Source organism: Podarcis erhardii (genome assembly GCF_964252035.2).
Source record: "Podarcis erhardii genome assembly, chromosome: 7".
Classification (NCBI taxonomy): Eukaryota; Metazoa; Chordata; class Lepidosauria; order Squamata; family Lacertidae; genus Podarcis; species Podarcis erhardii.
Window position 1 is genome coordinate 55,420,164 of NC_138511.1, and position 140,481 is coordinate 55,560,644.

Genomic DNA, 140,481 nt, shown 5'->3' on the forward strand with positions numbered 1-140,481 from the left:
ATGTGTACCAAGTGAATTCACTCTGGAATATATACATCAAATTCCTTGAGTATCCCTAGTTTTCTCACTTTCAAATAATAAACTTACTCCAAATGTAAGCTCACACCACTCAACAATTCAATACAGTGCTAGGGCCGAGCACTTTATAGAATTAAATGAAATGCAGACATGCCATCAGGCGTATAAAATTAAATAGAAAAAACACACAAAGTAAGTAGCATGTAGGGAGATCAGACTAAAATGGCAAGTTGTAAACTGGCATTTACTAAGGGTGTTCACGAGCCAAAAGATTCAATTTGGATATGTATCTGTTGCTTTGTTCATCAGCCCAATCTGTTCTGAGTCAATCTGTGGTCTATCTGATGCTACTTAATTCAGATTCAAATCATTTTTAACAAAGCTGTTTCCTCCCTTCTGCTTTCATAAACAGCTATAACATTTTCCTTTTGACACAAGTGGATAAAATTTGCCTCTGGGGTGGATTTAGTCTACAAATTGGACTTAACTTTGTCATTAGCGGACATCCAACACCAGAGGGCATTCACCCCCTCCGTACTTGACTCCACAAACCAGGAGAAAAACCTCTGGGTATGTCTCTGGGCTGCTGGGGTAAACAGAGCTGGAGCTACCCGCTTCCTCTCTGCTTTTTCCTAGGTCACTTTGGGGGCCAAGGGTCACTTTCATTTTAAAGAAGAAAAGGGCATAATATATAAAGTAAAGCATTGTAAGACTTTCCTTTTGTGGGAGTTAGAATATGAATCTGTAACCTAAACAAAATTATGAGCTATGGAAGGGGAAAGACACAGAACTACTGTTTTTCAAAATAAAGTTACAAACGTTTTAATGAAATTCATCATAACTTATCAGTTTATGAACAGCAGACTGCAGCGTATTAACAAGAGATGAAGGGGAAAGAGCAGGCCATTCCTCAGTATCGAGCCTTTCCACCATGGAACAAAACAAGAGGGGGCAACAGTGTGGGGCTCAACTTCTCCAGCCCAAGAAACTAAGCTGCACAGGCAGGTGGTCCCGTCCCACCCACTCCTGCCTCAAGTCCCACAACAGTGAGGATGGAAAAGAAGCAGGGCCGGGCTCATCACTAGGGAGTTGGTCCCAAGCACTGTTGGTTGCCAGGGTCTAGAGATGCTGTCCATGGTTGGATTCTAACACAGCATTCCCATTTGCTGCCGCGCGCCCCCGCCCAAGGCAGCTATGTACACAGAAAGGCAGGGGGTCTGTGCCACAGCAGGACAGTCCGGTTTGCAATGTAGCCTGTAAGGCACTGAACATGGAGCACCCAACCCATCAGCCCCCTCCCTTACCTCCTGGAGAACTGTGGAGAGATGGACACCAAACAAAACTACCCGAAGTGGCTGGAGTGAGAGGCCATGGAGGGAAGACGAGCCTCAGGCGGTATGTGTGGATGGATGAAGGGCACCACCCCATCACTCAAGGACAGCCATCAGGAGGTGCAGCTCACGGAAGGCACTGCCATGGCGGCCACTGAGTCCAGATTTGTTCTTGATGATGTTGCTGATGTTTTTCAGCTGCTTGTAGCACAGGCGGCATTTGTGAAGCCTGTCAATGGGAAAGAGAGACTGGGATGAAGGAACGGAGGGGCTACCATGACTGATCAACATCCACCAATACTAAATATTATTTAGATGCCCTGCTCTTCTGCATTTCTCAACAAGAATACCGAACTGTTAAATTCAGAACATGCCCTTGAAGCAGCAGCTAAACAAAAGTAAAGAGCATGGTAGATAAACAAACAAAAAGGTTCTTGGAAAACAGAGAAGGCATGTGATCAGTTTGGCCCAATGGGAATATAAAACCCACACCACAACTAAAAAGGTCCAGCTTTCAGTGGATACCTGCTGATTGCTAGCCAGTGCAGGGACACACAGCAGCAAGGCATACAGGCTTTACTGGCAGAAGCCAAATGAGTTTTTCCCCTTCTGCATGCCCCCACCCCCCAGTAGATAAAGGCAGTTGTGTGGGAGGGAGCCCAGATATTTCCAGCCTAAAAGCAACAAACTGGAACTGTTCAAGATTCTGTGGGGCAAGTGTGACCGAGCTAGCTGTGGGATTCAGGTGTGCAAGGAGGCTTAACTGGTACAGGGGAAAGTTCTGATAGGATTTGCAACATAGGAACGGAAGCAACAGGGATGCCACCCTACCTCTCTTCTCTGCTAATGTCCACCCCCACGGATGGCGGCGCAGCAAGGATGTCTGTGATCAGGGGCAGAAACCTCTGCAGGATCAACTTCAGAGAAGTGCAGCCTGTCTGGACGTAACTGACAAGAGAACAAGGAGAATCAGAATAGGACAAACGTTCTCACAACTAAACCTAAAATGCAAGTGGAGAAGCAGGTGAAGGAGGAAGGGCAGAGCCACAGCAAAATCAGTTGTCCTTCCAGTTTCTTTTCTTGTAAATCTGGATGCAGGAAGGCTTTTCTGCTGGGCACCCTGCATCTGCCCAGCAGGCTGCTGTTAAAAAGCAACTGATATTCACATGACCTCTTTCTCACCCAGTCCCTTCTTCAAAATGCAACCACACTGCTGCAGGGATTTCTGAAGCACTTCAAAAAACAACAACAAAAAAAACCACCAGGGCTGAATTTGTGTGCGTACACGCACCCCTGGAGGGGGTGACACAATTGTATATAAGCGGCAACGCAAAGTGATGTACACATAGATGCTGCAACTACTCAGGTTTTGAAGTGGTTTTAATATTGGGGCAGAGGAATCATTCCCTGAAAACCACAGCTTGGTGGTTAGTAAAGCAAAAGAGGAAAAAACTCAACATCCAACTTTCTTAGGAAACTCCTGCTTGAACTGCAAACTTCTCTTGTTGGATGGTGGGGCAGCCTGCTTTAGGATGGGCCCTTCTCAGTGCTTATTTCTGCTGATGACATCCCCTCATGATTTAAAGCTTCAAACATGACACCAAATTTGGGCAGGGGGGAACCCTGCCCAATATAGAAGTGCACTGGGACCATGGCGACAGCAAAGTGGGCAATGGTCCCCTTCTGTTCAGCACCTGCAAAGTGAAGCTGTGATAAGCCCAAAGCTGGCAGGCCTGCTTCCCTGCTGGCCCACATCCAGGCCTGCTCTCTGCTTGGGCAAGTCACAACCCCACTCCCTCCAAGAATAATAAAAATGCACAAGACATGAACACACACAGGTGTGCAGCAGCTACTGCCACTTCATCAGGACCATCATCAAATGCAAGTTGACAAAACTCTCAAAAGCTGCTGGCTACAGCTAGCCAATAAAGCACTTGATTGATCAGGCACTCAGAAGACTCAGCTTTGTCAGAAGACTCACCTTTCATATTTGCTTTGCAGAAGTTTCTCTATCTGAGGCAAGATGACTGTGCACAGATCCAGCTTCCAAAGAGACCTGGAAAGAGAATACAGGCTCCAGAGAGATACCCCAACCCCTGCCCTGCAACAGCAAACCCCTCTGACCTGCAGAACACTCCAGAGACCTTAGCCAGAGAGCAGCTGCTGGTCTCGGGCTAGATGGACCTCATTCAGGACAAAGAAGCTTCATTTGCTCACCCCAAGGCAGAAAGGAGCCAAAGGATGAGACAGCGGGTGACTCTCAGCCCAGTGAGTCCTCATGAGGGATCTGAGTTATGCCATGGCTCCAAGCTCAGCACAGGGCTAGCAGGTGTAAGCACCAGGTGGCACCACCAAGTCCCACAAGTTTTCATGGGGCAGGGCATGGGGGCTGCCAAGAAATAAGGCCTGGGATCCTGTGGGTAACTGTTGGCCACAACCTCCACTCAAGAGGTGAAGAGGCACTTGTAGGTTACCCAAGAAGGGAAGAGGATCCTGAGCCACATGACAGAAAGCATTCCCTTCAGGCAGGAAAGCAAACTGGAACTCACGCCTTCTGGTTGACGATGTTTAGGAGGTCCACCATAACGGAGAGGTCGTTGATGGCCACTGCAGAGTCCACAGATGTCTGAGAAAAAGCAAGAGAGGCAAATCAGGATGAGGGCAAGTCTCCTAGAGATAGACATCATGAAGGCAAGCCAAGTGGTGGTAAAGAAGAACGTCTTCCAAGGCTTTCAACTACATCTGTACACAGCCTTTGGCAGAGGGAATCAGCCATGCAGGTTTCAGCCCTTCCATCAGACAAAAGAGTCTTTTTATACACAGCAGGCTATATTTTGTCAAGCAAATAGGAACAGGGTCACCTGCCATGATGATGCTCTCTTAAACAGGAAGAATTAAACTCAGGGAAGATCCTGCCTCAGGGGCTGTAAGAGCCATTTCTCATCCCAAAGCTCATCTCCAGGCTAAAAAGCACTGGCTGAGAAGCTGCCAGAACACACCAAGGCCCCCAAGGGGGCAGCCAGCAGACCTCTTGAGAGGGAGCATCCCCTAAAGGCCACTGAGGCACTTGACAGACCACCCAAAATTAGCACAATTCTTTATGGGACTTCAAGGCTCATGCAAGTGACAGGGATAATGTGGCCATGGAAATGCCCCTTCTGAGTGGAGAGTAAGCAGGCAGCCTCCTCTAGTAGGAATGGCATCCACAAGAGAGAATGTGAATGCCTATTCTGAGTCTGTGTCACATCTTGAGTTACGGGGTCTCCTTGCAGGTCACAGTCCTGCCACCCACCCCACAGCTGAGAATGGTTCTGGGCTACCTCCTTGTCAGGTAGAGCAAGACTGTGTGGAAGCCCTCTCCTTCCAGCATGGGAAGGTGAGATGCTGCTGATTACACCATAATAACCAACTTGTGGAATGTATTCCTACTGCAGATTCCTCACCCCCACCCCGAATTTCAAATATTTTGGCCAGAAGAAAGGGATGTGTTGGCTGCCTAAGGTCAGCAGGAAGAACAGGAGCCTTCTTAAAAGGCACAGGGCCTGCTCCCAAAGCAGCCCCTCTCCCCAGCTGGAGCAAAAGATGCTCATTCATCATCTGCATCTCCCTTGGTCAACTGATAACAATGAAATTTCAAGCTTTTTGTATCCAAGCTGACAGTGGTGGGAGGTTTGAGATCTGGACCTACTAAGCCCAAAGCCCCTGGAACTGTGCTGCTTAACAAAGGCAATGAAAAGGCCACTTGCCTTGATGTCTCCAGTGCTCCACACGGCCCTCACGGTGTCCAAGTTCTTGTGGCGGCTGGTAAGCACCACGCACATGGTCTCATGTCCCTTCCGGATTTGGGACATGGCCTCTTCATCCACAATCTCCACCAGGTTTTGGTTGTTCACAGCCTGCAAGGACAGAAAGGAAAGGGAACTTGGCATTGATGGTCTAATTTGTAATGTATTACACACACAAACACATAAATTATACCTTTTTGTATAGTTTATTACAGTTTTACTTAACACAACTAGAGGCAGAAACATTACTGTTAAAAGAATAGAACATATTAGGTCTATCACTACAATTGGAAAGATGGGGATGCTGGGCTGTGAATTCTTTTCTACCGTCTCCTTGATAAGACTACCTTTGATTTGTTCAGAATGGCTGGCTGGCTCTACTTTTTGTCTTGATTCAATCATACTATTGACTACCCAACCAAATCACTAGCCATACAATTAAATTATTTGTACCCTAGCTGAGAAATATCTAAAGTGTTTAGCCAGGGAGGGGATCTACTACCATCCATGCTCTTGCTAAAGGCTAGTTTCTGATGTCCTTTCATCTAAACATTATCCCTTCTTTTGTGGACCAGTTTACCTGCGGGTTTGCCTTACCCCATCTGTGACCTTTTGACCACTTTGATCTGTGGAACTGGCACTGTTACAAGGGTCACAATACAAAATTGCTACTTTAATGCAGCAGCACCCACACTTTGGAACTCCCTGCCTATTGACATAAAGCAGGCACCTTCACTGTCCCCTTTTTGACACCTGCTAAAAACTTCTGAAGCAGCCAAAGAGCAGGGTGCGCAGAACAGGCAAATCACTAGACTTTCCTCCCTGCCCAGGTGACAGCCACTTGTCGTTCCCAATCCCTCTTCTACAGGGAAGAAACTTACCGGCAAAAAGTCAGAGGCCTTCAGCCCGATAGGCTCATTCCTGGCTGCAGGGATCACAGATGGCTCAACCTTGGTCTTGGGGGTCGAGGATGCTATTGGCGACCTCTGAATAGGGTCGGGCTGCTGTGGGGAGATGGAGTCAGGGCAGACAAACCTGGGCTGTAAGCTTTGATACCATATTTGCAACCACCTGGCTATACTGAGCACCACATACTGAGCACCACTGATCCTCCATGGCATGTCAACAAAGGACTTGATGCATTCCTCCTTCGTTTTCTAAGCAGACCCACTAGAGGCTATTGGCAACTTCTGAGTGGTCAGCTCCAAGGCACCCGGAGCACTTCAAATGAAGTTAAGGATCAGGTGCAAGATAGGATCTGCTCAGGAAATCCCTGGGTCTCATCTTGCCCCCCTCCCCACCTCCACCACATTTGGCTGTAAGAAAGAAGCTTGCGGGGAATAACAACCACCAGAATCAAGATCTGCAGGGGAAGGCCTTTCAAAACCACTTAGAAGTTTTGGCAATTAAGTGGTGTGTAATTTTTTTTAATAAAAAAAATGATAGTAATTAAAAAAATCCTCCACTGAGCCCAGCCTTTCCCAATCTGGAGCCCTCCAGATGTTTTGGACTACAACTCCTTTACAAATAATGGGAGTCGTAGTCCAACACACCTGGAGGTTGGCAATGGCTGGTCTGGACTTCCTTGCTTAGAACACAGTGACAGGCCACTGCCTCTTTTTCATGCTGCTAGAGCAGGGTTTCCCAAACTTGGGCCTCCAGCTGTTTTTGGACTACATTTCCCATCATCCCCGACCACTGGTCCTGCAGGCTAGGGACGATGGGAGTTGTAATCCCAAAAGAGCTGGAGACCCAAGGCTGGGAAATCCTGGGATAGAGGCACCATCATTTCTGGAGCCAGGGTGGGGGGTGGGGAGCAGGAATAGGAGAGGGCACACCAATGGATGCAAGGCACTTACATTCTCTTGGCTTGGCAACGGAGTCGGAATATCTGCCACTTGACTGAGCCTTGAGGCTTCTTTGGCAACCATGGGCTCTGGAGGGAAGAAAAACTATGTTTTCTTACTATCAAGACTGCACAAATAGTGGCAGCAGGCGAGAGCTCTGCCCTAGAAGTCAAAGACCCTGGGCTCTATGGCCCTGGGCTCAAAGGTTCCTGCCACTCCCACCCAAGACAGTCCATGGCTCTTTTGCCCCAAGGGCCGACACGCTGCCCTTTGGAGGCAAAACTGAAGAACCCGAACTCGAGAAAAAGATAACTCATAACTTCCCCCAGCAACATAGACATTGTAAATGTCCATGTGAAGCCAGCAATACAGTAGATGTATGGAGATCTTCTCTGGTTCTTTCTCAATACTTGAAAAAGAAATTCCAACTCACCATCCTCTGGAGGTGCAGGAAAAGGTTCACTCTTGTTGGGTGGAGTTCGAGCTGAAAAAGACAAAAAATTAAGCGCCTAACCTTGCACTCCATTTAAGTTACACAAGAAATTAGAGGATCCTGTGGTGTCACCTTCATGAGTCTACAGATTGTTTCCACTATGGCAGTAACACTTCTGCATTACAGGTAAAGGGATTAATAAATATTTCTCCCTCCGAGGAAGAAGTGGGTACAGTTATGCCTCTTCACTCCTTCCCACATTTCTTTTCAAGAGACAGGAAAAACCATTCCATGTGCTAAAAATGCATCCTGGGAATATTGGGTAGAATTCAGACTAAGCTAGTTGTACTTAGGTTCCACTGAAATCAATGGGACAAGTTAATAATGACTTCAATGTGACTTATGTTCAGCTAGTTAAGTATGGCTCCAAATCACAGTGTTTTGGTATGGGGCTTTTTTGCTGGTGGGGGTGGGGGCAGTGTTAGTTATATATTCAGATGTAAATTCTCACTGTGGACTGCCCTCAGATGTATTTGTACAAAGGATGGTGTGCAAATACTTTAACAAACACATGTCGCAAACTTAGATGCTAGTACTCTACCTCTAAATGACTGACCATGCCAGAACACAATATTCAGTAGCAAGTTATGAACCTAAGATTGCCTCTTGAAAGTCTTTGGAGGCAACGATAAATTAAAACAACTGTGGGAGAGTCACATGCTTGTTCACAACTGCCACACAAAGATCAAATATTACAAAATGGGGAAAACAGCGCAAGACACCTTGGTTTGCTTTGTGGCATCACACAGATTACTTCAGCAGCACTCACTTATGGGATTCTTTGGCTGGAAGATCTCATTGTAGTCTTCTGTGTTCTGGATCTCCGCTGTGGATTCCTTATCTTCCCTGTCGTCCTCACTGCTTGGACTGCGCCTCTCGCTCTCTGAGTTGTGTTTCATTCTGTCATTAAACCACAGATATAAGAATACCAGAACAGCCCTGAAGCCAATGGGGGCTAATAATAATAATAATAATAATAATAATACCCCACCCATCTGGCTGGGTTTCCCCAGCCATTCTGGGAGGCTTCTAGTACATATAAAAATGTCAAACATTAAAAACTAGCCAATACAAAGCTGCTTTCATTCAGGTGTCTTCTAAAAGAAGAAGAGTTTGGATTTGATATCCCGCTTTATCACTACCCGAAGGAGTCTCAAAGCGGCTAATATTCTCCTTTCTCTTCCTCCCCTACACAAAGTTATGTAGTTCTTTATCTCCTTGACATCTGATGGGAGGGCATTCCACAGGGTGGATGCCACCACCAAGAAGGCCCTCTGCCTGGTTCCCTGTAACCTCACTTCTCACAGTGAGGGAACTGCCAGAAGACCCTCAGGGGAGAACCTCAGTGCCCAGGCTGAACGATGGAGGTGGAGATGCTCCTTCGGCTATATCTGAAGCCCAGCGTCCTATTTTCCCCTGAATGGCCAACTGGATGTCCACAAGCAGGACCCGAGAGCAAGAACAGTCTTCTCCCCTCTTAGGATTCCCAGCAACAGGTATTCAGAGGCATTCTGCCACCAACAACATTGCCACTGTGGCTAGTAGCCATTGATGGCTTTATTTTTCACGAATTTGGCTAATCCTCTTTTAAAGCCATGCACACAAAAATAGGCAAACAAGTTTTTCTTAGAAAACCCCCCCAGAACCAATGGAGGGGACCACACAGAAACCACTGAGAACATCCCTTTGCTTTCAGTTTCCATCTCTCAATCCTTTGGCATACACGGGCTGCCACCTCCCGCTCTCTAGGAGGAGCCTTCCTTGCCTTTGGGGTTTGCTGCATGTCGTCGTTGGCCTGTCATAGATGCGTCGAAGGGAAGAGCCCGCAGGCAAGGGCTGAGTGAGAGGCTTGTCATCCCGAATCAGTCCACGGGTGCCAGGCCCACATTTTGTGACTCGGCTGAGGTCCACCACAAAGGAAGAGACTGTGCTTTGTGTGAAAGAAACACCAATCTGTGAAGAACAGAAATGAAGTCATGTTCTGTGCAAGTCAACTTTACATCAGGTTTGCAGCCAAAGTGCTCTGGGAAGTCAACAAGAATCCACCTTGGCAACCATGTGAGGGGAACGGGAAGCAAACTCAAAATGAAAACTACCAGGAGACATGAGGAGATGACTCAGGGTCCATTTGCAAGAGTCAGGGGCCAAGTGTGCACTAGGAATGGCCCTGCCATGCTGCTGCCAGTGTTAGAAGCACAACTTGTGGCATGTCCACTTGTTGCACCCACTAGCAGAGAAGGAAACCCAAGTCCCTTCCTGCCCCTTCAGTCACTCACCAGTTGATTGTTACAGATAGACAAATCAGCCACCTTGCCCCAATTCACCAAGACCACATCAAAACAGCGCTCAGGCTCCCAGCCATACACTCTCAGGGTATCATGGCAGCCAGCATACAAGCAGCAGCCATCGGGGTTAAACAGCACACACCTGAAGGGGAGAGGGGAAAAGTGAATGTGCAGGTCATTCAGACACTGGTGCAAAACAAGGTGTGCCACTGATATTCTATGTCAGGAGATGGTCATAATCTCTGCTAGCCTTTAACTGCATGCTTTCCTCGCTTCCGCCACTTGGCCAAACCAGAGCTTGGAACTGAAAGAGCATTAAGAGTCTGGGATCCCCATAGCAAAGTCACACAAAGCAAGAACATGCCCTCATGCCTCTTGACACAAATCACTGCCCAAGTCTGATGTACCTGACAGGAGTGGCCTCCTCTTCAATGCAGCTCACCACCTGGAACTTCTCCAAGTCCCAGAACCGGACTGTTCTGCAAGACAGAAAAAAACAACAACACCTATGTGATCTCCTAGGCCCAAGGCAAGGAGGAGTTAATCCAACACTTCATCACTCATTGGTCTTTGTTTCTAGCAACAGTCTGTGGTCCTAATAAAAATAAGGATGGAGCACAAAAAACAAACAGGTGCAGATGAGTGTCTGGGATTCTAGGCTAGGAACAGAGCACTCAGTTACTCACAAGCTTGCTCTAGCCATGACCAGCCAAAAGATCTGTGATAATGATGGCAACCTCATCAGAAACTCCTGTCGTTCTTAAAATCACATGGCGGGACCTAAGAGCAAAGTGTCCAGAGGCTAGGGCACTTTGGGATTTAAAAGGAAAACACAGCACTCTGAAGTGCCCAGAAACCAACTGGTAACTAGGGCAGCTCTGTAACAACCACTCTCTAAGGTCAGTCCCAGCTGCTGTGTTCTAAACCAAACAGAACCAAGTTTGTGAGCTATGTAAAACACTTTCCTGTAATGATAGAGACCAAATCTTTTATCTTACACAAGATGGTGCAGCAAATATATCTGGTGCAGCTGGGAAAAGGCACAGCTGTGGCAGTAATGCTGGGTCAAATATCACCCCTGAGCAGCAAACCTGTTCCTTCAGAAGGGGCGGCAAGGCCATTCAGACAGATTTTACACCTACTCTCAACTCAACAGGCCCACTGTTCATCTACACCATGGGTAGGCAAACTAAGGCCCGGGGGCAGGATCCTGTCCAATCGCCTTCTAAATCTGGCCCGCGGATGGTCCGGGAATCAGCGTGTTTTTACATGAGTAAAATTATTTAAAATTATTTAAAATGCATCTCTGGGTTATTTGTGGGGCATAGGAATGCGTTCATTCCCCCCCCTATAGTCCGGCCCCCCACAAGGCCTGAAGGACAGTGGACCGGCCCCCTGCTGAAAAAGTTTGCTGACCCCTGATCTACACCTCCTCTGAACCTGCTTCAGTTCATCCAGCCCATTTATCCAGCATCATTTCAGAGACTCTATACTCTCACCAAGGTTCAAGGAGGAAGAGAAAGAAGATTTGAGAGCCATCAGCATATACCAAACTCCAAAATCTAGCATGATGACATCTACCAAAACATTCAGGTAGGTATGACCTTGTTCTAGGTTCCAGAAGAGGATAATGAAGAGGCCAGAAGGGCCTCCCTAAACAGGAAATTCAAAAGGTAAGCTGTTTCAATCATCACCAACAATTATTCCAATTCCACAAATGAAAATGTAAGTATCTGCAGCAAATAATTGCAAGTTGCAGATGAGCCACATTACATGCTATTGTCCCCCACTTATTTCCCAACAAGAATTTACCTGTCAGAGCTACCAGAGGCCAACAGGTATTCATTGGGATGGAATTCTACAACGTTGACTGGCCCCGTGTGTCCTGTGAATTCGAACATGATCTTCCCAGCAGCCAGGTCCCACAACTAGATAGAGAAAGAACCTTAAAGCCTGGAGGTTGCTCAACCCCATTCCTGATTGTTTGGCACAAAAGAGCACCTCTTGGTGTGGCAAGCAGTCAAAACTGCCACAAGAAGGAAGGTGAGTGCCAAAGGGGTCTAGCAAAATCAGGCCAGTACCTTCACTGTGTGATCGTCTGCAGACGACGCCAGCCATTTGCCATCAGGGCTGAATCGGAGACAGCGGACTGCTTGAGTATGGCCCTGTAAAGGCAAAACAGACCCAGTTCATTCCCAGCAGAGCTTGGCACTCCCAGGATGAAATAATGGGTCACACACAGGAAACATGAAGGCTGAGCATGTCTCACAACAACTGTCTTGTTGTGAAATTACTATATTGCAAGAGAAAAAATACAATCCCTTAGACTGCCTTTGCCAACATGGCACCCTCCAGATGTGTTGGACTGCAACTCCCATCAGCCCCAGCCAGCATGCAAAACATCTGGAGGGCACCAGGTTGGTGAAAGCTACATTTAGACATAGCCAAGATACAGCTTCAAACATTGTAAATATCACTTTCTAGTAAGGAAGGAAAATGAGATTGGATAGGGAAGAGCTTAATGATTTGCCAAGTACTTGGGCTCCTTTAGGAGGGAGGGGAGCCTTTCTCAATTGCTGTGAGGGCCAGCTGGCATGTTAGAGACCAGCTGAGGGCTCCATCAACAGTGGAAAGAAACCATGAATTTTGGAAGATAGGAGTTGAGCACAGAAAAAGGGTTGCCCTGGAAACGAGTCAGAGGGAGCTAAAAAAACAGGAGGAGAAGAGGTTGTACTTTGGGAAGAGGTGCAGGGGGTGCTATAGTTCAGTGAGCGAGTGCATGCTTTTTAACTGGAGCACCCTATTTTAAAAAATAATGCAAGGTGGCTGTGAAGGTCAGTACCAAAGTACAAAAGGGATGAGAAGATATTAACTTGCAAGATTAATGGCATCAAGCCTCTCTGGGCACCTTCAAGAAGCAGTACCAAATGGACCCCTCTCCCCACTGGCCCTTCCTTTGGTTGGGTGGGGCCTGAGGGCTGGCAATGTAGACCCTGTTTATGTAATAGATGCTGGGAATTTTGTAAACTGCCCAGAACCTGTGGGTGGGATTGCCTCAATGAGCTCTCCAAACTGAAACACTGTAGCAACTGGACATGGAAGAACTCCAGAGGCAGAAGGAGATTTGAGGGGTGCCCTGCAGACAAAATAATATGCTTTCCTTCTTACCTTGTACCTGAAGACGCAGCCCTTCCTTCTCACGTCCCAAAGCTGCATGAAGGAAATGGACAAAAGCTTTACAATGACAACTTGGAAGTGTCTTGAAGATCTTCCAAAGCACCGGTCTCCAATTAAAAAAGTCCTGGGGTTGAGGGACATTTTCTAAGAGTATGCAACTATTTGAATTTCAAAAACAGGATGTCAGCTGAAGTGCAGAACACACACAAATGAGGTCTTGGGTGCACAATCAGTTCATAGTTAAAGGACTGGGAAGAGCTCTGCCCACGCCACTGGAAAGCGGCTTCTGGTCCATGAGAATATTGCTGGGCTGTATGAACAACTCCTCAGACTTAATACAAAACAGCTCCTTACATCCACTGATATGCAGTGCTTTGGGGATCCTGCTGTTCTGAAATACACATGCAGGGAGTGAGGGAGACTCAAAAGTCTTACCTTAATGTTGGTGTCCATGGATCCTGAAGCTACAAAGCCTCCAAAAGGATGAAAGTCTAGGCTGCAGATATTCGCTTTGTGGCCCATTAATGTACGGAGAACTGGACGGGAAAGGGAGGGCAAGGAATTGAGATGCAAGCATGGTCTAAGAAGATGCAGGATTGATACAGTTTTTCAGTTCAAATCAGATTTGCTATTTCAATGGTTCAGTAAAATTCTTTTTTAAAAAAATAATCTGGTTTAGAATGAAATAAGAAAATCATACAAATGTTTTACCATTTCCTGTACAGTCTCTTAAAATAGAAATCAGAAGCATCTACCAAGCACATCAAATTAAAACCTGCTTTTCTATGAAAGTAATGGAGGAAAGATTGTTGACTGCTGATGTTAAGCACTGTAAACATAACACAAATGGATAAATATTATTGGGGAAAATTATAAAGATCTGAGTGCAAACAAAACAGCTCTTCTTATTCACAGGGCTGGCATCTGAACAGTACCAACACCTCCCCCACCTAGGTGGAGGAAGAGGTGCCCTTGCAGTTTTCAAAGTTGAGCATATCGTCCTTCCTTGTGTGCTTGCGCTCTCTCTTTCTCTGCTCTTTGCAAAGTAAGGGGCTGCTGGGCAACCTGAAAAGTGATAGAAGAGTTGGCTCTGAACCTACTTTTGGCAGCTTCCAGATCCCAGATCCGAATGGAGCCTGACTGGGACCCCGCAACAATCAGCTCTTCATTCGTATTAATCTTCACACTCTCCACGGGTGTGGTGTGACCCGTTAGACTCTAGGCAAAATGAAAAAGCAGCAGTGAATCATCTGAAGGTGGCCCACTCCACAGGAAGGCATGCAACAACAAGGACAGCTAGGATGTTTACACTCATCACACCACAAGTAGCGAAATGATTAGGTGAAAGCCACGTTCAAAGCCGTGGACAGACACTGAAGTTCAGTATTCCAGCAAGAGCAGAAATTTGATTCCTTCCTATGTTCACCAGAGGCCCTCCTTCAAGTGTCTCTTTCTCACACACATGTCACCTGGTGCCAAACTGAACCTCCTTTATACACCCAGTGAAGACTTCTTCATGTTACAACTGGTCATTAATTGACTAATAAAATCCAGCAGAATATACACTCAGAAGCACTTCCCCCACAGAGCTTTGCTGCAATAGTGGGAAATCCCATGCCCCATTGCAGGAGGGTTGAAGCAAAGGCCAAGAGCCATATAGAGCTTGGCCACCACATTAAGTGCTTCTTAATGGTGCACTAAGTACATCACCCAGAAATGCAGGTTTATGGCTAGACGTCTACCTGCACAAAAGTAAATTCCACTGAGTTCAGCAACTTACCGTATTTTTTGCACCATAACACTCACTTTTTTCCTCCTAGAAAGTAAGGGGAAATGTCTGTGCGTGTTATGGAGGGAATGCCTGTGGGTGGCGGGGGGATCTGCTGCAGTCGTGAGCAGAGGATCCATGGTTCCCCTTCCTTCCCTCCTCCGTGGTTACAAAGCATGGATCCACGTGGATCCTTAGGATTTTTGCATTGGGCTACTCCAAACTCACTGTCAGATCACATGTCTGTGGCCACAGCATGAACCACAAAAATCATATATCCACTATTTCGTTTAGAATATTTTTTTTCTTGTTTTCCTCCTCTAAAAACTACGTGCGTGTTATGGTCTGGTGTGTGTTATAGAGCGAAAAATACGGGTACTCCTAGATATGTGTATAATGAATTGCAGCTCCATCAGCTAGCATGAAATGAAGCTGCATCACAAACTTCCCACAAACTATGCAGTAGTACAAGGAACATCATGCTCTGTACTGCAACAGTCGAAATGCCCACACTAGATTCAATTCTGCAGCACTAGTAAGTTACCGTACAAAAAAAAGAGAGGCAGGGGTGGAAGAGGAGAGAAATGCCCTTTTGAAAAAGTGCAGGGGTTGGATCGGAAGAAAAATCATTCAAAAGAAAAACTATTTCAAACTGGCCATTGCTGTGGAAAGGGATACCACTGCAGCTTTTTGGCCCTTCCAAGTCAAAGGATTACACACATACTGGGATCTACAGCCACAGCTCCCAAGGCAGCCACTCATACAAGTCTCAATAGCTCAACTTAGCTCCTCATAGGTCAAAAGACAGCAGGCAAGGTGGTGGTGGAGAAAATATCTCCAGATCTGCATGAGAAACAAAGGAACGACACTTGACTGAAACCCTGCTAATGTCAGATCCAACTACTTCCTGGTTTTTGAAGAGACCAGAATGTCATCTTTAGGCCTGGGCGATGTATTGATACATAGGGCCGTATTGATACATCGCCCAGGACCATTTCGAGGGCCAGAGTGCAATAGTGCCTTTATCTGGTGGTACAGTGGCACCTCTAGTTACAAACTTAATTCGTTCCGGAAGTCCATTCTTAACCTGAAACTGTTCTTAACTAGAGGTGTGCTTTCGCTAATGGGGCCTCTCGCTGCTGCTGCGTGCCGGCACACAATTTCCGTTCTCATCCTGGGGCAAAGTTCTCAACTCGAGGTAACTCTTCAAGGTTAGCAGAGTTTGTAACCTGAAGCATTTGTAACCTGAGGTGTTTGTAACTCGAGGTATCACTGTATATCCTGAGCAGCAGTGCCTGCAATATACTGCTGGGTGAAGGTGCCATCATGCTCTGTCCCTCAAACTGAGGGAGGAACAATCCACGAGGTGCCAGTCAATGCAACTTGTTCTTCCCTCAGCACTTTGGCCTTAACTACACTATACTTTGGCTCACTTAGGTGTATTTAGCCAAATTACCGAAAGCACAGATTAAAATAAACCTCCCATCTCATGTTTGATCCTGTATAGAAAGGAGGGTGGCTAAAGCTAATACCAGAGGTTGCTCCCTGACTCACATTGCCCACAAGCAAAGAGAAATTAGCCAATCCTTACCATAATGCAGTTCGGCTTGTTAATTGACCAGATATTAACTCGACAATCATCTCCACCAGTTGCAAGGAGCCGACCTGAGCTTTTGCCCAACACAAGTGAAGAAACATTGCTGCTGTGAGCAGTGATTTCCTCTATACAAAAAAAGCAAACGCAGACATGAGAACATTTTATCACATCTCTCTCCTATTACAGCCCCACACAAAAATCAATACATTTAAGCTGGCATTTACTGATGAGGTATACGTGAACACATATCTGGTATGTATTGTAGCTTTTTAAGCTAATTATTCTATGTCCACTTGCCTGAATGTAAGCCCTTCTGGCCATAGTAAGATTTTTTAAATATAATTCCACACAAGACACTAAGTTATCAGCTAAGCAGCTGGACCAGGTACCTGATGCTAGTGATCAGGAGAACACTGAAACCCGAGCTGTCGAGCAGAAGTGGAAGACAAAATTGCAGGCACTGAACACATCCCGTTTATAAACGCAGAAGAGTGGACTTCACTTACGCAGCTTCCAAGCTGTCTTGGTGGCAACTGCAGCTGCCATTGCAGTGATTCTCACACAGCTACAGAAAGCAGTCTTCTTTTTTCTCCCAAAGCTCTGTTTTCATCAGCATGTGTGGGGCTCAACCCCCCAGATACAAGGTTCAAGTTTCTGAACTGTCCTGCAGCAGTCAAGGCGATGGCGCTTTTATTTTAAAAATACAAATATGTCTCCTAGGCTTATTCAGTGGCCTATTTCTTCCAGAATGCAAGCAAAATCTCAGGAAGCAGTCATTAAAGTTACCTAGGAGGAAAGTGTTCGTTTTAACCAGTTCAGCTAACAAAGCAGAAAAACAAACTACATTAAAATAGAGCTTAGCAGGTTTCTTCATTTATCTTTTTTTATATAACAATAACTTAGAACAGGTACAGTTGTACCTTGGAAGTTGAACGGAATCCGTTTGACTTCCAAAACGTCTGGAAACCAAGAAGCTCCTGCAGCCAATCAGAACCCACGGAACCCACGTTGGATGCAAACCGAAATACTCACGTCCGGGTTTGCGACGTTTGGGAGCCAAAACGTTCAACTGGTAAGAAGTTCGACTTCCAAGGTATGACTGTATTTCCAGAATTGGGCTGCATACAGTATTAGTCCTCCTCAAAGTATACCCACTGAAATTGATGAACATGACTAAGTTAGGTACGTTAATTGTACTGGATATATTCCAAGTAGTACTTGGCTGGATACAACCCAATTATGTTTTTTAACATGGAATGTAAGTGATCAGGAACTCCTACGGTACTTTTCTGTGTATCTTCCAATAACAATAAAAGGTACTTTTGTCATTATATCAAGGATCAATAAATTAGAGCAGACTTTGACAACTTGGTGTTATTCAGTTGCTTTGGGATACAACTAGCACAACTATTGGGAGTAGTGCAGAGACAGACAGTGGGGCACAGAATTGATCCTGAAAGCAGGATCCCTAAAACTGACAGGTGGCCTTCAAAAATAGACTTTGTTCACAGCCTGCCTCCAGGAGGGAGGTAACTCTTGTCTGAATGCTCCACTCCTCAATTTACTGTCAAATTTCCACTCACACATGTAATTTCCAGATTGAGGATTACTACCCCATTGTACAGAACTGCTGAACTGCCTCTGTTACAGGTGGCATATAATACTTATTCCACATTGGTAAGAAATCAGTATTTTAGTGTGGTAGGGCCCACACTTTCACAGTACTGTTTTTGGCACCTGCTAATAACATGTCTGCTTAAGCAAGCCTACTCATGTATGCAAGATGCTGACACATATTTTAATCATTATTTTTTGTTTTTGCTTATTGCCAACCTTAATTACTTTTCAATGTTTTAAAATATTGCCTCTGTTTACTAATAACTGCAATGCTTTATTATTTTTGTAGAACACTTCGAGCTTTTGCTTTTATAATCAAGCAGCATTTAATGAAACAAATAAATACATGTGTGCTGCATCCCTGCAGGTGTTAGGCAGGATGGCGTTTTTTATGGGTGACATAGGCAAGGTGATCTCAGCAGCTTCTCAGAAGAGCCCTGTTAACTGGATCAGGCTAAAGGCCTATTTAAGATCCAGAAAGATCTCCCCCCCCCCCAAGAACCCCACAAAGCAGGGCACGAGGGCAGCGTCCTTCTCCCAGTCAGCACCTCCCAGCAAGTGACTCGAATCTGAGGGAGCCACCCGAGCTTGTGAACTTTCCCACCCCCACCCCGCAAAGTGCTGTGGGCAGCAGATCCCATTCAGCCCCGAGGAAATCCTTTCTCTTAGGCCAGCCAACTCTTCCCGGGGAGAGAAAGATCCCACCCATCCACCTCATGCGGTGCCCGGAGGAGAAGCAGCCCTCTCTCCTCCGGCGAGGCCTGGCCGGGACCTCCGAGGCACACACCGCCGGACAGGCGAGCACCTGCTCGGAGGAGGGAATGTAAACAGGCCGGCCCGGCCCCGGGTGGCAGCCCGAAGGCCTTCCAGGGCCAGCGGCCCCTCCAGGGAGGTTTCGGGTGGGGGCTGCTGCGGCTACCCACGGCCTACCCCGACGTGAGGCCCGTCTCGGCCGGCCTTGCTTGTCTCCTACCCGCGCGCTCCTCCGTCTGAACGGCTCTCAGCGCTCTCCGCCTCCCCCACCCGCTCCCATCCCCCACCCTGATTGGCTGCCGCTTGACAACCGGAGCCCTGGCAACTCACCTCGACCTGGCCCCGCCCACCTTTCGTGCCCCTGGCCAATCACGTCCGCCCCTCGAGCCTTCCGGCTCGCCAATCAGCCCAAAGCCCGCCTTCCCAACACAACCGAGGCCCCGCCGTCGTTATTTGTTTTCAGAGCCCGCCTTCACCGGCCCGACTGGCCAATTGCTACGAAGGCTTCGGGCGGGGGGAGGGGGGAGGGAGTTCCTCTGATACGTATACTATAGACTGAAGGAAGGGTGTAGAGTCGCGCGCACTGCAGCTCCCGGTTAACTTGAGAATTTTGGTTGCAAGCTTTGCTAGTCGGAGAAGCCGCGTCTGTGCTGCGAGTGAGCGCCGATTTGGAAAGAGAGTGGCGAGCGGGCCCCTTAATTATGCTGCAGCCTGACGTGATGGAAATCCACAAAATTATGCATAGCGCGGAGAAAGTAAAGTTTTCCTCCCTCTTCCGTCACGCTAGAAATTGATTGGCACACTCTTCCCTCTCATGTTGTTGTTGTTTAGTCGTTTAGTCGTGTCCGACTCTTCGTGACCCCCATGGACCAGAGCACGCCCGGCACTCCTGTCTTCCACCTTCCCTCTCATAGACACACATAAATTCTTTCACTGTAGTCTAACCCGTTTAACTGGTCGGCATTTTAAAGACTCGGAAGCTTCTTAGTCACACCGGGATATGGACTACTCTACATTTAATGATCTGCATTCATGTACGGGAGCTTCCGAGGCCGCACAAGGGCAGCCAATCGGTGGAAAGTATTGTCCTTTTGCTCCCATCAACCTTTGCGTCGAGGCCCACTTTTCGCGTGAGGCTTAGAAGCCGCTGCCGCTCCTTCCGCTGGCATGTCGGTGGTTTTCGTGCCGGAGAAACTCCGAGGCAAGGCGGAGGTGAACCAAGAGACGTTGCAACGGGTGAGCGAAAGGGACGGGCGCCATAGAGAAAGCGGAGGGGAGCGTCGCTCACGCAGCCCTCTTTTTAACTCCCGTACGCCGCCATAGGAAAGGCAAGAACGTCGGGAGGCGTCAGAGCGCCGCTCTACCTTCTTCTCTCTCTGGTTTCCTGGCCAGGTTCTTTGTACTGTATTGGGTTAGTTAGTCGGTTAGAACCGGAAGTGTCTCTGCCATTTCATTCCCCGCCTCTTGCAGGCTGCGTGAAGATGGTCCGGGCTGCTTAAAAGCTGAGAGCGTGACGTCATCGAGCCTGGTCAAGGAACGCCCACTCTGATCCGCCTGCGCATTAGGAAGGGCAGTGCACTCTGTACATTCTCAGGGTTGGGCGGAATCACTGTCGCTGCGCAGTTCGGCTCCTTCACTCTCCTCGATCATGATCGCTTAGCGAAAGGACATAACCAAGTGCAATAAAAAGCGGTACACCGCCAGAAAGATGACTAAAACAAATGAATAGCATAGTCTGCTAGAATATCCTATATCTTTTGCAGTAATAGTAAACCCTTAACGCTACCAAAAGGGAAACTCACCCTTTAATATTTAAGTCTGTAAGTTGACGACTGAAGTTGACACCGGATATTCTTCACTCACCACTTTAATAATCTGAAATCGGGGTCATCAGGACACCTGCGGGCACCATGGTGCTCTTAAAATTGGTCTCTGGTGCCTTTGAAGCCTCTGACCACCACCCCCCCACACACACACACTGCCTCCTTGATCGTGAGATGGTAGTTCACAGTCTATAAAGCATCCTCACAATTATCCAGTGTAATTGTTAAGTAGTTGTTCTTGAACAAGTTTCAGTAATATGCAGTTGATCCAGTGCTGTTGTGACTTTCAGCTGCTTGAAGAAAATGATCAGCTGATTCGATGTATTGTGGAATATCAGAATAAAGGAAGAGCTGAAGAATGTGTGCAGTAAGTAAATTCAATCTAAGAGTCGCCTATTATGCATTTTTCAGGACTTCATTTTTGTATTTGCTTGATTAAAGCAAACAATCAAGTAATTGTTTAGAGAGCTTGCGTGTCTCATTGCGAGACGTGGTTTTGAATAAATCTCATTGGTCCTGAGCAAATTTACAGGGGAGGTGAAGAATTGAAATCAGGCACATTGTTGCTGAAATAAATACAATTACCATAGTCTGTCAAACACAACCAGACTGTGCAGGGCATTAATGAAAATCTTGTTTATTTCGCTGAATTTAATGTGGGAGGCAATAGCTTACAGATGTACCAACCCCTTCTTCTTGGTAGCCATAGACGTCTGAAAGGCCATTGTAATAGTGGCTGTTTTATTTTTAATTTCTTTTCTAATAATCCCTAACATTTTCCCCTTTTGCTGCCACTGCACAAGCTTGATGTTTTTATAGAGCTGTGTACCACAACCCCAAGATCTTCCCTGGTTAGACACTGCTAGTTCAGACTTCATCAGTGTGAATGTAAAGTTAGAATGATGTGCTCCAGTGTGTATCATTGCCTACTCATCTATGCCTTTGCAGGAATTAAGTGATCATTAAACATCATTAAACATGGGCAGCGTTCTCGAAGCTACCAACATGAGTTTGACCAAACTGTGGGAGGCAGTGGAAGACAGGAGTGCCTGACATGCTCTGGTCCATGAGGTCACAAAGAGTCGGACACGACTAAATGACTAAAAAACAACAAAACAATTGACTTAATTAGTATTTTTTTTTTAAAAAAAATTCCTTCAATTTAAAAAGCTAAGAGGATTCAAAAATATTATTGGCTTCATATTAATTAACAACTCTTCCCTTCTCCCTGCTTTCTCAAGTATGAAGTGAGCAAAATAGAGACCTAAATCCTACTGTCACTTGTATGCTGGCTGCCAGAGCAATTCTGTTATTTCAGTTGCCCTAAGGAATCTCATTCTTCTGTTTCTCTGTTACAGACACCAGCACACACTGCACAGAAACCTGATTTATTTAGCTACTATTGCAGATGCGTCTCCCTCTCCAAATGCAGGGAAGACTGTTGCAGACTGATACTGTGCTCCTTGGCACACTTGTGAATCCTTGAAGGAAATGGGGAGTGAATCTGGAAGATCCATTAGTCCCCTCCTCTTTAAAGGAGAGGAATAAATCCAGCACCTGATGGAAAGCCAGCTGAATTGTGCTTCCTTAACAGAACACATTCCTGCCTTCATTTCATCCTCTTTGCCATCAACTAGTAAATGCCATTTGCTTTACCCCCACCTTGGGTGTAAAAGGAAAAATGACATAGTGCACTGCATATTCCTTCAACTACAATGTCACTGCTTAAAAGGTCAAGGTTGATGGGTATTATTATCAACATTTGCCATTGCCTCAGAGCATCAGTTCTCCAGGTGACATTACATTCTAGCCCAGTGACCCATGAAGAAGGTTGGTAAAGAAGGGGTACTTAGCATTTTTACATTAAAATCTTATTCTGGATATGGTGAAAAGAGCAAGAGATTATAACAATGTGGTGGTGTATGCAGTTACCTGTTAGTGCTTGGAAGACAGAATTGTCACATGCCTACTGACAAAACACCTCCTTTTGCCTCTTATTTGTATGGAATTAAACATTATCACTCGTAAAGGGCACTGCTAAGCTTTGATTACTTTAATGTGTATTCCTTTTCTGTAGTAAAAACCATATTGATCCTGATACATACATGCAGTAGAGGAAAAAATAAAGATATTTCAACTGGCTGTTTTGAACCACTTAATATTTTCAGATCAATCCATATCTCCATAGTTCTCAGTGTGCTTTTATGAAATATTATTTTCTTTCCCTCCTGGACTGCTAACTTTCTAGCAATGTTTTAAATGTTTCTTGCTAGTACTTACTGAAAGATTCTAGGCAGTGAACTGAGTTTTTCCCCCATGGATTCTTAGCAAAAGGATAGCTGGTTTCGTAGCTTAGCATGAGTTGTTTTCCCCAGCCAATGCCCTCCAGATGTTTTGGACTAAAACTCATTGGCTCCAGTCAATATAGCTGTGCTATCCAGGGTTCATGGGAGTTGAAGTTCAAACTGTCTGAAAGGCTGCAGGTTGGGTAAGATTGCCTCAGTAATAACACTTTATTAATGAGTGACGAAAGAGCACCACAGCTGCTTTTGGAATGCAGAGGAGCTGGTGCATTGCTGCTTTTCACTTAGAATCATAGAATTGTAGTGTTGGAAGGGACCTCAAGGGTCATCAAGTCCAACCCCCTGCACTGCAGGAATCTCAACTAAAGCATCCCTGACAGATGGTCATCCAAACTCTGCTTAAAAACATCCAAGGAGAGCCCACAACCTCCCGATGGAGTATATTCCACTGTCAAAACAGCTCTAACAATCAGAAACACCCAGAGTTTGCTTGCTCGGTTTATTATTGCTTAAAACTACTTGCCTTGTTTGCTGTAGCCCCAGCTATCCTCCCCTGACTAGGCAAAGTAGCTGCCGCCAGAGCACACTTAATTGTAAAGGAGGACTGTTGGCGTGGGGGGATTTCTCTCCTTTTAAAAAAGAAAAAAACCTAAAGCTATACAATGTAAAAGGAACATAGTGAGTTGATGTGAAGTAGTAACAGCAGCTCGTTCTATCACTGAAGCTGGTGGTGCAAAGCCTCTCCTACTACATTTGCACTGCTGGCGGAATGGACCCCTGCCCCCCTGGACCATTTAGTATAAAATGGGAGCTGTCCCCCAACCATGCTTATTAACTAAAAGTTTCTAAGTTATGTTTCCAGTCTAAGTTATGTTTCCAGTAACAAATGACAGCATATTGATACAAAGGGGTTTCATGTTAGAAATTGTTTTTACTCCCAACTTACAATGAAGGCCACTACACAACACACTCGAGCCAGAGGCAAAGCACCTGTTAATCCTCTCTGAGATGAAGGGAGGCATTCTCTAGCCTCTGCCACTGGCCTCGGGGCCCTGGGAGGCTGTCCATGGCAGCTGTGCAGTTCTTTGCAGCACAGCTGTAGGATACAGCCATACAACAGCTGCATCTAGAATGAATGCACTCTTCAGCAATTCCGTATCATTTGGTATCCCGCAAGTGGAGCAGATCCAGGTATTGTAACTTAAAACATACATTTTCAATGTTCTTTCTAACTTTAAACATTACTTTCTGGAACTGCTGCTAAATTCACATCAATTACACCTGATAATGCAGTGAGGTTCCCCAGGCAGAATGCTGTATTGTAGCTGGGCAATCAGACCTGTTCTAAAGCAGAGTGAGGCAAGAAGACAATAGTACCTGTCTAGTTAAGGCAGTGGGATCAAAGAACATTCTGCCATTTTGAATCATGAATTTTCTAATAATAAAACCAAAACTATTTGTCACAAGTCTGTTAAATTTGGATGAGGACAAGGGCAGAAAGATGGTGGAAAGCGAAGACTTAAATGTACAGAATAGTTGGTGAGGTACTGCTTACATGCTTACATGGTATGGAACTTAAATGGTATAGATGCCCACATACTTATGTGAAACATTAGTACAAGATGCTACACAGGACAGGTTGGATAGGTTTTGAGGATATAGAGTGCCCATATCAAGCCTTGAATGAAGCAGTGAAGTGTCAAACAGGAGTTCTAGATACTCATCAATGCTGGTCAAAAATTTCCTTCCTGAAGCAGACACTTATTCTTCCTGCTCCAGGCCTGACATCTGAAAAAGCTTTGCCACACTATTTATAGACAGCTGTTCTTGCAATCAACTATATTCCTGTCCCTCACCACTTGTGCTGTTGCATTATGGGACCAACTATAGTTCTGGTACCAAGCACACTAGTTACCAATGCCTAGGGGGCAGCCTTTCAACTGAATGCCATCCTATCAGTCCCAGCCAGCCCATGTGAGCTGGCTGGAGTTGAGAGTTCTAGTCCAAAACATCTGATGAGACAGGCTGGGCAAGACCTATAGACAATATACACAATGTCTGCTAGGTAGTAAAGCTTGGGTTAGGAATCCAGATACATTTCCGTTCAGAAAATGTGTCCACATAGCATGTGTTTAATACCCTACACTCGATAGTATTAAGACTGTAAGCCAGGCATGGCCAAACTTTGGCCCTCCAGATTTTTTGGGACTTCAGTTCCCATCATCCCTTACCACTGGTCCTGTTAGCTAGGGATGATGGGAGTTGTAGTCCCAAAACATCTGGAGGGCCAAGTTTGGCCATGCCTGCTGCAAGCATAGAGGATGCTAGGGACTGAGGCTGGCTTGGCCTGGGTACCAAGTCTAAAGGCTAGCTCAACAAAGAAAATTGATTTTGGAATGGTGTAGGTGAGGTTTCCAATGACCTCTGCAAATGATCCCACATCAGTTCTACACCCACATCAGAGCAGGAGCTACGGGACTTTTGGTTTCATGTGGCATTGTGAATACATGCTCCTTGCCTATGACTTTATACTTGGTAAGTTAACACTGAAAGAGGCATCTGAATGAAAATCACTGTTATCAAAGTGACACTATGATAGCAAGCTGGAACGCACATGCTTTTGAGAAATTCAAGCAAGTACTTAATCCTTAATGGCACAGGGAGGGGAGAAATCAGTTGCGTGTCAAGCAGAGGGAACTTCACAAATGCAGCAATGTTTTAAGGCACAAGAGCCTCATTTTTGTAAATAAGTAAAAGAATGAGGGATCAAAAGTGAGATAATATAACAGTCTTTATGAGGGGATTCCGCCCCCCGCCCCCTAATCTAGACTGTGTTTTCTATCATGCTGTCTTGGCAGTAGTGGGAAAAGAGCTGGAGAGCACTCTTGTTCCTGCTCTGGAGGCATCTAGGAGCAAGGTATTTGTTTCCATGCTGCAAGGCTCTTCTAAGCTCCAGAGCAACCTTCTGTAGCCTGGTGTGTTCCAGCTGTTTGGGTCTCCAAGTCCCATAGGCCCAAGCCAACACAGCCAAGAGGAAGGGATGTTGGAAGCTGTAGTCACTAGGTTGAGGAAGACTACACAGAGATGATCAAGTGTTGGGTATTAGTACTGAAACAAAGGGATGGAGCCTGCTTTTGCAAGGCTCAGATTTAACAGTTCCTTGCAAGGGGCCTGCCTCTGTCCAATAAGACTTTGGATTTTCTTTCCCTACCACCACACACACAAGACCCTCATATACCAACTGTGATCCAGCTGCATCACGAGCGAATGTGTCAACTTTTCAGTAATTCCACAATCATGCCTTATCCTCAAAGTGGGACAGACCTAGGGGTATTTCAGCTCAGAGCATGTATCTATTTGTGTGAATGTTGTAATTTGGGGGCTAGCAAGGAAAGCTCCACTGAAATTAACTTGCAGCTTGATGGTGATCATTATCTTCAGCAGAAACCTTATTTTAACAAGATATAACCTACTATTAAAGGTATATCTTTAATAAAGCAAATAAGGTTATTTTTACTTACAGGAGCTTTAAAATTAAAATACAAAATGTACAATTCCAGTTCCAAAGCATTAGCTATTCACAGAAGTACTGCAATAAGGGTAAGTTAACGAAGCACCAAACCCCATGCACTTGGCAGTGTGAAACATCACATGGCAACATTTGGTTGCCAAGTGCAAACAACTTGGGAAAATTACCAGTGTTCAGCATAATTGGAAGCAGAGGATGATGTAGCACCTACTAGACAGAAACTGACACACCTGTATTTCCACAATTCACTCCAATTTTAGAAACTGCCAGTGCTTGTATTTACCACTCAAATTTGCAACTGCAGTTTAGATGCTCTGTAGGGAACGTCAACGCAACAAACATCTGTACTTTGACCTGAAATCATTGTGGCATACAACTGCAATAGATTGTAGGGTCCAATATAAGTTTTCAATGGTGTACTCCAGGAAACTAAAAAAACAAAACAAAACAAAAAACCCCACTTGTTAAATTCACCAACATTTTTAGCAGAAGGTACAAAACATTAACAATTTACAGACAGAAGCCACACTGATTGTGCAAAGCACATGACTAAAGTTATGCACAGCAAACAACTCTGTAAACATGGTAAGGGTGGGTTTTGAGGAAACATGGTGACAATATCATAAATACAGGCAACATTGGCATCTTCAACCAGCACAAATAGTAACATTCTGGGCCTGCCAAGATGGCCCATCACCACACAAGCAGAAGGCGGGGGAGGGGTTCCTCGACTCTGCCCACCCCAACGTTTAGTGTTGTGTATTTTATTTATATATATTTATATATAATTTGGTATCTTTAATATACACATGTACTTCGTTTGTAGAAAATGGGAACTTAAATGTGCTTTTATCTTCATCAAAAAACTATATGCATTTATAACTAATAACCCATTTTACTTGTCAATGTATTAGAATGATATGACTTAAGAAAATATAAAAATAATATTAATACTGTCAAAAACCTTTATACCAGAAAATATTGTGGTTTATAATTACTCTTTCAAAGATGAAATATGAAAATTTAAATAGGTTTTTATAAAGACTTCTCTCACCTCAATTAATATACAATGGGATAACTATACATATTTACCTTTTTTTTCAATTTAAGCACCAGTCATTCCCCCAGATCCACTTTGGTTGGAAGGTTATTTCCTAATTCCACAGGTTCATTTATTTAATGGCACATATTGACTGAAAGCAGTGGCGTAGCGTGGGTTATCAGCACCCGGGGCAAGGCAAGTAATTTGCGCCCCCTAACCCATGGATTTGCGCCCCCTAACCCGTGGATTTGCGCCCCCTAACCCGTGGATTTCCCTAACCCCCAGATGTTGCGCCCGGTGCGGCCGGCCCCCCCTGCACCCCCCACGCTACGCCACTGACTGAAAGTAGTTACTTTAATCATTAGCACTACAAAAAAATAGTGTTTTTAAGTTCTCTCTCTTCTGAGCCAGCTCATGTTTTTACACAATAAGTCTAGCATTGAAATAAGACTTTAAATATTTGCAAGTAGTCTTAACTATTTTTCATACATTTAAGGAGCACTGTATGGATAATGCCTTTGGCCAAATGTAAAAGTATCAAATTGTGTATTCTAATGTAGTGTCAGCCACAGATGAACACAATCCACCCCAAACTACTTTATGGATCTTGAGCTCAGGTTACAGGTGGATTGTGCCCATTAAGTTATGTCACAAGTTGCCTGGGCTGGAGTGGTTTCAGCTATTTTTGCATGAAGCAAATAACTGGAAAAAGCTTTTTGCAGTTGTCTGTGCACCACTGTTGTGACCAGGAGCTTGTGTGGCACGTTAACAACTGATGCATTAAAAAAGCTACAGCAGCCGATGTCACCGGAGTGAAGACTTTTTACCTTGTCAATTAGAAATCTAAAGAAAAGGAGTGTTGAGCAAAACTGCTGGATTTGCTTAAAAATGTACTCAAATTTGTTTTAGCAAGAAATGGTAACTATAAATCTATATGAAAAAATAGCTATAAAATACAGTGTTTTCTGTGGTAATAATGTAGCAGTTTGTTAGTAGGGTAGTCCATATACGCTTTGAAAGCATCACAGTTTAGGGCTGTTGTGTGTACATGTAACACCTTGGCACCATTTGCTCAGCCCTCTACAGAGAGAGAGAGAGAGAGAATCACCACTAGAAGCTGTCACTCCACAGAACCACCAGAAGAGACAGCCACCACTGCACAACTGTAAAACAAAGCAAACGTTTGTCACATCAAAGACTTTGGTCCTCTGCGGCATCTCTTGCTAGAAAAAGCCGTCAGTACTGATGCATGTAAGATGGCCTGCGTTCGTGCTTGACTGGAAAAGGTTTAAAGCCCTTATTCATCGGTTTGTGCTGAGATGGCGGCGGCGGCGATTGCTGCTGCTGCGCATAGGCAAAAGTGGAGGAAATCCCTGTTGATGGTGTGCAATCGTTGGCTGTGGACCAAACGGGTGACTGCAGGATCTGCATGGTGTCATTCCACTGGCTGGCAGGGCTACTCATCTGGTACAAAGACATGTTTTGACTGGGCAGTGTGTGCTGCCAAGGAGCTTTCGGAGGCCAGGTTTTGGTTTTGTTGTCCTGCAAGAGACCAATGACAACATCTGAGCTTCCTTCCTGCATATCCACTGCCAGGAACCATTTCTGGCCCTGCTGCAAATGTTCCTTAGTATACCACTTTCTTCCACACGAGTGAATGACAGTCACACAGGAACATTATCAGAGTGCAAGGTAACCTGTCCCACTTATGACTTAAACTCCTGGGGCATCTCCAGAAATCTTGCCCACTGGAGCAGTTTAACTCTGTCCCATGTAAACCACTACATCCTGGACCAACAGCACACATAAGGGGCCCACTCATAGCCCCACCTCCAGTGCCTTCCCTAGAGAGCACTAAAGCCACAGAATCCAGGAGCAGGAAGAGCCGATATTCTTGTCTTTTACAAATGGGAGGGGAGCAATGAAGAAGAAACTCTCCCATAGTTCTTTCTCCTACCCTGGTTGGAACTTGGACTATTATTGCAGTTAGTACCACCTCTTTGCCATTTCTGCAACACTCCAAAAGCACTCCCTTGGGAAGGAGGAAGAGCCACTCAGCCATGTTGCTTGGCAGCCTGTTGGGGTCAAAGCCCTCCTACATAAATCACCACACAGAGCAATACCATTCACCTGGGAAGTTCTCCCAGCAGCCCAATATATTATCTGGCTTTCAGAGAAGGGGGAGGGGGAAATGCATCTCCAATGGATCTACACCCCCTAAGATCAAAGTAAAAGTGAAACATTTTGAAGTCTCCAATAAATTCCATGGAGCATATTCAGTTGTTTATAATAAAAAATGAAGCAGTGCAGTTTTGCTGGCCATAAAATCTGGAAGTATAGTGAAATTAACTATTTAAAACTGGGCTGAATTCAGGGAACATTGTTACTGAGGGTTGTTTTTTTTTTAAAGAAAAGCCACCTGGAATCCACCATTAGCCACCCAAAAAGAGGCACTATTCAGCCTGATACTTGCCTGACTATGATCATCCACTGTAGAAAGGAGTGGTGGGGAAGGAAGTGTGCTCGGGTCTTGCTCCCCACTGCTGTGTTTCCTGTGGAAATATTTATCCAATGAGAGAAAATGGTCTGTTAGTGTCATGGCAGGGTCTTAAATGAGAAAATATTCTTCAATTCTGACAACACTTTATGCTGTATTTCCGTGGTCAAAATAGAGGGCAATAGGAGTCTTACAACTGAAGTGCACTTGTATTAAGGGCCTTTGCATCTAACCCGCTACTTTCATGGCAATTAAAGGTTTATGGATTAAAGTAAACTTTCAGACACCTAGCCAACAAGGCAGATAGAAGTCTATGGCACAGCAGCAGCTAGGCCGTACTGCAGCCAATAAAATCTGTGGACCAGTGCTTCTGATATTGCACCAAAGCAGGGTTTTGTATTTTTGCAATACTTAATATTTAATTGTCCAGTCCTGCTCAAATAGCTGTAGGATGGTCACAATCACTATTCATTAGGGACCACAGGGTTCCTGTCACTAAGAATAGCTTGGCTTATGCCTTGGGGAAGCCTTCAAGCAGGACAGCAAGGCTACAGACCTCCCTTGGCAGTAGCAGCTCTGCCTCAGCAGCATCTGGTTTTCAGAGGAATAGTATTTATGAACATGGACTCAACGCCAGGCATGCTGTTGTCAAAACTGTGTGACATTGGACTGATTAACTGGACTTTCAATTGTGGATCCTCTTTTCTGTCACTAGGCACTTTTATTGGTGCTTGCTGCTGGGTGTGCTCAAGAGGGAGCCACAGCCAATCCACATTTGCATTTTCAAATACCTGTTTGCCACATGTCTATTATTATTCATAATAATAATAATAATAATAATAATAATAATAATAATAGAGCACGCCTGTCACTATAGCAGAGACGTAACACATGCAGCACGTCCATGTGGCTTTCCTAGCTTCCACCAATGCAGGCACGTACTAATGAGCAGGAATAAATCCCACAAGACAAATTAAGGGAAAAGTAGTCAGAACCACAACCAGAAATGGAAGATTATAGCATATTCCCCAAACCCTCTGGCCCTGGTTTCTTTTCTTGCTTCTTTCAAAGGGCTGAGACAACTGCAAGCTCAGGCAACATTAAAGGAGAAACAAAACACAGGTGGCAAGACAGCCAAGAGTAGTTCAGATTTCTTTCTTATTTCCAAACCTAGCTTGACCTTGACTCACACTTGGCACAGGAAAGTTTTGAAACAGCCTGACCATTGCAAGTTAAAGTGGCAAAATCTTTATCCACCAGCAAAACCAAAGATTTTGCCTATTGCTTTGTCAATAATTCAACGCACCTTCTTTGCTTGACTGCAGCAACAATATCTGGCCCTGAGAACATGGAAAACAGACTGTCTCCATTGGCAGAGGAAGTCTCATCACTGGAGCTGGCAGAGTCGCCCTGAGTACCTGACCAGCTGCTTGCCATCTCCCTGAGATGAGAGCAGGGAAGCAATCAAGAGAAAGAGACAAACAGTAGAGATGTGAGCGGTGGCAGGGAGGCTCACCACCCTAGTTGCTCTTAAACGTTACTGAACCTTCACAGGGCAAGAAGAAAAATCTCCATGAACGCTAACACTAAAATAAAACTAAACTGACAAATTCAGCATCATCTTACAGCATTTATCCCATGGCTTATTCAGGCATTGCATATGGAATCCATATCCCCTCTAAGGACCCAGTACATATTCACTTAACAACCCTTTAAAACTGGCATTACTGCAGCGGCAGCCAAGGTGGTGTCCTGCAGATGTTGTGGACTCCAGCTCCCATCAGCTCCAGCCTGCACAGTTAATGGCTAGGAATGATGGGACCTGGAGTCCAACCACATCAGAAAAGTGATACCTTGGCTGCCCTTGCATTATGGTCTCAGAACCAAAGCAGAAAATATCCACATGCTGCAATCCTGAACTTGGAAGAGCTGCAGTATAAATATTATAAACAGGCAACTCCCTATTTGCACAGGGGTTCCGTTCTGGGTCATTGTGCGCATCAGAAGTCACACGTAAGCTCATTCTGCCCCCACACCAACCTCTTCTGGGAACGAAAGCAGCACACGTGTTGAGAGCTGCATGTCAATTGGGCGCACGCAAAGTGGTCACGCACACACACACTAAAATTTATATACTACTTGATTGTAAAAAAAACCAAAACCCTCAAAGTGGTTTACAAAAAGTTAAAACAATAAAATTGAGAAAAATTCACAACTATACTTTAAAACATATAAAAGTTTGAATACTAAAACAAATTAAAATTACCTCAACTTTCTAAGCATATGGGTAGGTATGTCTAAACAAGATATGTAAATGATGCAGCAAAAATCCCTAATTTACTATATTTTACAGCTGCTTGCAAAGCTGGATGTACACAAGGGTGCCACAGATAGTTCCTTACCCTTCTGTGAAATACTCTGGGAAAGGCCAGGTTCTGTGCGGGTCATCAGGATGCGGCCAGTTGCTACGTGTGTTGCTGGGGCGACGGAAGTGCTGTGCTTGCCTTTTTTGTTGCATGGCCTGACTGACCCCAGCCACGTAACGAGCAAACTCTGGATCAGAGCCAACTGGGAGTAAAAAAAGAAACCTGACAGTCAACTACTGACACACTTGGCTATTTCCATTGCAATGATCCGCCATCTACCCCTCAGACAGACAAACAGAGAGAATATGAGAATGTGTACACATGCATACAAACACAATGGAAGCTAGTCAGTGGTTGGGAATGCCTGTTGAAGCGCTGAAAATTAAGAACTTCACCAGGGAGTGATTTATGTGGGGGCAGGCAAAATATGCTACATAAATCCCTAACATTGTAGCCACCAGCAGAGTAGAGAGGTGGTGGTGACCTCATGCACAGTGGAAGCCCAAGAAATGCTTTGTCTGTGTGCCTGTCTATCTATCTATCTATCTATCTATCTATCTATCTATCTATCTATCTATCTAGAAGCTTAGATCCTATTTTAGAATGCACATCAAATAGGAAGACAGATCAATACTACTGAAATCCATTCAGTACACTTAAATCAAGAGGAGGATCAAACAAATGAAGAATACAAGAAAGGGAGACAACCCAAAGGAAGAGTCAGGCCATACCTCTGCTCCCCTGTCGGGTCAGTCATTGCCTCCAACAACATTGTCTCCAACAACATGGAGCCAAAAATCTGCCCATGTATATTCACATGTAAGTCCATCATCTCCACATATCATACTACTATGGAACTTGGCAGCCCATCAGACCTTTGGGGAAACTAATTTCAGAAAGCCTTTGCTATTGCAATGCTTAGCATTGCTATTGCTAAGAGAGACTGCTCTGCATCATAAAGATGGAACAGACTAAAGAATGTCTGAAGGAAGCAGATCCAAGAAATTAAGAGGCACAAAAATCCTGCTGTTAAGATGACTTTGTCCAAAGGAATGTTCCCCCTCTACCCAACATACTCTGAAAAACCTCAGCAAGGCAAATCTGTTCAATCCTACTAAGTTGAACAAAACTTGACTAGCAGGATGGCTAAATTGTGCTACCTTGGGAACGGGAACAGGAATTGGTTGCCACAGACGTAAGTGAGCTAGAAGGCAGGAAGTGGCAGTGAGAGGAGGTGTAGGGAGCACACTTTCCCTTTTTAGCCACCCCACAGAACACATCTGGGAGGTCAGGGTGCAGTAGGGAAATTCCTTGTGACTCGTCAACTGTTTGAAGATCTGGACATGGGTCCCACCCACTAAATTAAGATATTTGTGTATTTCATAAAAATTTATACACCACTTGATTGTAGAAAACTTACAAAAATAATAAAACAGTAAGATTATCAGTAAGATGACATTTTCAAAAATTACTGCCCTCAAAAACTATCTTTCCTCACCCAATATTTGGCAGACTTTTTAAAAAGGTAACTCCTGCTGTTGTTTTTGTTCTTGTAATCCTATAATTTTTCCCATCACCTGCAGAAGACACAAATGGTTTGTGTCTACAGGTGGGCAGCATTCAACACATTCAAACACATTACCCAATGAGCATGTGGTAGTAGAAGGTTGCATTTAATTAACATGCACACACCTGCAGGATCAAAAGGTAGAAATTCTCCCAACATCCCAAAGATTCCATCACTTTGGTCGCGGTTTGGCCACGTGTTGTTTCTAGGTCCTTGCTGCTTCTGCCCCAGCATCTCCGACATCACATTGTCCATGTAACTGTTCACAAGACCCAAACTATACAGGTCAGAGCTCAGGTCAGGAAAGGCATGACTGCTCCACTGAGGCATATGAGACAACCCCGGACCAACAGTCTGGGCTGACGGCTGGCTGGAATTGGTTGGCCACTTGCCAGGTGGACGCTGCTGCTGCTGGGACCCAATGGGCTGCAGCAGGTGCTGATAGTAATGCATTTGCTGCTGCTGCTGCTGCTGCTGCTGCTGCGGCGGCGGCTTTTGTGGCTGCTGCTGCTGCTGCTGCTGTTGCTGTGGCAACCCTTGCTGGAGATGGTGCAAAGGCGTGTGAGACGAAGACTGGGACTGCTGTGGCACGGTGGCTGGCTTCTGCTCTGCTGCTGCCGAAGATGATGCAACCGAGTTTCTTCTTTTCACCAGTGGAGAGGTCTGCTGGGACTTGCCCATGTTGAAACCAGAGAGGAAATCTATGACCTCCTGCATTTCTTGGTCGGTTGGTAAATTCATGCCTTTGGCATCCTTGCTGTCATCTGCTTTGCTGCCATTACGCCTGTCAAGGAGGAACCCATTAACAACCTGATGGCTTCCACTCTGTGCTGTTGCCTGGGCCGACTCAACAGCCCTGGGGAAGTTACCAATGTTCAGAATACTCTGCAATCGGGCATCCATATTGTTGGGCATTTTTGCTTTATCCTCTGAGTTGTTAGCTATGAAAAGGTTTTTGGAAGGTGTACTAGGAATGGAGTAACTTCCACTGCTGCTTGAACTGGAACAGGATGTTTTCTTTGTAAATCGTGAGGTCAGCTTCGAAAAAGTCCTTTGCAATCCACCCGTTGATTTGCTTCCATTTCCAGATGGTAAGTCAATGTGACCCCCAAAGTCACAGATCTCACGCTGAAGCTGGATCTGAATACACGGCAAAGCCTGCTCTCTGTTTAACAAAAAGAACCCTCTATTTCAGGCAAAAAAAGAAACATTCACCAACTTCAAAACAACTTTACAGTAATTAGGACTAAGGCGTGCAATCTGGAGGTATTGAAAAGTATGATAATGTATAAAACAAGGGTGCCTAACCATTTTTGAGTTGGGAGTTGCACTGACCAGTGGCGTAGCGTGGGTTGTCAGCACCCGGGGCAAGGCAAGTAATTTGCGCCCCCTAACCCGTGGATTTGCGCCCCCTAACCTGTGGATTTGCGCCCCCTAACCTGTGGATTTGCCCTAACCCCAGATGTTGCGCCCGGTGCGGCCGGCCCCCCCTGCACCCCCCACGCTACGCCACTGGCACTGACCCATGGTCAACATTCCGAGGTCTGTTTATCAAAGTGGGAGTGAACAAAGGAATCATTCTGTTTTTTGAAAAAGGTCACAAAACCTTTGATATTACAAAATCACAGCAGGGCCTGCAAGAGTGGCCAGTAAGATGATTTTTAAAATGACAAATTTTAGCAGGGGGACCCAACAAAAAACCTTTTGACATCACAGTGGGGTACCTATGGAAGCAGTCATTAAACATTATTATTATTATTATTATTATTATTATTATTATTATTATTATTATTATTAAAAAGCAGCAACAACATCATCATCAATTACTTTTTTAAAAAAACATTGACATAGAGGTAGTGGGGGTCTTTGAGGGCATCATTGGGTGGCGTTCAAGTAAGTTGTACTCAGCTTAGACGTACTGAAAATAATGGACCTCATTAATTTCCATGGGTCTACTGTGAGTAAAACTTGGTTGAATACTATCCATCGTATCAAACCAGGGGACCTATGGAAGTGGTAATGTAGGAAAAAATGTTTATTTTTTGAAATGGAAAATTTGGGATCTTAGAAGATGCCACAACAAAGTTTTGGTGTCATGGCATTACAGCAGGGGGACCCATAGCAGCAGTCATTAAAAAAAAAAAAGACAAATCTGAGGGAAGGCTCAAAAAACTTTGTGAGCCATATGTGGCAACTTCCAGTATAAAAGGTTAACCAAGCTAAGGAAAAATCAAAGCTTTCACAAAACTGTGGATTAGACAGTCCAATATTTATTTCTTATTGATATGTGTGAGCTGCCCCATAACTTAGTTTTTTCACCATAATATGTAAGAGTGTTAAGTATTTATTGATCTTAATTATGTTTTTACTAACCTTACTGTACTCTTGTATGTTGTATCCTGCCTTGTTATACAAGTGTGGATTATAAATACTTGAAGAAATAAATAAATGTTGCCTCAAGAAATGAACCACTATAAATCTGTCCGGATATTAAGCTTCTGAATAGGGCTGGGCGATGTTGGGTTCTCAAAATCGCAGTATATCTCCAGCCAAACAGGGTTTGGCGATAAACAGTGATGTTGTAAAAAGCTGCATTGGCCCCAGCCTGCAAGGTGTTGGATGAAACTGCTGCACCTCTCACCATGGAAGCTGAGGAGCTTTCCCCGTAGCACCTTGCAGGCTGTGGCCAATACAGCTAGCTATGGTCTGCTGCTGAGCTGGGGGGGGGGGGGAGTGGAAAGGCTCTTGCACCTAGCTGAGCGAGCCCTGAGTCCCCACCGCTCACACACGACCAGCGGGGGGCCCGGGGTTCCTTGGCCAGGCTCTGCTGGGGGTGGGAGGGCACCTGCCCCCAGCGGAGCAAGCCCCAGTGTCCCTGCCACTCCCGCTATAGCAGCAAGGACCTTGGGGCTCCTTGGCCAGACTGTTGTTTGGTGGCATGGGGGCAGGTGACCTACCTTGAATAGGGCGCAAAGCCACCCTATTCACGCCTTGTGGAAAGGGGCTGCTGGAGTGCTGGGCCTGCTAGCAGCATCAAAGAGCCCCTATGCCGCCTGGCTGCCTTCTACCGGAAGAGTGGGCTTTGTTTTTCTGGGAGGAAAGGCGCAGCACACCCTCCCAGACAAGGCAGTCAGGCGGTAGCAGGAGCAGAGTCAGGGCTCTCTCAGCTGGAAAGGGCAGGCTTCCCAGCTGAGCAGCCCTGATCCCGCTTCTACTCACCAGTGCAGCTTGTTTCTCCCTCTGCCAGGGCAGAGTGCAATGGAAGTTTCACCAGTGGTATATCGCTGGTGAAACTGCCGCCGCTTGAGTCCCTCTGCCTCCAGCTCCCGGCTAGTTTGTTTCTTCCTCAGTGCACTGGGCACTGCAGGCAGAGGGACTCAAAAACAGTGACTTTCACCAGCAATATACCGCTGAGTGAAGATGTCATTGCGATCTCCCCCCCCCCCGCCCCCAATACCCGTCCTGGGCGATATATTGATATATCGCCCAGTGCTACTTCTGAACATGGACCTACCTATGAAAACAGCACAACACAGCCAAGTAAACTGATAAAATGTTTTGTTTAAACAATGCAGCATGCTCAGTGCTCAACTTCCACCCATGCCAGGAGGACACACCAGCCACCCAGCCTGCTGGGTCTATAGTCACGTGAGGTAAAGGAGGTGAGGCAACAGCAGGGAATACAGGCAGCTCCCCTGTGCATAGGGTTGAGATTATTATGTTTTTGATTAGTTCCCAGCAAAGGTGGTTGCTTGGAGAGGGGAGTTCCCTGAGTTTTCTATTGGGAGAGGGTGTTGCTTGCTTGGATTCAACATTATGAGAGGTGATGGGCGATCAAGAATGGGGTTGCAAAGAGAAGCAAATGTTTAGTCAAAGCTGGCTTTGTGGGCAAGATGGTGGTGAAGGAATTTAAGAGAAGCAGAAGGGAGCAAGACAAGCAGTGCTTGCCCCATTATCCTGCTCCACTGTTTTAGACAATTGTGTTTTTTAAAAAATGGAAAAAAGTTTGCTGTTGTTGCTGAAGTTTGTAAAGTCTGGTTGTAAATAAAATGCTGTTTCCTCTTACATGGCCACCAGACTTTCCTGTTTTACTGATAACTGTCTGGATAAGGTATTCTTGGACATTTGGTATCACTGGGTATTGAGCTATGCCTAAGCCTAGGACTGAAGGCTAGAGAGGTGGTAATCTAAAAAGGTGTTTCTGGTGAGAATGTTGCTATATGGTGTTGGAGATCAGTGTATTCTGCTAGAGTACTAGCAATCAGGTTATCCTGAAAATAGCAATATCTCCCAATTTTTCATTTTTTGTGTAACCTTCAGTATTTTATGTAAGTAATTAATGGTGTTTAACATTGCCTCTTTCCAGTTTATGACTGGATGCTGCCTTTCAAGCAAGTTGTGTACCTAGTCTCACCAATTATTTTACAGGCCATATTTCTCAATTACATAAAGAGCTTGCATCAAAGTCCACTGAACTCACTGCATGCTGATGGTCAAGTCTTAAGATCTGAGCTTAAACGCATCTAGGTATGGACTGACTTTATTTTCCTCCAGGTGCTTATAATTTATTTGGCAATCTGATGGAACCTATTTCCAGCCACTGATCTGCCTAAATTTTCCAATTCCCCTGATCTGCCTTCCTTCCTTTGAAAAAGAGAAGGTCGGGGAATTATCCTTTAAAAAGGAAAGAGAACTGCACTATGCTTACTCATCTTTGCCCTACTCAGTCTAATAACAAGGCAAATTTCTCAGGTTTGCTCTGGCCTTCTGCTCACATTATAGCTGCTTTTTGTGAGCACATACTAACAAGAAGCAGCATTTCACCATTACAAAGTTTTGCAGCAGCTTTGCTCTGTACCTACAAGTAAGGTGGGGTGCCATCCAGTTCCTGGTGCTATCTGAATCTCACAAGGCCTCCCGTTTGCAGCCTTATCAGTGGTGGCAATCTGCTTCTCTTTTTTTTTTTCCTCCCACAGTGCCCAACAATATGTCACGCTGGGGAATTGTGTGAATGTCAAAATGGCAGCTTCCTATCTACCCACTGGGGCTGTGAGCTGCCCCAGCTCAGTCCTCTTGAGGCAGTGGGGCTTCAGCAGATGCCCAGCCATGCCCAGGTACTACTACCAGTACATTTCCACTAGTAAAGGTAAAGGGACCCCTGACCATTAGGTCCAGTCGTGGCAGACTCTGGGGTTGCGGCGCTCATCTTGCTTTATTGGCTGAGGGAGCCGGCTTACAGCTTCCGCGTCATGTGGCCAGCATGACTAAGCCACTTCTGGCGAACCAGAGCAGCGCACGGAAACGCCGTTTACCTTCCTGCCAGAGTGGTACCTATTTATCTACTTGCGCTTTGACATGCTTTTGAACTGCTAGGTTGGCAGGAGTAGGGACCAAGCAATGGGAGCTCACCCCGTCACGGGGATTCAAACTGCTGACCTTCTGATCGGCAAGTCCTAGGCTCTGTGGTTTAACCCACAGCGCCACCCGCGTCCCTTTTACATTCCCACTACTTAGCCTTCAACATTAAGACCTGGTAGCCTTGGCTGAAACTTGTTATTGCCATCTTCTCTTGTCACATGTGACCGAGTGTTCCTGAATGAGGCATCATCTGTGCATAACCCTTATGTGGTAAGAGTGCAGAACAAATCATACCTACCTTCCCTCCTTCCAACGATTTAAGTCAAACACTGCAGTATAAAGCACATCCACTAGTCCCAAAGTCTTCTCTGGATCCAGGCTTCTCTGCAGCAGAGACATTGTTGCAGGATCTTCTTTCAGGCACCTAAGGAAACAATTTTTAATAACAAATCTCCTGTCAACAACACTCACTTTCATTCCAAAAATTAATGTCCCTATTTATTTGTTTATTTAAAGCTTGCCCGAGTTTTCCGAAGTAGTAAGTCATAATTACCATGTTGATGGGACTTGAACCACAATTCTGGAACCTTCTAAACTGATTTGTGGTGCATATGCTTCTTTGTTTTCAATCTGTGCTGTATCCACAACGACCTATTCAAGAAGAAAAAAGCAGTAAGCGATAGAGTTAGATGTCACTCCCTAAAACTAGCGAAAGCACCACCCCACTGCTACAGGGGCTGGACATCAGTCTAATGCATTCAACCACTAGGCAAGCAAGAGGGGCACGTGTAGGGAATTTTAATTGGGGTGCGTGGGTGTAGAAGAATCGTTTCACATTTACTCTGATAAATCCTACAGTGTAACATCTGAAAAGGCCACTGTTAACTAAAAAGAGGAAGGCTTATCTAAAGATTTTTCAGCTGCACATGATCTGGGCCTTTCCTTTTGTCCTCCTTTTGGGAGGCTGCAACTACTTGATATCTAGTAAACCATTTTATAGTTCTACCCTCTCAATTTACTACCTATGATTATAAAACAAGTTTTCACAATAAGATTATCCTGCATTCTATCTGGACAGTTAAGGTGCTGCAAAATTTGGAATGTTATAAAAAGGAACAGCTTCCTTGCTATCAGCATAGGACAGGGAGACTGAGGTCTCATAAAGAACAATAGAGAAAAGCCCAGTTCAGAAGTCCTATTCTATGATCTAGTGGAAACACTGCCTGCACAATGCCCATACATTTAATGGCTCTCCTCCATACCCAATGAAGCCTTGAGATCTTAAAGTTCAATTGTGGGAGTGTATGTATCAGTGGTATTTATTTTCCATATTTTCAGGTAGTTATATACCACTCAATATTCAGGATTTCTAAGTGGCGTTGTAGTATATGCCAACAGCATTTCAACGGATGAGGAAGCACGTTACCAACTCCTTGTGTTTCATTTATCTAAACAAGCTAATCTCACAGTACAGCCATTTCTCACGCCCAGCCTGGGAAATGACTCCCGACTTCCATTGTTCTGGCTTTACAGATGTTTCCTCCATAACACCCACCTAGAGGACAATCTAAACAACGGAAGATAATGTCTCATCGGTACACCAAATTAGAAGCAATGCAAGTAGAACATAAACATGCAGATATCACTGCTCCTATCCAGCAAAAAAGAGGAGTCTGTGGCAGTTTCTGTCCATCTAATTGAAGTCCCTGCTCTAGTCACATTATCACATGACTTGGGCCAACATCACATATCAAAAATGTGAATGAGAAGACTGATGGCAAGAGCAGATTTCTTAAGAGTCTGCACAGGCAGTATTTTCAAAATGGGAAATTCCAGTTTAAAAGAAATCATAATTGTTGCACAGTACAAAACCACAAAATAGAAGCAGCAGCACTATTTGGGGGGCCAATTCCTTGACTTCCCATCAACATGGATTTCTTCTCAGAAAAGACAGCAAAAGAACACACTGCAATGATTTCTGCAGGTGAAGCAGCTAACTTTCTTGGCTTGGTACCCTTGGAGGCAAACCACCCCTTACCCCTGCTACTACAACTAAGGCCCTATTGCACTTATTCCTTCTTTTCAACCAAGCACTGGTACTTCTCATGTTCTTCTACACAAAGGCAACAATTTCAAATCTCAAACACTTGTTTTATTGCTTATGTTATACCTTCCTCCAAGGTGCTCTGAGTGGCATTTCCCCCCTGAATCTAAACCTAACACTCCAGTTGCTACAACAACTCAGCTCTTGGTTACAGTGACCAGAGTTACTTTGAGACTGAGCAGACAAAGAAAAACTACCCAAACCTTGCAATGCCTCTTATTCATTGGAGTCAAGGATCTTGTGCAATAAGGTAGATGGAGATAGCGATTCGTGTGATTCCACACAGGCAAATATGCAAACAATGAACTTCAGGTTGGGAATATTTTACTCTGTGGAATATAAGTTCCCCAAAACAAAAGGGATAACGGAGAAGCTGGTCAATTAATAGCATCATCTTATATACAAATATTGAGTGTGGATCTGTATGGAGCCAAATCTGCACCATCCATGCACAAGAGGAAGGAATCAGCAGGCTGGGGCAAATCCCAAGGTTTGTAGAGGTACAAAAGCCTATTGGGGATGGGGATGAAAAACGCCCAACATGAGTTGGTTGTGCTCAGTGGCCATGGGATACTGACTGTTAGGAGGAAGAAAACAGATGGGGAAGGAGGAGATATGGAATGGGGTATCCTGGAAAAGGACACAGGTGACTGACTGGCATACAAAACAAAGCACTCTACACCGCAACCATCAGCTACAGGTTCCAACATATAGATGATGACCCATACATTTTTCAGAACTAAATTATATTTGCCGCATGTCAGCTGTCCCCTTTTTACTCTCCTCACATAGCTGTTCAGCCTGACTCCCTTGCCTCAGAAGACCTTCTGCCTGGAAACTGCTAGCAAAGGAAGATCGTTTCCATCCATGAGCTGAGTATGCTCCAACTGCTCAGTACCATTACCTGGCTCTAGAGGTCCTCAATTGGAGCTGCCACCTTGCAACTACCTGCTGCCAGCAAAGGAGACATGCCCCCTCACCATAATGGGCTGAGTGAGCTCCAGGTGCTTGACCCGACTGCCTTGCCTCAGAGCACCAAAGCAGACTCACTACCTGGCAGCACCAGAGAAGACCAAGAATGAGGGCAGGAAAGGCTACCTGAACAATCTTGGCACCAAATCGATAAACACACTATTTTATTTCTTAAATTATGCTTGAAGGAGATTATATTGGGCAAATATTTTGGAAGCTGCCCTGAGATATCCTTGGAGCTGTAAAGAACGTTTTAAGTATTCTAAAATCAACACTTGTGCACTCATGGCTACTTACCAGCCCAGCTTGGCCAAACAACAACTGTACAGCCGTCTTACATGCGCCCCGCCATGTAGAAGGGCAAACTTGGTTCAGCACTTCAGTCACAGGAGAGTCATCCCTTGGGGTCACTCCATTATGGCAGCCAGCTTCTTTAATTAGTTGTATCATCGTGTGCTGCAAAAACAAGAACACAAAACAAGATTGCTATGCAGGAAGTAAGCAAGTCATGATACCCTTTCCCCACTCCCCCCACCATGCATGCAGGCACTTTGGTAATTAAGCCATATATAAACACCTTACATAAATACTGATGACTGCAGTTATTACTTAAATCAGTGTTCAAATTATGATGGTTCTAGCCCAACACTTCCCCCTGCGCCTGCTGTTTCCAGTGGTTACCAGCACCCTCATTCCAATGGTGATATCTCTGTTTCATACTATATCTGTGTAGATTCCCTGAATTCAGGAGGAAACACACAGCAAACCAGGGCTGGGGTTCCAAAGGCTTATTAGAAGTAGCATGAGAATATGTGGAATGATAATAAAGGGGAGGCTGCTGAAGAAGAGAGGCGGGGGCTATCAGATCTATTATTACAAAGAGTGCTGTGGCTCTCTAAAAATTTTTTTTAAAAAAATTATAGAATAGGTCTTCATAGATTATTGTCCACTTCATCGGATGCATGGATTTTCTAATATGCATGGTACGTGCCACATATTGGAGAATGGAGGCTTAGATGTTCACAGTGTTAAAATATGTATGTGTATTTTTAAAACTTCATATGAGAACCAAATAAAGTCTTAACCCAACTACCAGCTTGCTTAAGAATTTCAGAGTTGAAGGCAACATACTCTGGCCACTGCCATTGGCCTAGGCCCTTGGGAGGTTGCTTCTCCACAACTCCCAGAAAGGACATCATTATAAGGGGGAGAGTAGCCTGGTCTCATCCGGTGCGGAGAAAAAGTTTGTGTCTTCCTCCCTGCCAGACAGAATATTTGGGTCCCGCTGCCAATTGTCCTGGGACTGCAGAAGCAAATGGAAAGGACACTCTGGTCCCAACCATCGGCCAAAGAAACAAGAGTCACCAACTGCTATTCAAGAGAAGAAGAACAAGGGAAGGTCATCCTGGCCCCAGCTGGATTATAAATAGCTCACCCACTTCCTTCTGGCCTTAAAGAACTGGCCTCCCTCCTACACTATCTCTCCACTTCCCTTCCATTGAGTGTGCCTTTGTAAGCCCAATAAGATATCCCAGCTGTTTTTAAAACCAATATGTCATTTTGGAAGACAACTGTCTGAAAAGAGGGATAAAATGATAGTAATTTTTTAAAAAAAATTTAGGACAATCCTGTTTGACGCTAACTTTTTATGGAACAATTCACCATGCTGAAGGTTCAAAACCTATCTTTGCAGGAAACCTCTTGCACCAAATAGTGGCCCAAATCCTCTATCATGAATCACAGTTCCCTTTTTTCAAGCCACTGAGCTGTGGCCGATTTCTTTCCATACTAAACCAGGCCAATCAATTCCATACACTGCAAAAATGTGGCTGACAAAGAACTAGATGCTCTGGAACAGGTAACTCCAGTGCAACAAGACTGTGCCAACATCATCATCATAGTTACAGCAGCTTAGAACTTTGCAAGGAGAGACTTTGCTCTTGGTTGTGGCCATATGTGAGGATCTGTCTTCTGTCTCTCTTCACCTCTTCAGAGAGAAGTGAGGAGGCACTTCATGACAAGCAGAATCAACATGTATACAGTCATACCTCATGTTATGTCTGCTTCAGGTTACGTTCTTTCAGGTTACATCCAGCAGCGACCCAGAAGTACCGGAAAGGGCTACTTCTGGGTTTCGCTGCTCACGCGTGCACAGAAACGCAAAATGAAATCACGCACATGCACAGAAGCAATGCTGGTTGCGCTCTTTTCATGTTGCGAATGGGCCTCCAGAATGGATCCCGTTCGCAACCAGAGGTACCACTGTACACAAAACAAGCCAGCATATGGAGGGGAAGGAGGAGCATTTAAGAAAACTGCCTCTAACTTTTGGAGAATGCTGCCAGTAAGCTTTAAGGAAACAAGACACAAAGCAGAAAAGATGCATCACCGGGGCTGTTAGTCCCTTCAGCCAGAAGGGCTACAATTGGCTGAATGTGACCATTAGCCTTTGGAACACAGTTTCGCTTGCAATCCAGTATCTTTTAAATACCAAAACACTAAATATTTACTGAATAAACTTGCTAAAGTGGGACAAGGTTTAAAATGCTTGCGTTGCATATCTATCAACACGGAGCTTGCTACCAACAAAGAAAATATTACTGGGTTTGATACAGATTTGGGGTACTTACCGTTTTGAGCTTCAGGTTATCTGCCGCCGACTCATTAAAGGATATTCCTTTTAGGAAGTGGGCACCTATCTGAACAGGAACTGTGGGGAGCTCACACTGAATGGGTTGAGAAGGGGTCTGTCTCCGGCCAGTCTGCTGGGCTTCAGCATCACTGCAACAGCCCTTTAGAGACAGAACACCAAAGCAATGTATCAGGGAGAAATCCATATGCAAGCAATTCAGCTTTATCTACAGTAAACATCTTTGCTGGAAGAAGATTGGGGGGGGGGTTTACCTGCAAACTGGCTTCAATAGATTTTGGGTTCAAGTGGAAGCCAGCCTTCATCGCATATTCACAGTGACCCAAACTTTCCAATGCAGCTTTATATGCCTGATATTAAATAGATAAATGTTTAATGCATCACATACCTGAATTTAAAACAACCACCACCCAATATCATCACAAAACCTTGCTAACCTAAAAGAGAAAATAACATCTTCCCCATGATCAATCACACCCTCCCTTAGCTGAGGGGGCAGCTAAAGCTTCCAGAATGTCAGCAGTCTCTGCTGTTGGCACAGAAGCTCTCATTAAAAAGGACTTGCTCAGCAGCAACCCTACTTAAGTCCTCAGACTGCCCTACATATTTTATTCCATACTCACCCAAATGGTGATATAAAGATATAACTAACCTGCAAAGCACTGTCTATTTTCAAGTTCAATTCTTTTAGCTGGTGCTCAGGAATTGCCACACTCTGGGAGCAGAAGAGTTGCTGGACCTCGATTCCAGCCAAACAGCCATCACAACCCCTTTCTCGTAGCCGTGATGTGGCCTTCAAAGAGGACACAAAAAACGGATAAGACAAAATAGCAGTGGCTCAAAAGTGGCAAAATAAACTTTTGAGCCCCACAGTCACTATGGTGAAAGCAAACAGGAAGGGAAGTGGGTTATTTAATTTAGGTTCAGAATTTAGTTAAAGTTCTCAATTTAATCATCAGATTTGTATGACTGATTTTTCATTGCAGGGGGAGATGCAGCAGGGGGACTGCAATCTTTTAAACAAACTTGTTAACAAACCCTCATTATGGTAGCCAGCACTACTGTCGAGGTGGGAGGGAGAACTTTGTGTATGTGGATTACTTTAATTAAATTAACAAATAATTACAGATACCAACACATTAAAAATACATATAAATGTTAAGATGAGTGTAAGCTGGGAATTATGCATGAAGGTAAGAGAATGTACAAAATTCAACCAATATATGCGCATTCCCTAATGCAGCTAGAGATACCACTTGACTTTACGGAGTACATTATACTCCCAACCTCATGGTGGCTTGCTGGAACCTCTAGCTTATCATTCTGTAGCCAAAGGCCTGATTTTCTGTAGAATTCTTCAGTCTTTTGGTAGTTTTAGAAACCAAAAGATTAGCAACACACAAGCTGCAAGTTACCACCACTATGAAAAGTAAAGCCACTTTGCCAGAACTAAATGTATGTTACCACTTTCAAGCCCTTGAGGGTTTTTTAAAGCTGCTTTGAGTTTTTTTCTTACAATCAAGCAGTATACATTTTTTATGAAATATAAATAAATAGGCTATGCTTGGGAGCTACCTAGCAGCACCTAGGTGGAGACAGAACACTGAATTTTGGACTGTTGACCAGATCCAGCAACACAGCAATTACATCTTTACCTCAGCCGCTCCTCTCCATGACCGCACAGCTTCTTCTAGCTCAATTGTGGGACTTGCACTGGATGTCTCAGCCATATTAGAATTCTTTCTTTCCTGAGCTACAGCTTCCGTAAAACATGAATGAGCCACTGGTTGGACCTTCTGCAATGCTTGGGATAAAAACTGAAAATGAACCTGCATCACTGTCAAGAAACATCGTCCAAGTACCTATGAAATTAAAAAAACAAAAACAAAAGGATATTCTTCCATTCAGTTATTTGCAAGTGTATTCTAGTGTTTGAACTAAATTTTCCCATGTGAAAATATCTAATTGACATTCATACAAATACATTATTACCCTACATCTAATCTAAAAATTAATAAAAGCACAAAATGAAGCAGTGGTTACTTACACTGAAGGCTCCATCCTGTGTGGCATATTGAGGGATCTAACTGAGTTGCCACTCCTCCCACACAATGACCTAAGTTAGTCATGTCCATTAATTTCAATGGGTCTACTCTGAGTAGAACTTAGTTGGCTACAACCCAGTATTTTGAGGATTCTGTGGTTAAATGCACTAGACACAATAACTGCAGTAAAGTACATTTGCTTGCCTCATTTTTGGAGTATGTAGCATGCACAAGCAGCCGTTCAGTCAGGCTATAAGAGAGGGAGACATGGGCCTCCACGGCCCCTTCCATCTAAAAGACCAGTAAATCACAGTTCTCTGTAACTAAGAGCTTGTTTCCCCACCCCTACCAATTCCTTTTCCTTTTGTGCCTTTTAGATTGTATACCCAAGGACAGAGACTGTATTATCATTGATAACTGTAACTTGCTCTACAGCCTGTTTCAGCTGAAGAGGGGGATAAAAATGCTTTAAATAAATTTAAATAAGTATTTCAATAAGGCAAATAGATATGTGACTTCTTTTTAGAATACGTTTCCCCTTTTAATAAATTCATTTACTGGCTGAGTTTGTCAAAATGCTAACAGCTAATTCTACTTAAGCAGAACTGCTGGTGGTAGTGGCTCCCCCTCCCTGCCCATTCCATCTAGTCTCCCTTCAGCATTCCTTTATGATTCGATCATTTCCCCTCTTTGTACAAAGTTTAAACTGAACAGTTTAGGTATGCCGACTGGCCTCTCCAGTGCAGTTTCCTTATTTTAAGAAGTATTCAGCTAGCATACACACACACACAGACACACACACGTAAAAAAAATATTGCAATGGTTAAGCCTGTCAATACGATTCTTATGGAAAGAATGACACTCTGATTCTGGGTTCTTACAGAATTCAGTTTATTTAGGCCAAGGGCTACTTGTCTCAAATTATTAGTAAAGCTTATTTTAAAAGTTGAAACTGATGAGACTCCAGAGCACACTCCAACAGAAAAACTCCTTTCTTCTGGGGGCCACTGGTTAAGGCAAACAGCAAGAACACATTTTTGCAGTACTGCAGACTATTTTGCAAGATTGCAGAAAGTACAACTCTAAAAAGTGATACAAAAACAAATCTACTGTGTTGGTTCCCTTTCTAAAACATTATAACTAAAGGGGGTGGGGGGCAGCAGTGGTGTAGACTGGTATGGTTTAAGAGCCAGCCTCTGTGCTCACCATCCATACCTAACACAGGTGAAGGGAGTTGTTCTCACATTTACACAAAAGCCTGGATAACATAATCAACAAATGGAAGAAACTGCTGCTGCTTCTCACTTCCACCAAACTGCAGCACAAACAAGAACTCAGGGGCAGGGATGTAGGGCTAGGAGTCTCCCCTATCTAAAATGTTGGGAAGCTGCTCTCAGTAGTAGAAGACTGAGCTAAATGCAATGGTCTGACTCAGTACCAGGCAGATTTCTGTGTTCCTGTGCTGCTGAACAAAGCAGATTTGTGGACACCAGCTAAAGTGTCCATTGAGTGTTTTATAATGTAACAATATAGAACTAGGATGAAATTCTCTCTGCTTCTTTTCCATCTCAAGGTCAATTTTATTATCTGTTACACAATCTGAATTGTGACACATGTGTGTTCACATACATTTTTGGCTCCATATGTAAGCAATGGATGTATCCTGGGGCCTGGATTTCTGCAGCATACTGGTATAGTGCTTGCCTCAAACTTTGTGCTGTGCATTCTGGGAACAGGCAGTACTGATACTGTGTACCTGAAAATTTTATAACATGTCATGCAGCCCCAATTTAAAAAGACAACCCTGTAAGGGCTTTTGAATGTCATCATCTTGCTTACAACATGCTACCAAGAGAAAATAATAGGGAAGTAGGTGAACACTCTTGGGGGCAGCTTTAGACATCATGCAGGTCAGAAGCATAAATGACTTGCACTCGTGACTGTCATTCAAAGCTGCAAGATGCACGTATTTTGCATCACTACTTTCCCCCTCCAGGGGGTGGAGACAGACAGACACATCTCCAGGCTTTGGACAAGTCATGGAAATGTTGTGATACAAGCGAGTACAAATGAGATATTTCTGCCTCATGCCACATTGAAATACACCCTAAGAAACAACAGAGGCTTAGCAGGACAAAAGCTGCTTTTAACAGTGTTTATCACTTCTATCTAGTTGAGAAATGAGTGTGCCAGTGTGGTGACTGGAGTGCTGAAGACCCATATTCAAAACCCCACTCAGACATGAAGCTGTTCTCTAACAGCAAAAGCCCACCAACAGGTTGAAAAACTTGTATGTATATTTAGTTGAGCCAAAAGAATGTCCTGCATCTGACTACTTATGCATGTCCTGTACAGATGGCAAAGTAGCACATGTGACACAAGCAACTGCAGCTATGCAACCAAAATAAAGTGACACCTGTCTTTTTTACTTACTGCAGAAATACTTAAAGGCAAGACGATGTGACAGGAACACACACACAAAACCCCTCAAGATGTAGCTAACAATGGCAATCCTACTGGATAATTCAGCTAAGCTCACTTTCTTAAAAACACAAAATCCTTTTTCAAAACACATCAGCCAGAGCACAAGTCAGCTGATATGGGAGAAAGTGCTCTGAGATATCTAGGTTCAAACTGTTTGGGGCTTTAAAACGAAACACTAGCGCCCTAAATTTGGCTCAGAGGTGGACATGTAGCAAGTGATCCCCTTCTAAAACTTTGCAGATATGATTGGAATGATCTTCCCCAATTAAATTCCTAGCAGCTGTATTCTGAGCTGACTGTTGCTTCTAGGCAGTTTTCAAAGGCTGCCTCCAAAGGCATCCTGGCACCCTACTCTTCTAGAGGATTATGACTCTGTCAATAACAGGTTGAATCCACACCCCCCCGCCCTGAACCAAAAACCCCCACATACCCACAACACCTCTATCTTGTTGGGACTGAGCTGCAGCTTATTAACACTCAATTGCAAATTCTAGACTACAGCTCAGCACTTCCACTACCTCACCTGACTAGGAGAAACACAGCATACTGAAAGCACTCTCTTCCAAATTCCCAGATGGCTTTCCCCAATGGCTTCATATAGATATCAAACAGCATAGGAGACAAGATGGAATCCTGCAGGACAAAGCCAGCCATGCTAACTAGAAACTTCCCAAGGGCATTCAGGAATACATTGGATTCCGTAAGCCTCCAAAAGTGTGTCATGTTCCTGAATCTCCATCCTGAATCTCCATGCTTGTATTTTTAAACTCATTGCTCCTTTGAATGCCTAAGCTATCCATTAAGTGAATGGACTCTGCAGTACCATAGTTACATTTAGCTATACTCACCATGGTGCTTCAAAGATTAGATATCGGTTAAATGGGTTTTTACACCACTCTTCAATAAAGGCTTTCCAATCAGACACAATAATCAATAGTGGTTTTTGAACGGTACCTGTGCTTATTTTATATACATTTAAGCTGCAATGTAATTCTCAAATACTTTATTTCCCTCTGAACTTACTGTTTACATTTTTCTTTCCTATGTGTGTGTATACCTTGCCAACAAAAGATCACACTCTAGTCATCTGATGAAGTGGACTCTAGTCCACAGTTGTGTTTAAGATTCCACAAAACACTGTACATTTAAACGGCTGCTTCTCTTGTGTATATGAGGATTTTTTTCTCAGATTATTAGATAAGATATTGCAATATACCATATCAATTCAATTTTTTGTTTTAAAAATATAAGGCTGTCACTGTCATTTTAAGACACCAGGCAGACAATAAGAAAGGTGCAGATGTATAATTAATACTTTTTCTATCTTCACTAAAACAGCACAAAAATGGAATGGGCTCCTCCACATGTTGTTGGACTTCAATAATACAATTGAACCTCTGTTTACCTAACCCTCTGGTTACGTAAACTTTGGGATGCATGCGTGGCAAACCTGGAAGTATTTTACCGGGTTTCGCCACGCGTGCATGTGCAGAAGCAGTCCTCGAGTTGCAGAAACCTTGGGATCCGACCGGACCTCCGGAACGAATCCTATCCACAACCAGAGGTACCACTGTACTTGTCCACTGGCTGTGCTCACTGAAGCTGACGGGGAGTCCAACAGCATCTGGGAGGACCACATGTTCCCTATCCCTGGCTTAAACCTTCTCTGCAGGTCTTGCAGATATCAGGCAATTTAAGGAGATGGATAGAAAATCAGTGATATCAGTGTTAACTCACCTCAATGTCCTGTAGGCTGAATTCCTTTTGATCTTTAAAGTTCGCTGCTCCAGCACTCAGTTCCATGAGCATTTTTGCTATTTCTGGTTTTATTGCTGCTGTGAGTCGACTTGCTGCTTCCATGACATGTTCCTGCACGTCTTTCAGTTGCATAGCTGCCTTAGAATAGTGCGAGTTCCGAAATACACTGCTGAAAAGATCTGTAAGGAACGCGCTTGCACGGCAAAATACATTGAGTGCATCCAGATATTTGGAGATTCCCTGCTGGATGTCTGCAATTGGAGTCGCATGGTTGCAGCCGCCAGCAGCAGCCGGAGAAATCAGAGGGGATGTGGTGGCTGGAGATGCTAAAGGTGCACTCAGAGTCTTGCCTAGTTCTGGCACTTGATACTGCTGGTGTTGCTGCACCTTTTGCTTGGACCCGCCAAGCAAAAAGCGCCGCTTGTAGTCCATTTTACTTTCTTGTGCACTGCAGCAATACATAAGGAAGTACTTGACCAAAGGTTCCTTGAATTAACAATCCCTCCTCTTGAATTGCTCCCTTGGAAATAGATCTATGTGTAGCAGTAGTAGAGTATGCACATAATTTTCATAGGAGGCATTTCAAAAACAAAAAAGATAGGTAATTTGTGTCAGCAGTGAGAAAGGCAGCAGGTTTACTGTCTTTGTATTATTCAGTGTTCAAATGCAGCACTGCTGCTATTACAAACTATAATTGTAAAAGCTAGCTATGATAGTTTTTTAAAAATACTTTATTTTCCACTTAGCATTCTATTGTGTGCACTCAAGATACAATTTCAAAGCAGGGGGCAAAACAAAACAAAAAAACCAAAACAATCTGTTGCAGTTTTCCTGCCAACACATTTTTGACACCTGACGTTAACATTAATTTACACTGAAGGAACTTAATTTTTCTCAAAGTAATATAATAGTTAGAAACTGCTTCAAATAGTATTAGGAGGGGATGAGCAAAATCACTGTTCAACAGTGATTGTTAACAGAGACGTCTTTCTTTGAAGAGCCACTGAGCCTTCACATCAGCAGATTTAACAGCTTCTTGGTTTGACAGAGCCCGTCAGTCAAATCCGTTTGAATTTCCCATCTTAATACTGAAAAAAATATGGAAATTTGTTTCCTGGAGACTTTGCAAGTACACATTATTCAGAAAAACTGTTTTGTTTTATTGCAAGTCTTTCCACCTTTCCTTCCGTGTGCTGAGGTAGTTTCCTTTTAACATTAATGAGTAGTGCTTTCAGGGAGCTTCTCTCGATTGTAGAGCCCAAAGGATGCAGAAATGTATTTAAGGCCTCTAGGTCATTCCTAAGCAGGGGGAAAAAACAGGAAAAGATTATAGGTAAGTGAACTGTTTTATTTAAGATGGTTCAAAAGCTTCAGCTAGTGCACAATGCAGCAGTCAGGTTGCTCACAGTGACAAGACAGTCTGAGCATATTGCACCAACTGCATTGGCTGCCAATTAGTTTCTGGGCCTGATTGAAAGTGCTGGTTTTGACCTATAAATCCTTAAATGGTTCAGGACCGCAATACCTTAAGTACCGTCTCTCCCCATAGAAACCCATCCCAGACACGGCGTTCATCATCGGAGGCCCTTCTTTGTGTGCCTCCTCCATCTGAGGTCTGGAGGGGGGCAATACGAGGGCCTTTTTTGCAGTGGCTTCCCTTTGTGGAATGTTCTCCCTAGGGAGGTTCGCCTGGCACCTTCATTATATATATTTTAGGTGCCCGGTAAAAACGACCCTCTTCAACGAGGGCTTTGGCTTATTAATATTCTACAGCATTTAAAATGTGTCTGTGGGAGTGGGGTATTGTTTTGCTGTTTTGTTTTATTTATTTTCATGTTTTTATCCTGTATTTTATTCTGTGAACCGCCCTGGGATGTTATAAAAAAGGTGGTATATTAATCAATCAATCAAACAAACAAAACTAACTACCGGGATAGCTAGCTAACTAAATGAGTAGAATTAGATTAAGGATACAAGGAAGGGTGGAGGCGCTGGTGCAGGCCAATATTTGGCCACTCTGTGATCCAGCAGAATGCTTTATTTATTTACTGAATTTATATCTTGCCCTTCCTCCCAAAGGAGCCCAAGTTGACAAACAGATCCACAATTTAAAAACAAAAACAAAGCAAATACTGGCGTTTTGTTTTTTGTTTTACTACTCCTGCAGTTCAACTAAAGAAAGAGTAGGTGAAAGAAGGCTAAATTACTTCAAATACTGCAAAATATGTATTTCTCCCTCCTTCAGCTGGGGTTTTGTTTTTAAAGAAGGGAACTCCAATAATGAATTTTATAGACAGCTAAAAGATTGTGATAAAAAGCTGCTTCTTTTGCTGGCTTGCCATGCTCACAACAAATAGCCAAAGGCTGCTCTTTTATGAATATTTTTCAACAGCACTACTGACATTAGTCTTTCGAAACCACTTTAATGGAAAGGTATGAACTCTCCCCTTCACCATCTATAATATACTCCACCTCAGATTTAATTTAATTTAATTTAATGGATTTATACGCAGCCTCAATAAAGTGGCTTACAATATTTTAAAATACAAATCCATTTCACGCAACCTTTTAACACAGTCAGTACAGTGGATGCTCGGATTGTGAACGTGCACACACGCGGGTTGCGATTCGGTGCTTCTGCACATGTGCGATTGCCAAAACCCAGAAGTAACCTGTTCTGGTACTTTCGGGTTTCGGCGGGTCCGTAACCCGAAAAAACGCAACCTGAAGTGTCTGCAACCCAAGGTATGACTGTAATAAATATTAAAATTATCAAAATCAGGATAAAATAAATTAGGCATACCCACCCTAATCAAAAGCTTTTGAAAAAATATAGGCTTTTAAAGCCTTCTTAAATACTGAGAGAAATGGTGCCTTCAGGCTCTTTGTATTTGTTCTCCATAACTTCAGAACCACCATCAGAAGGTCCAGTTATCAACCCTCATCAGTCTAATTGCCTTTACTGGCAGGCACTAAAGCAAGGAAGCCCTTCTAGATCTTAAGGTATGGGTCAAACAATACAAGATGATGGTGTCTCTCTGCAACACACACAGTGTTTTAGAAACAAATTATTTAAGTGGTGTACTTCCCAAAGTAATCACTATAAGAGAACCCCTATTGCAAACTGACAACATTTTGGGATGGCATCACTTCATAACATCTTTCAACAAATAGAATGTTAGTAAGCATCTCATGACATCACATCATCACAGCTGATCAGTCTAGGGGTTTCTACTATTGTTAATGCATTATCTTAAAAATGAACCAGTTATTTTTATTTCTTCATTTTCATGCAATTCTTCAGACCACATATATTTCTGTTTCACATTTACAATTGTTAGCCTTTTATACCAAGCCAACTTCCTCTGATTGTGTTGATGCAAATGGGTTTTTCTAACACTTAGCTACTGTAATAAAATATATGTAACTTGGAATAATTTAGAAAAATCAAACAAAAACACAAATCACAAAAATCTAGAATGCATCACACAACTTTTGTAGTATTTTCTGCATGTACTTGCAAGGTTAGGAATGAAATAGCAGTAAGTAAATAAATAAAGTATGAATACGAGCATAGCAGTGCTTAATAGGTCTTATCTGCAACGACCACAAACAAAATGCTTAGAAACAACCATACAAAACAAATAGCCAAAAAGTTGGGACAGGACTTATATGCATGTAGCTGTAATAGATAAACTTCATGACAAATATTAAAAGGTAGCTGCCAACATTAATCACATCATTACAAGTAAAAAAGGAAGGCATCGACATCAAGGTTTCCCAAATGTGATGAAGAATGCCCATCTATTTGTAAATCATCCTGGGATTTTGTTCAGACAGGATAACAATCTCTACACAAGATCGCAATTGATCTTCCCCTCTAAATTATATAGCAGATTTGTCAGAGTATTCATTTCAGCTACCTTCAAATCTCTCAATTGTTCTTACATATAAAGTGAACCTTTAGATTTTGCTGTTCAGCAATAATTTTTTTTTGCTGCTAATAATATATTATAAATAAGTGCTTTATGCTTCACCAAGATGGTTCATTTAGACTTCTACTAAGAAGCATTTCCAGGTTTTACTAAATTTAGGCACGCCCTATCCACCATCCCTATTCCCTGTTTCTGGAGATTATTATCCACCCAGACTGGCTGGGGCAACCCAGTCAGATTGTTGTTGTTACTGCTGCTGCTACAGCAGCAGCAGCAGCAGCAGCAGACTGCTCTTTCGTTATTATGTACAAGACTCCTCAATATGGAAGGTTATGCCTGAGGATACGGACTCTAAACATCTCAGGTCCAAGCCATGATTCAATTCCACAATGTGTTTGCTTGGTGAAAACTGGGTTTCTGTATAAGAAGTTCCAGTTTAAGAAATACACATTACACACAACATTAACTATTTCTTCTCTGCTTGGACAACAAAGGGTTCTCAAACACTACGACAAAGCAAAATCAACACTTGCTTATCCTCAGCCCTGAAGACAGCAGACACGCATGCCTAGGGTAGGTTTTAAAATTGCCAAAGAAAAGTCTTCTGTGAAGCTAAGAGTCTAAAAAGTCAAGGTTGCTGGGAGACAGCACTGCGTTCTATAACAAGGAGTCAACACAAGGCAAATAAAACCACTGCTTTAGATTTTAATCACAAAGATATAAAACCAAACTTCTAATTTTCTAATTCATAGTTCTACTGATAAACTATGCATGGTAATTGCGTGCTGTAACAACAAAAACAGATACAATTTCAATCTGACTTTTATAACTGAAAGAATATTTGTGGGCAGGAGAATCTGCTTTGATTTAAGTGCCATGTACAGATATGCTTAGGTTGGGACTCGCAAAGTCGGAAACCTCTGCAGAAAACTCTGAAACCTCTGCAGAAGAGGGGGAACAATCAACATATTTCATCCCCAAAAGCTTATGGATCCTGGTGTATTCCAGATGTCTTATAGAGGATTTTCCATTGACATGTCTAGCAGTCCAGAACAGTAAAAAAGCAAAAAAAAACCATGCAGAAGAATATGCTCTACCAATTTCAAATCCTTCATAAAATTACAGATGATGAAGAATGCAAGGGAATATTGGCTGCATCTATTCTAAGAATCCAAGCTGCACCATTTTTTTTTATAATGGGGAAAGGAGGAAACAAAAAAAAAAGAGGTGGAAAAGCACAATTTCCAAACCCACCCAGCCAAGTGTACTATGGTAAAAGCTATTTTCTCTGTGTGTGAACCATTAGGATCTGTTGAGACCTCTCCTGGGCACTGGTATCACCTGAACATGCCTAGGGAAGATGGGTGTAGGAGTTGCTCTCAGGACGAACAGCTTCCCACACACGTGTTATGAAAAGCCACCTGCCAGTGCAGTTTGAACCCCCTCCTTGATCAAGCTATACAAAGACATCCCTGCCTTGGGTCTGCAGACATGACAGAAAACAGCATGCAGAATGAATGCTCTGCAAACAAGACAAAGAGCCATTTTCTTTTCCTGTACATTCGCCAAAATAAATGGGAGCTGTACAAGCGTAGTGTTATGCACTCATAAAGTTCCTATGAGGCACTGGCTTGGGCTGGATCCCAACTTGTTTGAGCAGAACCCCCCCCCCTCCCCGCTCCAGCCAACATTATCTGAGCCACATGAACTGGGTCTAAAATAAGATCTTGAAGTCAAAACACTTTGGATCCTACATCACCTGAAGCAGGCACTTCATGGATTGGTTTCTCCTGTAACAGCTGGGCAGAGGAAGTCTTAACGCCTGCCATCCAATGTGCTGTGCTGCTAGCACAGGGTGGTCCAATGTGCGGCCTTCAAGGCTTTTTTGTGGCCCTCAGCAACATTTGATACACCCCCCACTCCAAAGCAGGGTTGAGGACTCTGACAGGGTCCTAGGTTCCTCCATCCTCCTTACCAAAGCATAGCTAGCGCCTTCCCAGCTTTGGGAAGGAGGTCGGAGGGATCTAGGGCCCTGTAAGAGCCTCATGCCTCCTTCCCCAAACTCAGCACCTCACTTAGCTGGCTTGGGAAGGCAGTGGGAAGACTTGGGGGAAGGGCACCAAATTTTGGCCTCGTTCTCTGCCCCCACACGACAAAGCAGTGTGTCAAAGTACTCTTGTAACCCACTTGGTATGAAAAGTTGGACTGCCCTGTGCTAGCACAAAGGCCAAGGCAGTTAGGAAAGATGTAATTGCCCATTTAAGAGTTATTCTAGCCTGATATTCTGATCCATTTAGGTCTGGTAAGAAGCAGAGGATGAAATTACATATTTGCATATATTTTTCTTTATTGCAAGTCGCTTGGAGACAGTTGGGTGACAAGTGACTAATAAGTTTAATAAACTAATTAATATAAAAATCAGTAGATCCATGCAGGCTACCAAGTAAAAAAGCAAGTCATTGCTGGCATAAACCATTGCCAAAAGTCCAGTCCTCCAACCGCTTTGTCTTGATTTTCCAAGCAGCCACATCCCATTCCTATCTCCAAACAGACCACAACAGAAGATCCTACTCTGGTGCTGCTGTAATATACTGCCCAGAAAAAAATGCTTTTAATTCTGTCTGAGGACTCATGATTCCAGCAGCCTCAATGCCTGGGCCTTATGAAAAACCCCAGAATTATCAGGATCAAGATCATTAGATGCAGCAACAACTATAGTCAATATCCCGCACACAAGCTTTCTGATACCCACTTCGTTAAGGGTACTAAAATACTCTTTTATGAATAATTAATGCTTGAATTAGCTCCCTCCCTGTACCCTCCCCAGCCATTGACTTTTGTATTGTGTCTGTTAAGACTATAAACCCACTAGGACTTAAAAAAACAACAACTTTGTAGAGCATCTATAAAATTTTTGCACACATTCAAAACTCCAAATTTCTCCCTTTAGCAGAATGCTCTCACAATACCCCATGTAGTGCTAACATCCTATCCTCATGTTATGGACAGCAAGAGCTTTGCTTTCAGGGTGGAGAAATATTCATGCTCTCTTGTTAACAAGCTGCACAGCACCCCTGGAGAAACAGAATACTCACTTTTGCTGCAGGAAAAAAGGGTAGCTTTATTGTTCGGAACTCTGAAAAATGCATAGGATGCATGAGCACCCTGGTAATTGAAAAGTGCTATGCAATGGCACTCAGTCTCTGTACAGATATTTTTTTTAGATCCGAACATAAAGATTCAAATAAAAATGGATGTCGACTCTCCACCATTAAGTTTCTTCTGAGTTCTTTCAACCATATTTTGTATATAAAACCATATACAGGGGACACAATGTTCAATTTTTCTGGAACTTCACAAAAATTTGAATGAGGAGAGAAAGGCTAGTAATAGAGACAAGCTTCCTTGTCTGACACCACAAATATATGTGCAGAAAAATAACAAATTTCATTTGTAAAAAATGAAATTTTTGAGCAGCTTAGGTGAGGTGAACACATTAGCTTAGTAGGACTTGCATTCCACTCATTTAGAAGGCTGAGTAACATTCTGAACAGAGCACAAGGCTCTCTCAAAGCACTCCATTATACTCTCGGTCGTGGGGAATGCCAGTCATAACTCATTTGGAGAAAATTTCAAGAGCCTGGCAACACAAGTTGAAGTTGGAAAATGTCTTGGAAGGCCTTGGTTTTTCATACTATTCTGACCTGTTTCTCTACATAATAAAAGAATCCACACACTCAAAACACACATCGGAAGAAAGCTTCCCATAAGAATCAGCGTGGCTTACAAAAGGGAACGTGAGAAAAGCTTCATGCAAGGTCTAAAAATCACTAGCTTACTAAATTATAGCCAAAGAGTGACTTAGCTGATGTACAAAAAATTCTTTAAGATTTCAGTAATATTCCAAATCTAGAAGAGAGCAGGCTTTTCTGCCAGTTTCAACAGTGTGGCATTATGAATGAGATTTAATGGCAGGGAGAAAGAGTGGGAAGGCAAAATAATGCTACTTGTGTCTGTGTCCCTCAACAGATTGCAATCATAGTTGAATCAAACTTCAAGTAGTCAGCAGCCAGGACTCAAGAACATTCTGAACTCATATCAAGAACACACATTCATCAAGCGCACTTGACAGCCATCAGGCTTCCCCATTTATAGTCCCCTGGTCCTAATCCCCCTAATCATACACCTTAACTGGTTTCTTCTGTGTGAATTGGAAACACAAGCAGAGGGCTTATGCACTGAAGCTGCTCATAACTAATCATGTTATATTAACTGTTTGACTGTACTAGTGCAGAGCAGGAACTAAATATTGAACAAAGACTCCCTGCACACTCTTAACTAGCATGTGAGGGAAAAGGCAAGGGAAATACTTCTGCCTTACATGTTAGTTTTATATGTGTACTAGCTTTGAGGGGGCTTGTTTCATAGAATTATAGAGTCGGAAGGGACCACGAGGGTCATCTAGTCAACTCTCTGCAAAGCAGGATTGTTTTTGCCCAGCATGGGCCTTGAACCCACAACTCTATGAGTCTCATTTTTGTGCATTTAAATGTTTTGTGTTTTTTTTAATGTGGGGGAGCATTCAGTCCTGACCCTACAATCTGATGTTGTATATAGTCCAGAAACTGATACATCACAAGACATTGCTGATCATGTGCTTTGCCACTCAAAGCAAAGCAGCTGAAGTGCGTAAGAATGGAGGGGGGGGGCAGCTCTGCCAAAAACTCTTCACTAGGCAGGGCATGGGAAAGAGATGCCTGCCCATGTTTCAACAATTGTATGCAGAATAAGGAGAAAACTCTGCCCAAGTCACACTCAGAAAGAGAAAAAAGGGTGTAATAATAATAATAATTTATTATTTGTACCTCGCCCATCTGGCTGGGTTTCCCCAGCCACTCTGGGCGGCTTCCATAGAAACCAAAAATACACTAAAATATCACACATTAAAAACTTCCCTGAACAGGGCTGCCTTAAGATGTCTTCTGAATGTAAGGTAGTTATTTATCGCTTTGACATCTGATGGGAGGGCGTTCCACAGGGTGAGCGCCACTACCGAGAAGGCCCTCTGCCTGGTTCCCTGTAGCTTTGCTTCTCGCAATGAGGGAACCGCCAGAAGGCCCTCGACGCTGGACCTCAGCGTCCGGGCAGAAAGATGGGGGTGGAGACGCTCCTTCAGGTATACTGGGCCGAGGCCGTTTAGGGCTTTAAAGGTCAACACCAGCACTTTGAATTGTGCTCGGAAACGTACTGGGAGCCAATGTAGGTCTTTCAAGACCGGTGTTATGTGGTCTCGGCGGCTGCCCCCAGTCACCAGTCTAGCTGCCGCATTCTGGATTAGTTGTAGTTTCCGAGTCACCTTCAAAGGTAGCCCCACGTAGAGCGCATTGCAGTAGTCCAAGCGGGAGATAACCAGAGCATGCACCACTCTGGCGAGACAGTCCGCGGGCAGGTAGGGTCTCAGCCTGCGTACCAGGTGCAGTTGGTAGACAGCTGCCCTGGATACAGAAGTGACCTGCGCCTCCATGGACAGTTGTGAGTCCAAAATGACTCCCAGGCTGTGCACCTGGTCCTTCAGAGGCACAGTTACCCTATTCAGGACCACGGAGTCCTCCACACCAGCCCGCCCCCTGTCCCCCAAAAACAGTACTTCTGTCTTGTCAGGATTCAACTTCAATCCATTAGCCGCCATCCATCCTCCAACCGCCTCCAGGCACTCACACAGGACCTTCACCGCCTTCACTGGTTCTGATTTAAAAGAGAGGTAGAGCTGGGTATCATCTGCATATTGATGGACACCCAGTCCAAACCCCCTGATGATCTCTCCCAGGAGCTTCATATAGATGTTAAAAAGCATGGGGGAGAGGACGGAACCCTGAGGCACCCCACAAGTGAGGGCCCAGGGGTCTGAACACTCATCCCCCACCACCACTTTCTGAACACGGACCAGGAGGAAGGAGTGAAACCACTGTATAACAGTGCCCCCAGCTCCCAGCCCCTCTAGACGGTCCAGAAGGATGTTATGGTCGATTGTATCAAAGGCCGCTGAGAGATCCAGCAGAACTAGGAAACAACTCTCACCTTTATCCCTAGCTCGCCGGAGATCATCAACCAGCGCGACCAAGGCAGTTTCAGTCCCATGATGAGGCCCAAATCCCAATTGGAAGGGATCCAAATGGTCCGCATCCTCCAGGCGTGCCTGGAGTTGTTCAGCAACCACGCGCTCAATCACCTTGCCCAAGGTGTAGCATCCTTTGCCTGCATCTCTGACTGTGCAGCAAGTGTTAGTGTGCAGAGACAATGTTGTCAACCCTTCAGCTGTTGTCCAATTCAAAAATACAGCTCCTTTCTAAAATTAGTTGCCAACCAAGTAAGACACTGAGCTTTGGGGTTTCAATTACACTGATGCACTTTAAACAAGGCTGCATCTATTCTGCATTTCCCCACTCTTCCAAATTCTGCACCAAAACAATCCAAATTCTACAATCATATTCAAATTAGTGTGCTCACATAATACAGACATTTATAATTTTTCCAACAACAACAAAAAATAGTACAGGCTAAGGGAAGGGTTAACGAAAAAGATTTGATTAGGAGGGATAAGAGGGTCTCAAATTAGCAGCCATTACTGGACAAAGGAATGAAGTCCCATCCACTTTATGGCTATGAAACTCAGTTCATTCTGGCTTCTGGATTTTCTTTTGCATCACACTCTGCCAGGCCTCCTTAAGCCTGTCTGCAACCATAAAGGCTAGTCACCTGCTTTGTAAGTAGCAGATACCAAGATTTCACACTTGCTCAGCACTTCAAATTGTGGAAACCACAAGACACCATAACTAGTGACTTGAGTGAAAGGAAACAAGGAAAATTAGGAGCCATTGCTTGGATTCTCTACTTTGTACAGGCAGTGAACATTCTGTGCACATCCAACTGACACGCGACCACCAACATGTGTGGTGCTTTTGGCCCCGGAAGGCGGTAGAACAGGGCAGGGGCAGAATGGGCTTAAGCACAACCACTGACACACACAATGGCCCTGCATATGTTGCTGAACTATAGCTTCCATTGTACATGGCCACTGATCATGCTTGCTAGGGTTGATGTTGTAGTTCAGCAACATCTGGAAAACCAATAGTAAACTTGATGATATGTAACAGCAAAATGTCTAACCCCCAAGTTGCCTTGTTTCCAATATGATCAAAGATGCTCTCTGACTAACTTTTGTGCAAGCAACTCTGCACAGGTTGTGAAACCCAAAACTGCTCAAGCAGTTAAGCCATAACTAGTCAAGTTAGATTTTTTTTCTTTTGCAAATCTGATTTGTTGCCTTCCCCAAATAAATATACATATGCTTTGACATTTTATTTCATTGGTTCAAAAAATTGTTCAGAATCTCTCACTAAAATTGTTTGCTAGACAGCATGTCTAAGCTTTTTAAACTGATTGTGGAGGAGAAAAGCTATTGGCAGGGTACTACTACTACTACTACTACTACTATTACTAACCCGCTGCCACAAGAGGCATCCAACTTGGAAGGCTTTAAAAGAAGATTAGACAAATTCATAGAGGACAAGGCTATCAGCAGCTACTGGTAGGTTTCCCCACAGGAATCTGGTTTGTTGCTCTGAGAATAGGAAGCTGGGCTAGATGGGCCTGATCCAGCTGGGCTAGATGGCCTGATCCAGCAGCTCTTCTTTTGATTAAGACACTTGCTAAAATACACTCGGGAATTCAAATGTATCAAATTCTCATTTGACACTGGCTTGGAAGCATAATGACAAAGGATGTGGGAGATCCATTAATGGTTCTCCTATTGTGCTCCCACTCTGCAAAAATCAGAGCCCTTTCCTGGCCTGCTTTGTATTCGAGCACCAGCATCAGGGTGTGTTCCTCCACCCCCATGTGTTTTCCCTTATCCCCCACCACAGTTTCTGTTTGCTCTACAGGAAGGAAAATATAGGTGACAGCTACTGTATTTCTCCTCACTATTATCAAACAAGAGTTTCAGAGTCGTTACAATTAAATGCCCCCTTTCTCCAGTATCACTGCTCTAATCAAAATCAGAGATTAATTTGGCCCCTAGGACTCAACCTTTCTTGGTTTTTGCCCCCCTCCCCTCCTATTTTATTTACACACAACTGAAAAAATAGGCCAAAGTAGTCCTAATTAACAATAGTTACTTCTGAGTAGCTATACTTAGGATCAGGTGGTTAATCTTTTAGACATATCCCTAGAACACAATGTACTTTTTAAAGTACCTGTTGGTATTAAAATTCTGTATTTCAATTTGGCTTTGATATGTTATTGCACAACTGGCTTATTATTTTTTATCCTCTTTAAACTACAATATGCACATTGTTCCACAGTTCTACAGCTACGGTTGGAGTCTCAGTCTTGTTTACATGCTCCATTATTCTCAAATAGCCACCCCTTAATTTTTTATTGGGTTGGTCAATCAAATGCTGGAGACAGACACTAGTTTTTTGAGAAAGCTGAAAGAAATTCCAAAGAGGGGTCACTGCATCTATGTCCCGCTTTCACCTTGGGTTAACGGACACTGTGCTTTTCAATTGTTTCCAAAACTTGCCTAATAATGTCTGACTAGAGGCAGTGGTGGGATAAAATAAATGTGTACACACATCATGGGAATCAATGGCCACATGTGCACAAGCCCTGGCTTAATAAACCATAGTGCGCACAAGATGCATGTTAGTGCACACAGACTGATCACTCTCACTTTGCTCCACCCCTAGCATGAATGAGTTAACAAACCATCGTGTTGCATTTGAACCCTGGATTGTGGTTTACTCTGCCCCAACAAACCAGGAGTGGTAAGCCAACAGCAAATCATATGTTAAGGTTGGCTAGTGATCCGTAATCTCAGTTCAGATCCAACATTGAGCTATATCAATTCTGGTTTGTTTAGCCATTCACACAGGGGAGGAGTGAAGCAGCATTCAGGATGTGTGCATCAGCAGAGTTCATGCCTTACTGTTACATGCAAATGCGGCTAGAGTTCTCTCTCAAGCCACTTTCAGCTCTTTAAAGACTATTATGTCTCATTTCAAGAGACACGAGTTGAAAGAGAACACATGGGAAAACCAGAGACTCTGGACAACCTCTCATATCTCTCCATGGGATCAACAGAAATGGGTTTACCTCTGTTATGGAGAGAACAGTGAAGTATATCCTCCAACATGCAGTGACCTCTGAAAGACAAGCAACGGTAAGGGTTTAGCTGAAATACACTAGATATCCACCCCTGGTCTACGCTGCAGGTTTCAAAGTGGAATCTGAAAATGAAACCGCAAAGAACTAATAAGCTGTTTTCTACCTATGCATTCTTCTGGCACTAACTTGGTGAGAGGATGTCACTTCAATAGCCTACTTGTGGCACACAATGTTCTTTTACTTACTGAGGACAGGGGTCAGAGTCACACTAACCCCAAGCCTTCCTTGGCAAGACCAAAAGTATCCAGAGCAACAAGAAAACTCCAAGACAAGGTACTCCTTGACTAGAGTATATAGGGAGAAAATATGAGGACAGGAAAAGGAAAATGTTTCCTTTGATGAGTGGGTATCTTTAAATCTACAGACTGCCCTATCCCAAGAACTTATTACAGTAACATCACTTCAACTGTATAAACTTTAATGAGTTCCTGAATTGATCACTGGGATTCCTTTCTGGCAGAAAGCCCAGTACAAAAAAGAACCTACAATAAAATGCATCACAGGACTATGCCATGTTCCAGCTTCTTTTTTAACCCAAAGGACTTTGCATTGCTTTCTGAAATGAACTTGCATCTGTGCTCATATGTGCTGGTTTATCTGCTATTCCTAATGCCTCACATTTGTTGGGTGCCTGGTAATAAACTTTGCACTATACATTTTATTATCTATTTAGCTTCTTGAACAAGTCTGTTAAGTAAATCCAATCAAGTGAGTTATTCTTGCTCAACATTTGTGTACTACACAACTACATGAGTTTACCTCCCCTCACTTTACTTGCTTCCTTTCAATTTGCCAAGAAACCTCTACAGCACGTGCAAACACAGGTACTTTTATCTTGTACTTCCTCCTATGCCATTTGCCCAGTATGATCTGTTCCAATCAATATTCCTTAACTAGGACTCATTTAAAGGTACTCTACTTGATCACTCATATACTTTTGGATGATTATCAATTAAGTTTGCATATAAAATAAATATTTATGAAGTAAAAAAAAAACATTGTTTTGAAGTCAGAATTAGTGAACATAGTTATTATTAATCAACAGTCAAAGGTTATGGTACATTCTGCCTCTTCTATTTCACTTTGATTAATTTATTTAAAAATAAATGCAAGTTTGTATTTTAAAACATATATAGGGAAAAATAAAGCCAAAACCACACTTTGTTTAGAGAATATATGTGTACATTGTAGAAGGTTCTTAGAACATTCACTAAGAGGAGGGAGAAAAGGGGAGTGCCTCTTAAGAGTATACAGTTGTACCTCAGAAGTCTAACGGAATCTGTTCCGGAAGTTTGACTTCCAAAATGTTGAGAAACCAAGGCATGGCTTCCGATTGGCTGCAGGAAGCTCCTGCAGCCAATTAGATGCCGCCTAAGCCGTGTTGGATGTCTGGGTTCCAAAGAACGTTCGCAAACCAGAACACTCACTTCCACGTTTGTGGCATTCGGGAGTCAAAATATTTGAGTCACAAGGCATTCGTCAACCAAGGTACGACTGTACTTACAACCTATATGTTTACAAGTGCCAGTATGGGGGGTGGGGAGAGAGAAGAGGTTTGCAGTCTAATTAACTGGGTATACCTTTTTAATCTGTTTTTAAATGAATAGTTCAATGAAATAAACATCAGAGCACTAATTCAGAATGATTTATTTTTCATTCTTTAATGAGATTATTTTCAAATTCATGCAGTTCTTGTCCAATTGCTTGAGCATCAAACATATAAGAGTTGAGGAACTGTTAAAGAGCAGGACACACCAAGGCAATACCTGCAGACAAGGTTTATTTAACTGAACACATTTACTTCTAATATTCAGCACAAAGAAACAGAAGAAGCATTGAAGAGGATAAATTAAGATTTTCATTTATTTCTTTGTAAAAAGAAAACCAGGAAATACAGCACCATCAACAAGTATAGTGCTACAGTGAAAAATGAAATACAACCCTACAATATAACTGCATCTGTTCCAGCTCAGAGACGAGTAACTTAAGGATTTATTTCAGGTATTTTAGTCTACAACACTTCACCAAATGACATTAAACACAGACTAGTATCCAGGAATAACCAAAGGAGAGACAGAACATGACTAGACACCTACAGCACCCAGCTAAAAATCTTTCCAACATGTCAATGAGCTACACCATATCCTGGACAATGACACTTTCCATTCACAGGCCTTGAGTGTTAGGCCTGTCCATCCCCTAACCTTGGGTGGGTGGGGTGGGTGGGTGGGTATTGTCTGTCTGCTGTGTGTGTGTACACAAGAAAGTATGGGATGGGCACACCCACTACTGACATGCAGTCCTCTAAGGGTTTTGCCAATACTGAATGATATACTCAGGCTGCAAAATGTTAACCACTCCTACAACGAAGTAGGGGTGTATGGGGTGCTAAGGGAGGGGTAGAAGCTTTGGTGGGGGGCACGTCATGCTTCTTCTGGGGTAGTTTGTCCACCTTTGGTCCCTACCCTGCACTCAGCTCTTACCTGTGGCTCCTAGAAGCTGTCAGCATGTGCCAGAAATGACTTCAGCTGGCCAGCTAAACCAGGTGAGGGTAGCTGATGGGTCTAAAACCCTCGGTGAGTTAGGGACTTCCCCTGCATACGAAGACAGGCTACAGCAGATTGAGCGAATAAGATCAATAGTGGGTCCAACTGTCAAGAAGGTAGTTCCTTGCATGTGCTGTAGAGGGAAGTGAAAACTCTGGTCCTAAGCCTCCACTGCCTTGCAGGATATTTTTGGAAGAAGAAAGGGCTACACAAATCCAGCGTGTATTTGGCCTTACGACGATTGGATGGTGCCTTGTTGTATGCTTATTTTTGGCAACTCCTACAGCCAAGCTAGTGCCAAATGTATTGCTCTGCTTTTCTTTGGACCACATCAGTGAGGCTGAGAGAGGGTTTAGTCATCTCTGCAGCCCAAGACCTCAATACACACTGCCAGGCTCGCTACCTGGGGAAGTCACTTCAAAGCTGCTAACAAAGCAGTTTGGCTTCACTCCATATTGTCCCTCCTATCCTCTCAAATGTTTCCTATAATAAAGGAATTGTACCACTACCAACATTAAGGAAATTCTGATTGTTCATTCCAAGATGATAGCACAGGATGATCAGCATTGGACCCTGAGCCTGAAGAAGAGTTATCACTTCTAGAATTATTGCCATCATCTGTAGACCATGGAATATGCGGAGAATAAACAAAACAAAACAAAAAAGCTGGTATTGTCTCATCATGGACTGATGCAGACTGGTGCAACCAGAGGTGATATCTTTAACAACACAGAAAAGAAAGGGCAATTAAAAGTCTACTGAATGTGATTGCAGAGGCAGAGAATCCATGTTGACTATAAAATTGCCTTGGTGGAAAACCAGCAAATAGCACCGGCAAACAGCACAGATTCACTTGGGAGGTTGTGGACTCTCCTTCACTGGAGGTTTGTAAGCAGAGGTTGGGTGGTCTTCTGTCAGGGATGCTTCAGTTGAGATTCCTGCATTGCAGGGAGTTGGACTAGATGACCTTCCAACTCTATAATTCTATGATTCTTCTCCAAGAGTGATGGAGCAGTTGACACTGGTGGAAGAGTGGTGAGCAGTGTCAAAACTAGATCAAGATTAAAGGTGGGCAAGACAATACCAAGTATCTGATAACAAAGCTAAAAAGCATGATGCAACTACAGGAATGGAATTGTTTTCTTACACTAAGGGAAATTTTACTGCTGAGGCAGTAGACTATGGTAGCTACTCCTGGATTAGAACCTAGAGGATTCAAGGGAGATGTCTTCTAGTCATGAAGTAGACTGCTATGTTATGAACTTTGAGACAAAGAAAATCCTCTGTGTTACAACATGAAACAATCTGATCAACAAAAGGCTGACTCTAGATTTAATCCTTCGAATGCCACTAGGTTCATGAGTGAGTAGAGCATTTCATCACAATCAGATGTCAATGAACGACATTCAACTTTAAACCCCTTCCCCATAGACAGAGTGCCATGCATGATATACAAGATTTTCGAATAGACAGACGTCCCCGTCAAAGGAAGAGTAAACAATTAATAGTAAACAATTACATGGCTTTTGTTTATGAATTAAGAAACAATTGATAGTGTTTCATAAATATTGCCAATACATTATTAGCCCACGTGTTGCCTTATGTTATGAACTTTGACAGACCCATCAACATGGAAAATTTCTACAGATGTAAAGACTGCCCTCCATAACCTTGAGTGAAGTGTATTCTTCCAAAGCAGGTATAGTCAATGAAGAAGGCATCTGAAACCATTATGAGAAGAAAAATGGGATTTTCTACACCTTTACTTTGAGGATCAGATAATGTGTTCCTCAGAGGCTCTACCAATATTGGGGGGAAGCAAAGATGTGGGGAATTTCTAGTGCTGCATAGTATCAATTCAGAAGTGGAGCTACTGGAGTTATCAAGAGTAGTAGTCGACCAATATGGGTCAGAATAGAAATTTATGTTGCTGGTGGAACAGGAGTCTTGACAATCATGTAGCATTTTGACTCAGATACTGTTAACTTGTATTGTCAGTGGTGTAGAGTAAGTGGTCTCATTTTCCATTCAATCTGGTGTACACTATTATTGATGTCTGGACTCCTTAAAGTCCATTATCTTCTAAGAAGTGTTGCATCCAGACAGCTTCAAGTCCCTCCAGGAGAAGATGTCAATGATTCTCTCAAGGTTTGGCAAAACAAATATAGTAGTGTGAACTTTCCAGCAATGCCTGTGAAGGTCTACTAGTGTCTGGGCTGACCTGAGATGACCTCAAAGCAAGAAGCTTGAAACCATATGTCTCTATTGTGCCATTATTGCTTAGTAAAGCACAAAATATGCTGACAGGATTAAACTTTTTGATCTTCCAAGCAAAACAAGGCTGTTTAAGCCCATGACACTGGCACCTTTAAAAACAACAGCCTATGAGCCATATGCAGATGACAAAAATTGAGGGGGGAAGTTTTTGGCAAGACAGACCTGCCAGTAACAATACCCAATAGTATCTCTTAGAGTGCTGAATGGCACTATTTAGTGGGAAGAAATCCCAATGAAAATCCTTGTCATTATACATTTTACATGGCTATTTGTACATATTTAATTTTTTTATATATGGATGTTTTATGATGGCCTATACAGTGGTACCTCCGGTTGTGGACTGGATCCGTTCTGGAGCTCCGGTCAGATCCCGAGGTTTCCGCAACCAGAGGGACCGCTTTTGTGCATGCGTGCGCAATGACAGAGCGCTTCTGTGCATGCAGCAAAACACTTCCGGGTTTGCCGCTTTCGGAACCAAAAGTAGCCGAGGCGCTACTGTACTTGTAATACCTAATAAAGGTTTGGCGAAGTAAAAAAAGAAGAGTAATATACGGTACAAGATTTCAACCTTGTACCGCTCAACTTCTTAAGCAATCAGAAGAGCAGAAACTTCTACAACGTTTCAGGTTTCCTAGTAACTACAATTCTTCTCCCTTTAAGTTTCAGTTTCCTAGGCTGATCTTTTGAACCCCTTTGCCAAGAACAGACTCTGCACAGAATACAACCATATTATAAATTATAAAATAAACACAAGACAGCTGGACTGGTCTATTCAATCACACAAAGTTATTTTGAAACTAGAACTGTTTGTGCTTAAAAAAAAATCACAGATAAATAATAGTTACAAACCCTTCATAACATGTTACTAAAAGTATGCATTTCAAAGCCACCAGTTCAGTAACTTGGCTTTGATAGCTTGGGCAGTTTCCCCAATGCAATTCCCAGTTTAACTTAGCCTTACAAAAAAGTCACAAAAACAGACAAAAGCTGTGAACTTTCCCTTAATAACAGTGTTGCTACAGTGCTTATCTTGCTTACAAGGAATTCATCATGCATCATTTACTGTGGAGTGGTTTTTTAAAATTGTTTTAATGCACAGAGCTTTGAGTATCATGGAGAGGAATATAAATATTTTAATTTAAGTTTGTGTGCTTGGGTAGTTGCCAATTATTATGTTGGTGCAATACAGTGATTGCAACAATGACTTACAGCAATAGTAGGATAAGTATACATTTTAAAAAATGAACATGAAGCAAAATGAAGTGACTTGCCCAACATATCAATTACAGTGGTACCTCTAGATGCGAACGGGATCCATTCTGGAGCCCCGTTCGCATCTAGAAGCAAACATAACCAGCGATGGCAGGTCTGCGCATGCACACGTTGCTTTTCGCCGCTTCTGTGCATGACATCGTTTTGAGCGTCTGCGCATGCACAAGCGGCGAAACCCGGAAGTAATGCGCTCCATTACTTCCGGGTTGCCGCGGAGTGCAACTCAAACGTGCTCATCCCGAAGCACATTCAACCCGAGGTAAGACTGTACCTTTATTGGGGTTCTTATGCCTGGCTCTTCATGAGCCCCGCCCAAGTATTCATCTTTGTAAAGAACATTGACACCGTGGGGAGAGCACTGCACAGATTAGGGGGGTGCATTACGGAAAAGGCCTGTTCTCCTGTTGCTATCTTGCAGGTAGCTGCTACAAACATTTCATTCCTCAGTGGCTGCCACCTTAGAATTCCATGCACTCACCTGTGTACATGTCTTTGTCACCTATGACTACCAGACAACTGGTTGAATATAGGGTGAATTTAAGCTTAACTCAGGGGTCCTTGCCCTTTTTGGTCCCTATTGCACATTCGGAAATCTAAGGAACTATAATGGGCACAACATAATATCCATCTCATGGAAGAAAAACTAGTATGATCAGAATACATGCAAACATGCAAAATACTTAACACAGCTACGAAAAGAAAAACACAGTCAAAAAAAAGCAGGCAGCACCTCCCAATAAACATACTAAACATACTAAACATACTAAAAAACCCCTAAGACCTCAGTTTTGAGAGACCAGGAAGGATGGGGAGCTTTGGCAGGGGCCAAAGGGAATGTCTCTGAGGGTACAATATTAGGCACCCAAGGCTTAACAAAACAGCCTTTTAATGTGCAATTTCAGTCAAACTCTAAAAATGGGAAAGAATCTTCAAAATGAGCAAACATAAATTATGTACTGTACATCAAATTAGGGTTGCCATTTCAAAGCTTATAATGAATGAACTGCAGTGAAAATATTATGTTCATTTTTCACATGGTCTAGTCTTTCCCCTGCAACCCCCCCAATATTCTTAAGAGGGTCTCTTCTCCAGTCTTCAGAGAGTAGCTGGAATTGGGGAGGCAGAAAAGGGCCCTCCTTTCCTTCCACTCTGCAGGTTTAATATGAAATCTTAGGCGCAATACTGCACCCAGAGCTCAGAAAATGCTCGTGCTAATGAAATTCCCTGTTGCAAAATGTGCCTAGAACAATGGAAGTTTTGAACACTGCCTCACAGTGATGTTGAGGATATAAAATTAAATAACCATTGATGGCACTCCCAAGTTCCTTAAGAGCAAAGGTTGCATATGAAATGAAATTCATCAGATGGAACTTTCCCCTCAGAGAACACTTCATCTGATGGATTTCTGCCTAGTGTGCAAATGTTAAATGCATGGGAACAAAGGTGGCAACACTACATAATCTGTTCAACAGGTACTATTCTGGTGTTAATGCATGCAAGAATACAAATGACCTGCACACCTTTGCTCCAAGCACAATGCAATTACTGCTCTAGATGACAGAATACCAAGTATTTTATTTTGTTTCGGCATTAAAACATGCCTATTGTGCCACCTCCCACTGTGATCAAGCAGATGAGTCACTTAATGCAGCCTCCATGTTGTCCTGATGAAGTTCCCCAGATGTACCTGGTGAACTACACTGAAATAGTATTTCTAAAGCCCACTTTAGTTGCTTCTCTCTACCTCCAGGATGATGTATTATATATAAATTAAAAATGTAACATGGGGGACTGCACAAGAACATGGTCTGCATGGAGGTCCTAAATTTAATCCCCAGGCATGACTTGGAAAGACCCATCTGGAGAGATGCTGCCGGTCAGTGTAGAGACACTACTAAGATTGGCATAAGATAGCTTCCTAAGTACATATGCTAACAAATGCAGCCAGACATGGTCTCCTCTTTCTCAGCAATGTTGCCTATCCTCAAGTACCAGCCAGGGTCTTTCTGCTCTACAGGCAGTGGGGAAACATCAACAAAGCACTATGACTAATAGCATGACCCTGTGCACACCTTTCTTGGCAATGAGCCTCACTGAACTTAGTGGGACTGTCTTCCAAATAAGTATGCATATAAGTCTGAAAAAAATGTTTATTAAATCAAGCACCTTCCAGCCTAGATTGATAGGGAGGTGCTGGTAGGGTCAACACCCACTCAACCCCACAGCCTCCTCTGTTCAAAGTAACTGTGAAGGACAAATTCCTGCAGCTATTCTCTTGTGAGCTCTACAGATTTGAGTTGAGCCAAAAGAATATGAAATGTTACGTTTCCAATTTGCTGAAACATTAGAACTGTGGAGGGATGCCTATGCAGGGACTTTTAAATGGCACTGCCATACCCTCTCTCTCCCACATCTTTTTCTGATTCATGAACCTCAGGCCACCATAGACAATAGGTCAAATTAATAGCAAGTGAAAGCCCCTATGACTTGCTCTGTTTGAAATATCAATTACTAACAGCATGGAAATCATAGGTGTAGAAAGAACACTGACTGCATGGCTTGTGCCAGTGTCGAAACTGAAACCACACATAGCAATATACATACATGTGCTCAAAGGGAAGTTAACACAACAAATACTTAAGAAATTGAGATAACTGAAAAGCAGTCATTTTCCTGGTATGGGTTGAGAAAACTGGATTTGGTTGACAAAATATAATCCAACCTACAATACCCTCTTTCATCTCTCTGGACTCTGTTGCAATTATGGACACTTTATTAAAGTCTACATTCCCATGTCTACATTTTGAATAATCTAGCTGTCATTTTCTGGCAAGTATCCATTCTTCAATTCCAACAAAATGAAAGTACCAGTATGTAGCTAATGCTTACACTACACAACTACTGGAAATGAGTAAAAGTTGTGTGCTTTCTTCCTACAAAGCAGGAGGTGAATCCGGTAAAACCATCACTATTTGCATTACATAATATTCTAAGCAATTTATTGTGCAACTCTGAAATGTGCTGGCACAGGATCAAAAACATAGAGCCCTGTGGGAATGTTAATAAGCAAAATAAAAATAATCCATTGCTCAGAAGGGACCACCCCACTTTCTCCTGTTCACCCCACAGGATTCCACTGCGCAAAGAACTGGGAACAACTCATGTGAACCATGCTTTCCTATTTCAGGTCAAAATGGAAGCATACTACCATTTTAGCACAAATATGCCCCATTTTAAGTAATTGGCTAGGGACGCAAAATTGTGCACATGCACGCACACACTTCCTGTTCAATCCATGGCACAGCTTGACAGTTTGAAACACAGAACATAGCAAGATGTCTTATACAAAGTCAGACCACTGTTCATCTTGCAGAAGACAATCTACTCCAGGGGTCGGCAAGGTTTACCTCACCTGAGCTAGTTCACTCCAGCGGAAATCCCTCCGTGCACTGGATCACGTGCACCCCCGTGATTTCCGGCATCTGCGTCTGCACAGACGCAAATTCCAGTGCAGCGGAAGCAAGTTCCTGCTCTGGTTTAGTGCAGCGCACAGGGACTCACCAAGAGGGTGGCTTGTTTGGGGGCGGCTCGTGGGCCAATTAAACGACCCCTGTGGGCCGCTTGTGGCCCATGGGCCACAGGTTGCCTACCCCCTGATCTACTCTGACTGGTGGGAGATCTCCAGGTTTTAAGACAGAGGACATTCCCAGTCCTGTCTGGAGAAGTTGAGTTGAACCTGGGACCTTCTGTATGCAAAACAGGTACTCATCAATCTACGTCTGGAGGGACAAGAGTTCTCCATCCTTAACATAGTGTACTACCAGTGTCTCGTTCTTATGCAGCGAGTGGGGACGGGTGTTGGTGGAGTCCAGTTCCAAAAGGCTGCAGCTATCATGACTGGCAGCCAGTGATGAGAAGTAGATCTGGGGTGTTTGGGGTATTTTGTTAGCAGGGGGAGGGTTGTTTCTGTTAGGTTTTTGTATCTTTATTTTAGTTCTTGTTTGTGGTTTCAAGATCTCAAGCAGTGTCCAAATGCACAGCAAAAAGTCAAAACCTTTTCAAAAATATGTAATGTGAAAGCACCGAATGGCGTCAAAAATCTAAAACAAGACTTGCTGCATCCTTCCTAGGCAATGTTAATAGTGCAACTCTATGCATGTATACTGAAAAGCAAGCACCAGTGAGTTCCAAGGGACTTACTTTCAGGTAAGGGTGTACAGGAATACAGCCACAAACAATATGAAAAGTGAAACTAGACAAAAACAACGGCATAACTTTATAAACCTCTGTCATGACTCCCCTTGAAGCGAAACAACCAAAGAGAGGAGAGACCAAGCGGCCCATAAAATCTGGATTAGCCTTGTATTTTCAAGCAAAAGGCATATCATTTCCAGAACTAAATTGGAAAGTATTTTTCTTTGCTCAGTCTTCAAAGAAGAAACACTGTGCATCCCTCCCAAACTGCCAGTGTGTTGACTACAGATTTACTCAATCATACCAATCCTTCACCACAAGAATGCAACATTCTTTTAACAGCAAAAAAATTAATAATTAGTGGCTAGACTAGATTTCATATACAGCAACATCTGCAAATCACAGTGTTTCACTTAGCAGATCAAAACCTTTTTAAAACCACAAAACCAAGCACCGGTTTTATTTCAAAACAGCAGAGGTCAAGTATGTTACCTTCCCACACAGATAAGGATTTGTGACTCATCATGTTTGCCTTATCACCATACCCAACAGTGCAGTTTGACTCAGGTTTACTAAGTAAGAGAGAAACCAGAGTTTTATTTTCTTATCCTGATGTTTCCATTCTAGTTAGGGACAGGAAAAATGCCTGAACTACTGGGAAGGCCTGAATTTGAGTATCAAGCTGCAAGAATGATCTTCCTTTCTTATTTACAAATTAACAAATTACCAGGTCTGCATTGTATTGTATCCACTCAATTGTTACTTAAATAAGAAATTACTGTACTAGTCTTCTAAAAACAAAACAAAACAAAACAAAAGGCAAAACTTAACTTTTTACTACAACCAGGAGACTAGAAACAGGTAACGTAAAACCATTTTTAAAAAATGGTTTGGGGGTTGGGGCGATGTTCCAGAAAGTGGCAGGCCAGTTAATTTCAATTTAGTTCTGGGGAAAATGGTGGACAGCATGATTATCAAGCATAGAAAATAATGTGAAGGATTAACACAGGTTCAGCAGAGGTAAATTCTGTCTCACTAACCCTGTATAAAGGTAAAGGGACCCCTGACCATTAGGTCCAGTCGTGGACGACTCTGGAGTTGAGGTGCTCTTCTTGCTTTATTGGCCAAGGGAGCCGGTGTACAGCTTCCGGGTCATGTGGGCAGCATGACCAAGCCACTTCTGACGAACCAGAGCAGCGCACGGAAACGCCGTTTACCTTCCTGCTGGAGTGGTACCTATTTATCTAGTTGCACTTTGACGTTCTTTCAAACTGCTAGGTTGGCAGGAGCAGGCACCGAGCAACAGGTGCTCACCCTGTCACAGGGATTTGAACCGCCAACCTTCTGATCGGCAAGCCCTAGGCTATGTTTTTTAGAGTGTATAGAGTTCTACAAAAGCACATAGATTGGGGTGATCCAACACTGTATACTTGAACTTCCAAAAAACTTTTAAGAAAGTCGATCATGAAAGCCTCCTGAGTAAACTTACAAGTTATGGATATGGCTTGGTACCTGGTTAAATAACATGAAGCAAAGCATAGAAATAAATAAATAAACACAAAGTTCTCACAATAAAGTGGTGTAAATGGAGCTTTCCCAAGGACCTACCCTAGAACTAGTGATTTTTAACTAGGTTGTAAATGGTCCAGGAATGGCAGTGATATAGCCAAATTTACAGATACTGTACAAAATTATTCAGGGTAGTATAAAGTATAACAGGTTGCAAAGAACTCCAAGAGTACCTCCCAAAACTGCGCATGGGCAACAAATGGCATATGAGGTTCAATGCAAACAAGTGTAAAGTGAAGTACATTGAAGATAACAATCTTAGCTTTTCCTAATATGGGGTATGAATGATTGATTGGGAAAGAGATTTTTGGTCACGGTAGATAACTCAATGTAAATGTCAAACCAGTATGCAGAAACTGTGAAAAAAGGCAAATTCTAGATCACTACAAAAGGCATCAAAAATAAAACTGCCAAAAACATAATGCCTTTATACACACCTGTGGTGTAAGCAAACCTCGAATACTGTGACTGTCCACATACTTGCAGAGCTACTCCATGCAAGACCCAATAATCTAACACCCAATAATCATAGCTTGCAGCACAAGTCAGTCAGCAGAGGCAGTGAGTTTGCATCCCCCTGGCAGAAGTGGTTTCTGTAGATCCCCTCTCTGACACCTGTGATTCTATGACCTTCTGGGTTGTATTCAATATTAGTTCTACTCAGAGTAGACTCATTGAAATTAATGGACATACAACTCAAATACATCAATTTCAGTGGATCTATTATGAGAAAAACTTATCTGAATATAAAATCAACTGCTTCCATAAAGGCACAAAAGAGACTGGGTTGGATGAGAAGTCATAGTTTTGCTGCATTAACCTGATACCCTACAGATGGGACTGGCCAGTTCAGGATAAAACATTTTCATTAGTACTGATTGTATATACTGGAGTAAGCAATAAATGCAACCAAGGTAAAATCAGTACCGCTTGGAATATTAGGCTATTTTCTGTTATAGTATACAATCTTTCTAACAAAACATACTTGTTTAAATAACATTCTTAGTAGTGTATCAAACTTGAAAAAAGAATTTTTAAACTTGAGCTGCAAGGAAAAATAAATAAAGCAAAGTTGAAGTCAGACTGGAAGAATGATCACTACTTATGGTATGTGCACACATCACTTTTCAGGTTTTTAGACTTCTTTACCATTTCAAAAACTTGCAAATCCTGTTTGACAGTTACAATGAGACAAGAGAGTGTACAACATGCCATGGAATCTAAATTTCTCTTTTAAATCTTAAAATAATTGTTTGTCTTCATCTGTGTCTTGGAAGCAAACAAAATTCAATTACAACTAGACTTGCGACGTGTAGCTCCTTGAGAATGTCTATACATTTAATCTCAGTTACTGCTTTTAAAAAGCCCAGAAAGGTTAATTAACCATCCTTAAATTTCCCACCTTCTCAATCTTGATTTAAAGATAAAGCATCACAGTTTGATATATCAAACTAATTTGACCATCACATCAGAAATTTGTTGTCTAACAAGAATAAGCATTCCCCAGTACCAGAGAAAGTATACAAGGTGACCACACCACACTCTCATGCACACACATTGCACTCACCATATACATGCAGATTATAGATATACATGCATTTCACCCTCCCATCTACACAGCCACAAACAACTTGCCTCTGCCCAACTGCATCTCTCCCTCATCCAAACACATTGCATAAAAATCTATCCTATGTAACAGAAACCACACATATACACCTTCCCCTCCACCCTCTCTCACACAAAAAGACCACACATACATGCAGTGAAGGATATGCCTGCCACCAGCCCCATGGCTGGCAGCAACAATAAACAGACCTGTTCACTCATCCCTTTCCCTTCCTGTGCAACTTTTTTTAAAGCCCCTCAGAGAGAAAGGAAGTGCCCACTCCTAGCTCAAAATGGTTGCAGCAACTTCAAGCAAATTGAAGAAATGTGGTTCTTCCCCCACCTGGCATTTGTTTTAAAGAAGTCCCTCCAACAGGGAAAGGAAGTGCCAGCCACCAGTGAAATGAGGCTGGCCAGCAACAGCACACTATTTGAGTGAACAGGACTATTCCTGATGTGCCCTCCTTTCCCCCCCCCACACCAATTTTTGTTTAGTTAGGTTTTTTTGCCTCTGTCTGGAACAAAAGAAGTGCCCACCACCATGTGGCTGGCAGGCAAGGTCACTCACTCTTCCCCCGCCAGATTTTTTTAAACAGGCCTTCCATGTAAGGAAGCATCCACTGTCAGCTCCATGTGGTTGGTGGGCGGCAACAGCTCAGTGAATGTCTGGATCAATGCTTCAGATTGCCTCGTGGACTGCAAGGGCGGCCTTCTTGGCACTATGGTACCCACAAGTGCTGAGCTGAAAGCCCCTGAAATACAGTTATTTTATAAAGGGATTGCAAACCAATGGGAAACATTTCCTGCCTAAGCTGCATCAGATCTAACAGCAGTTCGGGGGCATCTGCACTTACTTTAAACTAGACTTGCCTAGGTACCATTCCTCATATGAACAAAACAGGCAGAACTGAGAGCCAATAAAAGAAAAATCCTGCATCTTTAAGAACTTGAATATGTTGGTATTACACAATATGTAAACCACATATATTCAGCCAGTCACATAAAGACAAAATGCAGATGCAAATATTGAGCATGTCAAAGCAGTTTCTTTTTCAGGACAGGGATCAACAAATCAGTTGTTGTTTATCGTAAGTGGTAAGCCAGGAATAAACCATTGGCTACCACTTGTAGCCCACCCATTGGAATTAATGAAGTAAAATGCTTAGGGGAATGACTATATGAACAGCTCCCACAGGTATTTTTATATATAGTTAATAGAGGAATAACTGATTCATGTTGCAGCTGTATGTACACTGAAGGAGACGAAAGTATGAATCATGCTAATGAGGTATACAATGGAAAGAAAAGGTCACAATGGTTCCTACTATATACATCTGTATTCACACTATGAGGGCAGGGAGAGAATTATATCATCTGGACAATTTCTGACATTTAACATTTGGAGCTCAGAGAAACTGTTGATGCAGTGTCCAGGTATCAGCTCTATATTAAGTCCATGTACAATTCCTCCCAAATGAACTCTGAGCACACAGATGCAAAAGGAAGTGAAGGGGTTCGATCTTATGAATACATACACACACACAGTCACACGTGTCACACACAGCTCTCAATCACAACAGCCAACCATTCTGCCCAGATGATGCATTCTCACTCAGCAGGCTGAAATGGATTCTTGTAACAATCTCTAAAGAGGAAAAGCTTCAATCTGAAATCATGACAGAGGCAATATAGACCCATGAATTGTTTCCTAGTATACCTGTGTGTGTGATTAATGAAAACCTTAATTAAGATCACTGTCTATAGCTGTGAACCCAGACACCTCCATCACATACATACTCCTCTCTGCAAGCTACAGCACACACTTTTGATGGGATGCACACCTCACGGGGGCGGGGGGGGCACACCTAACAAATCCCCTAACTGAACACCCTCCCCAAGGAGGAGGAACAGATACAGCACAGCAGTCAAAGGGTGAACTCACCTGTACCTAGTGCTGCCTCCTAACTCTACTAGAATTTGAACCATGATCTCCTTGATACAACTATCTTGAATGCTAATCTATATTTACATCAAGTTGGGATTACTTCCTTTGGCCTCACTCTTGCCATTTTCTAGCAGCGAGTTTGCCTAACTAGATCAACTGCATTAAGAACTAACCCCAGCATACTTTTAGAAGTGAACCACAATGTCATGCAACATGCAATAAAGGCTTATGGTAAACTTTGTGGCAGATTTAGTTATTAGAATCTAGAATCAAGATCCAACTATCATAAAATTACCCCATTACAGAAGATAGGGGTTTCCTCTCATTGCAAGCATATGGTACAACTTTAAATTTTTACCAACTGTACAAAGATTTTCTTGGACTAGATGCCCAATTATTACCACATATAAAAGTACTTGAGATCCTTCAGTACAAAAACTTCCTCCAATGTTCAATGCTCATTACCTTCAAATAACTGCACGGGGGGTTCTTAAAGAAGAAAAGCAAAGCAATGCCATTGGTCTGTTTTGCTTCCCTTTCCCCTCTCAGTTGTGAGGGGGAAGAGCAAGGAAAAATAGTCCCATGTGAAACCTATCCCTATGCTCATTTACTCAAAAGTATGCCTCAAGACTTATGAGACTTGCTTCCAAGTGCCTAGTCTGCAACTATAAACATACAATGCCTCATTTAGAAGCTAATGTAAGAACCAGATCCCATTATAGACAAAAATACTAATTCCTTAGAGCTAAACTCAACAGCCACTTGCTCTACTGCCATTATAATCTGTTGAACTGCTACCATTCATTTCTTTAAACTGTTTAAGAGCATACCTTATCTGCCAAACAAGTATATATTTACAATCTGTTTCCACATTTCTTTAAATTAGCATTATTCATTTGCATAACATTTTGGTTATTGTAAGATACAGTGTGGAGACTATCCATCTGGAAAAGCAGAATACTTAGTATGTTATCAGAAACCAATGACTTTAGAAGCACTACAAAAATTATATGGGGAAGCAAATTCACAACCATGACTCTATAGAATTTTGTATTATAGACAATGTTTAAAATTGAAAATGCATTAACACAAAGAAAGAAATTAAAGCCCCTCACAAGTGAGGGAGGGGGAGTACTCAGTAATATGTTAGGTTTGCAAGCTGTCATGTGCATTTCAGTACTTTTATTCAATAAAGAACAAAGTGAGATTACATATTTTACAACTATGGAGTATACCATTCAGAACTCTACAGTGATAGCCTTCCAGTTTAATGGCAAGAATTACTATGTTAAGGGGCTTCTTAATGTTCAAGAACACAAATTTTGCTAAAAGTAGTCTGAACTACATCTCGCTTATTGGTATACTTGAAGGAAATTAATGAAAATTCAACCACATTCTAAAAAGCTGATACTAATATGGTTCTCTCTCTAAAGAGAACTTTTAAAAACTTTAATATCAAAGCAGCTTTATTTTTTGTGATTAGGTAAAAGAAGCTTTTACCATTCTAATAAAACATATACTTCACCCTTGTACCTCAAACAACAAATCATTCACCAAGGGTATTGTGTTAGTGAGGAAATCACAGCTGAAGACAGTTTACCAGGCATTGATAAGATGCTACAACAAACAAAACCTTCAGGGATGTCCCCAGCTTTAGAATAAGCCAAAACCACCCAACAGTATTACAATCAGCATCATCCCCACACCAACCAATTAAAGGGATATCTCTACATCACACCTAAATAAGATCACCCTAGAATTGCTATCTGAACCCACAGATTCAGAAGTAGTTTGTTTATTTTACCATCTGTATGTGGCAATGCCGCAAGGGTCAGGCTGCAACCCAGCCAGCCAGCTGAAGACCAAGGGATTAGACAACACTTTGCAATGCATGTCAACTTTAAAAGCGCGGGAGGGGGGGCGGGGGTGAGGAGGCTCCTGCCAGCGTTGGACAAAAAGGGGTTTGCAGGCTAACAATTCCAGTTCCTAGCTCTCCAAAAATGATCACAAGCGCCAGGGAGAAATAGAGGGAGAGCGCTTGTAAGGCAGAGAAGAGGGTGTCCTCACCCAAGCCAGGAATCCCGGGGCCCTTTTCTTGGCCTGTGTGACGGTGTCATGTTTTGCTCTGGGAGGCTGGCTCCAGGGAGCGAGAGAGAGATTAGAGCAGGCCTCCCCCCTCCCCCCCGCTCTCTCCGAGGGCCTGGCACACTAGTATCCAGCCTGCCGGCCTGCCCTCACACGCACTGGCTTTTCTCCCTCCTAGAGAGAGCTGCTGCCCGGAGAGGAGCCTTCTTCGCAGGGCTGGGTCACTTATTCTGCACAGGAAGATGCATTGGAATTCGCGCAGGCGCAGTCCCGCTCGGAATTAGCCCACCTTAAAATAAATAAATAAGAGGAAAAGGGACGGGAGACCGCGGGGGTGGGAGGGTCGCTCCAGAAACTCCTCGACACCCCCTTGCCCCCCCCGCACGGATTGCAGAGCTTTCCCCTCTCTCTGAAACCCCCCAAAGCGAGGGGGGAGGAGGATAGGTGTGGGGGTCTAGGCTCCCACAGCGCCCCCTCCCAGGGACTGCCTAAAGGTTTCCCCCACCTCCCCATTCGCTTCCTCCTCCTGCTGCTGCAGCCCCCTCTCCTCAGCCGCTGGCCCCCCCCCCTCGAAGAGGGAAACACCCGCCCGCCCCCCGACAAACACGGGGCCTTTTGCCGCGCGCCTCCCCTTTTTCCCCCTCACAGGGGGCAGCGTGGTTCGTGCGCCTCTCCCCCCCCCCCACCGCACCCCGGCCTCCCCTCATTCCCTCACGACGACGGCGCCCTCTCGCCCGCCCGCCCGCCCTCCCGCCCGGCCTCCGTGAGGCAGCTCCAGGCCCGGAGAAGGAGGAAGGCGGAGGCTCCCCGCTCGGTCCGCTCACCTGCCCGCCGCGGCTGACAAGCCTCCCCCAGGCCGAGCAACGAGAGCCGGCCGCGAGCAGCAGCCCCTTCCCCCGCCCCGGCCGGGCTACGCTTCGCTCGGGGAGCGTCGTCGACGGCGGTGGCGGCAGCAGCAGGCGGTTGGAGGCGGCGGCAGTCCGGAAACGCCAACAGCAGGAGCGGCGGCGGCGGCGGCTCCTCAGCCGGGCGCCGAGGGGGAGGGGCTTGGGCGGGGAATGACAGGCTCGGGGGCGGGACCGAGAGGAGGAATGCGGGGGGAGGGGCCGAGCAGCGCTGCATTATTTATTAGTCCTAGTACGTAGTCTTGTTTATTAGTAGCATTAGTGCTGCATTATTCATTAGTAACAAGTATTTTTTATTTTATTTTAATTAGGTATTCATCTTCCGGAGGTGTGGCCGTGCTTATCTCTTGAGGCAAAGAACAGCGAGTCTTGTGTCAAGTTGAAAGCGCGGTCCTAAGCATACCTACTCAGGGGTGAGTCTTACTGCATTTCAGCGGGGCTTACTCCCGGGTTAATGGGGTAGGATGCCTAACACATTTATTCAGGCATAAGGATATTATTCCCTTCCAGAGGCGTGGCCGCGTTACGTTCTTGCAACTGAAAACAACAAGTGGTGTGACATTTTAAAGGTGCCGGCCTAACTATGTCTGCTCAGAAGGGTAAGTCCTATTGCATTTAATAGGGCTTTCAGATAAGGCTGCACAACACATTTACTCAGGTATAAGGTTATTATTATTGCCAACCACCGTTTTATTGTGTTTACATTAGTAACCCTGTTCCACAGTAGTTATTCATTAAAAACATGTAATATAAACATTAAAACAGATTAAATGTGACAACTCCCACACCCAGATGATTGTGATTTATTGATTCGGCTTGCATCCCACTCTTCCATTTGAGAGCTCAAAACATCTTCAGTGAATATTATCATTACTCATCTTCCAGAGGTGTAGCCATGATAAGCGATTGCAGCCCAAAATGGGTCTTGTGGCAACTAAAAAGTGTTGTCCTAACCATGCCTACTCAGAAGTTAGTCTTATTGCTTTCAATGGGACTTATTCCCAGTTAAGTGGTTAGGATGCCTATTGCATTTATTACGGCATAAGCTCTGCCTCATATATATGTATGATGTGGGTGTTGTTAACAGGAAGACCGGAAGTATTTGAAATGCTGAGAATCACGTTATTGACAGTGGCCATTCACACATACAAAGCAACAGTTCCTCCTGATAACACAGACATCTTTTTGGCATTGGTGTCAATGAACAGCTAGTACAATTAAAAAACAAAACATTGTGTTGATTCAGTCCACAAGTGGTGGCACTGAATCTGCAGCAGTTTCAAGGTGCAGTCTCTTTTTGAAGTTCAAGGGTTTCTGCCTTAAGTTCAGTTGCTTTACACAGCATCCTGGGAGGCTGAAATATTTTTGCACTGTGGAAACAAACCCAGGGAATTAACTGGTCCCACAGGTTCTTTGTGTAGCAGGGCTTCTGGAACCAGCCCACCTTCCTGTCCCCTCCTGCATATGCCCTTTCCCTTCTAATTCAGGGTCCTTGGCTCATCACCTGTGTAATGTTTCTGGGTCAACGACAGATATAAAGAATTAGGAGTAGTTTTTATAAAACAAGGTTTATTCAGAGTAGTCTCCAAGACCTTCTGCTGGAACTGAAACTCAAGGCCTAAGGAACGGCCCAGGGTCCTGTGACTCCAGAGGTAAGTCCTCAGATTGCCAAGCCTTTAACCTTGAATAAGTTATAAAATGTGAACAAAAAATGAAATGATTTTTTTAAAAAACCCATAAGATTATTACTATAGACATATATGTTGATTCTGCTGCATGAATTGCATAGACACAGATGTATCTACTATGGAACTTACCGGTAAGTGATCTTGACTAATGAATTACACTATACATTTTACACTCTACATTTTAGCACATCTCTCTATAAGTCGTTCTGGAGATTTTATCTTTCTGGTAGAACACCTCAATGTTTGTTCCACAATAACCAGTAACTTGTTATTTGCTGGTTTCAGTTTGGCCTTGACAGACCTTTGATAATCCTTTGCAGATAAAATATTCACATGAGCGCCAGTGTTCAGTTTAAATGAGATGGATATCTCATTCACCTGCATAGAGAGGACCCAGTCGCTTTCACTAGTCTTTCTTGCTTTTGCTACATCAATATACAACTCATCTGAAATATCTTCCAACAGTGTCACCTGATTTTTCTTTCTTTCTCTGGCTTGGTAACACATTGCAAAATTATTCCCACAGTTAAAACAGCTCCCCCCCCCCCCATGCTCAACGGTTTAGGACCATGCGACATTCAACATTTTTTGCATGCTTCTTTCTTTTGTATTGTTATTATATTTTTATTTATACCCTGCCTTTTTCCCTGACAGAATTTTAGGTGGCTCACAGATATTCCTCTTCTCACAGTGAGAGAAGCTATTTCCACTTTTGAAACTAGCTTCCTTATACTCTGCTCCTTAATATGCAGAGTATGGACAATATTTCTGGCCTGTGCTTTTACAGTTCCTGAGGACCTGCAAATTGGAATAATTTCGTCCAGGGGCAGATCCCTCTCATGCAACAGCTGCTCTCTGAGGACATTGCCTTTGATGCCACAGATTTATTTATGTTTGTTTATTACATTTATATGCCACCTTTATATTCCAAGCATATCAACGTGGTGTACATGGTTCTCCTCCTCCCCATTTCATCCTCACAACAACCCTGTGAGGTAGGTTAGGCTAAGATGATAACTGACCCAAGGTCACCCAGGGAGCTTCATGGCTGAGTGGGGATTTAAACCCTAGTCTCACAGGTCATAGTCAGCAGCAGGAATCATATCCTGCCAGTATAACTTGGGGATAGAATTGCCCCATACATAGGAGGCAGCTCCTAGGAGCCGAGGTCCCTTCCCCCCATAAAATATTTGAGGACCCCCACAAAGTTAATGGGCATTGCCATTCAAATAGTGTGGGTGTGTGTTGCATCATGTGATCGATTATGCAGGGCTTACCTGTCCCCAGCCCCATGTTTTATCCAAGTTGGCACCCCTGGTTCCATATATTAGTTAAACCATACTGGGTGCAAACAGATTGCAGATTGCACCCAGGGCTGTTGGGACAAAAAGCAAATTGTGTCTGTTCCCCCATTTAAAAATAAAAGCCAAAGTTGTTTGGGAAAGCAAGTCCCCTATGCAGCAGAAAGCAGAAGTAAAGAGATACGTGGTAGTCGTTATATTGGCAGAGATGAGGTATAAATTTAGCTGCTGCCCTAGTCAAGAGAAGCCAAATTGCCTAGCGAGTCTTACGTGTTTAACCCACCTAACCTGCAGAACCTGGATCCCATCTTTATATAACAAAAAATCATCTCCCACCTCACCCCCGTGGCACACACCTAACTCTGCGTAGGATCAGAAAGCACACAGATTTCAATTAAAGACTTACATGTATGTTTCTGACTCCCATCTTCTCTGCACACTTACCTGGGATGAGCCTCATTAAGCTCAAGTAAACATGCCTAAGCTTGGGCTATTCTTTCTCACACTGAAATCCATTGAGCACTAGAAGTGCTCTGCTATGGCCTTTAAAGTTGGAGAGAGGACTGGCCATGCCATTTCAGAAATAAAACATGCACATTCCTTCATTTCTTAACATGTGTTTGTGTGGAATGGGGTGAGGCCCAGGTTGTGAATTTGTGATGAGCCCAGCAAAATACTCATTGGGTCCTGCATAGGCCTGTAGCTGGGGGCAGGGGGTGACCCCCCCGAATGTCCTTTTTTTCAAACAAATAATTAAATTTGTTACAGAAAAAATAAAAACAAACAGGAAATCCTTTGTTTTAGTTCTCAAGGGCACAAATGCTAATATTTTGGGGTGGGTTGGCAATGGAATCTGCCTAGTATGAAAACATCACATGAGAACGGCCAGGAGGCAGAACTTAAAATGGAAGGAATTTTGACAAGTCTGGTCAATCTGTTTTTAAGTATCTAAATTCACTGTTGAGGGACTCGGAAGGTAGGCAGAATTTCCCTGCCTGACAAATGAGATGGCAAACAAACACCTGCTATATGACTATGATATCCATTCAAGAGCTATTATTCTTCAAGGAGGTGGGATTCTGGGAGTTTCTGCTTGCTGGGTTGAGGAACTACTGGCCATGGGGGTGTATTTTTTATGTCTTGTCAGGTGGGGGTGCAAAGGATATGAAGCTATATTTTCCCCTGGCTGGAGAAATGCAGGTCCGCAATTCATCACCACCATTATTACCATTGTAACTTCAAAGCAAACATTCATCATAAGTTTGTTTGCTGGAAGTAAATCCAGAACAGCAACTCTTCTGCGCAAGGCAAGGTGGTGGCACCGTCCTTCCCTGATGAAGAGAACATTGGATCTAACTCTTTGTCTACTATCAATAGACTGCTGTTTTGGAAGGAGAATGTACCACTGAGAAGTCAGCAAGTAATTCAACTAACTTGCACCAACAGATTTAGGTAACTCTAAACCTGCACAGCCTCAAATTTCATCATACCCAGGGGTCTACAATGTTTGGCCAAACATGGAAGTTCCAGTGTTCCTGTCTTAAATCTTAGGAGTGGCTGGAGTACTCAGTTAGTAGAGATGTTACTTCTTCATTAGAGAAAAAAATCCTGTTGCAAACTCTGACTCAGCATTTGTAAATGCAGGAGACTCTGAAGGGAAGCAGGCAAATGTTTTCCAGGCACACAAAGTAAATTGCCCATAAAAGTGCAATGGACAATTTTCAGGAGCAACAAAAGCAAGGATCAACAGGAGAAATTATTCAAGAGGGAAAAACTGCAGCCAAGTGGTGGAAAATAACAGATACTATGTGAAATGTATTGCTGGAGTAACTCAGTTTGTAGTGGTCAATCAGTTGTCTTTCAGGGACGATTCAGGGTGTGAACAATTATGCAGGTGGTTTCTTTTTATAATTAGCTACATTTGCTATGAGAAAATATTTTAAAATTTGCAACAAATTGCGAAAACGATTCCTGCAAGTGCTAAATATACTAGCCCTGAAATCCAAAATGAAATCCACAGCATGACTCAAACAGTTATAGATTTTTTTCTGGAGCAAATGGTTTAAAGTACTTGTGTTGTGTTGTTGGTTGATGAGACTAGGGACAAACAAGGCATTGAAGATATAGGGTTATTCCTGATTTTTTAACAACCTTTTTTGTGTTAATTGTTGGCAAGATAATTAAGAATTGTTGAAGTTGCTTAGTGAAAATGTTTGAATGTGCCTAAGTTACAGGACAACTCCAAAAATAAGGGTTAATTAAAAACATTTCACAGTTTTGTCTTTAAAAGGACCTGCCAGATTTTGATGTGTTTTTAATCTTTGTTGGAAGCTGCCCAGAGTGGGCAGGGTACAAATAATAAATTATTATTATTATTATTATTATTATTATTATTATTATTATTACCTGTCCCCTTAAACAGCTCCATTACTTTTTGTCCATCCCTTCCCCCGCCCCCAAACTTTTAAACTGGCTTCAAGCCCGGTCCTGCACCAGGATGTTCCCAATAGACCATGCCCCAAAAATGAACTTGGATATTCTGTTACGTTATATTGAAAAAGGAAAAACAGTCGTATGTTAGTAACTAGATGATAAGGTGCAATGTTGAGATAATACTTACAAAGGGGTGTGAAGCAGTTGTATATATTATTTTGTGGACTCATCCTTCCAACACAGTGTTTCCCAAACTTCCAGTAGCTAAGAGCAGGATCCATTATGGAGATGTGGCAGAATCACCTATCACCAGCAGATAGGTGCAAGCCCAGAGCAGCATAATCACACAGGGAGGCAGCAGACAGCTTCCTCTGGGTGTGGATGCTTTGGGATTGATTTCTTTCTTGCAGTTTGGGAGTTCTCGATCTCATGAATGGATGCCTAACTTGCTATCGCTGAACAATGCTGTTTGACAATGCTGCTGCACAAGCCAGCTGGTCTGTTAAAAGTAAATGTCAGAAATAATCTTTTCCAGCCATCAGGGCAGGAAGTGTGCCATTGTTCTGCTACCCTGGCCAGCTAAAGCCCTTTTTTTTCAGAGAAGTGGTTTAAAGTTATTTGTTGCTAGATGAAACTGCTGACCCACACTTGTGTCCCTAGGGGTATGAATAACAAACTATTCATCAAGTATTGTCCTGGTCAGCTTTACTGTAGGAAAATGTTTGAGGAGGCAGTGATGGCTGGCAGCCTAGAAACCCACATCACTCTCCAAACAAGGCTGCTAGCCATGGCCATAGGCAGGCCCCTCTCCATATATCACTGGAATGGCAAGTAGGGGCTGGATTTGGCCCTGGGTGCTAGTTACTCCTCTATGAATATATGGTCTGAGGTTACACCGAAAAATGAGTGCCTCTTAATTCCTTTCCACCAAACAACAGAATAAACACCTGGTTGATAGAACTGGAAGGCATCCAACAGGACATTTAGTTGATCCCATGCTCCGAGGCAAAACATCCTCTACATAAAAGCATCCCTCGTAAATATTTGTCCAACCATACTGAAACCTCTCAGTTTATTCCAGGGCTGAACCACTCCTAAAAGCAGAAAGCTTTAAGTGGCATTTCATTTAAATCTGACCTCCTTCCACTGATCTTCTTGCCTTATCCTCTGTAGTTTACCTTTTTCACCTATTATTTGCAAACTGTCAACATACATCCAACCTCCACGTTACTCCTGTTCTTGATGTAGTTTGCTGTTTTGTCACCAAGGAGGTCTCCAGGACTTGACCTCTGCAGCATACGTCTCCCAGCCATCTTCTCCAGTGCCATCCCCTCTTACCTTTAGAGATGGACTGACACAAAGAAATTGAGCACGCACATGATCTAAGATAAGAGGGAGGGCCACATGTCTCTGCACAGAAGGACACACACTCACACCCCACCCGAACAGTCCACACGCATGCCCACACTGCATATCAACAACTCACAAATTCACACACTTTGCATGGAAACACACCAAACTCTCACACTTCTGCCCTCTCACGCACTCAAATGCAGGCACACACATAATAATAATAATAATAATAATAATAATAATAATAATAATAATAATTTATTATTTGTACCCCACCCATCTGGCTGGGTTTCCCCAGCCACTCTGGGCGGCTTCCATAGAAACCAAAAATACACTAAAATATCACACATTAAAAACTTCCCTGAACAGGGCTGCCTTAAGATGTCTTCTGAATGTCAGGTAGTTATTTATCGCTTTGACATCTGATGGGAGGGCGTTCCACAGGGCGGGCGCCACTACCGAGAAGGCCCTCTGCCTGGTTCCCTGTAGCTTTGCTTCTCGCAATGAGGGAACCGCCAGAAGGCCCTCGACGCTGGACCTCAGCGTCCGGGCAGAACGATGGGGGTGGAGACGCTCCTTCAGGTATACTGGGCCGAGGCCGTTTAGGGCTTTAAAGGTCAGCACCAACACTTTGAATTGTGCTTGGAAACATACTGGGAGCCAATGTAGGTCTTTCAAGACTGGTGTTATATGGTCTTGGTGGCCGCCCCCAGTCACCAGTCTAGCTGCCGCATTCTGGATTAGTTGTAGTTTCCGAGTCAGCTTCAAAGGTAGCCCCACATAGAGCGCATTGCAGTAGTCCAAGCGGGAGATAACCAGAGCATGCACCACTCTGGCGAGACAGTCCGCGGGCAGGTAGGGTCTCAGCCTGCGTACCAGGTGCAGTTGGTAGACAGCTGCCCTGGATACAGAAGTGACCTGCGCCTCCATGGACAGCTGTGAGTCCAAAATGACTCCCAGGCTGCGCACCTGGTCCTTCAGGGACACAGTTACCCTATTCAGGACCAGGGAGTCCTCCACACCAGCCAGCCCCCTGTCCCCCCAAAACAGTACTTCTGTCTTGTCAGGATTCAACTTCAATCCATTAGCCGCCATCCATCCTCCAACCGCCTCCAGGCACTCGCATAGGACCTTCACCGCCTTCACTGGTTTTGATTTGAAAGAGAGGTAGAGCTGGGTATCATCTGCATATTGATGGACACCCAGTCCAAACCCCCTGATGATCTCTCCCAGCGGCTTCATATAGATGTTAAAAAGCATTGGGAGAGGACGGAACTCTGAGGCACCCCACAAGTGAGGGCCCAGGGGTCTGAACACTCATCCCCCATCACCACTTTCTGAACACGGCCCAGGAGGAAGGAGCGAAACCACTGTATAACAGTGCCCCCAGCTCCCAGCCCCTCTAGACGGTCCAGAAGGATGTTATGGTCGATTGTATCAAAGGCCGCTGAGAGATCCAGCAGAACTAGGAAACAGCTCTCACCTTTGTCCCTAGCTCGCCGGAGATCATCAACCAGCGCGACCAAGGCAGTTTCAGTCCCATGATGAGGCCTGAATCCCGATTGGAAGGGATCCAAATGGTCCGCATCCTCCAGGCGTGCCTGGAGTTGTTCAGCAACCACGCGCTCAATCACCTTGCCCAAGAATGGAAGATTTGAGACTGGGCGATAGTTGGCCATACTGGCTGGGTCCAAAGATGGTTTTTTAAGAAGCGGTTTAATGTCCGCCTCTTTCAGCGGATCTGGGAATGTTCCCTCACAGAGGGAAGCATTCACCACCCCGCAAAGCCCATCGCCCAGCCCTTCCCGGCGTGCTTTTATTAGCCAGGATGGGCAAGGATCAAGGAGACAGGTGGTTGGTTTCACACGTCCAAGCAGCCTTTCCACATCCTCGGGGGTAACGGATTGAAATTGATTCCATGCAACTTGACCAGACAGAGCTCCAGCACTCTCCCGCCCCAGCCCTGCGCCCACGGTGGTGTCTAGCTCCTTCCGAATATGAGTGATTTTATCTGCAAAAAACTTTGCAAAATCGTTGCAGGAGATCTTGGGGTCTTTACAAGGCCCCGGTGGTAAAGGTGGTTCCATTAAATTGCGAACCACCTGAAAGAGTCTCCTGCTACTATTTTCTGCAGATGCAATAGAGGCGATGAAGAAAGTCTTCTTCGCCGTCGCTATCGCCACTTGGTAGGCTCGACGTTGAGCTCTAACCTGTGTGCGGTCAGATTCGGCGTGAGTTTTCTGCCACCGACGCTCTAGCCGTCTCAGTGATTGTTTCATCGCCCTCAGCTCCGAAGAAAACCACGGGGCTGTCCGGGCTCCATGCAATTGGAGAGGGCGCTTCGGAGCCAGACAGTCGATAGCCCTGGTTAATTCCGCATTCCAGCGGGCCACCAGGGAATCAGCTGAAAGGCCATCAACATGGGATAAAGCATCCCCTACCACTCTCTGGAAACCATTTGGATCCATTAAGTGGCGGGGACGGACCATCCGAATTGGTCCCACCTCCCTGCAGAGGGGAAGGGTCGCGGAGAAGTCCAGTTGCACCAGAAAGTGATCTGACCATGGCACTTCTTTTGTTTCACTTTTACTTAGTGTCAGATCACCCACGTCACTAGAGGTGAACACCAAGTCTAAGGCATGCCCATGACTATGAGTTGAGCCAAACTTATTCAGGGACAGCCCCATGGAGGCCATGCTTTCCACGAAGTCCCGAGCAGCCCCTTGTAAGGTCGTGTCAGCATGGATGTTAAAATCCCCTAGGACAACCAAACTAGGTGTCTCCAGGAGAAAATCCGCCACGACCTGAAGCAGCTCGGACAGGGAATTCTTGGTGCAGCGGGGAGGTCGGTACACCAAAAGGATTCCTGTACTGCCCCTATTGCCCAACTTCCAGAACATGCACTCAGAAAACTGGATCTTCCCAGTAGGATGCCTGGTGCAAGCTAGTGACTTCCTAAAAATCACTGCAACCCCCCCTCCCCGCCCACATGACCTGGGTTGCTGTGCGTAAGAGAAACCTGGTGGGCAAGCAGCAGCAAGGACAGGCCCATCTGCTTCCTCCAGCCAGGTCTCTGTCACACATGCCAGGTCAAATCCTCCATCCACAATCAGGTCGTGGATGGCAGTGGTTTTATTCATCATTGACCTGGCATTACACAGCAACACCTTCAGGTCATGTGGGTTTCCCCTGTTGATTCCAGTATCCATCCAGTCAAGGCCAGACCCAGAGGCAGGGATAGTCTTCAAACAATGACTAAACCTGCCTTCTCGGTAATGACATGGTCTGGTCTTAGCGTAACTCTGCCTCCTGCCCATGATCACCGAGATCGGATGTCCCAGTGCTTCCCCCCCCTGTGGAACTTGTCCCAGCCATCGTGTTGGCTGGGGCCCCACTCCCAGGCAGCCCTGATCCCGCCCCTTAAAAACAAAACACAAACTATACAGAACCAATAAAACAACAACAACAACAACAACAAAAAGGAACAGAACAATTATACTAAAATTAATCCCCAACCAAATATCCATCCCACCCACCCACCCCCAACAAAGGAAAAAAGGGAAAAAAGAAATAAAAATTTAATTTAGCTCTCTCTCGCACGTGCGCGCTTTCTCCACCTGTGAAGTGTGCAATCAGTTAAGAGTAAAATACATATTTTCTCCCTGCTTGATGCCTCCAATCACAGTGCTGCAATGGGAAGGTACACACCTGCTAAAGATACTGGCTACCAAATGGTGGACTTAATTAGGGACCCAGCAAGACAATTAAATAATTCAGCATTGCAAAGGGGCCATAGCTCAGTGGCAGAGCATGTGCCTTGCATGCAAAAGGCCCCAGGTTCAATCCCGGGGGCAGCATCCCCTGGTGGAGTTGTGAATGTTCCCTGCCTGAAACTCTGGAGAGCTTCTGCCAGTCAGTGTAGACATGGCTGGGCTAGATGGACCAGTGGTCTGACTCAGTATACGGCAGCTTCCTGTGTTCCTAACACAATCACACACTGTTGCTGTACAATCTCTATGCCTGTTAGAAATATGATGGCGGTAATTCAATGCATTATGTCTAGGGCGGTACTTTGATTGTGGTGGCCTGAATCCCAAGTGACCTTCCTTCCTTCCCATGTTAGCGAGATCAGGGAGCAGACATGGGATGTATTTGTACTAAAGAAGAGCAATGTCCTCAACACATGTATTGTTCTCATTTTGTAAGACACAGTGATTCAGATGTCTCGAGTCTTGGTTATTTTGCTGGTTTCCATCATGAAACCATTAGCAAAAAGGAAGTATTTTGCAAAACCACAAAAATGCAGTTTCCAACCTGATGTGTCTGGGAAAGTAATTTGCATGACTTTTGAACTTCAGGAGGAGCCAAGTGCATTCTGTTTGGCTGACTGAGACATGGTTACATTTTATTAAATGCCAGCAGTGGTCTTGATGCTGTTTGGGATGTGAAAGGAACATGGAAAACTTGCGGCCCCAAATATGCCACTTGAGAGAGACAGTGCTTCCTGGACCCAATACAAGAGCATCGTTGCCCCACCTCACAATCCTTTGCTGCATCAAAATGATGTTCCCAGTAGGCTTCTACTTATCACACACCTGCTCCTCCTAAGTGCAGGAAGCCCTTTCTCCATTCCCCCTCGGTCAGAGAGAGAGAGGAGAGAGGCTTTGTTGGTGGCATGGGAGTCCTGGAAATGTTAGGCCCATGGGTATGGCCAAGCGGGGCAGGGAGGGGCAGCTGCCCCCCAAACAATAAAAAAATCTATAAAAATGCATAGCTAACTGAGGTTCTGCTCCCCACTTGCTACACCCATGGTTAGGCCCCAAGAGTGCATGCTGTTTGTCTGGCCTCTCTATGGCACTTCTTAATTGCCACTTTGGCAGAGAACTGTAGCTCAGTGGTAGAGCCCGTTTTGCATGCAGAATGTCCTGGGTTCAATCCCCATCGTCTCCAGGTAGGGGCTGTCTGAAAACCCTAGAGAACTACTGCCAGTATGGAGCTAGCTGAACCAAGGTCAGAAGCTAGATAAAGCAGCTTCTGATGTTCCTATGATGCTTTTAATGTACCGACTTAGAGAAGCTTTCCACCACCTGGTGCCTCCATCATTCCCCAGCCAACATGGCCATTGTGTTGTTGCGTATTTGTTTGCCGTTTGGGCCCAGTTAGTTTGCTGTTAGAAAACAGTACGAGTGTGGCTGCCAGTACCCCAGCCTCCTGGTGCTCATCTTGCAAATCGTTTGGGACCAGGTTATTAGGAGGACCCTCAGCAGAGCTGGCCTGTCCACGAGGCAGGATGAGACAGTCACCTCAGGAAACAGATTTGCCTGTTGTCGCACACCTCCTACTCCCTGGGCTGCTTTGGGCAGTGTGTGTGTGCAGGCAGGTGGCGGACGGTGGCATTTTCAGTTTGGCCTAGGGTGGTGCAATGTCCTGGGTCCAGCCCTGACCCTCAGCTAGACCTAGAGGCCTCAAGGCCTTCCCCAACCCCATAATGACTCTTTGAGAGTAACATAAGGCAAGAGGCAGATACTGATCTATGCTGGGATGGGCTATGGCAGCTCCAAGGTCTTGCAGAGCATAATAATGTCAGTGGGCATATGTTAGACCTGGTTGCCTCAAAGCCATTAGGCACCCACATGCAGCCCATGACCCTCCATAGACTCCAGTAACATCCCCCCATCATTATTAGTATTATTAATTATTTTCTAATCAGACTTGAGTTACAACTACTGTATATTGTTTTAATTGTGGAAATTAAAAATCTTACCTGTTTAGCCACCTGTGTGCTGAAACCTGTACAGAACATAAAACTGAATATTTATTCAGAAGGCTTACACCATTAGACAGGCTGCATTAGACAGACAAGATTATGATATGCGGAGAACATGTACAAAACAGAATTTGCACGTTGGAGCTTTTTGTATTGATACCAAGTCTGCACTGGCATCTGCTGGCCAAAACAGAATATTGCATGCAGCAAATTCTGCACCTGTAAAATCCTCGCACCAACCAACGTCATGCAATGTTGCTACCCTGATGTCACTTAATAATAGTAAAAATGGTATACATAGAGAGGGAGGGAGGGGAAAAATACTACCCATTATGTGTGCAGCTGTGGCATGCATTATGCATATTTCCCCCATTTTTTTATTGAAGTAAAGCAAATAAAACCCTGATGTCACTTAATCACAGTAAAATTGCAGGGGGGATGGGGGAAGTCGGCGTCCCTGCACTGTGAGTCTCATGTTTGTTAAATAATTTTTTAAAAAAAATTACTTCTTTTTAATGGCTCGACAAATTATTGTTTTTAAAATGCCCCCCACCCATTAGTGCTAAAGCCACTTTCTTCTTCTTCCTCCTCCTCCTCCTTGGTATTTTCATAAAATAGCTTTGATTCCACGTATCACATACCTGACTGGCAATGAAGGGTTGCATTCAATTGAAATTAATGGACCTAAGTTAGTCATGCTCATTCACTTATCTACTCATGAATAGGACTAGCTACAGCCCAATAGGTGGAATGCAGTGTCCTGCTAATACCACCATCCCATCAGCACAAGCATTTCTGCTTGCCAAATGGATCAATCTTTCCCCGTGCCACAAACTGTTCTGGGAGTTTTCAATACACCCTACCTGCGCTGCTGCAGCCATTGGAGGGTGCAGGGGAAGAAGGCAGAAAGCCCCATTGTGCTAAAATGACGTTGCCCTGGCTCCCACTAGCATAACTGTTTAGTTGATTCCTGCCCTCTGAGCAGTCTATATTCCAGACTGAAGTTACTGTTGTGAAATCATCTTATCAAATGCAAAGAGAGATCCCTCATTGGGGAGGTAGCTACAATCGCTCTCTGCATGCTCACGCCATTTACTTATGAGGCTCATAATTCTGAATCATGTCTCAATTTTAACTCCTTAGGGCACAATATTGCCGGCACCCTTACAAGAATAAAATAAATAAACACCTCTGTTCTACCATAATTCAAAAGTATTTGACATCTATGATCATGTTACAATAATCTTTGAATTTTCATTCATGTTGGGCCTTTAAATAAAGGTTGTTTTTGGATCAAGGGGAGTGTTTTCTTTTTACTTCTCTCTGTATAGTTAATTAGAAACAAAAAAGTGCTGTTTAATAATACAGTGGTACCTCGGGTTACATACGCTTCAGGTTGCAGACTCCACTAACCCAGAAATATTACCTTGGGTTAAGAACTTTGCTTCAGGATGAGAACAGAAATTGTGCAGCCACGGTGCAGCGGCAGCAGGAGGCCTCATTAGCTAAAGTGGTGCTTCAGGTTAAGAACAGTTTCAGGTTAAGAACGGACCTCTGGAATGAATTAAGTACTTAACCTGAGGTACCACTGTATTCTGGTAAAAAGGAAAAATAAAGAAAAGGCTTGTTAGTAATGAACTCATTCTTATGCATTAGCTCTGTCATTTTTTTTTGACATAGTCACATTTATTTAGGAAAACAAACAGGGACCCCCAAAAGAGCTGTGCAGAAGGTCCCATGGGCCATAAATCTGTCGCTGTTTTAGTGGGAATCTAAAGATTACAAGCCTTTCTTTTGCTTCAAGCCACCACCTAGGTAAATCTGGGACCTCAATGTGGATACCCAGGTTACCCACACATGAGATGTAGCAAACAGCAGTATTTATTGGAATAAAGAAACAAAAATAACAGCACACATATACCATGATGTTCAAAACTCCCCACTTCCTCCTAATGTCTAGATGTGTAAATGCAAGTCCACATCCTCTGGTCTTCACTCACAGGTAACTCCAGGAGACAATCCTTTACTTGGATAAGCACACTTTGCTTTACAGTACAGTGGTACCTCGGGTTAAGTACTTAATTCATTCTGGAGGTCCGTACTTAACCTGAAACTGTGCTTAACCTGAAGCACCACTTTAGCTAATGGGCCTCCTGCTGCTGCTGCACTGCCGGAGCACAATTTCTGTTCTCATCCTGAAGCAAAGTTCTTAAACCGAGGTACTATTTCTGGGTTAGTGGAGTCTGTAACCTGAAGTGTATGTAACCTGAGGTACCACTGGTACTTGCCAAGTTACAAGAATTGAGGGTGTTGCAGTAAAGCAGATCCAGCAGGTGGCAGCAAACAGGTTTCCATGACACTTGATTTTCACAGCTTCAGTCATAAGAACTTGAGAAGAGTCCTGCTGAATGAGACCAAAGGGTCCTGTTTTCACAGTGGTCAACCAGATGCTTATGGGAAACGCACAAGCGGGACCTGAGAGCAGCTCCACCAGGCCGGTGGGATCCATGTGTGCATGTGTGTGTATTCAGCAATACAGTATGTCATTGACGCAATAATAGTGCATTAGTGATGGATTTATACTGGACTGTCCACACATCATTCTGTTTTATTAGTTGTCCTACAATGCTTCCCTATGTTCCCATCTGGAGGAACACTCTTGCACTGCAGCACAAAAAAGTAAAAAATATGGAACATTTTGTGGTATTAACTTATTATTATTAATGTCATTTCTTTACCACTTTATATTTTTTAGGAAAAAAATAATCTCAAGGCAGTTCACAATCTACATTAAAACTTCAAATAAAACAATCCAGAATAAAACATTACTGAAGAAAGTCAAATCTAAACATTCAAAGCAAGGTAATTAACAGGAAACTAAAATACTATCTTAAAGATTTCAAATTAAAACATTACAAAGGAGGTCAACTGCAAAGGGGGTCAACTACAGAATGCACATCTAAGACAGTAAAGTGTACAACAAGCTTATCTTAAACATTTCAAGAGAAAATATTACTAAAGGAAGTCAAATATAAAATGCACATTTAAAACAGCAGAATTAGCAAGAGAACAAAATATTATAATAAAAATAGAAAATCTCTGCTGCTGTTGCTGCCAATCCTGCCAATGGTGGTTTATGGCAGCCGGCAGCTGTGGAAGCTCAGGCTTGATGACCTGGGTCTGCACTAAGAGACAGCCAAGGTGGTCTCTGACCTCTTCAGCAGCCTGTCAGGGCCCCACCCTACCAGGACAGGGGGAAAAGGCCCAGTAAGGCCGGGAGCATGTTTTTCGGGAGTCACAGCCTGGAAAATGCAGAATTTCAGCAGGAAATTTCAGGGCATGCACTGATTGGAAACGAAGGCGTGTGCTAAAACCTTTCCCTAGTAGGAAGCGATCTCTAGTTCCTCTTTACTTAATACCTAGGAACTTGTGTGTTTTGTTGAAGGCTGGAACAGATTTGGCTAGGGGTGGGTGGGTGGGTGCGTAGCTCTAGAATGTGACTATGTATTTTTGTGTGCGTATTTTTGGAGCAACTCCTGCAGAGATGCTACCAGGCTGGTGGTCAAGCTTCCCCCTGCCCACCTGCTCCAACTACCCTGAGAATCACTGTTATTTGCTCTTCAGACAAAACATCAGAGTGGCTTACAACACTTGTACCTAAAAACCATACGTTAAAAAGTTAAAATCAGAAATCAGCCACTGTGGAAGGAGGTCTTCTGGACTGCCTGGACTCGCCCCTTGCCCGCGGAGGGAGGCAGACAGGAGGAGCTGCCCGGGCGGGCACTCCATCAGAGACGCGCCCGGCAGCCTCCTCTCCCCGCGAGGGCGGGGCCTCCTCGGCCGGCTCGCCACGGGGCGGAGCCTGCTGGGCAGGGGGCCGGTCCGCCCGCCCTCCGCACCTCCTGCTCAAAAGCGCCTGCTCCGCCCGCCTCGCCTCCTCCTGCTCCGCCTCCGCTTCCCTCTCGGCGCCCGCATCTCCCGCTCGCTAAGCCCGCCACCGCCGCGACTCGCCATCATGGCTCTCTCCGCCGACGCCGCCTTCCAGAAACTGGCCGCCTGGCACAAGGCCCACGGCGCCCAGCTCGTCCTCCGACAGCTCTTCCAGGCCGACCCGGAGCGCTTCAGCAAGTTCAGGTCGGTCCGGCGCGCCCGGCGAACGCGCACGCGGCGGGGCCCGGCTGGCCGGCTGCCCGTCTCTGCCCGCGCCGGGACTTGTCTCTCGACGGCCATGGCCGGGCAGCTCCGCCCGCGAAGCGGGGGCTTGCAAGCGGGCCCCGAGTCGCAGGACGCGCTGCAAAAGCAGCTCCGGGCTCGCCTGATCTTCTGTAGCCCCGAGGCAGGAGGGGCGCGCCGTCGGGGCCGCTCCGGTGGCCGCCCGCCTGCTTGCCCTTGACTCCTCCTTGCCACGCGCTACGTGCGGGCAGGCACAGCCGCGGCTGCCGGCAGAGCGAGAGGGGCATTGTGGGCCGTTCGCGCGGGAGGCTTCTCTTGCTGAGTCACGGCGAGCCGCCTCGCCTCTTCCCCCACCAACCCCGGGGAGGCCAGGCCTAGGGGGGCACTGCCCCACCGACCTCGGCTAGCCCCCCACCCACCTGCTTGCCCGGCTGCCTTTTTGCTTACTTAACAACCAGCCATAGGGCTGGCTTTGCCTCAGAGGCGCCCGAATGGAGCTGAGCAAAGAGCAGGTTGGGGACAGAGTCTAGAATCGTTAAGTATTTGGCACTTGATGCTGGTCTCCCTAACTCCTGCCCCACTGCTCCAACCCCCATTATAATGCACGGAGGGGAAGTGGGGAACGGGACGTGTCATTCGTTGCCCGTCGTCTGTGCTATAGCTTGACTCGTGCAACAGATTCATTCAGCATCTCAAACGGCTCTCTGCTCTGCACGTGGACCTTTCGGGTCTTTCTCACCTGCTCCAGATTGCTGCTCAGAATTGGGCTCCTCCACCTTTTCCATACTGAGGAGCCAGGAGCTGGAACGATGATGGGTGACATTGAAGGGGAGTGGGGCTGGGGAAGCGATGAGCATTGCCATAAAAAAATAATTCCAGGTTACAGCTATTATTTTGTCCAGCTCTCAATAATAAAAGACAGCTAAGAAATTTGATTCTAAACAAATTGTGACAAATCACCTTAAGATTTTTTGGAGTGGCTCTGAAAGAATCCACTTTTGTGATTTAGTAATTACTCGAAACTTAAGATCCTGCAGTGCCAGATTTTGCAAGTTGGTATGGAAGGAATAGAAACTGATGGGTGAACTACTTGGCTTCATTTCAAATTGTTATGTGTTTGACTTATGAGCAGAGTAAGTCACAACCCCCCCCTGTCGAGCAATCAAGTCTTAGCCAGAAAAAGGCCTTCAGCTAGATAACCTCCTCTAGATCTTTTCGACTGCAACTCCCATCAGCCCCCGCCAGGACACCTATTTGATAACAGTGCTGATGTGGGTTGTAGTCCAAAACAGTTGGAAAGGGCGCCAGGTTGGAGAAGGCTTGCTATCTGACAATTTACTGAAAAGGGTTGGACTTGGGACCTTTTGCATAGGAAGCATAGGCTCTCCATTGCTGAGCTGTGGCTGGTGTAACAGAAGACGGCTGCAGCACACAACCAAGATTGCTTCACAATTTGTCCACAAATGAAGCCCAAATTATAGGAGACTGATTCTGTCATGTGCAAAATAAATGCAAAGGGAAACTTAGCAATTGGGTTTTTTTGGAGTTGGGGAGTGGGTTGAAAACCAGAGTCAGTTGCATTGCCATAGTTTCCAAACAACTAGAATTATTTCTAGTTTCCATTTCCTCTTTAAAAACAGGGAGCAAATTCTTGTACATTGTCACCTTGTTTCAGCTTCTACTCCTTTATATACAGCACAATCCTATCTAAGCAAGCCCCATTACCAGGAAATGTTACAGGAATGTGGCATTAATAATGCTACCTGTGTATAAGTGGCAGACCATTAGATGACATTTTGCACATTGTGGAATCTGCCCTAAGTTTAGTCATATAGCTAAGGACAGTGAAATGATCAGTAAATGTTTCCCCTTGAAGTTGAATTTCTGCCTTTATATCTTGAGGACTAGGCGATGATTGTGCTTTAAAATGGAAATTAAGTGGTGTGACTCCTGGTTTCCATCTGATTGCTGTCTATTCCTGACATAGAGCATACATGAGTGCCTCATCTTTCTCTAATGTGGAAATTTTGCCTCCTTATCTGAGGGCACTTCCAGACTCACTGTATTCAGGTGGGATTCAGTCGCATTCTGGCAAATATCAGGTGCTGATTTGGAGCTTTTGCACAACAAATAAGGGACTTCTTGCTATAAGAAAAATGCGGAATGACACTTGTATTAACATCGTTGTCCAGCCTCCTTCAGACAAATCCACAAATGACCCGCATTGTCTAATGCCCCTTCAAATATGGAAGGCAGCTCAATAAACAGGTCATCTGTGACCCCAGCAGCATCCAGAGGTCATGTTCCTTATTTTATAGCATATGGGAGGGGAGCCTGGTGCTCTTTCCCGCTTTCCCTTTCAGCTCTATGTGCTTCTGAGGGATCAGCCAAATTTTACTGGATCTGACATTTACCCAGATCCTTTGAAAAAGCAAAGACTGTGTCTGCACAGTTTGTTTGTTTGTTTGTTTGTTTAATAATTTTTATTGCAGTTTTCAATGCAAGCAACACAATAAAAGCTATAAAGAATGAAATACAAAGGCAGATTAAAAAGGCAAATAAAATCTGCACATAGAGGAATATTCCCAACCCCAGAGGTTCCATATTTCATAGCAATTAATTGAAGTAGATGACTTCTCCACTCCATAAACAACAAAGAGGAACGAGGCTCAAACATCATAGTGCTAATGTACATATAAGTATAATAGGCAAATAAGCTTTATCTCTGTCTACCTCTTGATTTATCGGTGACACTCATAGTCAGAAGTACTATATTAGTAACACCAGTATTGATGGCCCTCCGTATGTGCACATGCCTTTTGTCTCTCTCTAGGGAGGCTGATCCAGGTGAGGAGGGTGAAAAATGATGGAAGGGTGTGGGGTCAGTGGGACTTGCTCAAAAAGCCAAATGTGCCCACAGGCCTAAGAAAGTAGGAGACCCCGGATCTAGATGAAGAGGCCTGATTAAATGAGCCTTTTGCCTCTGAATGGCTAGCCCTATCATGACCTAAGGATGCTTCACACATGATTGGCTGTATGGATATTGCTGCGCTGTTTGAAATTGCATTTACACCATTGCTTGCTTTTCTCCACATGTGGATGCACTGAAATACATGTGTCTGCATTGGTGCCATAGATGTATATATCATGCATGTGATAACTGGTATCGTAGGCACCTCCTGCGATTGGCCTTTACCTCCCAGCCTTCATAATATAAGGCTTTTGTAACTTAAAGCATCATCACTTCGTCTCTCCCACATGAGGCAGCTTTCATTTTAAACTTTTGTAAAATCTTACCAGTAAAATGACATGTAAAGCAATATCTTGGTTACCCTGAGTGTATTCATCATAAGTTTCATAAGGCTGGCATTTGTTGCAAGAGTTATCTAACAGCTTAAAAAGAAAGACCTTAGGGTAGGTTTTACAGTTGCACCAAAACGTTTACCTCCTACTGGTCATTAGACAAGGGTAATTTTCTGAGCTTTACTGTTCTGTGAAACATACTTTATTACATTCATTTCCCTCTTTCTTCTTCTAGGAAGCTTAAGGTGTACAATATAGTTCTCCCCTCCAAGGGACTGAGAGTCAGTGACAGACCCAAGGTCACTCAGTGAGGTTCAGGACTTGGCAGGACTTTGAACTCTAGCCTCCCAGGTAGTCCAGTACTCACAACCACAATCTGGGAATGTGCAATCCCATTCAAGGAAAATTTTGGGAACCAATGAACTGGCACAGTTTACTTAAAAATAATAGAAGGAAATAATTTCTTTCTAATGGCTGGTTGATTTTTCCCAGGCTCACCTATCCAGGGAACCTTTTATTTTAGCGGCCTGAGTCCATTCCATTTCGATCAGAGCATCTGAAGAGCAGATAGCGGGCAGACTGGCCATTATTCCTCTTATTGTACAGTTCCCTGCAAAGAGAACACGTCTGAGCATCAGATCAATTTTTGATCTCTCATGTGACTGTTCTGAAGAAACAGCCCAACTACCCAGTGCCCCACATTGTTTCCTAATGCCTGCTTAATGGTAGCTAGAAGTTTTGATTTCAGATGAGTTTCAGATGAGTTTCTTCATCTCTAAAATGGAAGTATGGGTGATTTTATGTGCCTCAGTTTTGCTGAGAGTAAGGAACTGTGATTGGGGTGGAATCCTGTGGAAATTTATTGAATCATCATGAAATTTTCTGCTGCAATAAATTGGTAGCAATCTAATGTAACATGTTATGCAGCTGACTTTTTCTGTATGCCATATAACTTCTCTAGGTGCCAAAAGTAGTTAACAAAAATGCTTGATCAGGGGCAAAACTCAATAAAGTGGACTTGGTGTTGCCTAAATGTTACACGTCAACAAAGTCAATTATTTTTAAGGGGGGGGGTGTTACTTGTATATATTTTAAGGCAGGACAAGTCAAAAGTGTAATTTACCTTTATTTAGATCTAAAAAGGAAAAAAGTACTGTAGGAAACAAGTAGCCCATGATTCTGTGCCTTAAGAACACAAGAAGAGCCCTGGCAGGATCAGGCCAATGGCCCTTGTCCAGCATCCCGTTCTCACAGTGGCCACTGAGATGCTGGTGGGAAACTCTCAAGCCCAAGAGCATTCTCCCCTCCTGCAGTTTCCAGCAAGCGGTGTTCAGAAGCATTACTGCCTCTGATTGTGTAGGCAGAGCATGTCCATCAGGTTTACTAGCCATTGGTAGCCTTGTAGTTGCCACTGGCTTGTTTTCTGCACGGGGTGAGGAGACTATAACTATTTCCTGCAGTCAAGCAGATGGGTGGTGAATTGCAATGGATTTAATCAGGTAACTGTTTGGTACCTGTTGGAAGCTTGAGTGTCAATGTGTCCATGTTGTCCATGTTGTCCATGTCAATGTCCATGTTGTGTGAATGCTTCATTCTGAGACACCTGTGGAGGCATTTCTCTCTTGCAAATTCTGGGGCCTTGTGTGCAATAATCCTGTTCATTAAAAGGTAGCAGGTGGGTCATGTTCTGTTTCCTGCCCATCCCAGTATTAAGATCACCTGGTTGCCTGGCTGGTTGCCCAGAATCTTGCAAAGGCTAGATGGAGCTTTGTCTGGTCTAGAAAGGGATCTGTGCTCTTGGGCGAAGTGGGCATTCATGGGATCTCTTAATGCAGATTTGTTATGTTAAAGAGGCTTTGAGTATGCATTCTTCCTTTTCAACTGTCACAATGCATCAGTGCACCATGGGGATGATAGTAAAAATAGACTCTGCAAGGCTGAAATGAGCCCATCCCTGGAATTATTCTCAACTGCCTCCAGGGTGTGTGGTGTTTTTGGGGAACCAAAAACAATGCTGCTGAATGTCATGCAAGAACCTGGGCTGCTAGAGTGATATTGGTGGCTAGCTGAGCTAGAAGCTTGCCTAGAAGCTGAAAAAGCTTTATAGGATGCCCTGCCTTCAAGCCACCTTCTGCACCATTTGAGGCTTATATAGAGCAGTTGATACATTCTGGAATAATTAAAAAATAAACCAAACCAGTTTAATCTTCAAACCACACTGAACTGCTATCCCTTCTGGTGACCCATTAGTGCCAGTATAGGGCTTTTGTTTTAAGTCAGCTGCCTTCCCTAACCTGGTGGCCACCAAATGTTCCACATCCCAGCCATGATGGGAATTGTAATCCAAAACATCTGGAGGGCACTAGGTTAGGGAAGCATAGTTTGAGTGATGTACACCCTGCCTGTCAACCTGCTGGTATTTCACATAATTTGTTATACCACTTAAAGAAACCTCCAAAGCTGTATGCAGCAAGAATAAAACAATAAAATAAGTAAAAATGTAAAAACAATTAGTGCTGAAAAATAATTTAAATCCATGACAAGCTAAAAGTAGATTCAAGCACATGTTAACATTCTAAATATCTGGGTAGGCTTGTCTTAAAAAAGTGCGGAGCCTGCCACACTAAAAGATTGATTTCCTGTTATATTCTACCTGTAGTTTACTTTTCTCAGCTGTGTGGGCATGCAGAACACACACACACCCTAGGTGTCTCAAAGGCCTTGTTTGATATTCTAGCCTTTCTCTGCTTGCTTAAACTCATTGAAAAGCTAAGTCCCCATGGCTTGCCTTCAGGAAACAGCAACTGCTGAAATGGCCTTACTCTTAATGGATACTAGTCTACAGAGAAGGCTTTTGGAGCAGGGACTTCCCAGAGCAACCTTCGTGCAGAGAGTGTGTTATGTTCCCCTGTCCCCAAACCCCATTTTCTCAAAGTCAGAAATTTGTTGCTTGTTGGGGCTTGTTTCTTTCCTATTTTGGACTTGCATTTAGTGGTTCACCAGAGGTAGGCCAGCATGATGGTGCTCTAGTTTTAGACAGAGACCATTTTCAATGTGCCTCTTCTCTTTTTCAGCATAGCAAGGATGTCCTAACAAAACGAAATTAATTGCACTTCCCTTTTCCTACCATCTATCGCAGGCAGCCTTTCTAGATGGCTGTCATGAACTTTTAGCTGCTGACAGATGTGACCAGCTAAGCTGTCCTTGGGATTAGATACCACTGATTGTGGCTTCGTACATGGCATGCTTTTCTCTACTTTTTAACCCTTGTTCATCGCCTGTGTTGCACTCCTCAGAACAGCTGCAACACTGAAAACTTCACTATTCCACTATATATGGGCAGTTCAGAATTCATCTTTCCACTGAGTTGATTGATGTGTTATTTTAATTACCATTGTTTTTATTGTATGGCTTTTGGAGGTCTTTAAGCAGAGGCTTGACAACCATATGTCAGGAGTGCTCTGATGGTGTTTCCTGCTTGGCAGGGGGTTGGACTCGATGGCCCTTGTGGTCTCTTCCAACTCTATGATTCTATGTATTGTAAACTGCTTGCTAAAATACAATTATACAGTTTTTATTGTAAACCACTTACATGCTATTGTTCTGTGAAATAGTGTGTGTGTATAAAAAAATAAAATAGACTATTACTTTAGACTGCAGGTGGAAATCGTTTTGTTTTTTTAAAAAGCTCTGTGATATGTAAACATTTTACTGTAAAAGCTAGAAAAATATTACAGGTTCCTAAGTACCTGGCTCAAGAGCATCATTTCTTGTACTGGGTCAGACTTACAGTCGGTCTAGCTTAGTCCTGTCAACTGATTGGCAGTAGCAGGCATGGCATTCTACCTTTTTAGATAGGGGTGGGCAGAAGGTAAATCTCTGGCTGTTTTGGTATAGGCTTTCTGACTCCCAATTGTTTAGCAGTAGCAACCACAAACCAATATTCCCCCACCTAAATCAGGCTGTTGACATAAATACGGCTAACCAGGATCAGACTGTTGTGTCGAGCGTCTGAACAAGTTCAGAAAAGGAATTCCTAAGTTCAGAACGTGCTTATTTAATTCTAACAGTGTGCCCTTTTGCATGTGACCCTGGTTGATAGATCTTGGGAGTTTTAATAAACTAGTAGATCCAACTAGCCTGGCATCTGGCTGTGTGTGTGTATGTGTCCAAATGTCCGACATACAGCCTTATTCTAGCAACCTCTGCCACTGCTGCACACAACTCTGAAATAAGTTGTGCAGCTCCATTCATTTCAGTGCAAGCTCTGCAGAACTGAGATGGAGCTAAATAGTGGATTCTGAGTCCCATTATAAGTGGCATGTGGGAGAAGGGACATGATCCACTGGGAAGCTGAAATAGGGCTTGTGAAAGAGGATGAACAGAAAGTTCTGTTCAGAGTGTGTGTCTAGGGGTGTGTGGCATTTGGACTTTTTTAGCTTGGTGTGGCAGAATCTTTCACTTCTCCTAGGGTGTCTGTCTCTCTCTCTCTCTCTCTCTCTCTCTCTCTCTCTCTCTGTGTGTGTGTGTGTGTGTGTGTGTGTGTGGAGGAAATTCCGGCAGTGGGTTGTGGCCCATATCCGAATGCACCGTAAAGGTGTTTCTTACTTTCCCTCAAACTGTGGCGACAAGGGTTCTGGTCAGATCAGGGGAGGCAAAATATACACAAGAACTTGGCCCAACTCTGTGCTTCTGCGGACTCATGGCTGCTGCCTGCGTGACTCATCTCTTTCCACCTGAGTAGCTGCTCTGTATATTCTTGGATGCTGCATTGCAGGATGGGCGCTCAAGCAGAAGGTGCTCTGTCAAGGGAGGCTTCAGAAAACGTCTTGGAGGTTCTGCAAAGCCAGCTGTGGAAATAAAACTGGGGCACCCTCTCCCTCCCTGTGTTCCAGAATGGCCAGTGTCTTGTTTCCAGCCTGCCCCACTGAGATTTAACTTTGCGTTTTCGTAATTAGCAATGCCTGCCCACCTCTGTATTGCAGCAATCCAAGGCTAGTGTTAGAATATGGGGTTGTAGCCATTGCCATTGGTGTTTTCCTGAGCTAGCTTTGAACACTGTAAATCTGCAAATGTGTGTACACACTGTGGGAAGGGCTAACTCTCTTACATTACTCTGAACTCTCCAGCCTCTGATGCAGAACGGGCATGTTTGGGCTGGCTGGCTAGCTAAGCCCACATATTTTGGAGACAGTTGAGGATTAGATTATACAACTCCCAAATAGGATTAGCATGTAAATGAGCAGAATGGATGAACTCTTCTTTCTCCATGAATTACCTTTGCCTTAAAAATAAAAACCTTACTATTCCACATGCTTCCTTCACAAATCATTATTTACTGTACTTTATTAATTTATATTGGTCCTTTCTCCCAGTGCAGGGTGCAAGGTAGCTCACAGCATAAATAATAAAAGATGCAACTAAAAACACACAAAAAGAAATTAAATCCATCGCCCTATTAAAAATATTCATACGTGTTTCTGTGCTGCGATTAGCATTAGATGTGACTCTTCACCTGGGTGGGTGCATTGATAAAAATAATCTTTTGGGAGGGGCACACACTACAGTTGCAGCTCCAAAGTCCAGAGTTGGACAATACTTTTATTAGGAACAACCAAAGTGTCACAAAATAGTGGCAAGCTTTTGAGTTTTTCGGAACTCTTCTTCAGGGAAGATGTTAAAGAAGCAGAAAATGGAGAGAGTAGGAAAAATGAAAAGGTGCAAAAATTATGCTAGAACGAGCAGACTTTGTTGCAAAGTGGAAACTGCAGGTTGATGCCACACTTGTCTTACCCAGAAGCCCATGAAGTGAGCTGAGGAAGTCTCTTGCTGCTCTTTGCCTTAATGTTTATCATTCTCTTGTGACCCGGGGCGTGTGAATACAAGCAAGCAATGTTGGCTAATTTCCAGTAAATCTTGTTTTTTAAAGTCACCCATGTGGTGGTGCAGTGTTTCTGAAAATGTTCACATAACATGATGGCTTGCTTTTAATTCTTTTGGCAGTTTGACCTTGAAGAGTGACCATGGGGATATCTTGGTGGACTATTCAAAGAACTTGGTTACAGAGGAAGTGATGAAGATGCTGATAGAACTGGTAATTCACCTTGAACACGAATCCTATTTATTTAGAGCTTCTGGTTACAGAAATCCCAAAGCTGTTTACAGCAGTGAAGCTGATATAGTAATATAATGTATTGAGAAAAACAAAATCTCGTTATTGCCCTAACCGAGAACATTAAAACTGGGCACGCAAATAAATATGTTTTTAATAAACAGGAAAAGCGTAGTGCAGCTGGTAGTCTGCCACTTTCAATGTACATGAAGCTTTACAGAACACCTGAAGCAAACCAAGCTCCAGAACAAAAGTGGACTCTTGCCCACAAATGTCGGTCAGAACAAGATAGTGTTTGTGAGCAAAGGGGTATTTCCAGTTTCATATCATGGCCTTGGTTTGCTGTGGTTTCATAAAGCCCAGGATCTCCCTGCATGCTTACGCAGAGCTCAGCTGCCCTGACAACAAATGCAAGGGGCAACCGTCTTATCCCTGCGCTTGGAAACTGCAGTCCAGTTGGACGGGGGGCTTCACCAAATGTTATACCAAAGCTAGTGCCCTCAAAACGCTTAGAATATCTGCTCCCATTAGCTCAGGCTTAACCAGTACTGATGGAAGGTGTAGTTCAAAAACATTTGGGAGGTTCTAGGTTGGTGAAGGTGATTTGAAGCAACCTGGAGAAGCTTGCTAGGGGTGGGCTGGGCCAGGGGCGGGGAGGAATGGCAGAGCAGCGAGTGATTTTACCCTTGTATAGACTACTTTGTACACACATTCACCCCTTTCTAGCTTCCATCCAGGTAAGCAAGAGGCATCAGAGTTGGAAGGACACATTCCAGACTCGAACTGGGGGGTGGGAGGAGCTGGGCCAGTAAGTGGTGTGGCTGCCATAGAATTCAGGGGGGCTGGAGGGCCACATTTAGTCCTGGGGCTGAGGCTCCCCATTCCTGATTTAGACAATCTTTTAGGAACAGGCAGAGAAAAATGACATTGTGTGTGTGTGTAAAAGGAAGCTACTGGCATACTGGAGGGGGATAGCGAGGGAGGGGTCATCTCTTATGTGACTGGTGGATTTGGAAAGCTGATGGTCGTATTTACTAAAAGGTCAACTTTTACTTTCAGGCAAAATCAAGGGGCATTGAGAAAGCAAGGGAGCAAATGTTCACTGGAGAAAAGATCAACTTCACTGAGGTATACCTACTTTTTATTTTTGTCTGTGGGTTCCTGCTCGGTAACAGGGAGGAGGTGTTTCCAGCACACAAAGCTGGGCTTCAAGCAGCTGTATAGGGTTTCTGGAGAATAGTGTGTGTGTGTGTGAGAGAGAGAGAGAGAGAGAGGGAGAGGGAGAGAGAATCGGAGTTAGAGAGTGTGTGCTGGGGTTTCTGTGGTTTTGCGGGGGGGTATAAAGGCAATGATCTGGCCACCATCCTCTAGATATTTTGCTATGTAGTCCAAGGATTAAATATTAGACTGGTTTTCAGTTGCCAGATTCATGAATAAATTGTATAGTTTTTCCAATGTATCTAGTTTGTTTTTGTGTTAAAGGTTTGTTTTTTTTTAACTTCCCATGAAGCTAAATGTGTGAATAGTCTCATTCTGTCAAAAAGTGTATTGCATCTCTATGGGGACATGCCTCTTCTATGATCTTGAACTGGTTTCATATCTTCTCTCCCCCTTTCTGGGCTAATAGTAGCCTTATAGTTGTTACAGATCAAGTTGACCTGATGTGAACAGGATGTGAAATGAACCAGGAAGTCCCCTATGGATCTCTGTCTTTGCTGATTGACCTTGGAGAAACCTCTTTTCTGACAGTCCCACCATCACCTACATGTGGATCTAAAATCCACAATATAATGCAGAGCTTGATAGAAGGATTGCTATCTCCGTAATTCCTGAATCAGCTCTGTATTGTATTGGTTATAATATAATAACCCATAACATGAAGCGTGTTGCATACTGGGCACTAAGTATTATTCTCAACACACATTCTGTGCCACTGCAAAGCAGAAATGCCCCCAAGTTTTTTGTTGGAATTTTATGATTGCTTCACATTAAATGTTAAGGAACTTCTCTGAGATGTGTCAAGTGTGAAAAAGCCACTTCCTCTTCATGGCAACTGAAGCTCCCCTTCTGTGGTTTTGGTGTTCATTATTTTGGTGCGCAGAGCTATCTGAAGGATGGCCTCTGCTGTGTACCAAGACTACCAGATGCCCCTTCGCATGTCCATTTGCCTTGTGACACGCAGAATGCAAAAATTAAGGGGCATGCTGCCATTTTCCTCAGTGGCACCCAAGTAGTGCGTGTCATCGGGTGGAAAGAAAGGAGTGTTTTGTTTGTTGCTTTTTGCAACACTGCTGGCCGTTTCTGCTTTTGTTGCTCTTCTGGAGCTGTTGCTGCAACAGAAAATTCCTGTGTTGGTAAATTGTGGCAATGTGTGTGTGCTTAATAGATTTCTTTTTCATGTATTTGTAAGCTGCTGCAGGGACTTCTGTGGTTGGGGATGCTGTATGCACATAACAAGTAAATCCTGCACCATCCACACACAGGGAACAGTGCAGGGGGGCTACCCACAGGACTTGAGTGTAACTTGGTCCTCCGTGCCACTACTGTGCCAGAGTGCTTTCCAGCATCACTCTTCCTGTCTTGCCTGCCCCCAGGTGGCAGAATAAATTCCTTCCCTAGGCTGGCCCTTAAGAGCATCAGAAGAGCCTGCAGCTGGATCAGGCCAGTGGTTCATCTAGCCCAGCACCCTGTGGCTGGACCATCTAGCCAAGCAACCTTGATTTCTTGTGTGTCCCTTCCTGTGGGTAGAGGGCTGCCATCACTTCCTCCCTCTCTGTCTGCTGTTGTTGAACATCAGATTGTTATAAATAAGTCTGCCATTACTGTTTAGTAATAATCCCCAGCTTTACGGCCTACCTGTGTTAGGGCAAGTTACCCATCTCATCTCACTAATTGAACATACATTCAAAGAAGCGGGTTTTGTATTCTAAAACACATACTTCCCAGACTCTCTAGATTCTTTGAAAAACAGTACGAATAAAGAATTGTAGGAAGTAAACATGAAAGTCTCTCTGTCATAATTTTTGACCTTAACAATAATTTCTACAGCCTGTTTCTTGCTCCCGTCATTCACCAAATTGGTTCTTGGCTGTTTAAAAATGTCTGTTTCCCTCACCCCCACTTCTGCCTAGTGAAGCCTTTTTGGAAACCCCAAACTACACTCTAGTCTGTGGCATCTGACCCAGTTTTGGTTGTTACTGCTTATTTTAGTTTTTATACACGTGCACGCGCGCGCACACACAATATTAAAAAAAGATCTTTTATATCACCTGTATATTATTTGCATTTTTTATAGTACTTGATTTTTCATTATTTTACAATTTTCAACTCCTTACTGTGAAACTGCTTTGAGAGATATAAAACAAGTGAATGCACAAGATGTTTGAGTGGCTGAGTGAAGGACAGGAGGATCTTCTTGGTTCCAAAGGCAATCAGCAACTAGTGGTCCCATTTCCTTCTCCTTCCTGGCTGCTGCAATCTAAATTCCTCTGGTCCTCTTGGCCCAAGCACCTTTTGGTTTAGAAAAGAGACTCAATGCCCAGCATCCTTTGCCTGGGCGGCTCATATGTGCCACCAAACAGTACTTGTAAAGTTTCTGGAAACTGCAGTAGGGGAGAGTGTTCTTGTGCTTGGGTCTTGTTTGTGGGTTTCCCATAATGAGCATCTGGTTCACCACTCTGAGAACAGGATGCTGGACTAGATGGGCCACTGGCCTGATCCAGTAGCCAGACTCTTATGGTCATTGCAGAGTTCCCATTCACTGTGGTCTACTGGAAGAAGCGGTTCCTAGTGGGTTGTGTCCCAGACTATAGAAGAAAACCAGCAGAAAGAGAAGAGAAAATAGTTTGTCTTGCTCCTTCAGATCAGTGCCAATCAGTTCTGCTGAGATTCTTGGTTTTGGTAACTAATTGTTGCTTGGCACTATCCATAACTGTCTTGTTCTCTCTTCTCATTTTAGAACCGAGCTGTGCTCCATATTGCTTTGCGGAATCGCTCAAATACTCCAATATTAGTTGACGGCAAAGATGTAGTCCCAGAAGTGAACAAAGTTTTGGAGAAAATGAAGAATTTCTGCCAGGTATCCAAGTATTTGCTGGTTGTGCTCTGTGGATAAGGCAGGTATAATGTCCACAGTCATGCGGACTAGTAGTCCCTCAGCTGTTTACATATTTCTGTTGGAACAAATCAATGTTCATTGTGTAGCAAAAATATTGTCTTCTATATAACATATATATAGTTATATATACTATATAACAGTGCTCTTCACTGTTGGTTCCCCAGCTGTTTTTGGATCCCAACTCCCATGATCCCTGATCATTGTTACGTTCATAGAATCAGAGAGTTGGAAGAGACCACAAGGGCCATCGAGTCCAACCCCCGCCAAGCAGGAAACACCTTCAGAGCACTCCTATGTTACGTTCATAGAATCATAGAGTTGGAAGAGACCACAAGGGCCATCGAGTCCAACCCCCGCCATTGGATGGCCTGTGTGAATGATGGGAGCTGTAGTACTGTCCTAAATAGCCCAGTTCTCTCTCTCTGCAAAATATTCCTTGCTGTAGACTTTTTGGCATGCTCTGTAGGGTTGAGAGAACAACTTTTTAAATATAGATTCTAGTAATGTAGCAACCCTTTGTCATATATACACAAAACTCTCTCCTGGAATCCTCACCACTAAACTAAGCAAGTGTCCCACCAAGCAATTGAAATCTAACACCCAGTTCCTCACCATGCGTCCACACAGTAACCCTGTGTGATAGGTTAGGCTGAGAGGCAACGATTGTCCCATCTTCATGACTGAGTTGGGATTAGTCTCCCAGGTCCTAGTCCTACATTCTAACCACTGGAATTACTGGAAAGCACTGTATAAAGGCCATCTTTGTACTGTCTTTGTACTTGCAGAAAGTTCGCAGCGGTGACTGGAAAGGCTACACGGGAAAAGCCATCACTGATGTGGTCAACGTTGGCATTGGCGGATCAGATTTGGTGAGCTGTTCTGCTGTGTGACTTCTCCTTGCAAAGCAAGCATTTGGTCTAAATGTTTAGCTGCTCTGACAGCCTTTTCTCTTTAGGGCCCCCTCATGGTGACAGAAGCCCTCAAGCCATATTCCAAGGGCGGTCCTCGTGTTTGGTTTGTCTCCAACATCGACGGTACCCACATGGCCAAAACTCTGGCTGAGCTGAACCCTGAGACTACACTCTTCATCATTGCATCCAAGGTATGTCCCAAGTCCTTTAATCCATCAGCACCTCATGCTAAGTAGAGGATTAAATATGCAAAGGTGACCTCTCTAGACCAGGCTTACCCCAGTCTGCCCTAGCATCATATGGCCTGGGGTTGATGGTAATTGTTGTCAAATTGTGGGCACCAGGTTGGGAAGGCTGCAGCACATTGCCTTTGCTCATGCCAACCTAGGCAGGGGAGAAGCTTGCCCTTGGTTTATTGAAGTATTTGTTAGCCAGTAGCTTTAGTTAAGCCTGCTGGCTTTGGGCTTAGCTGAACTAGGAGGAAAACACGATAGATGATGCACTGATTTTTCAGACACTTGGCTTTTTATGCAAGCTGTACTTTGCTAGGGTTCCTCAGTATTTTATCTGAGAAACCATAGAGTTGGAAGGGACTCAAAGGGTCATCCAGTCCAACCCCCTGCAATGCAAGAAAAGGCAGGCAAGAGTTTAGGAAGCTTAAGTGGGAAGAGAACTTCAACCTATAGGCTTTGTTTTGTGAATTGGAACTCCCCAGTTCCTCTGAATTTTGTTGTATGTTTATGCAATGGTTTTGTTGATGCATTTAATATTGTATTGTGGGTTTTAAGTATTTATGCACACTACCCTGAAATCGGCTTTTGGGTAAAAATGTGGTATAAGACTTAGTGAAAAAGAAATAAATCTAGGTTTCCTGCCTGAATGGTGTTGAGAAGACTAGCATTTCATGGCTCTCATTTGCCTGGATGCCTTTAGACAATTGGTTAGGTTTGGAAAGGGATGAATAGCATTTTTTTAAAAAAAGCTTGCTTTATAAACTAGTCTTTTGTTATATAATGAAATAATTTTTTGGAGATGGATGGGAGAGGAGGACTACGTGATGTTGGTCCTTAAAGCTACATTTTAATGGTTGAATAAACTCCAATAGAGCAGGGTGATATTGACGGAACTGCATGACTGGCCATGTCAACGTGTTTCATAAAGAGGGAAATATTTTTTTGCTGATGAGCAAATTGGGACTGTCTGGAAAATCAAGGGGAACAAAGGGCCCCATGTTTAGATCCACAGCAGATCAGTCAGAGCAATTATTGGCTTGAGTGATTTCAAATCTTCCTGCAAGTTTAAAATTAGCAATCATAAGAAGGGCCCCATCAATCTGAATGTTCTCCAGTGCATGCCCTCATTGTAATGAATGGGGTTTGCACAGGTCGTTGTCCTGATGGCTATTATCCAAAGTGTGTGAGAGTTCTAAATGACTTTTAAATTCTCAAAAGGTAGTCATTAGGATTGTGTGTGCTGCGATTTTGAGGGGAAAGTGCAGATGTGATGGAATTCAGCTTCTTGAGAACATTAAGTAAAAAAGGCAAAGAAGTGCACAAGATGGTTTGTGTTGGTAAAAGCAAGCTATGTAGCTGGCATTGCTTGGGAATTCAAAGAAATAAAAAAATTGGTGGAGTTTTTAAAGGTTCTGTCTGCCATCTTGTTTCAAAATGGCACCCAATTGGCTCCAAACGTAAGATGAAAACCCACTTCTCAATCACAGGAATTGTCATGCTAGATTTGGTTATGATATCTTTATCTGAATGTGGATGGGCAGACAAAAAACTTTTCAAAATATAGATCTAGAAATAATAATAATAATGTAGGTAAAGATAATACAAATAATTATATTTTATAAAGAAGTATGTAAGAACTAGAAACTGCTAAAATGTGAGCCAAGGCTCTAGGTGTGCAGATAGGAGCATCTTGGACTTTGCCTGTAGTTTCCTCATTGTGCTTTCTGCTCCTTAAAAGTTGCCTAAGTGGCTTGTCTTTAACTGTTTTTCCCGTCTTCTCTTGGTGCACAGACTTTTACCACCCAAGAAACTATTACCAATGCTGAAACAGCCAAAGAGTGGTTCCTAAATGCTGCTAAAGATGTAAGTGAAAGTTCCTTGGTTATGTGCTCAGTTGTGTAAATAAATGAATCTGTAAAGTGGCAAATGACTAATGTAGATATAAAGGTAGCCAAGAAAGAGACGGGAGTCAGCTTCAGTAAACATTTCCTGCCTTGTCCCATGGAAGCAAATTTTTACTTGTGGTTTGCAAGCCTTCTCCATCTCTAAAACATTTTTGGTGCAAGAGTGTTGGGTGCCGTTTCTGTTGTCTTAATTCCTGCTAGGAACTGCTACATGCTTTCGCCCAGGTGGTCACAGAACTGTAGCTGGAATCCTGTACAAAAGTTCCAGCTGAAGCTGCAAACTGGGAGCCAGTCTTCAGAATGTGTTTGCCCATCCTTCCTTCCTAGTTGGCATTTAGCTACGATCCTCTGCACCAATACTAACCACAGTTACCTCCACAGCCGTGGTTTGCAAATGCATCTCAAACCATTGCCTCATAGTCTGGTTTATGAGGGAGCCAGGTGACTGTTGGTGGACATGACTGAATGTGGGGAAGGAATGGAGGGCAGGCAGTTTGCTGTGTCATGAGAAAGGAGCACATGCCCCTCAGGCAGACTCCAGGCCTGCAAATGTTGTTGCAGGGAGAGCCTGAGTTCCATCTGCGCAGGCCTAAGGTGTCTTAGCAGACTCCTCCCTGGGAAAGTTTTGGAGCCAGTTGGGCTGCAAGGAAACATGAGAGTAAAGGCAAGCTAGCGAGTGCCCCTTTGATATTTGGCAACTCCTTTGCAGCCTGAAACCAGGTTGTACTTGAGACAGGACTTGGCCTTTTCAAAGACAGATGCCTGAACTATGAATAGGTTCCCTGAAGTGGAGCCCTGCGTTCTCCAGCAACTTCTAAAAGGATGTGCTGCTTCTTTGCTATAACTATCTTTATCCTGATGGGAGGGGCAGAGTTGCCTGTTTAATGGAGTCTAAAAAAGACACACTGCAGACACTGAACTGCAGATGAAGCTGGGGTTGAGAGGTTGTTAATTGCTGCATGGTATGGAGCAGTTAAACAGCCTTTTCATACTGGCACATGTTGCTCTTGCAGAATGCCTCCCCACCACCCTACAATTCTAAAAATGATGAAATTGCTAGGAAGAAACCAGGACACCCCCCCCAAAAAAAACCCAGTTCCAATAGGGTGGAATCTGGAGGCCTGTAACCTGGGTTGGAATAATCATCATGGCAAGTAAGGCAGAAAGTTCGGGGCTGGATCCAGCACTTCTGGGGGACTGAAAGCGAGGCAAGCTCAGTGTGCAAGCAGTGGGTACACTACAGTAGGTACACTATAATATTTTTATTTACACTCCTCCCAATATAAGCATACAAAACACACCAAACCATTTCGTGCTTTTTAAAACAAATGTAACTATCTTCAACCCCTAAACTTGCTTTCTAGAATGATAGAATATTAATATACCACTGTTTAATTGATACGCCGTTTAATGCCCAGGAGGGGATCCTTGGCATTGCTTTATGCTCTGCCTCTGTGCCCAACAAGTCTGGTGGTGTTGCTGTTAAATGCCAGGTTGGTTTGATCCAATGCTGTGCTTTTGTAATCGGTGTATGAGCTGCAGCTGGTAAAAAGTACCCCGGTGTGCTTATGCCATCACTGCATGGTGAGCTGTAAAGTCTTGAGAAGGAAGTTGATTGTGCTCATTCCACAGGTGAATTCATTTCTGCAGCAGGAACAGTTCCCTCCAGGTTTGCTGGAGTACAACCCACCTCCTCCAGCCCCCATAGGTCAGGAGTGATGGGAGTTGTTGTCCAGAGACTTGGGGAGGGGGTACCATGTTGGGTACCCCTGCTATGTATAAACCGGAGCTCAACTCTACTCAGTTGGTCAGCTAGTAATAATATTTAAAGCAAGCTTAGCTACTCTGGAGAACAGTCAGCAAATGCTGTCCCAAGGGAATACATACCTGAGTTGATGTTTATCGCAGGATGTTTATCTTAATTGAATATTAATTGAGGGAGTGGCTTTCATGTTGTGTTCTCAGAAACATTGACTTTCCTCAGCTTATTGATGTTCCTTGATAAGAAGCTCAGTAATGACTGACATGCTCTCCCTCCCAAAAGGCAGTTTGCCCACCTCCTACCTGATTTCCCACCTGGCTGCACCTTTGGTGTTGGGAATGCTCTGAAGTGCAAACTCAGTTCATTATTCCAGCTCTTGGTAACACTTGGCAGCCGGTCTGGCATCCCTTTGGACAAGGCCTGTCATGTAAAGCATAGCAGGAATCTTTTTGTAGGGTACAGGATATCATTGATTCATGTGACACTCTGTAAAAACAAACACACAGGCAGAAAACCAATTTTTGGGTAGCAACAGTTTTTAGTATGTTAGGTTTTAACATCTTCTTTCACCTGCTGGTTTCAGTAATGTTTATTGTGGTGGTGATTTTAGGAATGAAGGACTTCCTTTTTTTTTAGACTGCTGGCTTTATGATGAGTTAAATTTTGTTGGAGTTTTTAAAACGATGTATGCTTTTGCTGAATAAAGATTCCATGAAAAAAAAACCCTGATAGGATATTTAGCCTTGGGGAGGGGGAGCAGCAGTGGTGGTCTCTGAACTTTAGTTATGATTTCCAGGACTGTCGTGGCAGTTCAGAATATCTTGATTGTTTCGTTATCCAACAATCTTCCTTCCTTCCTTTTCTTTCAAGCCTGCGGCTGTGGCTAAGCACTTTGCTGCCTTGTCTACCAACGGGGTGAGTATTTCAGTTTATAAGTTTCTGTAGTTTTTTGCCCTTCTAGAACAATTTAATAGCAGTGTTGGGATCAAAGTAATGTGATGTAGGAGATCAGTGATGCTACGTCTCCTGTTGCTTTTGTTGCTTTACAAAACAGCTGTTGCCTTGAAGATGTGGGAACATTTTGATGACTTTAGGTCTTCCCCTACCGAGTTTGTAGCATCTTTGAGGAAATTGCATGGCTGGAAGGAAAGGGTTAACCCCCTCCCCTCCATTGCCATTCCTAAATCCCCTAGTGTTTGGCCCACAGCTGAAAATATATGATGGAAATGGAAAGCAGTACTATTGGAATTTCTTGAAATATTCTACATACTTACAGTACTTACAGTGAATTGATCCTACGTGTGCTGGTTCTTAACTTGCCAAAACGGCACTCCTTGCTGAATTGGGTGGGGTCTCCTAACAACTCTCAGCAGCACCCTTAGCAAACTACAGCTCCCAGAATTCTTTGGGGGGTGTCATTGGCTGTTTAAAGTGGTATAATGCTTTTAGTGTATAGTGTGAATGTGGCCTTATTCTTCCTTCTCTCTTTAAGAAATACAGTCACAATAATATATTGGTTGCTCTGTCCCTATAGATGTAAATAGTGTTGCTGAGGGTTTCCCAAGAAAGCTCTGCTTTGATAAACATTCCTACTGTGGCTTCTCAGCCACTGGTGTTTTGAATATGTATTTTCCCAACCCTAACTGGAGATGCCATTGAGGGTTGAACCTGGGGCCTTCTGTATGCAAAGCAGCTGCTCCACCATTGAGCCACAGCCCTAGTAACTTTTGCAGGCTTCTCTGCCTAGCACCAATCTGATCTCTAACTGTTGCTCTCTCTCTCTCTCCCCCCCCCCCTTTCCCCCCCTTTTAGCCTAAAGTTAAAGACTTTGGAATTGACACTCAGAACATGTTCGAGTTTTGGGACGTAAGTAAAACATGCTATGCAAGTCTATCATTGGACAATAGGACAGTGCTTCTCACTCTTCTAGAATTCAGGCTCCCCACATACACGTTTTCCTCCAGATACACAGGGAATCATTGCATGCAGCCTACTTCTGCACCCAGGAACCTGTTGTGAGGCAGCAATGCTTCTGAATACCAGTTGCTGGAAGCAACACGGGGGGTGGGGGGAGAGGTCTTGTGCTTTGCTCCTGCTTGTGGGCTTCCCAGAAGAGGCGTCCGGTTGACCACTGTGAGAATAGGAAGCTGGACTAAATGGGTTATCAGCCTGATCCAGACAGCTCTTCTTACATTCTTAGTTTTTTGTTTACTAAAACAACAAACTGTTAATGCTCAAACATACGTTAACATGTACACAGACAGATACACACCAATGGATCAGATTCTTCTCCTAAACATCCAGAGCCAGTGTGGTGTAGTGGTTAAGAGCGGTAGTCTCGTAATCTGGGGAACCAGGTTCGCGTCTCCGCTCCTCCACATGCAGCTGCTGGGTGACCTTGGGCCAGTCACACTTCTTTGAAGTCTCTCAGCCTCACTCACCTCAAAGAGTGTTTGTTGTGAGGGAGGAAGGGAAAGGAGAATGTTAGCCGCTTTGCGACGCCTTCGGGTAGTGATAAAGTGGGATATCAAATCCAAACTCTTCTTCTTCTTGTGTTAACCAAGTGGGGGAAGGAAAGCTTCCATGATTTTGCCCAATCTTTAAAGCCATACAGGTTGGTAGGCATCACTGCCTCAGGACCTGATAATTCCTAGGAACTGTATATGCCTTCCAGGTGTGAACCTCCCTTCTCAGTTTGGGATAGAATTAAAGTCCGTTCCGCAGCAGCAGCGATGTGCTGACCCCCCCCCCTTTGCTAATATTTGCAGTGCGGGGGAGCTTTGATGAAGGGCAGATTTTAGGGGTCACCACCATGAATACACTGTAGAAAGTCTGGCTTCTTTGGCTCTTTTGCTAAGGAACTTGTCAAAGGTCAGGCTAGGAGGCCTCTGAACACATTTCAGTCTAGACAGCTGCTGGTAATAGGAGATAGTTTGCTGCTCCCAACTTCTGGTCTTCATGAGTTATTATAAGCTGTGACATTTTGCCTGATGGGAGCCTACTGTATATAATCTAGGTCAGTAAAAAGGTCAAATGTCAGCCTTGCTTGAGATCTTGAAAGTGGTGCAGGGGCTGAACTTCGATCTTTGAGCTTATCATAAACTGCCTGGCAGTGAAGAATCCAAAGTTCATGACCGTCCAAGGATTTGGCTGCACCTTTCCTTACCTCATATTCCTGCCATAGATAGGTGTCCCTTTCCCACTTCCCATGTGCCAGATTCCTCCTCAAGGTGCCCAAGCTCAGGTGGCAAAGCTCTGCCCCAAATGCATATCCTGAAAGACCTGGCGCTGGGAATGCCCACTCGCTCCCTTTCATCTGGCGCCTCAGTTTTCCCTAGTTTGGTGGGTCAAACTTCCCCTTATCCCTCTTTTCTAAGTCCTAAGAACCCAAAAGTTCCAGGTTATAGCTAGTGCTCACTCTACTCATAGTAGACCTATTGAAATTTGTTTGCATGACTAACGTGGGTGCATTAATTTCAGTGATCTGCTCTGAGTAGCTACAACCCACAGTATTTTGCTTTAAGCATCTGTTTTGTGATTTATGTTGTAATGGCCACTGGTGACAAACAATAGCAGGCACTTTGGAACTCCTTGCCTCTTGATTTGAGGCAGGTGACATCACTACAGTTTTCGGTGCCTGTTAAAACAACTTTGTTGAGGCAAACCTATGCAGACATTCAGAACTTGCATGTTTTATTTTTATTTTGCTACTTTTTGCATCTTTTGCATCTTTTTAATATCTCTTTTCTATCAATAACTAATGTTTTATTTTATAAAACATTATAATATATTACATCAAGCAGTGTGTGTGTGTGTATACACACACACACACACACACACATATATATATATATATATATATATATATATATATAATACTTGACTGACTTTTCCTGTAAACTCCCCACCCCCAAGTGATATAGAGATGTTGTTACAATGCCTGCTTTTGCCATGGACTCAATCTACAGCCACCTTTGCTCTCCAGACATTTTGGGCTAGAAACTCCCCCATCAGCGACGCTGGCTGTGGGGCTAAAGGAGAGTTGTAGTTCAAAATATCTGGAGAGCACCCAGTTGAAGTGAATTGGGGGTTCTGTGCTGGAGTGCTTTGCAGAGGAGTCCCTGGTGGTTTGTGCCTAGAATACCTTGGTCTTCTCAAATTACTTTCCTCTCACCCTACCCTCTTTTCTGTTTGCAGTGGGTTGGTGGCCGTTATTCATTGTGGTCTGCCATTGGCCTCTCCATTGCTCTACATATTGGTACGTACCCAGAGTTCTTGGCATGATATCTTCTACTGCTACTATGCTGGGCTGATACCTTTGGTTTTGGGGGCTTAAAAAAAATCAAGTATATTTTAGAAAGCTAAGTACTTTTTTTTATTAAAAAAATTGAGTGGCTCATAACTTTGCGGATAGCTGTTTCTGGTTCTCAAAACTAGAATAGAAATCTAATGAAAATGGGGGCAGGGAGCAGCCTTCTTCTCTTCTTTCCAAATTGAATGCTGTGTTGACTCAGTAGGGTTAAATTGTACAGGCACTTTGGGTTCGGATCATCAAAATCCAAACCACAAACTGCTTTTGAGTTTGACAAACCTAGCAAGCAAACGAAACAATGAGGAATAGAATTTTGCAGTTGTGTGGTTTGCAAACAGGCGTTTCCACTTAATAATACTGGTGTTTGCTTTTTTTAAAAAAAACTAATTAGGTTATGATAACTTCGAGAAGCTGCTTGCTGGAGCCCATTGGATGGTGAGTATTTGGGTATTCTTCACAGATGATTGTGTCTCCACCTATTTGGTGACTTTAAACTAGGATTAGACAAAGTCATGGAGGAGAGGGCTATCAGTAGCTACTAGCCAATTCTGATATGCTTTGCACCGGAAGCAGTAATACTTCTGAACACCAGTCGCTGGGAACCTCAGGAGGGGGAGTGTGCTGCTCTTGAACTCAGGTCCTTCAAGAGAGCTTTCCATTAAGGCCTCAGAATGGCCACTATGAGAACAGGATGCTGGACTAGATGGTCATCGGCCTGATCAGAAGGGCTCTTCTTACGGTTTTAACCTGGTTGTTAGCTGGGGTTATGTAGGGCAAGCAAGAAACATCCCCCCCCAAAATTCTTAATCAGTCATCTCTCTGGCTTGGTAGATCACAAGCATTGGTCATACACAGTGAAAATCCATGCAACTCCCATTCACAGTTACAGGAACTGGTTGAAGCACCACTGGCTGAATGGGTTCTTACTTTCCAGTATGTTCAGAGGTTCTAGTATTATTCCCCCCCTCTGCCCAGTGCACTGTTGGCTTTCACAAAGTAAAAACTTCTGCTTTCTACTGCTAGAAGCCAGCTCTGCATTGCTCTAAAGAAGCTGGAGTTTCATGAGTGTGTTTGAAGTTGGGTCCAGGATGGCCCTTGTGTGCTGTAGGTTTGGTTTTGATAACATGGGTGTGTTTTATATCCATTTATTTGCATAACAGGACAATCACTTCCGCACCACTCCGCTGGAGAAGAACGTGCCCGTGTTGCTGGCAATGCTGGGGGTCTGGTATATCAACTGCTTTGGGACTGAGACCCATGCGCTTCTGCCCTACGACCAGTACATGCACCGCTTTGCAGCATACTTCCAGCAGGTAAGGAGTTGTTGTCCTTGGAGTCATTCCCTTGTGCTCCTTATCGGTTGGTCGGCTCTCTGAATCCAGGCTTGCAATCTTAAGAGTGGAATGAGGATCCTTGAATGTACATTGGGCACGTTGGGTGCAGGGAAGCATCCACGTTAATTACAGTTTGTGGGTTGTTCCACCAATAAGAGTTGTGGCTTGCTGGGTCACAGGCTTCCAATGCTGCACAGAGTGTAGGCCTCTGTCCAACCCTCCTGGTGGTGCACAATTAGCTGTGAGTGTCTCCTCTGTTCTGGCTGATTCTAGTACTATGTATGTCTATATATGGTTCCATTGCTGCTGTTTTACTGTATGTCTTTTATTGAAATGAGTTTCATTTCCTGATTATTATATTTGTTACACCTTTGCAAGTAGCTTGGAGACTTCTAAGGTGACTAATAAATTGAATTGGTGATGATTTATGTATTAAGTCTGAATTTCTGCTGTCACTTAGGGAGACATGGAATCCAATGGGAAATACATCACCAAGAAGGGCACTCGTGTGAATTACAATACTGGTCCAATTGTGTGGGGTGAGCCTGGAACCAATGGGCAGCACGCTTTCTATCAGCTGATCCATCAAGGTATGTTGAAAAGTGGATCCCATATTCTGAGCATTTTAGTAGAGCCAGTTATCCCAGAGTTGGAAGGAGCTTTAGAGGCGGTGTCTCGTCCAGAAAAGGCAATATAGGACGACCAGGCAGGTGCCTGACCAGGCTGCACCTAATAACCTAATAAGAGCAACCCACATATCCAGACAACCTATGCCACTGTTAAACAACAACTTCAGTGTGGTTGATTTCCATGCCTGCTTTCCATAGTGTAATGGTTCTAGGGGTTGCTCGTGCGTAAGTCGTCGCCACACCTGGCTGAGTCACCTGGGTGAACCCTTTCTGTCCGGACAGCCACCCATCCGTGGCTGTCTCAATCGCTGGCAGAATCCGTCAGTGGGCATTTCGACGCCAAGTATCCTCCTAATCTCCCTGCGCGGAAGTCTTCTGCGCAAGGAGGGTGTAGGCAGTGGAGCTGGTCTCCGGCGAGGAGTCATGGAGCCTCCTCACCGATTCCCCCATCTGCCCCCCCCTTCTTCACTGGTGCTATGCTGATTTCCTTACCCCGCAGATGGGCTGCCTCTCTCCCTCCTGGGATGCTCTCCGGCATCCCTCTGGAGCCCTCCCTCCTCCTCTGGCTCTGATGGCAGTTCCCTGACACATAGTTAAACCCAGCTCAAGGTGGCTTACAACATCAAAAGATGTACACACACACACACACACACAAATATAGATATATATAGTAGATTATGTAGTCATGATCAGTAAATGAAAACATCTCAGCAAGTATACAATTAAACAATCCCCACATGAGTCGTAATTAGGTCTAACAATAAAAATACACAATTAAATCTTGACCCCCAACAAAAATCTGAGCACCAGCTTCTGTAGTGGGAGCCAGTCAGCCACCCACCTACCCTGTGGCCAGGTGGTAATAGACCAGTTAAAGCAGGGAGCAGGTCATGTAGGACTCCCAGCAAAGATCGTCTTCTCGTGTTCAGTTGAAATCTGCAAATTACACATATTTAAAATCCATCTGGTTTTTATTGCTTATATCCCACACTTCATTCAAGAAGCTCAAGGCATCATGCACAGTCCCTGTCCCCCCCCCTGCCGCCGCCCGTATTACCCTCACAACAACCTTGTGAGGTAGGTTAGCCTGAGAGGGGGTTGACTGGCTCAAGGTGATACAGTGAGCTTCACAGCTGATTTGGGGATCTGAACCCTGGTCTCCCAGGTCCTGACCAGACCTTGTAACCTCCACTAGTATACCACATTGGTTCACGTTCTGTCCTTTGGCGTAGCAGAGAGCAAGTTGATGTATCTCAGGCACTTATTAATCTGACCTCTGTAATAGTGCTCCAGTTTGATGTGAAGTAAGCATCTGCATAAGCCACTGTCAGTGTGTTGCAGCAGCAGAGATGCCAGGTCACTTAAAACTAAAGCAGCAAATTAGAATTCGTTTCCTATGGTTAGCCTTATAGAACAAGTTTTCTTAATTATCTCTGTAAAGTAACTTAACTGCATCCAGTGAGACTCTCATAATTTTTTATTTTTTTGGTAGGAACTCGTATGATCCCGTGTGACTTCCTCATCCCAGTCCAGACGCAGAATCCTATCAGGAAAGGGCTGCATCACAAGGTGAATGGCCAACAACCAATAGCTTGTTTTCAAAGCAGTTTCTTGCATGTGGGAAAACTTGCATACCACAGAGAAAGCAGATCCTTGCAAGAGATTCTTATTTGGAGATGCTTTCATACAAACTCAAGACACTCCCTTATACAGTGGAACCTCTACTCATGTACGGAATCCGTTCTGGAGGTCCTTTTGTGAGTCGATCTGGGTCGCTGGGAGAAGCGCCGTTCTGCGTGTGCGCATTTGGCGGCTGTGTCGTTCTGCACATCTGCGGACAGCCGCTTCTGCACATCTGCAGACAGCCGCTTCTGAGCATATGCAGACAGCGGCAGCTGCTTCTGCGCGTGCACGAATCACGACAAACCCAGTATTTACTTCCGGGTTTGCCGCGGTCGCGAGTTGGATTGTTCGCGTGTAGGGGTGGTGGTAAGTCACGGTTCTGCTGTACTGAATCAGTTTGCATGTCTGTTGAGCCCCACCTGGACTTCAGCTCCTGCCAGCACAGGGTTTTGAAGTATAGCTGTGTATAAAACAAGTACATTGAACAAAATTGCTATTTGGCATAATTCTATAATATGTATACATACATATGTGGATATATTTTACCTTGTGTAGCATAGCTGGCTTGGCTCAGCTTCTTGCTTTGATGAGCATTGTAAGAAATGAAGCCCAGTCTCTGGGTTCTGAGATTCCAGCATGTGCTATCAGAAGTGAATAGGTTCCATCTTCCTTGCTTTAAAGGGAGCCAGTGGCTAGCAAAGGGACTTGGCAACAGGCCTCCAGACAGAGATACATTTTTTTAGCACACTAGATGTGTCAACCAGCTTACCAATTATAGGATGTGCTATCAATTATTGGTTTTGGGGAAGTGGGGCTGGGGTGGAGTTGGGTGAATAATCATGGTTAAAAAGGCAGTTATCCTCATTGTTCCTTTTTGGATTTCACTTCCTTCAATCATAGTATTTGCAATCCTGCCCTAACCATTTATATTTTAATAGTAACTCAAATTGGCACCTTCCAAAATCTGGCAATTGCCAACATGGGCACTACCAGTAAATATTCAATTAATAGCTTAAAATGAGCATTTAAGTTGAAATAAATTCAACAGGGCTAGCTCAGTTGCCTTTTTTTAGGTGTTGGCCAATAATTTTGTGGATCTCTGTAAAGCTGGAATCCCAAAATGTGGCAACTTCATTGCATTCCTAACCACATGTGCGAGAAGTGCCCCTTAATTTTCCAGCCCTCCAACACCATGGGGTATGAATTGGATTTATATATTCGCCAAGCACAGAGGAGTAAGATGCCATTTCTGGAATGCTTTCAGTGCAATTTCCTTAAATGAAGCTGGAATTGCTTTGTAGGGAATTGTTGTCCACGTGGTATTCCAATCCTTGGCAATAGAAATAAAAATATTAATATGAACAGTTGTGATATGCAAATCTATTTTATTTTGTGTTTTTTAAACATTTTTTTTTAAAAAGGATGGAGAAAATCAGCAGCAGGGTATCTAAAATACGAAAGGGCAAACCGCCTCTCTGTCCTAATCCTGGTCACCACAGAAAATGACACAGGCCTCTCTCTCTCTCTCCTTTCCTGCTAGATTCTTCTGGCCAATTTCCTTGCCCAGACTGAGGCCTTAATGAAAGGGAAAAACGCAGACGAAGCTCGTAAAGAGCTGCAGGCTTCTGGGCTGAGCGGGGATGCCCTGGAGAAGATTCTTCCACACAAGGTACCTCAGTTGCAGCACCGTTTCAAGCACCTGGGTGGGTCACAGGCATTGTACCATGGTTTTGCAACTGGATGGATAAACTGAAGGCTAACCAGGGTGACTCCCCTGTAAGGGAGAAATGTAAAGTATTGCACTTGGGCAAAAAAAAATGAGAGGCACAAATACAAGATGGGTGACACCTGGCTTGAGAGCAGTACACGCGAAAAGGATCTAGGAGTCTTGGTTGACCACAAACTTGACATGAGCCAACAGTGTGACGCGGCAGCTAAAAAAGACAATGCAATTCTGGGCTGCATCAATAGGAGTATCCAGGGAAGTAATAGTGCCACTGTATTCTGCTCTGGTCAGACCTCACCTGGAGTACTGTGTCCAGTTCTGGGCACCACAGTTCAAGAAGGACACTGACAAACTGGAACGTGTCCAGAGGAGGGCAACCAAAATGGTCAAAGGCCTGGAAACGATGCCTTATGAGGAACGGCTAAGGGAGCTGGGCATGTTTAGCCTGGAGAAGAGGAGGTTAAGGGGTGATATGATAGCCATGTTCAAATATATAAAAGGATGTCACATAGAGGAGGGAGAAAGGTTGTTTTCTGCTGCTCCAGAGAAGCGGACACGGAGCAATGGATCCAAACTACAAGAAAGAAGATTCCACCTAAACATTAGGAAGAACTTCCTGACAGTAAGAGCTGTTCGACAGTGGAATTTGCTGCCAAAGAGTGTGGTGGAGTCTCCTTCTTTGGAGGTCTTTAAGCAGAGGCTGGACAACCATATGTCAGGAGTGCTCTGATGGTGTTTCCTGCTTGGCAGGGGGTTGGACTCGATGGCCCTTGTGGTCTCTTCCAACTCTATGATTCTATGATTCTAAGGAAAGGTTGCTGTGTTAGGGGCTTCTTAGAGGAAAGGTGAGCAAGAGGTGACATGATAGAAGTTGATGAAATTATGGCTACCATGGAGAAAGTGGGTAGAGAAAAGTCCTGTCCTTCAATAACACCAGAACTCACGGCCATCCAATGAAGCAGAATGTTGGAAGATTCAGGACAGTAAAGAAATAATAATAATTTATTTATACTCCGCCCATCTGGCTGGGTTTCCCCAACCACTCTGGGCAGCTCCCAACAGAATATTAAAAACATGATAAAACATCAAAGATTAAAAACTTCCCTAAAAAAGGACTTCTTCACACAGCTCAGAGTTAAATTATGGAACTTGCTCCCACAGAAGGCAGTGGTGGCCAGCAGCTTTAGATGGCTTTAAAAAACAGTTTTGGACAAATTAATAGAAAAGGCAGTCAGTGGCTATTAGCTGTCAGGGGCAGTAATGTTTCTGAATACCAGTTGCTGGAAACCATAGCAGGGGAGAACACTCTTCTTGCTTGCTGGTTTTCGACAGGCATCTGGTTGGCCACTCTGAGAATAGGATGCTGGACTAAGTGGGGCATTGGTCTGATCCTGCTGGCTGTTCTAGTGTTCTTATGATACTGAGCCACCTACAGGCAAAGACTAGTTTGACACTATGGCCTGAACAGTCATCTGTTTTGAAGTGGTATCAAAATATTTATTGTCTTTAGAGTCTTACAGGGAAGGCAGGTCCCTGCTCCAAGGACACTACAAATCTAAGCCTGTTGGTGACAGCCAGGCACCAAACAAGGGATGAGTATGGGTGCTTGAGCTTTTGCTTTTATGAGCTGGAAGGACCCAAATGTTCAGACACAAGCTTGCTCAAGGGAAGATTTGAAGAAGTGGCACACCCTGTAGCTCTTACAGTTTTTCAGTGATGATTTGGCTGTGAAACAATAAGATGCATTATTGACAGGTGTCTGAAGAGTAGAGTGTAACAATAAATGCTTCTCTCTTGTGTTTCCTTTATAGGTCTTTGAAGGAAACCGCCCAACCAATTCCATTGTGTTTACTAAGCTTAACCCATTCATCCTTGGAGCCTTAATTGGTAAACGTCTTACTCTTGAGTATTTGTATTCATAGGTTGCTTTGTCTTCTATAAGATTCACTATTCATCCTGCCTGTCGTCTTTAATCTGTTACAGCGATGTATGAACATAAGATCTTTGTTCAAGGAGTTGTATGGGATATCAACAGCTATGACCAGTGGGGGTAAGTCACTTTCATGTATATGGGGGAGGGGCTTTCCTTGCAAAATGAGTCTCTGCTTTCCTAGGGGTTGGACTCCCACTTAACTTGAAAGGAGCCAAGATCAGTCTAGGCCAAACTTGTTTCATAGTGGAAGAATAAGCTATTTGCACCTTGGCCTATTGCTGTAGCAACTTTACTAAAGGATCAGCAGGTATGTTCTTGACAGGTTTGGACTGATCTTCACTGCCATCAATTGTGTGAGAAGTTTCCCCTTCAGACAACCAAGCTGCACTTACTGAAAAGCCTCCTGCTTTTTTTGGTTATGCTTTTATAAATAAAAACACCCAAAAAAGCAAAAGTTAAACATACATAGGTAAAGTTAAAGGGACCCCTGACCATTAGGTCCAGTCGTGGCCGACTCTGGGGTTGCGGCGCTCACCTCGCTTTACTGGCCAAGGGAGCCGGCGTACAGCTTCCGGGACATGTGGCCAGCATGACTAAGCCACTTCTGGCGAACCAGAGCAGCGCACGGAAACGCCGTTTACCTTCCCGCTGGAGCAGTACCTATTTATCTACTTGCACTTTGAGGTGCTTTCAAACTGCTAGGTTGGCAGGAGCAGGGACCGAGCAACGGGAGCTCACCCCATTGCGGGGATTTGAACCGCCGACCTTCTGATCAGCAAGTCCTAGGCTCTGTGGTTTAACCCACAGCGCCACCCGCGTCCCATTAAACATACATAGTTGGAAACATATACTGAAGGGAATGTATTATTCCCCTTTATTAATAATCCCACCTTTATTAAGAAGAGCCTTGCTGGATCAGGCCAAAGGGGGTTCATGAAGTCTAACATCCTGTTCTCACAGTGGCCACCCAGGCACCTGTGGGAAATGTGCAAGCAGAATTTGCCCAAGAAACCCTCTTCCCCTCCTGTGGTTTCCAGCAACTGGTATTCAGGAACATTACTGCCTCCAAACTGAAGGCAGAGCAATATCCATCAAGATTAGTAACCATGAAAATACATATTCTGGATTGCTTCTTCTCAGCCAGTAAAACTGTTCCCGTCAGTGTGGCTCAACAGCTAGCTAGCATGTATTTGGACTGGGAAGACCTCGGATCAATCCTGTGCTCAGCCACAAAGCCTGCCCTGTGCACCTCAGGTTGCACTGCCTACCACTGATTGTGTGGTTGCAGGCCTTGCTGATTTGCACCCATGCTGCCCTAAGCTTCTTGGAGGAAAACCAGGTTATAACCAGTGTCTGAGCCAGGCCTTTGGCCTCTAGCCTAAATCCATCCTTTTCCTTCCCTTTGTATGTAAAACCAGCGTTGAGCTTGGAAAGCAGCTGGCCAAGAAAATTGAGCCAGAACTGGAATCCGATGCGCCGGTGACATCTCACGATTCCTCCACCAACGGGCTGATCAACTTCATCAAGACACACCGGGCCTGATCCGAGGACAGGAGGGCTGCGTGCCGACGACAATCCAACCGACAAACACCCAGATCGATGTTGTAGTCTGTGCTTCGTTAACCACTCTTAACCGGAATAGCACTTTTTTCACCAGTTCTGGCCTCTCTTCACTTGTTAGCTGTTAACGGTTAGCCTTGTTGCTTTTTTGAGCGTTGTTGCAAACAAAACCTTTTTTAATCTTGTGACACCTGGAAAATGCTGTTTAGTTGCTGTTCGTGGCAGCTGAATTGTAACTGTTGGGTACTGTTCCCCCACCCACTCACTTCCCACTCCAGCTCCACTCTGTATTGCCTAGATGGAAGCTGCACAACAGGCAGCAGCAAAAAAAAACCCTTTGCCTGCACTGTATCTTGTGAAGCTGGTGCCATTGTGAGACACCCTACCCCAACTTGTACAAGATTATACCACAGTTAACTAAACATGGCTGCTTTGTGTTTTTCTCCTTTTATTTTGAGGTGTGAATGTGGTGTCTAAGCACTTAATGGTTTTGTTGGCTCTTTCCCATGATATAGTTAACCTTTTGGTTTCATCCTGAGCTGAATATATACATGATACATATATGAAGGTTCTCATGCACACAGCCATCAGGAATCTTTAACCTTCGTGAAATTGTCTAATCCTCTTTTTAAAGCCAAGCAGATTTGTGGGAGCACACTATGCGCTGTTCTGAATCTTCCAGCATCTGGCTTCCTTGGAGGCCTATGAGTTCTCCTGTCATGAGAGGGGGAGAAAACTTACCTATCCACTTTTTCCTTGCCTTACATACCTGCCATGCCTCTTTTCTCTTAATTAAACCCCATGTGTCATGATTGTTCTTCATTGGGCAGTTGCTCTAGTCCCCTGGTTGTTTGGGTTCCCATTTTCTGAAGCTCTACCAGCTCCACACTACCCCCTGCTAATTGTAACTCGAAGAGGGGTCTCCTAACTGCTCTCAGCACCCTTAACAAACTACAACTGTTTAAAATTGCATGGTCCTGCTTGATGGGCCCTCATTCTGCAGCAGGGCTTGGGGGAGAATCCCTCAGGCCCATTCTGGCATTTTATCAAAGTGGTGCCATTAAGAACATGAGAAGAGCCCTGCAGCAGCTGGATCAGACCAAAGGAGGCCCATCTTGTCCAGCATGTTCTCACAGGGGCCTGAACCTCATGGGGAGCCAGCCATTTACATCTCCCTTTTTGTGTGTGTATTGACTCACATGGTCTTGTAATTCTTTTCTGAAGGCAACAGAAGTGCTGAGGAGGCAAAAGCAGGTAAGATAGTCTTCTCTGCAACCTGGTGGCCTCCAGATGTGTTGGACTAAATCTCCCATCAGCCCCAGGTAGCATGACTAACAGCTATGAATGATGGGAGCTGTAGTTCAAATCATCTCAAGGGTACCAGGTTGGAGAAAGCTGGCTTCTGAGCCCCTACTTCCCTTTTGTAGCCTCTCAAAATGACTTGAGCCACATCTAAGTTGCTTTTCTTCCAGAATAGCTGCTCGAAAAGCTCTTTCTCCATTTGACATGCTCCATTCCCCTATCATGAATTAATTGCAGAGAAGAGAGCTGATTAAGGGGTGCGTTATACAAACACCGCAGCTCAAGGATGGTGAGGCAGTTTTACTGCTCAATACAAACAGATGTACAAAGCTCATTTAAACACTTGGTTCAGTCAGACAAGTGGTTTTGCAGGCATTCAGTGTGGCGAAGCTTGAACAAAGATCCACCTGGAGGCTGTTAAATTGAGAGTCCTTCCAACCTATACAACAATAGGTTTAAAATTTCAAATACTCTTTATGGCATATGCTTTTGTGGACTAGAGCCCCACTTCAGATGCATGAAAGAAAAACGTAGAGGTATTTGGTTCAAAGCCCAAGGAGCCAACACAAAACATTAAAACCAAAATCTCAGTGCAGGACCATTTAAAATAGCAATTAAAATTATCAACAAAAATTGATTGGTGGCATCAACTTTGTAGGGAAAAGAGCACCTTGCCCTCCATATGTTACTGAACTAAAACTCCCAATATCTGACCACTCATGCTTGCTGGAGCTGTAGTGCTGTTCAGAAGTAAGGTCCATTGTGTTCAGTGCAACTTACTCCCAGGTAAGGGTGTATAGGGTTGTACCCTAAATCAGGACTAGAATGGTAAGCAAATAAAAGGATATTGCTTGAAGTGACTGCTAAGGAGCAAAGGGCAAAATTGAACCAGCCCTTCCACTCAAAACCACATTTTCTCCTTCCTAAGCAATATTGATGTTCCCTTTCTATGAAGGATGATTTATGCTCATGACCCAGTACCTTAACAGTACTTTAAAAGTGGTCAGTTTAAGTTTAACAGCCTTGGTGGTCCTCAATGCCCTCCCCAAATGAAATTAAAACATTCCTCTTTGGCACCTTTCAGTCACATAACGTGTGCACAATAAAAGGTCAGAAAAATCTTTCTCGCTATCCTAGCTGGGCTGCATCTGCACCATTAAAGTCTCCCTGCCCCAAATTTTCATCTAAGATAAGCATTATAGCTGCCCACTGGCACTGTGAAAATAAAGTATGTGCGAAGGCTAGATGCAATTTCTGTGTGTGTAAGGGTTGCTTATGTATTAGTTAATTTGGAAGCCCTTTGAAGAATTCTACAAAGGGATCAAAGGCAAATGATTAGAAAGATTTCAGCGAACTGAAGAAAGATCGGACCAGATCAAAGGGAGCAGCTGACAGTTGTTGGCTTGCCATGACTGAACCTGATTCAGCGGCTTGTTTTGTACCTCCTGACTTATATATTCCTGATAGTCCTAAAACAGCATCGTTTACTGTACTATAGGAGTATATGCTGCTAATTTACAATAACATTCATTTGATTTCGCTATCAGTGAAACAACGATGGATATTATGGAGGAAAAGCTAATTCTGAGTTACAGATAAGAACATAAGAAATGCTTTGCTGGATCAGACCAATGGCCTTCCTTGTTTAAAAAAAAGCTCAGCAACTTTGACCTGAACCCCCCCCAAAAAGGGTAGATCACTGCCAGTTTTTAATTCTGTGAGTAGATCGCAGACACTTGAGAGTTGGCCACCCCTGGCCTATCTGGTCTAGCATCCTGGCCTCACACAGGCCAAGAGGTGGCTGTGGGAAACTAGCAAGCAGGATTCAGGTACAAGTGCCCTCCCCTTCCCGTGGTTTCCAGCAACTGGTATAAGCATTACTGCATTTGACCATGGAGGCAAAATATAGCCATCTTTGCTAGTAGCCATGGAAAGCCATTTATCAGTGAATTTATCCTGTCCCCTTTTAAAGCCATTTAAAAGTTAGTGGCCATCACTGAATACAGAGGGCCATGGGGAAGTAGGAGTTTTTAGTCTCAAATTAATGTCAGTTCTGGTATATATATATGGAAAAGGTATAATCAGGCAATTACATTTCACTTCACTCTTATACATTATGCCCTGCTCTCAATTCATTTCCACTGAATTGGCTTATATGTAAAGTAGTAATACCCTAGAACAAAGGCTACCTTTCCCAACTTAGCACCCGGTAGCTGTTTTGGACTACAACTTCCATCAGCTTCAGCCAATGTGGCCATGCTTGCTTGGGCTGATGGGAGTTGTAGTTTAAAACATCTGGAGGGCTGGGCTGCTGTAGTCTTTAGTTATTAGTATTCCCTTACCTGTATATCAAATTGGAGCATCGTAGGATTGTTGAAATTTCCCTGAAGAATGTGAACTACAGTGGTACCTCGGGTTACATACGCTTCAGGTTACAGACTCTGCTAACCCAGAAATATTACTTCGGATTAAGAACTTTGCTTCAGGATAAGAACAGAAATCGTGCTCCGGCGGCGTGGCAGCAGCAGGAGGCCCCATTAGCTAAAGTGGTGTTTCAGGTTAAGAACAGTTTCAGGTTAAGAACAGACCTCCACAACGAATTAAGTTCTTAACCCGAGGTACCACTGTACAACAAATGTTTTGTACTACAAATAAATTGAATCATCATTATTTTAAATTATTAAACAAAAACTACTTGGATAATAACTTGGCTAGCACATAGGCATGTTCTGGGACTTTGCAAGCAATTCTGGGGCATAGAATTTGGGTAATTGGCTACTTTCTCTGTGGCAGCCCCTAAGCTGTGGAGCCCCCTCCCCACAGAGGTGCACCCAGCACCTTCATTATACAGCTTCTGGTACGAACCTCTTTACCCTGGCTTTTGACACTTGTTTTTAGGACCCATCTTATTTTTATGGTTGTAAGGTGTTTTAATCCATTTTGAATATGGTGTTTTAATACTGTAAACCCCCCACCTTAGGGTGAAGTGAAGGGAAGGCAATAAACAAAGAAGCAAATGAGACGACAGTGGGCATGCATCTATAGTTGTACAGTTTTTGGTCCGTTACAGAGAAGGTTCTTTAACATCCCTAGTTGGCCAGCCATCCCCCCTTTCTGCTGAGAAGAAAACTATAGTCCCACAGAATCTGTAACACTGGGTGAAAGCCACATGAAGGTCCTCGATTAATTGTGGCCTGCCCTTGGTGGCATGGGTGACTGCAGGACTGGCTTATCCATGAGGCTAGGTGATACAATTGCCTGAGGTGGCAGATCCATGGGGCAGAAGATCCGGTCTCCAAGGAATGCACTGGCTGCACCCTCCTTGAAGGCCGGATTGGCTGCCTCCTTGGCTATCCCCCCTCCCCATGCTACCTCTACAGAAGCCAACTCGACGAACAGAAGGTGCTGCTGGTCTTCCACCCCCAGGGAGGAAATGGGGGCTTTCCTTCGGGTCCCCTGGATTCTGCATCTACCTGGTTTGATTCAGAGCAGGCCTGTTTCCTTCTGAGTCCCACTTCAACCGTCAGGTGAAGTTGCTTTGATTTCCTTCCCCCACCTCTCCAATGCAAATCCTTATTCTCCCATTGTTCCATGTCTGGGTGGTTCACCTCAGGCAGCAAAACGTCTTGGGCCAGCCCTGAGCAACTGTATGTGGCCAGTGTTCTGCAGTCATCTCAGTGGGCTAAGAACAATACAGCCTACAGCAGGGGTCGGCAACCTTTTTCAGCTGTGGGCTGGTCCACTCTCCCTCAGACCTTGTGGGGGGCCGGACTATATTTTGAAAAATAAAATAAAAATGAACAAATTCCTATGCCCCACCCTACAAATAACCCATAGGTGCATTTTAAATAAAAGCACACATTCTACTCATGTAAAAATACCAGGCAGGCCCCGCAAATAACTCAGAGAAGCATTTTAAATAAAAGCACACATTCTACTCATGTAAAAACACGCTGATTCCCGGACCGTCCGCGGGCCAGATTGAGGTGGTGATTGGGCCACATCTGGCCCACGGACCTTAGGTTGCCTACCCCTGGCCTACAGGACAGACTTGCTTAATAGCTACACAAGGCCACCGCCTGCCACAAGGAGGAGCATTTCAAGGGGGAAAGGAGCTAAGTGCAGAAGGGAGATAGAGCTGCAGGATGTATCTGCTGCATGGGAGTTAACGGATCATTCCAGTAGGGGTCACCCAGAGACAGGAAAAGGACTGGGAGACTGATGGATGCCACAAGCATAGGAAGAGGCGACCACGAGGCAAACTGCTGGGCTGCCTTTCGTTGGGGCAAAGCAAGCTATCAAGAAACATGAGAACATAAGACCAGTGGCCCATCTAGGCCAGCGTTCTCTTCTCACAGCAGCTGACCAGATGCCCACAAGAAGCTTGCAAGTACATGAGTGCAAGGAGCATTTGTCCTTCCTGTGGTTTTTAGAAACTGATATTCAGAAGTATATTCAGAAGTATATTCAGAAGTATATTCAGAAGTATATTCAGCTGTGCAGGCAGAGCATAGCAATCATGGCTCATCATCTATATAGCCTCCACAAATTTGTCTAATCCTCTTTTAAAGCCATTCAAAGTTGGTAGCCATGGCTGCCTACTGTGGAAGAGAGTTCTGTAGTTTAGCTATGCCCTGCATGAGGAAGGACTTTCTTTTATCTCTCCTGAATCTTCCAACATTCAGCTTCATCAGACAGCTGGCCAGCTAACAATGGAATCCAATGATTTTAACCCTTGCTGGACCCAGGAATTAGAAGGGACTCAGGCATACAGCCTAACCCCCCCACCCCAAACTCACAATACGTTGTACAAAACAGCGTTTATTATTTGGAACCAACAAGGCACCTGAAATTATTTTCAGAGACAAAGTAATAGCTGAAGCTACCACTTGCTTCTATTTTTTAAAATATGAGCATCATTTAAAAAGGTAAAGGGACCCCTGACCATTAGGTCCAGTCGTGGCCGACTCTGGGGATGCGGCGCTCATCTCGCTTTATTGGCCGAGGGCGCCGGCGTTTGTCTGCAGACAGCTTCCGGGTCATGTGGCCAGCATGACTAAGCCGCTTCTGGCGAACCAGAGCAGCACACGGAAACGCTGTTTACCTTCCCGCCGGAGCGGTACCTATTTATCTACTTGCACTTTGATGTGCTTTCAAACTGCTAGGTTGGCAGGAGCAGGGACCGAGCAATGGGAGCTCACCCCGTCACGGGGATTTGAACTGCTGACCTTCTGATTGGCAAGTCCTAGGCTCTGTGGTTTAACCCACAGCGCCTTCATAAATATGTATATGCATAATCAATCATTTAGGAGGGGGGGATTTATTTGATTTTAATATGATGCAGCCACACAACATAGGAGGCAGATGCAAGGCTGTCTTTTCTTTGGAAGAGAGATGGAAGGAGTGCTCTAAGATGGCCCCTGTGGTCTTTGTATGTAAATAGGTATGCTGACCTCTGTCAGGAGGAGGGCAGGGGGAACATGCCCTGCTATTTCCCCATGATATCTCAGCAGCATTTGGTACCATTAACCATCGTATTCTACTGGAGTGGATGTTTGGGGTGGGTGGCACTGTCCCACTTTGATTGTTCTTTTCAGAGGGTTGTGCTTGGGGAGTTTTGTTCAGCCACCTGGAGCCTTCAATGTGGGGCTGCCTTTGAAGACGACAAACAGCATCAGACACAGCAAGAACTCTGTGGTCAGACTGTTGATCAGGGAGGATGGTCTAAACACATAAATCCAATTCAAAACACTGGTATTCCCTTCTAAAGCCCTATGCGGCTCAGAACCCCAATACCTCAGAAACTTGCAGAAGAGAAGAACAGAAGAAACAGGCAGCTAAAGAATGAGAAAGGGATAGTGAGAAAGAAGATGGTGGCAAAACCTCCCAGGTCTCAAGAGTAGGAGTTTGATGGAATGCGCCACACAATAAATAAGAGATCCAGCCATCTTATTCTTAATAGAAGCTTCTAGAACCATGTGCTTTATTGCTTCCTTGGGGACCCACATTTTTTTCTGTACAGCCAAGAAACCTCAGATCGCCGAGGCAGGGCTTAAAGCAAAAAGGTTATTAGAGTAAACTACCATATAATTAAGATAATTGTGAACAATAACATCATTTAAGAAGAAGGTGGGTTGGGTTACCACAGACGACTCATCATGCCGTCTGTCAATGCTGGAAAGAAAGAGAGACACGCATTCAGCAGGCAAGTCCAGGCAGCAGCTCTCAATGCTGGGCAGAATGTGAGGCATAGAAGGTTGGGCACCAGATGCTGCCAGGTAAGATCAAACAACTGGTGGCCAGGGCAGGGGGGGAGCCTTGCAAAAACAAATTTGTCACAGTGGGGCAGATAGTATCAGCTCCTCATGACTCTAATACAGTGGTACCTCGGGTTAAGTACTTAATTCGTTCCAGAGGTCCGTTCTTAACCTGAAACTGTTTATATCCTGAAGCACCACTTTAGCTAATGGGGCCTCCTGCTGCCGCCGCGCCGCCGGAGCACGATTTCTGTTCTCATCCTGAAGCAAAGTTCTTAACCTGAGGCACTATTTCTGGGTTAGGGGAGTCTGTAACCTGAAGTGTATGTAACCTGAAGCATATGTAACCCAAGGTACCACTGTACCACCTTCCCTATCTAAGGACCTTGGTGTGATTTAGGCTGCAACATCCATCAACTTGGCAAAGGCAGGGCTGGTGGTTCTGCTAAGAGATCCTGGTGGAGGAGATTCTGAATGTGTTTGAGGACAGGGATTTGAAAAGTCACCAAACAAGACCGCTTGTTACTGCTCTTACCTTGCCTTTCCAGAGGGAAAGACTCTCACAATCCTGCTAGGGTGCTCCTGTACGCTGGGTGTAGGTAACAGAAGATACCTGCGACACTGGATTCTGCAGGAAAGAAAATGAAATCAGGATATATTATTTTGAAGTGCAATCAAAAAGAACCTGATCTAAACTTTGCTACAAATTCTAAAAAGACAAGTTTCGCTGAAGTGAACCAGAAGCACTTGGTTTGCCACAGCTGCTGCGCATTTCAAGACTTGTGTCCCAAGTCTTGCAGAATATCCCAGTTGGCATTGTAAGCAGCATTTAAATGCAATCTTTAACCTTACCTGCATCCTTTTTATCGGTCCAAAAATATCTGGAGCATCTATTTGTGAACCCTGGGCTGTTAACAGATCGTGTTGTTTGATTAGGAGACACTTCATTGTTGCTGAGTTTTTGCCAAAAGTAAAAGGGAAAAAAAGCACCTTTTGGGCCAATTAGTGTGAAGTCTTTGCTTGTTTAAGGCATCTCTAGGAGTTGTTTTTCCTGCTTCACATTCCTCCTTTTGCTCCCTGGCTACTTTTAAAAGCAGCTGAGCAATTGCTGCATTTCCAAACACAAAGAACAATAGCACTTCATGCACCGCAAAGGCCATTGGAGCAAATATTGATCAGGGGGCTTGAATGCTAGAAAAGCTTTTGCAGAAGGGGCACACCCAATATTGCTAGGAGAAAAAAAAGATGAAAAGTCTAGCTGATCACCTGCTGATCTAGAGATTCCAGTCTCTTATAAATGAGGGCGTCTTTTCTAAAGCCAGAAAAATAAATCCTCTTTCTTGACTGGCCTCTACATGACTGGCAATGATCTCATTTCCTCTCTCCCCCACCGATATTTGCAGAGGTGGGTCAAAATAATACCACCCACAGAGATGCATCACTTTGATAATAAAGGTAAAAGGGAGGATTTAGGGATAAGCTGCTGCTGCTTTTAGTAGATTTTAAACCATGACTACCAGATTTTATTTTATTTTAAAGTCCCAGGTTTCCACAGAAGACTTTGATGTATGCAGGAAAGTCAAAGCAGTATAACTAGCTTAGCAGTTTAAGCTCTGAATCCATTCAGATAATGAATTCTGGATTTAACTTTTATTTTATTTTTTAAGAATACTTGATAGACTTCTGTCTTTAGGTGCATAACACCACACCTTAAAAATGGGCCTCATTACAATTTTGTCTCCTGTGGGGTGAACCTCTCTTCTTCCCAACTTTCAAAAAGCAGTTGCCAGCAGTAAAATTGCTGATTCAATCATCCCAAGAAGGGAGCTGGAGAAGTGAGACAAATAGTGGTAACAAGAGATGAAGCTGCAGATCGTTTTGACAAATTAAATATGAACAAATCACCAGGTCCAGGTGGCATCTACCAGAAAGTTCTTAAAAGAACACAAGATGTGAAAATGCTGATCTTCTAACACAAATATAAAATTTCTTTCTAAGATCAGCTTACATACGTGAGG

General features: G+C 44.1%; 4 protein-coding genes and 1 long non-coding RNA gene across 10 annotated transcripts; 3 read left to right on the forward strand and 2 right to left on the reverse strand.

Annotated features, from left to right (window-relative positions):
• Positions 1 to 824: 824 nt before the first annotated feature.
• KATNB1 (katanin regulatory subunit B1) lies at positions 825 to 18,973 on the reverse strand. 5 transcript variants are annotated; one of them, XM_081870473.1, is made up of 21 exons: positions 18,849 to 18,973; positions 17,334 to 17,455; positions 16,808 to 17,087; positions 16,296 to 16,426; positions 14,037 to 14,154; positions 13,372 to 13,472; positions 12,928 to 12,969; positions 11,841 to 11,924; positions 11,572 to 11,687; positions 10,167 to 10,238; positions 9,751 to 9,901; positions 9,240 to 9,427; positions 8,244 to 8,374; positions 7,415 to 7,465; positions 6,994 to 7,070; positions 6,016 to 6,138; positions 5,096 to 5,245; positions 3,899 to 3,975; positions 3,331 to 3,405; positions 2,181 to 2,297; positions 825 to 1,578 (listed from the first exon to the last, which is right to left on the reverse strand). In XM_081870473.1, exons 3-21 carry the CDS (start codon positions 16,845 to 16,847, stop codon positions 1,446 to 1,448), a joined length of 1,977 nt encoding a protein of 658 aa, XP_081726599.1. In that variant the 5' UTR covers positions 16,848 to 17,087; positions 17,334 to 17,455; positions 18,849 to 18,973; the 3' UTR covers positions 825 to 1,445. The 5 variants fall into 5 exon arrangements, with proteins under 5 accessions (XP_081726599.1, XP_081726601.1, XP_081726598.1 ...); XM_081870475.1 differs by lacking the exon at positions 17,334 to 17,455 and having other exon boundaries at positions 6,016 to 6,135; positions 18,849 to 18,971; XM_081870472.1 differs by lacking the exon at positions 17,334 to 17,455 and having other exon boundaries at positions 18,849 to 18,971.
• Positions 18,974 to 19,748: 775 nt separating this feature from the next.
• On the forward strand, positions 19,749 to 22,636 carry SS18L2 (SS18 like 2). Its single transcript, XM_081870477.1, has 3 exons — positions 19,749 to 19,907; positions 20,785 to 20,861; positions 21,853 to 22,636. Exons 1-3 carry the CDS (start codon positions 19,839 to 19,841, stop codon positions 21,944 to 21,946), a joined length of 240 nt encoding a protein of 79 aa, XP_081726603.1. The 5' UTR covers positions 19,749 to 19,838; the 3' UTR covers positions 21,947 to 22,636.
• A 5,068-nt stretch (positions 22,637 to 27,704) lies between these two features.
• GARRE1 (granule associated Rac and RHOG effector 1) lies at positions 27,705 to 82,845 on the reverse strand. The gene is made up of 14 exons (XM_081870463.1): positions 82,650 to 82,845; positions 51,149 to 52,468; positions 46,538 to 46,744; positions 45,535 to 45,675; positions 45,137 to 45,232; positions 44,863 to 45,024; positions 42,530 to 42,688; positions 39,710 to 39,807; positions 39,455 to 39,580; positions 33,924 to 34,963; positions 32,268 to 32,433; positions 31,172 to 31,306; positions 29,842 to 29,920; positions 27,705 to 28,910 (listed from the first exon to the last, which is right to left on the reverse strand). Exons 2-14 carry the CDS (start codon positions 51,629 to 51,631, stop codon positions 28,605 to 28,607), a joined length of 3,198 nt encoding a protein of 1,065 aa, XP_081726589.1. The 5' UTR covers positions 51,632 to 52,468; positions 82,650 to 82,845; the 3' UTR covers positions 27,705 to 28,604.
• Positions 82,846 to 82,909: 64 nt separating this feature from the next.
• On the forward strand, positions 82,910 to 87,299 carry LOC309346602. 2 transcript variants are annotated; one of them, XR_014158704.1, is made up of 4 exons: positions 82,910 to 82,962; positions 83,042 to 83,143; positions 83,241 to 83,329; positions 86,867 to 87,299. It is a non-coding gene; the product is annotated as an uncharacterized lncRNA (long non-coding RNA). The 2 variants fall into 2 exon arrangements; XR_014158705.1 differs by having other exon boundaries at positions 82,913 to 83,143.
• Positions 87,300 to 99,186: 11,887 nt separating this feature from the next.
• GPI (glucose-6-phosphate isomerase) lies at positions 99,187 to 131,326 on the forward strand. Its single transcript, XM_081872191.1, has 18 exons — positions 99,187 to 99,406; positions 108,752 to 108,842; positions 109,920 to 109,988; positions 112,819 to 112,938; positions 113,763 to 113,846; positions 113,933 to 114,079; positions 115,913 to 115,984; positions 118,658 to 118,702; positions 119,600 to 119,653; positions 121,985 to 122,045; positions 122,491 to 122,534; positions 123,260 to 123,412; positions 123,894 to 124,023; positions 125,555 to 125,631; positions 127,226 to 127,354; positions 129,223 to 129,298; positions 129,395 to 129,461; positions 130,763 to 131,326. The coding sequence occupies exons 1-18, from the start codon at positions 99,288 to 99,290 to the stop codon at positions 130,884 to 130,886; spliced, it is 1,662 nt and encodes a 553-aa protein (XP_081728317.1). The 5' UTR covers positions 99,187 to 99,287; the 3' UTR covers positions 130,887 to 131,326.
• Positions 131,327 to 140,481: the final 9,155 nt, after the last annotated feature.

Bases quoted from the DNA above. Each gene is read 5' to 3' on its own strand.
- GPI (XM_081872191.1), top strand. From the start codon at position 99,288: ATGGCTCTCTCCGCCGACGCCGCCTTCCAGAAACTGGCCGCCTGGCAC. The intron at 99,407-108,751 runs GTCGGTCCGGCG...TTCTTTTGGCAG, and splicing joins GAGCGCTTCAGCAAGTTCAG to TTTGACCTTGAAGAGTGACC. The intron at 118,703-119,599 runs GTGAGTATTTCA...CCCCCCTTTTAG, and splicing joins CTGCCTTGTCTACCAACGGG to CCTAAAGTTAAAGACTTTGG.
- GARRE1 (XM_081870463.1), bottom strand. From the start codon at position 51,631: ATGTATTGCTGCAGTGCACAAGAAAGTAAAATGGACTACAAGCGGCGC. The intron at 46,745-51,148 runs GTGAGTTAACAC...TTAATTTCATAG, and splicing joins TCAGCCTACAGGACATTGAG to GTACTTGGACGATGTTTCTT. The intron at 34,964-39,454 runs GTAGGTATGATT...TTTGTTAAACAG, and splicing joins AATCGTTGGAAGGAGGGAAG to AGAGCAGGCTTTGCCGTGTA.
- SS18L2 (XM_081870477.1), top strand. From the start codon at position 19,839: ATGTCGGTGGTTTTCGTGCCGGAGAAACTCCGAGGCAAGGCGGAGGTG. The intron at 19,908-20,784 runs GTGAGCGAAAGG...TGTGACTTTCAG, and splicing joins ACCAAGAGACGTTGCAACGG to CTGCTTGAAGAAAATGATCA. The intron at 20,862-21,852 runs GTAAGTAAATTC...TCTCTGTTACAG, and splicing joins AGAGCTGAAGAATGTGTGCA to ACACCAGCACACACTGCACA.
- KATNB1 (XM_081870473.1), bottom strand. From the start codon at position 16,847: ATGGCAGCTGCAGTTGCCACCAAGACAGCTTGGAAGCTGC. The intron at 6,139-6,993 runs GTAAGTGCCTTG...ATCTCCCCACAG, and splicing joins CGTTGCCAAGCCAAGAGAAT to CAGCCCGACCCTATTCAGAG. The intron at 5,246-6,015 runs GTAAGTTTCTTC...CTGTCCTTGCAG, and splicing joins AGGCCTCTGACTTTTTGCCG to GCTGTGAACAACCAAAACCT.